At 39.3% G+C, this 115,847-nt stretch overlaps 6 protein-coding genes, 3 pseudogenes and 2 gene segments (V, D, J or C); all 11 read left to right on the forward strand.

Moving 5' to 3' along the window:
• Nucleotides 1-3,660: 3,660 nt before the first annotated feature.
• Nucleotides 3,661-13,021, forward strand: LOC113020663 (immunoglobulin lambda-1 light chain-like). Its single transcript, XM_026164829.1, has 4 exons — nucleotides 3,661-3,709; nucleotides 3,787-4,109; nucleotides 11,816-11,852; nucleotides 12,591-13,021. Exons 1-4 carry the CDS (start codon nucleotides 3,670-3,672, stop codon nucleotides 12,911-12,913), a joined length of 723 nt encoding a protein of 240 aa, XP_026020614.1. The 5' UTR covers nucleotides 3,661-3,669; the 3' UTR covers nucleotides 12,914-13,021.
• A 1,792-nt stretch (nucleotides 13,022-14,813) lies between these two features.
• LOC113020664 (immunoglobulin lambda-1 light chain-like) lies at nucleotides 14,814-19,921 on the forward strand (annotated as a pseudogene).
• A 1,343-nt stretch (nucleotides 19,922-21,264) lies between these two features.
• LOC113020659 (immunoglobulin lambda-1 light chain-like) lies at nucleotides 21,265-29,588 on the forward strand. Of its 3 annotated transcripts, none has more exons than XM_026164825.1 (4): nucleotides 21,265-21,317; nucleotides 21,414-21,736; nucleotides 28,305-28,338; nucleotides 29,077-29,588. In XM_026164825.1, the coding sequence occupies exons 1-4, from the start codon at nucleotides 21,278-21,280 to the stop codon at nucleotides 29,397-29,399; spliced, it is 720 nt and encodes a 239-aa protein (XP_026020610.1). In that variant the 5' UTR covers nucleotides 21,265-21,277; the 3' UTR covers nucleotides 29,400-29,588. The 3 variants fall into 3 exon arrangements, with proteins under 3 accessions (XP_026020610.1, XP_026020611.1, XP_026020612.1); XM_026164826.1 differs by lacking the exon at nucleotides 21,414-21,736 and adding an exon at nucleotides 24,711-25,033 and having other exon boundaries at nucleotides 21,271-21,317; XM_026164827.1 differs by lacking the exons at nucleotides 21,265-21,317; nucleotides 21,414-21,736 and adding exons at nucleotides 24,530-24,614; nucleotides 24,711-25,033.
• Nucleotides 29,589-30,908: 1,320 nt separating this feature from the next.
• Nucleotides 30,909-31,547, forward strand: LOC113020660 (immunoglobulin lambda variable 3-21-like). The segment is given in 2 exon segments: nucleotides 30,909-30,976; nucleotides 31,060-31,547. Coding segments are annotated over 2 exon segments (378 nt in total).
• Nucleotides 31,548-33,294: 1,747 nt separating this feature from the next.
• On the forward strand, nucleotides 33,295-54,048 carry LOC113020658 (immunoglobulin lambda-1 light chain-like). Of its 5 annotated transcripts, none has more exons than XM_026164820.1 (4): nucleotides 33,295-33,367; nucleotides 33,462-33,787; nucleotides 52,765-52,798; nucleotides 53,536-54,048. In XM_026164820.1, exons 1-4 carry the CDS (start codon nucleotides 33,328-33,330, stop codon nucleotides 53,856-53,858), a joined length of 723 nt encoding a protein of 240 aa, XP_026020605.1. In that variant the 5' UTR covers nucleotides 33,295-33,327; the 3' UTR covers nucleotides 53,859-54,048. The 5 variants fall into 5 exon arrangements, with proteins under 5 accessions (XP_026020605.1, XP_026020606.1, XP_026020608.1 ...); XM_026164821.1 differs by lacking the exons at nucleotides 33,295-33,367; nucleotides 33,462-33,787 and adding exons at nucleotides 35,050-35,188; nucleotides 35,275-35,600; XM_026164823.1 differs by lacking the exons at nucleotides 33,295-33,367; nucleotides 33,462-33,787 and adding exons at nucleotides 44,447-45,006; nucleotides 45,101-45,420.
• A 3,029-nt stretch (nucleotides 54,049-57,077) lies between these two features.
• LOC113020657 (immunoglobulin lambda-1 light chain-like) lies at nucleotides 57,078-61,970 on the forward strand. 2 transcript variants are annotated; one of them, XM_026164817.1, is made up of 4 exons: nucleotides 57,078-57,128; nucleotides 57,223-57,548; nucleotides 60,725-60,758; nucleotides 61,457-61,970. In XM_026164817.1, exons 1-4 carry the CDS (start codon nucleotides 57,089-57,091, stop codon nucleotides 61,777-61,779), a joined length of 723 nt encoding a protein of 240 aa, XP_026020602.1. In that variant the 5' UTR covers nucleotides 57,078-57,088; the 3' UTR covers nucleotides 61,780-61,970. The 2 variants fall into 2 exon arrangements, with proteins under 2 accessions (XP_026020602.1, XP_026020604.1); XM_026164819.1 differs by lacking the exons at nucleotides 57,078-57,128; nucleotides 57,223-57,548 and adding exons at nucleotides 58,353-58,412; nucleotides 58,490-58,815.
• Nucleotides 61,971-63,095: 1,125 nt separating this feature from the next.
• LOC113020656 (immunoglobulin lambda-1 light chain-like) lies at nucleotides 63,096-74,354 on the forward strand. 2 transcript variants are annotated; one of them, XM_026164816.1, is made up of 4 exons: nucleotides 63,096-63,170; nucleotides 63,254-63,573; nucleotides 73,127-73,160; nucleotides 73,850-74,354. In XM_026164816.1, exons 1-4 carry the CDS (start codon nucleotides 63,128-63,130, stop codon nucleotides 74,170-74,172), a joined length of 720 nt encoding a protein of 239 aa, XP_026020601.1. In that variant the 5' UTR covers nucleotides 63,096-63,127; the 3' UTR covers nucleotides 74,173-74,354. The 2 variants fall into 2 exon arrangements, with proteins under 2 accessions (XP_026020601.1, XP_026020600.1); XM_026164815.1 differs by lacking the exons at nucleotides 63,096-63,170; nucleotides 63,254-63,573 and adding exons at nucleotides 69,874-70,038; nucleotides 70,135-70,451.
• A 1,498-nt stretch (nucleotides 74,355-75,852) lies between these two features.
• LOC113020665 (immunoglobulin lambda-1 light chain-like) lies at nucleotides 75,853-90,686 on the forward strand. The gene is made up of 5 exons (XM_026164831.1): nucleotides 75,853-76,003; nucleotides 76,098-76,363; nucleotides 82,543-82,598; nucleotides 89,509-89,543; nucleotides 90,225-90,686. Exons 1-5 carry the CDS (start codon nucleotides 75,964-75,966, stop codon nucleotides 90,545-90,547), a joined length of 720 nt encoding a protein of 239 aa, XP_026020616.1. The 5' UTR covers nucleotides 75,853-75,963; the 3' UTR covers nucleotides 90,548-90,686.
• A 2,364-nt stretch (nucleotides 90,687-93,050) lies between these two features.
• Nucleotides 93,051-93,569, forward strand: LOC113020661 (Ig kappa chain V-VI region NQ2-6.1-like). The segment is given in 2 exon segments: nucleotides 93,051-93,090; nucleotides 93,174-93,569. Coding segments are annotated over 2 exon segments (378 nt in total).
• A 10,012-nt stretch (nucleotides 93,570-103,581) lies between these two features.
• LOC113020662 (immunoglobulin lambda-1 light chain-like) lies at nucleotides 103,582-107,201 on the forward strand (annotated as a pseudogene).
• A 2,600-nt stretch (nucleotides 107,202-109,801) lies between these two features.
• On the forward strand, nucleotides 109,802-113,602 carry LOC113020667 (immunoglobulin lambda-1 light chain-like; annotated as a pseudogene).
• The last annotated feature ends 2,245 nt before the right edge of the window (nucleotides 113,603-115,847 follow it).

Below are 115,847 nucleotides of genomic sequence, written 5' to 3' on the forward strand. Positions count from 1 at the left end.
TTTTATTAAGTAGGCTTACCTTTTTTTTGGGTTCGCCTGGTGTTCTATTTTACCCTGGACTGTTGCTCGTACCCACACTTCTGTGATCGGGCTGAAGTGATTCTCTGCCCGAGTGTCGTGCTGGGACTCTAAATCGCCTGGGTGGCCGGTCTCAGCCGGTGGGGAGCCAGACCGGCCTACGCCTGAGAATAATTATTACCAGAACGAGTGGTAGTTTGACCCGTGGGGAATAAGCCTTTCCTGTGTGTGTGTGTGTGTGTGTGTGTGTGTGTGTGTGTGTGTGTGTGTGTGTGTGTGTGTGTGTGTGTGATTTCTTTTATTAAAGTTATTAACGTGTGTTTTAGTCTTTTTATGATTTGTAGCGAGCCTGACGCTCAGTGTCCTTTTATTCTTTTAACATACTTTTCTGTGTTTTATTTCAGTGAAGGAGGACGAGCCAGTGGCCCTGGGACCTCAGGTGGTGGGTCGTTTTCACACTTTCTTTTGTACAGCACTGGGTGGTCTGCAGTGATTCTTTTGGTGTGATTTTCTTTTGGTTCCACGGCTGCTGGTAAGTCCAAGTTCCACGATTGTTTATTTTTACTGTAGGACACTGTCAATAATGACGCTACATCTTGACTTTTAATATCTTATTTATAAAATATTATTTATAATATTTTATTTATTTCTATAAATAAAACTGTTTTAATATTGGAAGCCAACCTGCCTCAGTGTGCATCCTTGAATCTGTGCGGTCTTCTTTTATTCCTTTTATTTATTTTTCTTAAATATATTTCCTGGGGGTGTAATTCCCCTAGGTGGCGTTGTTAAGTTTATTTATTTTGTGCATAACCCCGCCGACCACTTGGTCACACTTCCATACATACATCTTCTTCCACTTATCCAGGGCCGGGTCTCAGGGGCAGCAGCCTAAGCAGAGGATCCCAGACCACCTCCAGCTTCTCTGGGGGAACATCAAGGTGTTCTGAGGCCAGCCGAGAGATATGCATATCCGGGATCTGCACCGGGGAATCCTCCCAGTCAGACATGCCTGGAACACCTCACCCAGGAGACATAGCAAACAATTTTTCACAATAAAATGCAATAGCACAATTTTAATGGAGAGGAGGGAGACATCACAATCACCAATATTTATTAATACAAAAACAGAATTACCCTCCACTGAACATAAATTACCCAAACATCACAAACTACGCAGATTTAGCTCCTCCTCCTGTCAGTCTCTCTGAGTTTCTGTCACATATTAAATGGCTCACACCTCCTCTCCTCCTACAGAAGAAGAGCAATCTCTTTCTAAGTCACAGGTCTCAACACACAGTGACAACATGCTGGTGACTCTCTGTGCTCTCATCCCTGCTCTAACATGTATGGAACCTCATTTATACTTCAGATTAGTAGCTATTTGTTGGATTCATATGTGCTTGTGTTTCTCTTGACTCTATGTCTTCATGTTGTTTGCAGGTGTGAGTGGTGTGACGGTGCTGACACAGAAACCTCCTGTTTTATCAGTGAGGAAAGGAGAGACAGCCACCATGGACTGTAACCTGGGGACTGTTGCTAACACTGTCTATTGGTATAAACAGATTCCAGGAGGAGTTCCTCAGTTTGTGCTGTATTTTTATCATAGCTCTAGTTCTCCAAGCTATGGTTCTGGGTTCTCTGCTCCAAAATTCACATCCACTCATCAGTCAACAAAAGATTATCGTTTGATCATCAACAATGTGGAGGAGGGAGACTCTGCAGTCTATTACTGTAAGACATGGGACAGCAATAATGCAGTATCACAGTGATTTACACTGTGACAAAAACCTCCTCACTGATACTTCTGCTTTTTGATGCTCTTTTTTTCACATGCTGACAAAAGACCCATTCAGCAAACTCAGTGTAAACCCACCACCTTCAAATTGTGTGTTTATTGTTATTTTTTATTTTAATGTTCATCACTGAAAACTCATCCACTTCAGACAGTCTGCTAATAAATACTGAATTACTTGTTTTGATATATTTTTACATTCATCACTGAAAGTATAAAATATCGAGGAGTATAATGACCACCAACAACACAAATTGCCATATATGTACACAATTATGTGCATTTTAAATTATGTGCATCTAACACAATTAAACCTATTATGTGTGTGTCTTTTTAAATAACAGCAATTTGACAAACGGTTTCCTAAAACTCTGATAACTGTCACATTCTAGCTGCAGTAAATCACATTAATCAACCTAAATAGATACTTAAATAGAAGTTCTAAAAATATTTCATTGGAAGTTAAAATGTAGCTAAATTAAATTTTATCTGTTCTCTCTACAATTGTTTTCATATCTCAGATGAATATTAAAGGATGTTTACACCTCACACTGACAACATGCTGGGGACTGTCTGCTCTCTCATCACTTCTCTAAAGTGTAAGACGTTCTTCTCATCTGTTTCATAGCCCATCTTTTTGGAGAAAGACATTTCACACATGTTCTTTATGTGTTTGCTGGCAGATGCTAATGCAGTGTTAGTGTTTATTCAGATACCTGCTGTCCACTCTAGATAAAGAAGGTGTTCTCAGGTGCAACACAGAGAAATGGTTGAATTATGTTAGATGGTCTAAACATTAGTTGTTGTTTTTTTTATTCATATAGCACATTTAATTACAACAGCAATGTTGACCAAAGTGCTGTATAAAAATACAAAATAACTAGTACCAAATAACCCATAATATTAGTACCAAATACCAAACAAATATCAAATAACTCTTTTATTGTATTAAAAGCCAATGAATACAAAAGTGTTTTGAGATGAGATTTAAAAAGATTGACAGTAGGAGCCTGTCTGATGTGTAAGGGTAGGTCAGGGGTAGGCAACTCCAGGCCTCGAGGGCCAGTGTCCTGCAGGTTTTAGATGTGTCCATGATCCAATACGGCTGATTCAAATTGCTAAATTACCTCCTCAACATGTGTTGAAGTTCTCCAGAGGGCTGGTAATGAACTAATCATTTGATTCAAGTGTGTTGACCCAGGGTGATATCTAAAACCTGCAGGACACTGGCCCTCGAGGCCTAGAGTTGCCCATCCCTGGTGTAGATTATATCACAGTTTAGGTGTTACAACCCCAAACGCTCGATCACCTCTGTGAACCAGCCTCGACCTTGGTATGTTTAAAAGCAAAAGATTATTTGATCGACAAGATCTAGAGGGCACACAAGGCTGTAAGAGGTCAGACAAATACCCCGGAGCCTGTCAATTCAGGGCTTTGTAAGTCAACAATAAAATTTTAAAATCAATTCTGAAGTGAACGGTGAGCCAGTGAAGATAGGCAAGCACCGGAGAAATATGTTCACATCTATTGGTTCGTGTCAGAAGATGAGCTGCAGCATTTGTCAAAGTCAATGAGAAATGTCAATGTTGTTTTCCAATGAAGTTTTAATAAAGGTATTATTCCCTTTGTGCTTCTGGAGGCCTTGGCATAATTTTCCCATTTTTCTGATTTTATGCTTCAATTAGAATATATAGATTATGACGCTAATTAAGAAACAAATGAAGAAAAAAGAAAAACAATATTACGATGATGTAATAGGGTGAAAGGAGGAGACACAACTCCTCCTCCTGATACTTGTATTAAATGTCTCCTCCAGCACCTTTTCCTCAAATCAGTTCTTAGTTCACGTCGACATCATGCTGGTGACTCTCTGTGCTCTCATCACTGCTCTAACATGTAAACACTTTGACTTATATTACACACATAAATACTAATGTGTTTCTCTTGACTTCATGTCTTCTTGTTGTTTGCAGGTGTGAGTGGTGTGACGGTGGTGACACAGAAACCTCCTGTTTTATCAGTGAGGAAAGGACAGACAGCCACCATGGACTGTAACCTGGGGACTGTTACTAATGAACCTGCTTGGTGGTATAAACAGATTCCAGGAGGAGTTCCTCAGTATGTAGTGAGGTTTCGTCATGACTGGAGTTCTCAATACTATGGCTCTGGATTCTCTTCTCCAAAATTCACATGTACTCATCAGTCAACAACAGATTATCGTTTGATGATCAAAAATGTGGAGGAGGAAGACTCTGCAGTCTATTACTGTAAGACATGGGACACCTCTGTTAAGGAGTACGCATCACAGTGATTTACACTGTGACAAAAACTTCCTCACTATTACTTCTGCTTTTTGGGTACAAACTCAGTGCACCATATAAACAATTAGTTCTTAAACATTGCTCTTTTAAATGTATTTATTGTATTTCTTTATTTATTTCCACTTTCACTTTAAATAAATAAAGGACCAAAATATTCACATATTATTCACACATAAAACCTCACATCATCAGCTTTTAATGTTATTGTACTGTAAAACAAGATTGATGAAAAAACATTCTCAACATATTAACTGGTTAATCTGATTTCAAGCCACAGTACGAAGAAAAATGAGACCACACAAATCCTCTTTATATTACAGTTCAATAATTTCACTAATTCATGCTTCACTAAAATTCAGTCAAAAAAAAAAACCAAGACTCAGATCAGATCAGCTAGTTGCAGAGATTTATTATTTTGAATCAGCTTTAGTTCATCAGAAGCATGTTAATGAGGTAGAAAGAGAATGTAAACATATACAGATAAGGTAATTTCCCTTTGTCTATTTCTATTGCTTTTTTTGTTTGTTGACGGAGGAAAACACAGGGCTTAAATACACAGGGAGTAACGAGGGGATCAGACACATCTGGGAGCAATCACACAGGGACATGGAGGAAGCAAAACTGGAAATATTTACAAAGGATGCGAGACTATCAAAGTAAAAGACACAGATTTGACACGAAGATCCAACTGACAGCGAAGACAGAGCGAACATGGGTCACAGAGACAAGAGTAACTAACACTCACAGAGAGACATGACTGACTGGGGAGACACAGGAGATGAACGAATACAGAAACAAGGGTGACTCGACATGAAGCGGTGAACACAGGAACAGCACAGAGAAAACACAGCAGCAGAGACTAAACACAGGCTGAGATAAACACTAAGGGAGGGAGAACTAAGGTCACTGAAAACTTGAAAGGAAACCAAAATCATGAACAACAGTAATCAAAGAATATAAATCTAAAACCTGAAAGACAAATACTGAGTCGCAGACCCAGTACTGTGACATATACACTGATTAAGTCATTTATATTAGTTTTTGTAGAGCAAATTCAAAGAAAATGGTGATATCATTGAGTTTGAAACAATAATGCTCATATAATGGCAATGTTCACTGTATGAAATTATGAATTATTAATATCAGTAATTTAGTCTTTTATAAATAAAAGCTGTTTTGCTGAATCTCCTCCTCTTTCAGTTCTGCTTCTCTGTCTTTATAAGCTTCAGTATCTCTTCTCTTCTCACTACAGCCCCTCTCATCTTTCAGGATCAGTTTCTCCACCTACTATCATAGTGCTGGGGACCCTCTGTGCTCTCATCTCTGCTCTGACGTGTAAGACATTCTTTTTATTGATTTTAAAATCTGTATATTTTTAGGTAAATCTTTCACTCATTTTTTTTCTCGGTTTCTTGGCAGATGTTGATGCAGTGATAGCGTTGACCCAAACACCTGCTGTCCACACAGTTTCTTCAGGTCAACAAGCTGTTCTCAGGTGCAACATAGAGAGATATGATGGGAATTATGTTAACTGGTATAAACAAGTTCCTGGAGGGGCTCCTCAGAATGGTCGAAGTTTTGACTATTCTGGCAGCTCACTTGAATTTGGAACAGGATTCTCCTCTGACGGATTCAACTCTAAATCCTCGTCAAACATTGATTCCTAGTTCATAATTAATCAGGCAGAAACAGGAGACTCACAGTCTATTACTGTAAGACATGGGACAGCTCTGCTAACAGTGGAGTATCACAGGGATTCACACTGTGACAAAACCTCCACACTGATACTTCTGCTTTTTAAGACTGTGGCGGAGGTGTGGTCCCAGGCACGGCTGCAGGGGAGGAGTGGTGCAGTGAGCTCAACGGGGCGGTGCTGGAGACGCAGGTGAGAACAGCTGATGGCATTTGGACTGATGATGGTTTCCTTCCCCTTTTATAGTGAGACGGGAGAGGAGCGGGGGGGGGAGGCTGAAAATCAGCTGAGACCGGAGCTGTCCGACTGTGGACTATCATAATAAATGAAAACTAGAAATAAACGTGGCATCTGGTGACAAACAACTGTGCGTGTGTGAAGTGCATTTCACAAGGACTCTTTCACAACCTGGTAAACGACACCTCTAACAAACCTTCAAATAGTGTATTATTTGTTTGTTCATTTTTTTTTAATATTTATCATTGAAATCATGAACAAAGCAAACTGGGGAAAATCCATATTCATCCATCCATCCATTCGCTTCCGCTTATCCTTTTCAGGGTCACGGGGGGCGCTGGAGCATATCCCAGCTGTCAGCCAATAACTACTCATATGCAAAATCATATACAAAAAGCAGACCTACATTTTATGCATGTACGTATAAGTAATATAAATTTAGACACCAGACTCAACTCTTAAATAGTTATAAACATAGATTCAGCATCATTAAATGTAAGAAAAGAAGAAAATGTGTGATGTGTGACAATAAGGACATTTGCATTTGAACTAAAATTGTTCAAGGAACTGCCTGTAATGGTTCAAATCTCTGATGGAGCTGATGGAGAGTTTTTAAATGAGGACAATTCACTTTACTTTGTAACAGGATTCTCCTCAGACTGACTAAATTCTACATCATCCTTAGACATGGATTTAGAGTTAAAAGGAGGAGGGTAAGCATTGTACTGCACTGAAACATAGACTCTATTGAGTAGAACATAACACAATCATGAATACTGTGACAAAAAAACAAACAAAACACAACTGAGTGACTGAGTTAACATTTCCAACCATTAATTGTAGAACAAAACAAATGAATACAAAAATGAATTTGAGTGTCTAAAACCAAAATGTTTTAGTAAACGCAAATTAGTCAGTCCTCTAATTGTTGTGTTTAACTCTCAAGATGTAGATGAGCGACACTGGTATTTGTTTTTGTGAATCAGGGGAACTATATCAAAACGCCTGTATCACAGTGATTTCATTTGTGAGAAATACCACAAAACTCATGTGGCTCAAGTTTGCAATGAAACAGGCGCCCACACAGTTCTAGTACTAAAATTATTCTTTTTTTTGAACTCTTTATTCAGTTGTTTAATATTCATAAATGGCGTAACATTTTATCAAATGTTCTCCTAATCCTAAACACTCCAGTTTCATGTGAATTTCCAGAGAAGTTCATACATTTCAAGGTTGTTGATTATGTAATTATAGCAGGTAACTGTAAGGGTTAGCGGGATTCTGATCTTTCTTTTTTTTTTGTCCAAACATAAAAACTGGTAATGGTAAAAGCATCAGTAATAAACCTGAAGAACATAGCAACCATCCATCCATACATACATCTTCTTCCACTTATCCAGGGCCGGGTCTCAGCAGTGGCGTGTCTAGAAAATTTTTGTTGGGGGGGCCAGGTAGGGGCACAGATTTGGAGAAGGGTGGCAGATGTAATTGGCAGATAATGTTAAAAACAATTCTACCAACCGTTAACCATAATTCAATAACCCTGTAAACCTAATAACCGTAACCTTATTAGAATGAGATTTTAACCACTACGGTGCAAAGTGTTTAGATACTGTGTTGATTAAGTACAAGAGATACAATCAGTCAGTGTTTATTCAGCATTCAAGGACATCAATATTTGCATAGTATTTTTACTGACATGTAGTGCACATATGTTTTGGGCAAAAACATTTTTGAATATTAAAATACGAACATTTTTAACATACAATTGGCAAATTAGCCAATTCCAATGCAAAACCAATGCCTGTTAAAAAAAAAAAAAAGAAGATAATCTTCTCACAAACTGGTGTTTGATTTTGAAACAGGAAAAAAGTGGAGAAACAACTGAAAAGACTAACATTTGAATAAAACCTGAAAGCAAGTAAATACTTTATATGCTGCCTTACTTTGGTAATATTGAGAACAACACTGGCTGATGATGAAATGCAGTCAGCTGGCATGGTGACACTGCCAGTATTAACCTGCAGGGCTGGACTGGGACAAAAAATTGGGCATTTTCACTACAGATTGGCCCACCAGGTATTAAAGCCATAAAGCCTTTGAATGAAAACAAATGCTGTTGTGACAGTGATGTACAGTCTTTTTGGTATATGTATGATTTCTATACATTTTACGTCAGATAAAAACTTTCTTCGCAAGATTCAGATAATTATTTAATAAAAGCTAGATATTTTAAATGAGAATAAAAAAGAAAAGTATTTCTTTATGCCCTCCTCTCCCTGTTAATGCCCTACCTGGCCCCCTGGCAACACTTTGCTAGACCCGCCCCTGCACAGTTACCAGCTGTCAGCTACATAAAAAAAGGATCCTGGTGTTATTTATCTCTCAGAAACAGTTCATAACTTCAACTCATTCATGTCACCTAAAAGGTAAACCTGTTTCTCCATCACCTGTTCAGCTCTGATGATTCAGTAAGGACATCTCCTGGTTTCATCTTCATGTTTCCCTCTCACCACATATCCAAACCGACATCATGACCAGCAGCTTTACAGCTTTACAGCTGTGGCTCCAGCAAACATTCTAACTAAATAAATTCTAACAACAGCTGATCAAGCTTAAACGTGCTGCTGCTGTTTAGCGGGACATCTGCTGGTTTCCTCTTTCTGGCGCAAAGTGGGCGATAAACAAACAAGAGAGACGATCAGCTGATCATTGATCAGTTTCATGATTGAAGTAGCAACAGGAGAGAGAGGAGAGAGAGTGAGAGGAGAAGAGGCAGCTGTGCAGCGTAAAGACAGAATAACTCCAGTTTTGTGTCTTTTTCCATCCTAGCTGAAGTCCGGGACAAACTGCGTCTTTTCTCAGCTCAATACCAAACCCATAATATTTTCTCTGAATGAGGGACCATTCCATTTTTAAGGAGCTGTTGGCAACTCTACTAACTAACCTTATGAATAAAATAAAGTTCACTATCAGTAACATCATAGCAACCGAACAGCTGTATAAACTCGTCATGCTAGCTCACGCAGTATGAGGTATTGTAACTAACTGTAAAAAGTCAGCACAACGAATATAAACTCCACCTAAACTTGGTTTATATCTGACCCAGATAGACTGCAGGTCATAACTTCTTACCTGAAGTTCAGTTCACCTGACACTCGGACTGGTGGCCGCCTCGGGTCTCTCCTCCTGCCTCCCCTTCCCTCATCCACCTGCTGGCCTCTGTGGAAGCCCCGCCATAGCCACCACCAAACCACTGAGTTATTTTTACACATCGACCTGCATCTTATAACTCATAACTCTTATGTTAGCTGCCCTCAGTAGCATACTGTCTGAAATATTCGATGGTTGCAAAAATTCTTTAAGTGTTATTTTTTTCCTTGGTATTCTAATTTCACCGAAGTTTACTAAACTCAACAAACTTAATATTACTTACCGGGACATTTATTCTGTCCTCATTTTCTTTCACCGAAAAATTGTTTCCTGAAGTGTTGTCCTTCGTGCTTGGCTCTCCTACCTTTGCTAACGTGATGCGCATAGCGCAGAAGCCGATGCTGCATTCACTTACACTCGGATATCTGAGCTTCACCGTGAAAACATAATCGTACATTTGATATTTGATTGAATTTTATTGTTTTACCTTTGGGGTGGCACCTGGTGTTATGATATTTTGATACCACGGTAAGCATTTACAGGATATTGTTTTATACAGGAAAACTGTTACTCAATAAGGCCGATCTACTAGTTGTTTTTCTCTTTCTCTGTGACCCAAGAATTAATGTGTAGGACTCACAAGCTGGTACCTCAAGGTCGAAAACACCACAGAGATGAGACCACTTCCTTACTCCCATCCTCCCTTTTTCTTTATCTCCTGGAAAAGGCTCGTTAAAGGCTAGGTGGTTTGTTTCAGAATTCACTAATGAAAGAACTCTGTATTTTATGTCTAGGAGTGTATTTTGCTGGGATGATCATAAATTATAGCTGAACTGATAAACTACACAAGGGATACTTTGCTCAGAAGGCAGGAAGACGTTTCCTTATTTAGTCTGTACCGGTTTGAATTGGGAAAGCTGACACACGAACCTTTTTTTCTCTATATAAACTGCTGTGTATCAAATAAACCTTTGAGTTGATTCTGGGAAAGCAATCTGAACAGTTTCTGTATCACTTTGTTCTCCTAGCTGCTCCCGATATCGTAACTAACCCCGCTGAACGGCATACCTGAGTGTTACTTTGAATAATTAGGAGTCTTATAAGGAAAGGACAAACTCTGCTTATCGCTCACGCCACGGAGGAAACCCGGGAAGGCAATTTCCTTCACCTGGGGTGGCCAGTCTGGTTGGGGGGGTGGCCTGTGCCCCCCCAGGCCACCCCGCTGGACACGCCATTGCCTGAGCGCCCAGCCCCAGACACCAAGAACCACCAAAGCACCAACTCCTGAGGGCATCAGCCACCAGCAGGGAGTTTGGTGAGGATGTTCCCAGAGAGGTGGAGTCTAACACCCGACCTGACATATAGACACAGACAAACAGCCACAAATGTGCATTCCCACCCTCATGCACACATATACAAATACTCAGCACTCACCCAACCTAATAACAGACACAAATACACATTATGTACACACAATCATACTCCCCAAAAATACTCTATACCCCAGGTCCAGGTACCCTCGCCCCCAGAGGGGGAAACTGCACCCAGACCCAGGAGATGTTACTCCTGCGGGACCTCCCTCCGCAGCAGCAGGGAGGTCCCGCATCCCAGACCCCAATCGGGCAGCCAACACCTCCTCCCAGCCCCTCCGAGGTGGCACTGGTGCCAGAGGTGAGGTTGAACACACAGACCGTTCTCTGGACGCCGTATAACTTGCCCACCCCCAGGCCCTATATGTATGCGTTATGAGAGTGTGAGTAATGTGGATGTCTAAGTTGTGTTTTTTGATGCTTGTTGATATTTTTATACAAGATTCTTCAAAAACGGACCTCGGATCCTCTCAGAAGCAGACAGGAGAAGTTTTCCTACTCCATAGGTGAACTGAAGAACAAGGTGACCGTCACAACCAGAGGCAGATGCAGCTGAAGCTACAGCAAGGCCACGCAAGATGCGGCGGGCTTAGGTTTGCTCAGATAATAGGCGGCGGCTGGAGATCAGAGGAACAGGAAATGATTCGTAAGCGTGTGTTTTGTTAGGATAACTTTGTCAACCCCTATTTAAAGGACAATAGTGGAATTTTATTCTCGAAGCATTTCATGTGACCTTAAAGCTCTCCAGAATGAGATTATGTTGCTGACCCCTGACATCCCAAATCAGTGGGTGTAGCTATAAACCTTGATGGGTAAGTGTATAGTTTGAGGAATGTATTGACAGTGGGGGTCTGCCTGCCATAAAATGAGGAGTAAAAGCTGCCTCAGCTAGGTAAACAGGAAGAACAGTTACTAGTCTGGGGGAAATGTATTTACCCAGTTGTGAGCTCTAGTAACCTCCCTTGTCTCACTATCACTCCTCCTCACATGGAAGAGTGATTCAGACTGTGGCCAGGACCTGAGTTATGCTAAAGGTTTTAAGGACACTGAACAACATTTAATAAAATTTCCACTTATTTGCAGCACTGTTTTGAAATATAAACAGACTGATGAGGGAAATGAGATGTTGACAGTGAAAGTTGGTGTCTGCAGGATGTTTCAGTTCCTCTCCCCTCATCAGTGACAGTCAGGAGGTTTTTGTACAGCCATGTATACAAACTGAATCACTGTGGTATTCGGACAAGGCACCAAGCTGATTTTAACAAGTAAGTGCTTTTTAACTGATCATAAAACAAGAGAGATTTTGCACAAATCTGCTGATGACTACTTAATTCAATATGTTTCTTGTTCAGCATCATTTTTTATGATTTTGTACAACATGAAATAGTTTCAGGTTGTCTCATGTACAGGAGACATGGATTCGTTATGTAAAACAAAATGTGTAAAGGGGTCAAATACATTTTTATATTTTTATATAAATGTTGTCCACTGAAAATGATGTGAAATATGTTGTTGTTCACTCTTATTATTCCCATAATGTTTTAATTTATATTTAGGTTAATTTGAAAAACATACACAGGCAAGTTTTCTCTTTCTTCAATAGTAGTTAACAGTGTTACTAATGTTCAAAATTACTTTGAAGTGATTAGAACCTGGCCTAATAGTTTTTTTTTAAATGAAAGAAAATTACTCACAGTAGCCGACATGTTATGCAGAAAATATGTTCTAGAATTAAATTGAAGATGTTTTACATGAAAAGTTAAACAGTAACTAGTCATATTTTCAAAAGGAAATTCAAATGATATGCTGGGTTATTATTTCTATATTGTTTTGCAGATTTAAATTATTTTAAACATTAACATTCTTTTCAAATTTTATAACAATTATTATGTTTATTTCATAATGACTATGACTGATGTCTTGCTTTCTGTTTTTATTACTTCTTTTATCATTATCTCCTTTTGATTTTTCTTTTTCTCTGAACATCTTTTATGTATTTTCAGACTCCAGCCTCCCTCCTCCTGTCCTGACAGTCTTCCCTCCATCCAGTGCTGAGCTCCAGTCCAACACAGCTTCTCTGGTCTGTCTGTCCAGTCAGTCTGTGCCTTTTGCAGATGTGAGCTGGTTGGCTGGTGGGAGTCCAGTGAGCAGTGGGATCTCTACCAGCACTGCTGTTCAGAGACCAGACCAGACTTACCAAATCAGCAGCTCTCTGACCATCCAGACATCAGACTGGAACATGGATAAGGTTTATACATGTAAAGTGTCTTTGGCCTCAGAGACTTCAGAGAAAACCATCAAGAAGTCAGAATGTCCCACTGAATAGTCAAGGACCAGAGTGTGCTTTTAAAATCTGCTTCTTTACTGCTTGTGCTGTTTGCTCATTACAGTCTTTACATGTTAGAAATCTGAATAAAGCAAAAGGTTTAAATCATGTATTCATTTGCTGGTTTTTGACAAGTATTTTCAGGAATTCATGTCTTGCATTAAATTAATAAAAGCATTGATTTAAAAAATGTGTTTTCTTTTCAGTAAATAAGAAATTGTGTCACTGTTCAGTAAGATGACTGGAATGAAGTGTTAAATAAACACTCAGAAGCACACTATTTTTTAAATGTCTTCTTCCCGTAGTTAAAACATAAATATATTCTGGAATACACGCTATGTAATATTTGAACACTAGAGAGCATCATTTAATAATTTTTCCTGAGTAACAGAGAGGGCAAGTGTCACTGGTTTAAAATGTTGGTTATAGATTTGCAAATGAATCTTCACACTCAGTTAGTGAAGCATAACCTGTCTGCTCTTCTGTTTCTTCCAGGATGCACCTGCAGGTCTTAGTAACTCATTTATAACTTTAAGTAAATGAAGTATCAGCTCTCTGTAAAATAAAATGGAACTGCTGTTTACTGGCAATGTTTCAATTCATATCATTGTTTTATTCAGAGACAGTTAGCTGAATACTCTTAGATTTTAGCCTAAACATAACTTACTTACTGTAAAGCAGCACTAAGTAGAGTTCAGTTATAAAACTAAAACTTTCTGCATCTTTCTACTGTCATTTGCTGTTTTGCTTTAAACATTTAAACCATTATATATAACCAGTAGGTAAGTCTGTCTCATTCCAGATGTAGCTTTTTTACAAACAGTATTTTTAATTTTTTAGTTATCTATAAACTGTATTCTTCATTTACTACTATTTATTCTGTTAGTTATTTAGATGTTCCCACTGTCATGGCATCATTAACTTTAATAGCTGCACAGTGGCTCAGAGAAAAGCACTCCAAGGGTTCTTAAACACCGCCCAAAAGATCACTGGCTGCCCTCTCCCCACACTGAAAGATCTACACAACACCAGCTGTCTTAAAAAAGCCCAAAACATCATAAAAGATACCTCACATCCTGGCCACTCCCTGTTTGAACTGTTGCCCTCAGGCAGACGGTACAGAGCAATCAGTGTAAGGACTTATAGACTCAAACACAGCTTTTATCCAACTGCAATAACACATTTGAATACTGCTACAAAAAAAATGTTCATCACGCCACTCTTGTATTAATCTATGCACTGACTGAAGCATGTATGTTGGAATGTATGTGAATGTTTGCTGATACTTGTTATTAGCACTTTAAGTATTCTATTTATTTTGTTTATTGAATTTTATTGTTTTATTTATATTTTGATATTGTTAGGGATGATGCACTGATCGGGGACCATTTTTAATTTTGTTGTACCTGTGACAGTGACAATAAAGATTCTGATCTGATCTGAATAATGACACATTAATATAAGATAGTATCTATAGATATCTAACAAGGACATAATTGAATGAAAACAAAACACTGGGCAGAAGACCCTTGACCATGACACATGAAGGCAATCCATTTCTTCCACTTTTGTGAAAAGACGTCTACTTTAGACCTTTGCAAGAAAGGTTCACCTTGTGTGTCACCCACATAGCAGATCAATCCTCCTTTGATATTTGTATGTCTAGTTCTTTTTCCCATTTTGTTTTAATATCAGTATTATTCCCTTTGTGCTTCTGGAGGCCTTGGTATACTTTTCCCATTTTTCTTTTTGAATGTTTCAATTGAAATATATACATCATGTTGTTAATAAAAAATAAATGAAGAAAAAAGGAAATAAATATTGTGATGATGTAACAGGGTGAAAGGAGGAGACACAGCTCCTCCTCCTGTTAGTTGTATTAAATGGCTCCTCCAGCACCTTTTCTTCAGTTCTTAGTTCACATCGACATCATGCTGGCAACTCTCTGTGCTCTCATCACTGCTCTAACATGTAAAGACTTTGACTTATATACCACACATATATACTAATGTCCGTGTGTTTCTCTTGACTCTGTGTCTTCATGTTGTTTGCAGGTGTGAGTGGTGTTACAGTGGTGACACAGAAACCTCCTGTTTTATCAGTGAGGAAAGGAGAGACAGCCACGATGGACTGTAACCTGGGGACTGTTACTGACAGTGGTGCTCGTTGGTATAAACAGATTCCAGGAGGAGTTCCTCAGTTTGTGCTGTATTTTTATCATAGCCGGAGTTCTCCAAGATATGGCTCTGGGTTCTCCTCTCCAAAATTCACATCCACTCATCAGTCAACATCAGATTATCGTTTGATCATCAGCAATGTGGAGGAGGGAGACTCTGCAGTCTATTACTGTCAGACATGGGACACCTCTGTTAATGAGCACATAGTATCACAGTGATTTACAGTGTGACAAAAACCTCCTCACAGATACTTCTGCTTTTTGATGGTCTTTTTATAAAAGACACACCCAACAAACTCAGTGTAATCCCACCACCTTCAAATAGTTTTTTTTTTTTTTTTTGCTAGCTGCAAAATTAAGAGATTAGAGAAGAATCTCTGATGGAGCTCTTTAGTATGCACACAGTTTTTCAGTGGTGACAAGCAGAAGTTAATTAACAGTTAAAAGCAGGACACTCAGCAATGTGTTACTGTGAAACATGGAGAGACATTAGGGAGGACATAAAAAGAAAAACAAACAAACTAAGTGACACCACAGCTTTTGTGGAATCTGAACATATTACATTCCCAAACACCCAGTGTGGAATAAAACACAGACATACCGAAATGAATGTGACAGTTTACACCTAAAATGTTTTAGGTAATATAATTTGGTCAGTCCAGCTCCCTTGAATGGTAGCAGAAAACTACTCACTTTTTGTTTAAAATAATAATAATAGTAGTAGTAGTCGTAGTAGTAGTGAAAAAAGTATATATAAACAATCAAAAATGATGGATGATTAAGAAGAAAGGAAAGTAACCAATGAAATACAAAGAAATACCAACAGCTCCTCCTCCCATTAGTTGTGTTAAATAGCTCTTCCAAATCTTTCACTTCTCAATTCTTTGCTCAAATGAACAACATGCTGGTGACTCTCTGTGCTCTCATCACTGCTCTAACATGTAAAGAGTCTGAGTTACAGTATAGCTTAGACCCCATGTTATATTCATCTGTATTATCTTGACTCCATGTCTTCTTGTTGTTTGCAGGTGTGAGTGGTGTGACGGTGGTGACACAGAAACCTCCTGTTTTATCAGTGAGGAAAGGAGAGACAGCCACCATGGACTGTAACCTGGGGACTGTTACTGGTAATGCTGGTCGTTAGTATAAACAGATTCCAGGAGGAGTTCCTCAGTATGTGCTGAGTTTTCGTCATGACTGGAGTTCTCCAGACTATGGCTCTGGATTCTGAATCAGAATCAGAATACTTTATTGATCCCTAGGGGGAAATTGTGTTGGTTACAGTGCTCCAGTACAAACAGTAACAAAAACAGACAATACAAGAAATAAGAAATAGCACAATATATACAATATATACATATATATAAGTCACTTACTAATAAATATCTGAATAAGAAAGAAGAGCATGTCCAAAAAGGGTGTAGCTATTGCAGTGTACAGTGTGTTAGGTGGATGAGTTGTACAGGGAGATGGCCACAGGCAGGAGTGATTTCCTGTGTCGTTCAGTGGTGCTTTTTGGTAATGTCAGTCTCTCACTGAATGTGCTCCTGTGGCTAGCCAGCATGTCATGGAGTGGATGGGAGGAATTATCCAATATTGTCGTGATCTTGGACAACATTCGTCTCTCCATCACCACCCTAAGAGAGTCCAGCTTCATCCCCACAACACTGCTGGCCTTGCAGATCAGTTTATTGAGTCTGTTATCATCAGCAACCATCCACCTGCTGCCCCAGCATGCAACAGTGTAGAGGATAGCACTGGCCACAACAGACTTGTAGAAAATCCTGAGCATTGTCCGACAGATGTTGAAGGACCTCAGCTGCCTCAGAAAATAGAGTCGACTCTGGCCCTTCCTGTAAAGTGCTGTGGTGTTTTTAGCCCAGTCCAGTTTATCAGCTGAATTGAAACAGGGGTCAAGTGTTTCCTGGTCTTCCTCAAGTCCACAACCAATTCCTTGGTCTTTGCCACGTTGAGCTGCAGATGATTCTGTTCACACCACTTGACAAATGAGTCGACCACAGCCCGGTACCCTGACTCATTGTCTCTGCTGATGCATCCAACCACTGCAGAGTCATCAGAAAACTTCTGAAGATGGCAGGTCTCTGTGCAGTGGCTGAAGTCTGTGGTGTAGAGGGTGAAGAGGAAGGGGGAGAGGACAGTCCCTTGTGGTGCCCCTGTGTTGCTGATTACCTTGTCAGACACACACTGTGGAAGACGCACATATTGTGGTCTTTCTGTCAGGTAATCAACAATCCAGGACACCAGAAAAGCATCCACATGTATCGCTGTCAGCTTATATCCCAGGAGGATCGGCCTGATGGTGTTGAAAGCACTTGAAAAGTAAAAAAAACATGACCCTCATAGTACTTGCTGGCTGGTGCAGCAATGTAGAGGAGAGAGACTCTGCAGACTATTACTGTCACACATGGGACAGCTCTGCTAAAGAGGAGGTATCATAGTGATTTACACTGTGATAAAAACTTCCTCACTTTTACTTCTGTTTTTGGACACCAACTTAGTGAACCAAAGGCACATAATTCATTTTAAACATGCTCTGTTATTTTTAATCTTTTTTTTTAAATTTCCACTTTTACTTAAAAACAAAGCACAAGAATATACAGATATATACATATGCATATACACATGCATGTGTTTGATCAAAAACATTCCCAACATACTAATTCTGAATCAGATTTCAAGCAAGAGTAAAACAAAAATGAGATTACAAAAATCCTCTTCGCCAATTTGTTTAACAAAGGGTTTTTAGACTCTTTCACATTCAGATTACAGATTAATCAGGACATCTCAGTGTAACCCACAACCTTCAAATAGTGTGTTATTAAATACTGGATTGCTCCTTTTTTATTGCTTAATTCAAACTATATACAATCTGAGAATATAGCACCAACTACTTTATAGTCGAGTAAAGTGCAAACATTCAGCAACCACTTTATTAGCTAAGCCTGTTCCACTGCTTGTCACTCTAATCCAAATAACCGGCATTTCACATCAGCAGCATCTCAAAGCATTTAGTCATGCAGGCATTATCAAGACAGCCTGCTGGAGTTCAAACTGAGGATCAGAATAAGGAAGAATGATGACTGAACGTGGCATGATTATTCATGTCTGATAAGCTGGTGTGAGTATTTTAGATATATATATATATATATATGTACTGGGACTTTCCTGCTCAACCACCTCTAGGGTTTATGGGGAATGGACTGAAATGAGAAAACATCCAGTGAACAGCAGTTCTTTGCTGAGGTCAGAGAAGACTGACCATATTAGTTTGAGCTGATAGAAATGTAAAAGAAACTCAAATAACCACTCAATACAAGCAAGCTATGCAGAAGAGTATCTTTGAAAGCACAACACATCTGACCTTGAAGCTGATGGGCTACAGGAACAGAAGACTACACCTGTCAGCTAGGAACAGGAAACTGGGGCTATAATTTACACTGTTTCACCAACATTAAACAACAGAAGACTGAAAAACACTGAACTCGAATGACTGCAGTAACCAGATCTCAGTCCAGTAGAACAACCTTGAAACATGCTTGAAAAGGAAATTTGGAAGAGCAGCTGTGACAAAAGAGTGTCTCATTAATATGCAGCTAATCAAAAACAATGTTATAGTGACTATAGATCATAGTGAGATAATCGTCTTCTAAATTTAGTGTGTATTAATCAGAAACACATTCATGAGGCTTTTTCTAATCTAATAATCAATATTTGAAATATCTGACCTGTGAATGTAAGCTTTTTTTGTTGAAACTCTTCCCTGTGATTTTCTCTATACCCAGTGTCTTCAGGAGCTTTCATATCTCTTCTCTTCTAGATGCATTTCTGTTAACCTCACTTGAATGTTGTTCAGAATGACCTAATCCTATTTTCTAAATGGTTATTACTAGTGCTCAGAAACCACCAAGAGAACGTGAGAGAAAATGAGAGTACAATTAAATATAAAATGATAAAGTTAACAGTAGATTTTCTTTTGCTGATCTAAATCCAGATACTTTCAAGAAATATAACAACACAATATTTTAATCTTATTTTATCTTTACAAACACCAAGTGCTATGTACAAATGTGCAGGGGTAGGGGCTCCGGGGAATCCAGGGGGAAAAGACGGGGTTAATCACACTCGTGCCACGTCCTGTTTTATTTTGATGGCCCCTTGCTTTCGCTGTGATGTCATGTTTAATTTGTTCCTGCTTTGCTTCAATTTTCTTTATCAGACTTTTGTGTATATATTGTGTCAGTCGTCCCTTGTCCCTCATCCGACTCTCTGACTGTGTCTCAGTAGTTTTCCAAGTTTAGGCTATTTTTGCATTCTGGTTTCTCTTTATTTTATATTCTGGTGTTCAGCCCAAAATAAATGGCTCATCTTCTGTTTCCAAGTTTCCTGTTTCCCTGTGTTGTCTGTGCATGGGTCCACACCTCGCTTCATGCGATCTGTGGGCAAGTGGGCAGAGGTAGGAGATTCTGAACATCCTTCATGTATTTTCAGGCTCCAGCCTCCCTCCTCCTGTCCTGACAGTCTTCCCTCCGTCCAGTGCTGAGCTCCAGTCCAACACAGCTTCTCTGGTCTGTCTGTCCAGTCAGTCTGTGTCTTTTGCAGATGTGAGCTGGTTGGCTGGTGGGAGTTCAGTGAGCAGTGGGATCTCTACCAGCACTGCTGTTCAGAGACCAGACCAGACTTACCAAATCAGCAGCTCTCTGACCATCCAGACATCAGACTGGAACATGGATAAGGTTTATACATGTAAAGTGTCTTTGGGCTCACAGACTTCAGAGAAAACCATTAAGAAGTCAGAATGTCCCACTGAATAGTTGAGGACCAGAGTGTGCATTTAAAATCTGCTTCTTTACTTCTCTTGCTGTTTGCTCATTACAAAAGAATCCGCTCATAAGAACATCATTTTTAAAATGTATTTTTCCCATAGTTGAAACATAAGTATATTCTCAAATACATGCTATGAACACTAGATTTCATTATTAAGTAGGAGAGGCCAAGTCTCACTGGTTTAAAATGTTGGTTGTAAGCTTCAATAATATCTTCACATTTAGTGAAGCATCACCTTTAAACTCCTCCCTCTCTTCCTGCCCAGCATGCAACTACAGGTCTTAGTTTTTCATTCATAACTTCATGTTTTCAGCTTTCTGTCAACTAAACTGATCCTACGATGTGAATTGCTGCTTACTGAAAATGTTTCAGTTGCAGTCATTTGGTCATTCACAAACTGTTTTATTTTTGGACAAACATAACTTTATGTATTGTGAAGAAAGTCTAAATAAAGTAATAAAGTCTATATTCATTTTCTGTTGTTTTCTGAACCTTGTGCTGCTGTAACAAGTGAATTTCCATTAACCGCTTAAGACATCACATTAATCCCTTTGGGGTGGGATCAGGAAGGGCATCCAGTGCCCCCCACCGAATCAAACTTGCAGAGCTTCTGGCTGTTGTAGCATGGCACCAAATGAAATCTGTCCCCAAAATGTTCACGTACAGAGAGCAGGCATACAGAGCGCTGAAGCTGAAATTTAAACTTAATATCACTTGTTGAGGAAATTTGCAATCTAATTTAAAATAACCAAATATAAATAAAACCAATCACAATTGTTTTTTTTAATTTATTTATTACTTTTTATTTAGTAATTTTTAAATTTTGATTAAATTGATTGTTGGTAACAATGTCACTTACAAAAAGATAGCATCTCCTTCAGCTGACATGATGTAATTTAAATGCTGTGAAAAAATTTTGACATATTTATCAGTTTTATTTTTACAGTTTATTTTAACTTTTAAATCTTAATGTCTTTTCAAAGTGTGGGAATTCCAAGCTGCAAACTGTTTCTGTTTAAAAAAAACCCAACTGTTTTCATACATCACATTTGTGAACAGGCCCATCTTATTTACAGATATTTAGTTATTTAATTAGACGATCCCACTGTTGTGCAAAGTCACTACAAATGTTGAGGTGCCAGAGAATAACCTGCTGTGAAAATAATTTTCACAGCATTCTAAACTTAATAATAATAATATTAATAATAATAATAACAACAATAATAATAATATCAATAAAACGGGGAAAAGAAAAAAACCCCAATGCTCCTCCTCCTGTTAGTTGTATTAAATAGCTCTTCCACCATCATCTCTCCACTCAGTTCTTAGCCCACACTGACAACATGCTGGTGACTCTCTGTGCTCTCATCACTGCTCTAACATGTAAAGAGTCTACAATATACGAAGAAGAATGGATCTCATGTTAGATTTAAATGTCAGTGTGTTTCTCTTGACTCCATGTCTTCTTGTTGTTTGCAGGTGTGAGCGGTGTGACGGTGGTGACACAGAAACCTGTTTTATCAGTGAGGAAAGGAGAGACAGCCACCATGGACTGTAACCTGGGGACTGTTACAAATAAAGTTGCTGCCTGGCATAAACAGATTTCAGGAGGAGCTCCTCAGTTTGTGCTGAGCATGTATCATGGCTGGAGTTCACCAACATATGGCTCGGGGTTCTCCTCTCCAAAATTCACATCCACTCATCAGTCAACATCAGATTATCGTTTGATTATCAAGAATGTGGAGGAGGGAGACTCTGCAGTCTATTACTGTCAGACATGGGACGGCTCTGCTAGCAGTGGGGTATCACAGTGATTCACACTGTGACAAAAACCTCCTCACAGATACTTCTGCTTTTTGATGCTCTTTCACATCCTGATAAAAGACTCCTCCAACAAAGACACACTGACACTCCACCACTTTCGAATACTGTGTTATTTGTTCTTTTAATTGAAAAAAAAATCTTAAAAATATGAATCATCTTATTCTTACTGTATATAACTAAAAATTATCTAAAAGTAATAAACATACATCCAGCAGCAATAAATATAAGAAATGTGTGATGTTTGAGGATAAGGACATTTGTATTTATGTATTTATTTATTTTTCCCTGTCCTGTTTGGATCTTTAGCCATCAGAATTGTTGTCTGAAGGCCAAGAAAGATGCCAAGCGGATTCACTTTACCAATTGGATCATCATGGCCTTGCCATATTGGTCCATTTGATTGACTTTTATTATAATTATGTATTTATTTTATTTTATTTTCGGTTGTTACAGACGGGACAGACATGACTGGGGGATAGGACAGGGAGAAAGAATGAAAGAAAGAGAGGGAGACAAAGAAAGATAGAGGGGAGAAGAGATGGTGAGAAAGGGGGGAAGGAAAAAAAAGAAAAACAAACAAAACACCTGGATCACCTGTATGGAGATAAAAAAAAAAAAACAGAAAAGAAAACAACCAAAAAAAGAGCAACATAATAAATACAACACCATCACAATAAACTAGCTAACAGTAGATAACAGTACATACTAAGTATTACATGTTATTGTGCAGCACGCAAGATCAACAGCGCACAATGTGCTTTAAGGTAGCAGCCAAGAAAGATGTAGTTTGTGTCTATGAACACCCGTGTGTACACCTGTGTGCACACCTGTGTGGATCAGCACGCTTGTATTCAAAAGGTTTCTCCATGTAACGATCTGCTAAGGAGTGTGGGGAGCCATAGACCTGTCCCCCAGGGCATGAAGCACGTATGGAGGAGATCCAGGCCCCAGACGTCCAGAAGCCCCACAGTACGAGGACCCAAGGAGGACCACCAAAGCCAACTGTGCCAGAGAGGACCGAGCCTCAGGCCTAGAGGCCAGAGGCCTGAGGGCACCCCACCCCCGGAAGGGGCCCAGCCGGACCACAGGCGCCAGGCCCCACCAATCGTCCACCAGGAGTGAGTCGGTACATACATGAGCGCCCAGCCCCAGACACCAAGAACCACCAACACACCAACGTTTGAGGACATCAGCCACTGGCAGGGAGTGTGGTGAGGGGAGATAGGCCTCCATACCTCGGAGAGCCTGAGATGTTCCTAGAGAGGTAGAGTCGAACAGGCGCACGCAGACACAAACGTGCATTCCCACCCCCATATACACAAATAAATACTCAGCACTCACCTGACGTGGAGACAGACACAAATAGACACTGTACACACATTCACACTCCCCAAACATACTCTATATCCCAGGTCCAGGTACCCCTGCCCCCAGAGGGGCAAACCGTACCTAGACCCAGGAGATGTAACCCTTCTCTGTGGGGTAGAGGCAAGCAGACCGCCTCCTTGTCTGCAGTAGCAGGGAGGCCCCACATCCCAGAACCCAATCTAACGGCCAGCACCTCCTCCCAGCCCCCCAGCCCCGACATTAACAGAATGGGGGTGAGTGAAGACCTCAAACACATTTGCATTTAAACGTAAACTGTTCTAATGAATTTGCTGAGACTTGTTCTACCTCATGTTGTCATAAATTTCAGTATCTCTTCGCTTCTCAATCAAGTCCTGTTCACATTTCAGCTAGAAAGAGATGGGTGTTAACATCTCAAATTGACAATATTTTTGTTCCCCAGATCAAAAAGCTTTTTGTACCGAGTTTTCATCATGACTGGCGTTCTCCAGACTTTGGCTCTGGATTCTCCTCAGTCAGTATGTAGAGAATCTTTCCATGAGGACAATTCACTTTACTTTGGAACAGGATTCTCCTCAGACCGATTCAACATTACATCATCAGACACTGATTAAGCAGGAAACTCTGCAGTGTACTCTCAAACACTGAGTGACATTATTAACACATTTAATCCCACCGGCAACAATTGTTGCGTTGGGATTAAATGGGAGGACTGTGACAAAACAAACAAACAAACAAAAAACTTGAATGAGTGACACTACAGCTTTTGTGAAATCTTAAGATTTAATATTTTCAGTCATTCAGTGTGACACAAAACGTTGAAATACAAAAATGATTACAGTTGTCTACACCTAAAATGTTTTAGCTAACATAACTCAGTCAGTCCTAGTATTATAGCTGAAAGCTATTCATCTATTTACCTATAAATATCTTTTTTCACCCAGCTAAACTCAAAGGGACCATGGGGAGAGCTGTCCTTTTTGTGGTGCTTGTAAAACTGTGATACATGTTTTCCTGCAATGTTCCAACCTGAGGAGTGGATCATAACTTCTGTGTTCTAAGTTTCTATGTGATGAGCTTGGGGAGGTTTTTTTCCATTGACACATTTATCCTGAGGCCAGTGTACATAAGACAGCACTTTATAGCACCAATACTGCATCTGAAGGACTGGAGAAGGAAGAAATTTATTACAATAAACATCAGGACCACAATTTTAAGGGAGAGGAGGGAGACATCATTATCACCAATAATTATAAAAACAAAAACAGAATTACCCTCCGCTGAAGATAATTTACCTAAAAGTATCACAAACTATGCAGGAGGAGGAGCACAAACTAAAGCTCCTCCTCCTATCGGCCTCTTCGAGATTCCGTGTTATATTAAATGGTTTACACCTCATCTCCTCATCCTTAAGAAGCGTTGAAATTTCTTTCCAGGTTACAAGTCCATTCTGAGCGCACACTGACAACATGCTGGTGACTCTCTGTGCTCTCATCACTGTTCTAGCAAGTATGGAATCTTATTTATGCTTCAGATTAGTGGTTATTTGTTGGATTCATATGTCAGTGTGTTTGTCTTGACTTCATGTCTTCTTGTTGTTTGCAGGTGTGAGTGCTGTGACGGTGCTGACACAGAAACCTCCTGTTTTATCAGCGAGGAAAGGAGAGACAGCCACCATGGACTGTAACCTGGGGACTGTTACAGATGCTGCTCGTTGGTATAAACAGATTCCAGGAGGAGTTCCTCAGTATGTGCTCTATTTTTATTATAGCAATAGTGGTCCAACCTATGGTTCTGGGTTCTCCGCACCAAAATTCACATCCACTCATCAGTCAACATCAGATTATCGTTTGATCATCAGCAATGTGGAGGAGGGAGACTCTGCAGTGTATTACTGTCAGACATGGGACGGCTCTGTGAGAGAGTACGTATCACACTGATTTACACTGTGACAAAAACCACTTCACTGTTACTTCTGCTTTTTGATGCTCTTTTTTTCACATGCTGACAAAACACCCATTCAACAAACTCAGTGTAAACCCACCACCTTCAAATAGTGTGTTTATTGTTATTTTTTATTTATTTTAATGTTCATCAATGAAAACCCACCAACTCTAGAGTGTGTTTTTATAAACACAGAATTACTCTTTTTGATACATTTAAGCAATCATCACTGAAAGTATATAAAATATCAAAGAATATGACGACCACCAACAACACAAGTTGTCACATATATGTACACAATGATGTACGTGTTTTTAAATAACAGCAATGTGATAAAATTCTGATAACTGTAACATTCTAGCTGCAGTAAATCACATTAATCAACCTAAATAGATACTGTTAAAGTTGCACAATGTTTCATATGAAGTGAAAATGCAGCAAAATTAAATTTGATCTGTTGCAAGCAAGCAACAGATCAAATTTAATTGCTCACTACAATTCTTTTCACACCTCAGCTGAATAGTAAAGGATGTTTACACACTGACAACATGCTGGGGATTGTCTGCTCTCTCATCACTTCTCTAAAGTGTAAGATGTTCTTCTCATCTGTTTCATAGCCCATCTTTTTGGAGAAACACATTTCACACATGTTCTTTATGTGTTTGCTGGCAGATGCTGATGCAGTGTTAGTGTTTATTCAGATACCTGCTGTCCACTCTAGGTAAAGAAGGTGTTCTCAGCTGCAACACAGAGAAAAGGTTGAATTATGTTAGATGGTCTAAACATTAGTTTCTTTTTTTTTTTTTTAATTCATATAGCACATTTAATTACAACAGCAATGTTGACCAAAGTGCTGTATAAAAATACAAAACAATTAGTACCAAATAACCTATAATATTACTTTATTATTAATACCAAACAAATGTCAAATATCTCTCTTAATGTATTAAAAGCCAATAAATACAAAAGTGTTTTAAGATGAGATTTAAAAGGATTGACAGCAGGAGCCTGTCTGATGTGTAAGGGTAGATCAAGGGTAGGCAACTCCAGGCCTCGAGGGCCAGTGTCCTGCAGGTTTTAGATATCACCCTGGGTCAACACACTAGAATCAAATGATTAGTTCATTACCAGCCCTCTGGAGAACTTCAAGACATGCTGAGGAGGTCATTTAGCAATTTGAATCAGCTGTATTGGATCATGGACGCATCTAAAACCAGGGGTGTAGATATAATCTACACGCCAAAACTGTGTAGATTATATCACAGTTTAGGTGTTACAACCCCAAACGCTTGATCACCTCTGTGAACCAACCTCGACCTTGGTATGGTTAAAAGCAAAAGATCACTTGATCGACAAGATCTAGAGGGCACACAAGGCTGTAAGAGGTCAGACAAATACCCCGGAGCCTGTCAATTCAGGGCTTTGTAAGTCAACAATAAAATTTTAAAATCAAGTTTGAAGTGAACAGCGAGCCGGTGAAGATAGGCAAGCACCGGAGAAATGTGTTCATGTCTATTGGTTCGGGTCAGAAGACGAGATGCAGCATTTGTCAAAGTCATTATGGCAGCTTACTTGGCTTTCGAACCTCTATCCCCAGAGCTGTACTTTTTAACACAAATATATCTACTTTCTACTCCTAACTTTTTCAAAACAGAATTGTTGCATTTGGTTCATTTATAGCATTTATGCTCGAGAGTCAAAGTAGGCTGGAAGGAGTGCAGGTGTCTTCAGGTACTACAGAATCTAGCTAGCTCTACAGAAGAGGATGAGGAATTAAGAAAGTGACTGGCAGATGTTGATGCAGTGATAGCGTTGACCCAGACGGCTGCTGTCCACACAGTTTCTTCAGGTCAACAAGCTGTTGTCAACTGCAACAATGAGAGAGATGATAGGAATTCTGTTAGCTGCTACAAACAAGTTCCTGGAGGGCTTCCTCTGTATGCTTTAAGATTTCACTATTCTGAGAGCTCACACAGATTCAACTCTACATCCTCATGAATTATTGATTATCACTAAAATATCAAGCGGACAGAAACAGGAGCAGTGCATTAATGTCAGACATGGGATGACTCTGCTGATGATTCCATATCAGTTATTTACATTGTGGGAAAAAAATTCCTCAGCATTGTCTTTGCTTTCTTTGAATCTTTTACTTGAAGACCGTCTCATCAAGAAAACTCTAGGTAACATATAACCTTCAAATAACCCGTTATTAAACAACGGCTATCTAATTTTTAAAAAATTATTTTAAACCTTCATTATTAAAAATAGCTAGAGTAAATGTAATAGTATTTAGATTACTCAAATTTGATCACTGTTACACTTTGTCTAACACTTAATACTTAATAAGAACGTTAATAAGATGCAGCTATTAAAATTAAGGCTACACTAAACTCTGATTAGAGTTCTAGATTGAGAAAATTTAAAGAAACTTAATTTGGATTAATCAGAAACACATTTATAAAAATGGAAATGAAGAAATGTTAGGACAACTTTTGATTTCTTTGTAAGACATGGTTGTCAAACACTATGCGACCATTTGCTCTCTTTTATCTGCTCTAACATGGTGGATCCTACATGTTAGAACATGTCTACTTCATTTTATAGCCTGTACAAGACAAAAAACATTAAATAAAATTATTTAATCTGTTTTTATTTTCTGAGAGGTGGGGATTCAGCAAAAGTGTTGACCCAAGTAACCAACCTCCTAACAATTTCTTCCAGACAAAAGGTTCTGCTCAAATGCTGAAAGCTGAAGGCTTTTATGTCGGCTGGTACAAACAGGTTCTTCTCCTAAGTTCTGAGATTTCATCATTCTTACAGCTCACCCGCAATTTCAGCAGGATTCTCCTCAGTCAGATTAATATCTAAATCCTGACCAAACACTGATTTCAAGTCTATTATCAATCATGCAGAGACAGGAGACTCTGCAATGAGTTCCTGTTAGACATTGGAAGACTCTCCCAAGAAAGCTGGTTCATAGAGAAGCAGACTGTGGCCAAAATCTTATTGAGAGACAGTACAGTTTTGATTAATTCTGACCAATAATGAGGACTTTATTAAATCTTGCACAAACAAGTGACATGAAGGAATAAACTACAAAGAGAGAGACACAGTTATAAAATACAAACAGATGAAGTGAATGAGATGTTGACAGTGAAAGTTGGTCTCTGCAGGATGTTTCAGTTCCTCTCCCCTCATCAGTGACAGTCAGGAGGTTTTTGTACAGCCATGTATACAAACTGAATCACTGTGGTATTCGGACAAGGCACCAAGCTGATTGTGACAAGTAAGTGCTTTTTAAATGATCATAAAACAAGAGAGATTTTGCACAAATCTGCTGATGACTACTTAATTCAATATGTTTCTTGTTCAGCATAATTTTTTACAATTTTGTACAATCTGAAATAGTTTCAGGTTGTCTCATATACAGGAGACATGAATGACGTGTTTAAAAAATGTGAAATGGGGTCAAACCAGTTCTATGAAAATGGTGTGAAATATGTTGTTTTTCTGTTCTTATTGCTTTTAATTTATGTTTAGGTTGGTATTTCAAAAACATACATAGGCCCGTTTTCTCTTTCTTCAATAGTTGTTAACACTGTTACTGAAGTTCAAAATGACTTTGAAGTGATTAGAGCCTGGCCGTACACTTTTCTTTGACGTGAAAGAAAATTACCCACATTAGCTGACATGTTATGCAGAAACCTGTAGAATTAAATCAAAGATATCTTATATGGAAAGTTAAACAGTAACTAATCATATTTTATTTTGTAAAAATATAAAAAGAAATTCAAACAATATGTTGGATCTATATATTTTGTATTGTACAATAGTTTTGTTTTTGTTTTCCATATATTTTAGTCCATATTTTATACATTAGTTTTGTTTTCTTCTAACTTCATAACAAATGTTATATTTATTCCATATTGAGTCTTCTTGATTTCTTCTGGTTTTATGACTTCATGTCCAATTTCCTTCTTTCCTTTCATTTCTCTTTTTTTGTTTGTCCTTCATGTATTTTCAGGCTCCAGCCTCTCTCCTCCTGTCCTGACAGTCTTCCCTCCGTCCAGTGCTGAGCTCCAGTCCGACACAGCTTCTGTGGTCTGTCTGTCCAGTCAGTCTGTGTCTTTTGCAGATGTGAGCTGGTTGGCTGGTGGGAGTCCAGTGAGCAGTGGGATCTCTACCAGCACTGCTGTTCAGAGATCAGACCAGACTTACCAAATCAGCAGCTCTCTGACCATCCAGACATCAGACTGGAACATGGATAAGGTTTATACATGTAAAGTGTCTTTGGGCTCACAGACTTCAGAGAAAACCATCAAGAAGTCAGAATGTCCCACTGAGTAGTCGAGGACCAGAATGTGCATTTAAAATCTGCTTCTTTACTGCTTGTGCTGTTTGCTCATTACAGTCTTTACATGTTAGAAATCAGAATAATGCAAAAGGTTTAAGTCATGTATTCATTTGCTGGTTTTTGACAAGTATTTTCAAGAATTCATGTTTTGCATTAAATTAATAAAAGCATTGATTTAAAAATGTGTTTTCTTGTGAATAAATGGGAAATTGTGCCACTGTTTTGCACCAACATAAATTTAAGGTGATTGAAATGAACTGTTACATTTTAGAGAGGGGCACACCGAGGAAAACAACACTCAAAAGCACAAAATTTTCAATTTTCTTGCTCCCATAGTTAAAACACAAGTATATTCTGACATACAGACTAAGTAACATTTGACCACTAGAGAGCATCATTTAATATTTCTTCATAAGAGTAAGAGAGAAGGCAAGTGTTACTGGTTTAAAATGTTGGTTGTAGATTTGCAAATGTATCTTCACTCTCGGTTAGTGAAGCATCGCCTCTCTGTGCTTCTTTTTCTTCGTTTCCAGGATGCACCTGCAGGTCTTAGTAACTCAAGTAAATGGCAAATAGGCTCCCTGTAAAATAAAATGGACCTGCTGTTTTTAATGGAAATGTTTCAGTTCATATCATTTGATCAATCAGAGACAGCTGAGCACGGTACGATGTTTGCCTAAACCTAACTTACTTACTGTTAAAGAACACTAAATGAAGTCCAGTTATGAAACTAAGCCTTTCTGCATCTTTCTGCTGTCATTTGTTGTTTTGCATTGAACATTAAAACCATTACATATAACCAGTCGGTAATATCTAACAAGAACAGAAGTTGAATGAAAAACACAAAACACTGTGCAGAAGACCCAGGACCATGACGCATGAATGCAATCCATTCCTTCCACTTTTGTGAAAAGGCGTCTCCTTTAGACCTTTGCAAGAAACCCATCCTCTCATACAGATATCCTTTATATACCCTTTAATTACTCCAAGATAGAGCATCATGGGATCTACAGGAATTTTAGAACCTATTTCCTTTCTTAGAGTTAAACATGTATCGTCCCAAAATGTTTGAACTTTCATGTCCAAAGATTTTGTGAGTGGGTGTCATTCATGTGACCACATTGCCTCCTGCTGCTGTGACTCACATTGCTTTTAAGGTGTAACAAAGACACAAATTCAATTTTTTCTAACTAATTTCTCTCCAGTCTGTTGAGCTTGTGTGTCACCCACATAGAAGATAAATTCTCCTTTGTTATTTGTATGTCTAGTTCTTTTTTTTTAATGTAGGTATTATTCCCTTTGTGTTTCTGGAGGCCTTGGTATATTTTTCCAATTATTCTGTTTATATGTTTCAGTCTTTATATATACACTATGATGCTAATAAAGAAATGAATGAAGACAAAGGAAAAACAATATTACGATGATGTAATAGGGAGAATGGAGGAGACACAGCTCCTCCTCCTGAGACTTGTATTAAATGGCTCCTCCAGCGACTTTTCTCGAAATCAGTTCTTAGTTCAAGTCGACATCATGCTGGTGACTCTCTGTGCTCTCATCACTGCTCTAACATGTAAACATTTTGACTTATTTTGCACACATATATGTTATTGTCAGTGTGTTTCTCTTGACTCCATGTCTTCTTGATGTTTGCAGGTGTGAGTGGTGTGACGGTGCTGACACAGAAACCTCCTGTTGTGTCAGTGAGGAAAGGAGAGACAGCCACCATGGACTGTAACCTGGGGACTGTTACTAATGCACCTGCATATTGGTATAAACAGATTCCAGGAGGAAGTCCTCAGTATGTGCTGAGGTTTCATCGCAGCTACAGTTCTTCATATTATGGCTCTGGGTTCTCTTCTCCAAAATTCACATCCACTCATCAGTCAACAACAGATTATCGTTTGATCATCAAGAGTGTGGAGGAGGGAGACTCTGCAGTCTATTACTGTCAAACATGGGACAGCTCTGCTGATAGCGGGGTATCACAGTGATTTACACTGTGACAAAAACCTCCTCACTATTACTTCTGCTTTTTGTGCACAAACTCGGTGCACCAAAGGCACACAATTAGTTCTTAAACATTGCTCTGTTAAATTTACTAATTGTATTTTTTTTTCATTTCCACTTTGACTTTAAATAAACAAAGCATCAAAATATACACACATTATTCACACATAAAACCTCACATCATCAGCTTTTAATATTATTGTACTGTAAAACATGTTTGATCAAAAACATTCTCAACATGTTAACTGGTTAATCCTATTTCAAGCCACAGTAAGAAGAAAAAATGAGTCCACACAAATCCTCTTTATATTACAGTTCAATAATTTCACTAATTCATGCTTCACTAAAATGCAGTCAAAATAAAATAAGACTGCATCTAGTTGCGGAGAGTTTTTATTTTGAATGGGCTTTAGTTTTGGAGTGATTGTGTTGAAAGTTGTCATTGTTGTGTTTAAAATTTTAAACCTTGCCTTAAAATGCAGGCACATTCCATGTAAGATTCTGGTTTCCTATTTAGTAAGGAATGTTTACTTCCTGCCGTTTATGGGCTCCCCTGTACCTTTTATATGGTGGACCATTAAAGGGGGTTAAGCCATATACAGGGTGAGGGGAGATGACCCTTTTATGACTAGGGATGTTGTAAACATCTATTGTGTAGCAGGAAGTCACGTATACAGAGACACATACACACACAAACACATTCACTAACATGCTCGCACATGCATGCACACACAGTGCCTTAGCTTTTGTGACACGCTATATGGGTTTTTCAATTGGGTGTTGTGTGTTCACTGAATACATGAATTTCTCTTTGTTTATTTATTGCCATTATTTTTTTTTTGCTACTATCAAGATGTCAGAATGTCCCAGTGAATAGTCAAGGACCAGAATGTGCATTTAGAATATGCCTTTTTACTGCTTGTGCTGTTTGCTCAATGCAAAGTTTACATGTTTGAAATCAGAATCAAGTAAAATGTTTAAGTCATGTGTTTATTTGCAGATATTCAAAGGAACTGATATTTTGCATTCACTCAAAAGCATTGGATATACAACATTTGTTTTCATTTTTAGTAAACAAAAATACATTTTCAAAGTAGCTACTAACATAAATTTAGAATGACAAACCTGAAAATGTTACATTTTACTAAGGTGAAGATACAAGAACATAATCAACGTGTAACCACATTTGTGAAATGTCCGCTCCAACTTTGTTAAATAAATACAAATAAATATGTAAAGAAATAAATACAATGCAGCGAAAATGCATGCTGTTCTATATTTGTAGACTGGCAAGTAACATTACACAATTCTGTATGCACAAAACCTCCTCACAAATTATATAAAACATCACCAACTCTGCAACATTGTGTATGTGTCCTTTCTATAAAATTGATTACCTTGATAAAAGCATTGAATTAAAAAGATTCTTTTTTACTTTTTAGTGAACAGAATAATTTTACAGTTAGTGTGAAAGTCGTCACTAATGTAACCTTTAGTGAGGTAAATATAGAAGAACCTCAACATCATCCAAAAATGTCAAAATGTCACATTAACAATTTCTAACAGTCTTCTCTAGACAGTGATACGTTTAAATGTAGAAAATTTTAAACCAAGGTTTAATTTTTGAACAAAGCACAAGATTAAGTATCAAATGTAGTGTAATCCTGTCTCATTTTGGATGTGGAGAGAGTAACTATTCCAAAATTCAAAACAACAAATAAAAACAAAAATGAACAATGGAAAAAAAGAAGAAGATGACAAAACATTACCAACACCATTGAGAACACTAACAACATTAGTAATACAGGCAAAACAAAACAAAAAAAACCCTCCAATGCTCCTCCTCCTGTTAGTTGTATTAAATAGCTCCTCTACCATCGCCTCTCCACTGAGTTCTTAGCCCGCACTGACAACATGCTGGTAACTCTCTGTGCTCTCATCACTGCTCTAACATGTAAAGAGTCTAAAATATACTGAAGAATAGACCCCATGCTATATTCAAATGTCAGTGTGTTTCTCATGACTCCATATCTTCTTGTTGTTTGCAGGTGTGAGCGGTGTGACGGTGCTGACACAGAAACCTCCTGTTTTATCAGTGAGGAAAGGAGAGACAGCCACCATGGACTGTAACCTGGGGACTGTTACTGGCAATGTTGCTGCCTGGCATAAACAGATTCCAGGAGGAAGTCCTCAGTATGTGCTGAGGATGTATCATGGCTGGAGTTCTCCAGACTATGGCTCTGGGTTCTCCTCTCCAAAATTCACATCCACTCATCAGTCAACAACAGATTATCGTTTGATCATCAAGAGTGTGGAGGAGGGAGACTCTGCAGTCTATTACTGTCAAACATGGGACAGCTCTGCTGATAGCGGGGTATCACAGTGATTTACACTGTGACAAAAACCTCCTCACTATTACTTCTGCTTTTTGTGCACAAACTGCACCAAAGGCACACAATTAGTTCTTAAACATTGCTCTGTTAAATTTATTCATTGTATTTCTTTCATTTGCACTTTCACTTTAAATAAACAAAGCACCAAAATAAACACAAAATATTCACTCATAAAATCTCACACCATCAGCTTTTAATATTATTGTGGTGTAAAATATGTTTGATCAAAAACATTGTCAACAAATTAATTTTAAATCAGATTTCAAGCTGTAGCCTCTAGTTGCAGAGAGAAGAAGCATGTTAGTGAGGTAGAAAGAGAATATCTTTACATTCTCTTTCTACCTTCACCTTGAGTGAATTTCTCTGTGTTTGTGTATGTCTATTGTTTTTTCTTCTTTTTTTTTTTCTTTTCTTTTTTTTTAGATAATCAATGTATCTAATTTGTTGTTATGAAAGAGGAATATACTGCTTCACTGAGTGAATGGGTTAAATGCAGAGAGGAATTTCCCCATGGGGATCAATAGTATAAAGTATACATTATTATTATTATTATTATTATAAACCATATAATGTCATGTTATGGCTGTGACAGGCAGGATTACGACCCAAATGCAGGAGAAAAAAACTGAAATAAACACTGAGTTACTTTTTTGTGACTCATTTTAACGTTTATCACTGAGCGTATAAATAAGCAAGGAATTGCAATAATATGCACATTCATCTACAACAACACAAATGATCATACACACAATGCTAACAAACACAAAAATGTGTATGCTGCTGTATGTGATTTGTTTTAATAATATAAATTTGATGTATACTAGTCTATAGTGGTAAACTCTGATAACTGTTACATTCCAGCTGCAGTACATGTGGCAATAATCAGACTAAAAGGATAGTGTTTGTTACACAATGAGGTTGTGTAAAATAGATACATGTAAATGAAGAACTGTCAACTGTCAAGACAACGTTTTATATTGAAGTTTTAAATGCAGCTAAATTAAAGTTTAGTTGGTAATCAATCATAAACACCTGTGGGTAGAAAGAAAATGTAACGTGTGAGCATAAAGACATCAGTGATAAACATTTGTTTCTTTTACAACAACTTTTTTCAAGAGTAGTTTCTTATGACAAACATGAGTGTAAATGATGAATATGAATCAGAAACATGTGAAATGTGAAACTCCTCATAAATCATTTGATCTATGAATGAAAGTAATTTTGTTGAATCTCCTCCTCCTTTGGTTTCCTCTGTGTCTTTATAAGCTCCAGTATCTCTTCTCACAATCCCACTCACATCTCAGCTGAACAGTAAAGATCATTTACACCTCACACTGACAACATGCTGTGGACCCTCTGCACTCTCATCACTGCTCTAACATGTAAGATCTTCTTCTTATTCCTATTTTTTTTATTCCATATTTAGAGCTCAACTTTTACCTTCACTTTTTTCTGTGTTTCCTGGCAGATGTTGATGCAGTGATCGTGTTGACCCAGACACCTTCTGTTCACACAGTTTCTCCAGGTCAAGAAGTTGTTCTCAACTGCAACATAGAGAGATATGATGCAAATTATGTTAGTTGGTATAAACAAGTTCCTGGAGAGGCTCCTCAGTATGTTCTAAGATTTTATCATTCTGACAGCTCACTTGAATTTGGAACAGGATTCTCCTCAGACAGATTCAACTCTAAATCCTCATCAAACATTGATTACCAGTTCATTATCAAGCGAGCAGAGACAGGAGACTCTGCAGTGTATTACTGTCAGACATATGATGACTCTGCTTCTGCACCCGTATCACAGTGATTCAGGCTGTGACAAAAACCTCCTCATTAGTACTTCTGCTTTTTGAGACTCTGTAACTTACAGATTATAGATCCATCAAGAAAATTCTAAAGAAAACGCATCACCTTCAGATACTGTGTTTTTAAATACTGGATTTCTAGTTTTTGTTCTTTAATTAAAAATATAAAAAGGAGGTGCAGCTTTAAAAGAAGATCCTGGGTCACGTGATGCGTCGAGCTGAGCAGACGTGAGTTTATGAGCTCTGCACTGGACAGCTGTAAAATATTGGTATTTTAGCTCATTTTTGCCAACAAGTTGCCTCGAATATCTATATAATGTCTCTAGACGAGTTTTTCGCACACCCTGGATCAAGCAAAAAGAGAGAAATGAGCAAACGTGGAGTCAAAGCAAAAGCTAGCAGTGACCTGGTAGCTAGCAATTGCCCCGAAAAGGAGACCATGTGCGACGCTGAGGATGCACTAAGTACACTGCGGGATGACGTGATTGTGGACAAGGTGACTTCTAACATATCTAAGTATATGGATATCAAGATATCCGAAGTCATAAAGCCAATAAACGAGCTCACTGAGAAATTCGACAATCTGATAGAAAGAATGGAAACAGTGGAGCAGCGGGTCTCGGACTTGGAAGATGTCACGGCTACAAATGAGCCACGTATTGCCGCTCTCGAGACCCAGCTTAAGAAGGCCATGGAGCGTCTGGAAAGCTTTGAGAATCAGAGCCGGCGGCAGAACGTGAGGATTGTCGGGTTAAAGGAAGGCGCGGAGGGTAGAGCACCAGTGGACTTTTTTAAAAAATGGATACCAGAAGTCCTGGGCCTTCAACAGGGTGCCATTACAGTCGACAGAGCCCATCGCACTGGACCACCTATGAGGCTTACCGGCACGGAGGGACCGCGTGCAGTACTGGTCCGGCTTCATTACTACACCGATACACAGAGGATTCTCCAGGCTGCCAGGGCTAAAGGTACCGTAAACACAGAGGCAGGAAAAGTATCCTTCTATCAGGATTTCTCCGCCGAGGTGGCTCGAAAGAGAAAGGAGTCGGCGAATGCGCGTAAAGCTCTCCGAGAGGCGGGGATCAAATATTCCTTCCTTTATCCAGCCATCATTAAAATATTTAACCCCGATGGCACCAGCATCTCCCTCGCGACCACCCAGGACGTCAAGGACTATGTGAGCAAATTGCCAAGACCTAAATAAACTGTTGGTGCACGACAGCGTCATTGTAACGTAAGTTACAAACTCGAGGCTTACAGCATTAAAGTATTGATAATGAGCTAAGGTATAGAGACTTTGATTTTTGACATAGACTCCAGTGCAGGGATGTTACGCGTTTGTGGCCTCCCACAGCTGTACTTTAGAGTAGGGTACATCTAGATGTGTAATTTATTTTTTGTTATTTTGTGTTATTTGTGTTGGGGAGGGTTGAGGTTTCCAGGCTTTGTGTTCAGGTTTTTCTGGGAACCAGTGTTCTTGTTTTATGCTCAATTATTTTGGTTAATAGGCTCAGACTGGTCAAATGTAGATTTGGTTAAATATGTAAACAGCACAATATATACATTACTTTTCCTATATGTCAGTTAAGATAAGTACTTGGAATGTTAAAGGGTCCAACAATGTGGTGAAAAAAAAGTCCATTTTAAATTCTCTGAAGAAAGATTTGACTCACATTGCGTTTTTGCAAGAAACCCATTTGACAGATGATGAACACAGAAAATACTGTAGAGAATGGGTTGGTCAAATTTTTTTCTCATCCTACTCCACAAATAAAAGGGGGGTTATTACCCTTATACACAAAAATCTTCCCTTCAACGTTATAGCCACTCACAAGGACAATGAAGGAAGATATATATTGGTTAAAGGGATGTTGCATGGGGAAACTGTTCTCCTAGGTAATATATATGCGCCGAATGCACAGGATGGCGAATTTTATACGGTATTATTTAGTCAATTAGTGGACATGGACTGTGCTAATATAATATTAGCGGGTGACTTTAACTGTGCTTTATGCCCTAAAATGGATAAATTTCCCCCACAATCTATCTTGACCAAAAACTCCAAAGCCCTTTGGCAAATTATAAATGAGCTTGACCTTATAGATGTTTGGCGACACTATAATCCACTATCTAAGGAGTACACTTTCCATTCTAACCCTCACTTGTCAGCATCTCGTATAGATTATATTTTTATGTCCAAGTGTATCAGTCAGTTAGTTCAGCAGGTAAATATTGGTCATATAGGTCTCTCTGACCACGCTCCTGTTGTCTTAACCATTCAACCCATGAGACATATTGAGCGCTCTAGGTCTTGGAAGATGAGCACACTGTCTCTTTTGGATGAGAAATTTATACATTTCATAACAGAGCAAACAACAGTATTCCTAGAAATAAATGATAAAGAGGAGCTAGACACGAGAACTTTATGGGATAGCTATAAGGCTTACATGAGAGGGATGATTATTTCATACACAAGTCATAAAAGGAAGCAACGATTAACAAGGCAGTTAGAGATCGAGAATAATATCAAAAAGCTGGAGAAACAATACTATGTAACAAAATCAGCTGAAACATTAAGTGAGCTTAATATTGCCAGGACATCTTTGCGTAATTTGATAATGCGAAAGGCTGAAAGAGATGTCCTTCTTGCCAGACAACGGCTTTTTGAATCAGCTAGTAAGCCTAACCGCTTTCTGGCTCGTCTTGCAAGGAATACTCCATCAAGTTCCTTTATCACAGCTATTGTGGATGTGAATGGTGAAAGACAAGTAGGAAACCGTCAGATTAATGAGTGCTTCAGAGAATTCTATACAAACCTATATCGATCTGAGATGGACATAACAAGGCTTAACTCAGGCTTCTTCCTAAACGACTTAGTATTCCCTCAGCTTTCTGAAGATCAGGTAAGCCTGCTGGAGTCACCCATAACAATGATAGAGGTGGATAAAGCTATATCTGCACTCCAGTCAGGGAAATGTCCTGGGGCAGATGGTTTCCCAGTAGAATTTTTTAAGGTAATGAAAATGAAGTTAAATAGTTTATTATTAAGGGTTTTTAATAAAGCATTTGAAGAATCGAAACTCCCAGAATCTATGTACCAGGCTAATATAACATTGATAGCTAAAAAAGATAAAAATCCAGAGTCATGCTCATCTTACAGGCCTATTAGCCTTCTTGGTGCTGATAATAAGATACTTTCAAAGATACTGGCTCTTAGGCTAGAAAAAGTAATGTGCTCTATCGTGCATGCTGATCAGACAGGTTTTATTAAGGGGAGGAATTCTTATAATAATACTCGACGCCTATTTAATATTATTCATTTTTTAAATTTTCATCAGATCCCTGGGGTTGTTGTTTCTATGGATGCCGAAAAGGCATTCGATAGAATTGAATGGGAATATATGTTTGAAATAATGAGAAGATTTGGGTTTGGAAAAAACTTTCTGGGGTGGATCAAAATCATATACAAATCGCCAATAGCATCTGTGTTAACTAATGGCTTGTTATCTTCCCCATTTTCACTGAGCAGAGGTACAGCACAAGGTAGCCCATTGTCACCACTATTATTTGCTTTGGCCATCGAGCCCTTGGCCATGGCCATTAGACAAAATCCAAGTGTTCTTGGAGTTAAAATTGGGGATAGACAACATAAAATTCTGCTTTATGCAGACGATATTCTTCTGACACTGACTGACCCGGTTAACTCTTTACCCGTTCTTATTAGGTGCATCAAGGACTTTGGTCTTATATCTGGATACAAAGTAAATTTTGATAAATCTGTTATAATGACTTTGTGTAGTGGAGGGGATAATGAACCTTTATATGTTAAACCCTTTCATTGGGCACCATCAGGTTTTGTATATTTGGGAGTTAAAGTTACACCAAATGTTGGACACTTATATAGAGAAAATATTAATGGAATGGTTCAAGATCTTCGGGAGATGCTGACAAGATGGAGATCACTTCCGATATCATTTTTGGGAAGAATAAATCTCATTAAAATGGTAATCCTACCGAAAATATTATATCCCACAGGCATGTTGTTTGCAATTTTGAAATCAGAAGATATTAAAGTAATTAACAAGGCTATGGTGGATTTCATTTGGGCAGGAAGAAAACCCAAAATTAAATTGGAGACACTACAGTTACCGAAAGATCTGGGTGGGTGGGGAGTGCCAAACATAGAAAATTATGTCCTCTCAATACAAGCGAGGATTCTTTCTTCCTGGATACATGAACATTCTGATGTGCCATGGCTAAATATTGAGGAAGTATTATGTAAACCATCCTCACCTGTTAACTTCTTAGGGAAACGTCTAAATGACTTACCTCACGTAATAAAGCATAACCCACTGATATATAATGCTATGTGGACGTGGGGAAAACTGAGAAAAATTTTTAACAGTAGTCTTCCGTTTAATATCTTGTCAACGTTTATAAATAATCCAGACCTTCTGCCGCAAAACATAGGGTCAAGCTTTGTGGGATGGCATAAAGTAGGTGTAAAGAGGTTTTATGACCTCTTTAAACATGGTGAGTTTAAATCATTTGAATCCTTGAAGTCCCAGTATTCTATGTCAAAGACTGAGTTTTATAAGTATTTGCAATTGAGAAATTATGTGTTAAAAAATGCTAAAACATTACGAATCTCAACTGCCTCTTTTCGGTTGGAGAAATTTTTTTTGGATAATAGGGAGCATAAACATTTTGTATCAAAGTTTTATTCCGAGATTTATGCCCTAATCGAGGATAAACTGGCATGGTTGAGAAAATCTTGGGGGACGCTGCTTAAATGTGAAATAGATATACAGGCATGGGACAAAATCTTGCTCCTTCCATCCAAAATCTCTGTTTGTAACCGATTTAAAGAATTGCAGTACAAAATTTTGCACAATGTGTATATTTCTCCATATATTTATAGTAAGTATAATATGGGAATATCTCCAAACTGTCTCAAGTGTAAGGTCAGAGTGGGCACTAGATTCCACTGCTTGTGGGAATGTGCTATTATTCAGTCATTTTGGAAAGAGGTCTGCGCCAATATTAGTACAGCCATTGGTCATCAGGTGACAGAAAACCCATTAATGTGTATATTGGGATATATTCCTGTCTCACTGGTACAACATGAGCATGTAATTCAGTCACTGTTAATGTTGGCCAGGAAAAGCATTATGTTGAGATGGGTGGGGGCTGAGCCTCCCTCCATTTCTCTATGGAAGTCGCTCATCATTGAAGTTATGACTCTGATCAGGCTGGGACATTATATTGATGGGAGCTCCCGAATTTTTGTTTACAAATGGAAGAGACCACTGGAAGCACTGGGAGTAACCTATAAACTGGATCCTAGAGGACAACAGTTATGGACATAATGTCGTAATATTCTAGTGCTGTGTAGTGTTATTATTTTGGATGTGAACCAGTCTTATATTTGTTGGGGGAAAAAAGTTAAATAAAAGTTTAAAAAAAAAAAATATATATAAAAAGGAAAACAGTGAAACAAATTCACAAATTATCAGATAAACCAAATTACATGTTCTCTCAATCAATTTGGTGCAGTTCTCACAGCAGAAAAGCCCACTGTGCATGCTTGTCTCAGAACAGTTAGGACACTTTTAATAACACAGACTCATCTGTGCAAAAGACACTTCAACAATGAAACTGTTTCACATTTGTCAAAACATCAACAGTCAGTCAATTATTTAAACTCTGTGATGAATGAATGTAAAACTTTGACTACACTACAGAGTCATCAAAATGTTTAGTTTTTGTTTTTCTTCAAAATATTACTGACCTTTGATAGAGTTCTGCAGAGAGTAAGCTTAATATAGAACAAAAATGAAATGTGAAGAATGTCTTTGAAACTTTACATAACTGATGAAATGGAGAAGAGCAAAATAATACTCGTCAAACTCTATGCATGAGAAAACAGACAAAGAAAACGCATAACAGTATAGTCCAGGTGGAAGTTTTCCACTTAAATAAAGCCTGCAGACGAGCGGTGAGCGGTAGCTAACATTCTTTAATCCAAACACACAAAGACAACAGACAACCAAGCTTGATGGAGCCCCACAAAACATACTTTATTATTGATGACTGATAAATAAAAAGAAAAAAAAGAATACAATACAGTTCTAGAATTGTGTTGAATGGGATTATTTTACAACAAACTATTGCCAATAAATGTAATTGTCATGGCAGGTTATGCCGGTTATGCCAGTGTGTTTGTTGAATGGACGCAAGTGAAGACACAAAGGGATATGGAACTCAGAGGTAAACAAAAGGCAAGCATTTTTTGTGGCTGATAACATGAACTCAAACGAAGGCAAACAGGGCCGAGAGCTAAATGAAAACCTAAACTGGAAGAATTGAAATAACTGAGACAGAGATGAGACAGAGGAACTATGAATGGACTAAGACAACTATGATATGGTAACTATGAATACCTGCAGGGAGGTAACACAGATGATCCGACAAAGACTGAAAGGACACACACAGACTAAATATAAAGAAGGGAGATTAGGGGAAGTGGAAACACGTGAGGAAACAGCTGACACAATAGACCAGGGGTAAATTGTTCTTATATAGCGCTTTTGTACTCTTTCTGAGCACTCAAAGCACTTTATACAACTAATTCATTCACCCAATCACACCCATTCACACGAACACTTTCTTCTGAGCTCTTAAGTGCTAAGTATCTACCATTCATACACATTCACACTGCGATGGACGCATCGGAGAGCAACATGGGGTTAGTATCTTGCCCAAGGATATTTGGCGTGCAGACTGGAGCAGCCTGGGATCGAACCACCAACCTTCTGGTTAGTGGCTGACCTGCTCTGCCACCTGAGGTACAGGTACACACCCAGGGGTGTCGAACTCCAGGACTCAAGGCCCGGTGGGTTAATTAAATGATTAGTTCATTACCAGCCCTGGAGAACTTCAAAACATGTTGAAGTTCTAGCCCCGTTCTAGCCAACTTACACTGGCTTCCTATTAAATATCGATTTGATTTTAAGATCTTGTTGTTATAAAATTCGAAATAATAGGGCGCCAAATTACTTAGCTGATCTCCTCTGTCAGTATAGCCCTTAGAGAGCACAAAGATCATCGGGTCAACTGCTCTTAGTGCAACCTAGATCTCAGCTGAAGACTAGAGGAGATCGTGCCTTTGCTGTTGCCGCACCCAAATTATGGAATAATCTTCCTCTTGACGTTTGCGTATCTGATTCTATTCAATCTTTTAAATCATGTCTAAAAACTTACTTGTTTAACCTAGCATCCGAGGCTAATTAGAGTGATTTTCATCCGGCTCTGCATTTACATTATGTAATTATTTTATATCTGTAGTTTATATTTTTTTATATTGTGATTTTATCTGTGTTATGGTATTACTGGGAAGCACTTTGGTGTACTTTGGTCTTTAAATGTACTATGCACATAATTTTGTTATAATTTGATATGATACATGTTAGAAATCACAGTAAAGCAAAATGTTTAAGTCATGTGTTTATTTGCAGATATTCAGAGAAACTGCTATTTTTCATATATCATAAAAGCATTGGCTATACAACATTTGTTTTACTTTTTTAGTGAGCAAGAATACACTTTCAAAGTAGCCACTAACATAAATTCAGAATGACTAACCTGAAATTGTTGCATTTTAGTAAGGTGTAGATATGAGAACATAATCAATGTGTAACCACATTTAACTGTTTTACTCTAAAGAAATGCTCTGAAAATGCCTGTTTTTCCATATTTGTAGACTGGAGAGTATCATTACACAATTCTGCTTGAAAACTCAAAGGGAAAGGTGACACTCGTTTAAAACATCGGTTGTAAATTTGCAAATAAATCTTCACACTCAGTTAATGAAGCATCACATCTACTCCTCCCTCTCTTCCTGTCCAGGATACATCTGCAGGTCTCGGTATTTTTTATAACTTCATGCAAATGAAGTCATGTCAGCTCTCTGTAACATTAGATGAGACTTTCCCTGACTATAAAACGTGATTTATATTATTATATTTTCAGGCTGCATTTCACTATAATTTGGTAAATTAAAGGCAGTTTACCTCTTTGGTTTGGTCTTTGAACTTCTCATAATAAAATAAACTAAATGGAGTCCAGCTCTGTAACTAATCTTTACTGCAGCTCTACTCCTTTACAGTTCACTTGGTCTTCAGGAAGTCCCTGTATACTCTCTCCTCATGAGTATTGTTGTGCACCAGTAGGAACCCGGAATCCACTGGACCAGAGACACACACTCCTCCGCCGCACTGGAGGATTTGGAGTCCAGGTTTTTCTTCATGCTACCAGCTAAGACACTGACCATAACCAAATACAAAACTAGTTAAGAAACACTCAGAAAAAGTAAAAGGGGAAAATGCCAGTGACTCCCACGTGTAAAATCATTTGTTTTGATTGTTCTTTCACCATTGCCCGTGTTGTGCACCTGTTGTTGATTGCATTAAGACTAAAGCAGCTGAAATTGATTAACAATCTAACAAACCTCTGCTTCTTGACTGATCAGACCAGAAATTTAACATACTTGATGCGATACTCTTAAAAAGTGTTTCTTTAATTTTTTTGGAACACCATATATTTCCTGTGCTTCCCTTTCACTGGATGTTCTTAATGGTTTTTCATAGTTTGGAAATTTTAAGCTGAAAACTTAATGTTTCTGTAAATAATGCTAATATCATTACTGTCATTTTCTAGACTTTCATACTTTTATGGCATTTATAGCTGTTAAACACTGTGTATTTTCTGGCTGCAGCCTCTGTGCTCCTGTGCTGATTAACAACCCCCTCTGCTACTTAACTGCAGCTGGGGCTGATCAGCTAATGAGGCTCTCCCTCTACCAGGAGGTGACTCGGACTGGAGGAGAGAGCTGTGCTGGGAGAAAAAGCTGCAAAAGCAGTCTGATCAAGTTAGTGTGAAAGTAGTCAGTTTAGTGAGGTAAATATACAAGAACCTCAGACGGTTATGAATTCAAATTTAGCAAGAGTTACATCAAGGCATAGTTTTTGAATAAAGCACAAATATAACCAACTATAATCCTGCCTCACTTTAGATGTGGAGATAGTAACCATTAAAAAATTCAAAATAACAATCAAACAAACAAAAAAGAAATGAAAAAAGGGGAAAAAGAAGAAGAAAACATTACCAACATCAGTGTTTATGAAAATAATGTTAATAATACAGGTTAGAGAAAGGGGGACGAATCCAACGCTCCTCCTCCTGTCAGACTCTCTGAGTTTCAGTGATATATTTAATGGTTCACACCTCCTCTCCTCTACAGAAGGAGTCTAATCTCTTTCCAAAATACAAATCCATTCTCAACACACACTGACAACATGCTGGTGACTCTCTGTGCTCTCGTCACTGCTCTAACATGTAAAGGGTCTAAAATATACTGAAGACTAGACCTCATGTTACAGTTAAATGTCAGTGTGTTTCTCTTGACTCTATGTCTTCTTGTTGTTTGCAGGTGTGAGTGGTGTGACGGTGATGACACAGAAACCTCCTGTTTTATCAGTGAGGAAAGGACAGACAGCCACGATGGACTGTAACCTGGGGACTGTTACTGGCAGTGCTGCTCGGTGGTATAAACAGATTCCAGGAGGAGTTCCTCAGTATGTGCTGAGGTTTTATCATGGCTCTAGTTCTCCAACCTATGGCTCTGGGTTCTCCTCACCAAAATTTACATCCACTCATCAGTCAACATCAGATTATCGTTTGATCATCAACAATGTGGAGGAGGGAGACTCTGCAGTCTATTACTGTAAGACGTGGGACAGCAATGCTGCTGTATCACAGTGATTTACACTGTGACAAAAACCTCCCCACTGATACTTCTGCCTTTTGATGCTCTTTTTTTCACATGCTGACAAAAGACCCATTCAACAAACTCAGTGTAAACCCACCACCTTCAAATAGTGTGTTTATTGTTATTTTTCATTTATTTTAATGTTCATCATTGAAAACTCAACAACTTCAGACAGTCTATTAATAAACACTGAATTTCTCTTTTTGATACATTTTAACTATCATCACTGAAAGTATATAATATCGAGGAATATGATGACCACCAAAAACACAAATTGCCATATATATGAACACAATTATGTGCATGTTTTTAAATAACAGCAATTTCACAAACAGTTGTCTAAAACTCTGATAACTGTCACATTCTAGCTGCAGTAAATCACATTAATCAACCCAAACGGATACTGATAAAGTTGCATAATAGTTTTAAAAATGTTTCATATGAAATAAAAATGCAGCTACATTGCATTTTATCTGTTGCTTCTCTTGTCACTACAATCGTTTTCACATCTCAGCTGAATAGTAAAGGATGTTTACACCTCACACTGACAACATGCTGGGGACTGTCTGCTCTCTCATCTCTTCTCTAAAGTGTAAGACGTTCTTCTCATCTGTTTCATAGCCCATCGTTTTGGAGAAAGACATTTCACACATGTTCTTTATGTGTTTGCTGGCAGATGCTAATGCAGTGTTAGTGTTTATTCAGATACCTGCTGTCCACTCTAGGTAAAGAAGGTGTTGAATTATGTTAAATGGTCTAAACATTAGTTTCTTTTTTTATTATTCACATGGCACATGTAATTACAACAGCAATTGACCAAAGTGCTGTATAAAAATACAAAATAATTAGTACCAAACACCAAATGCCAAACAAATATCAAAAAACTCTCTTACTGTATTAAAAGCCAATGAATACAAAAGTGTTTTAATATGAGATTTAAAAAGATTGACAGTAGGAGCCTGTCTGATGTGTAAGGGTAGATCAGTGGTAGGCAACCCCAGGCCTCGAGTGCCAGTGTCCTGCAGGTTGTAGATGTGTCCATGATCCAATACGGCTGATTCAAATTGCTAAATTACATCCTCAACATGTGTTGAACTTCTCCAGAGGCTGGTAATGAACTAATCATTTGATTCAAGTGTGTTGACCCAGGGTGATATGTAAAATCTGCAGGACACCGACCCTCGAGGCCTGGAGTTGCCTACCACTGATGTAGATTATATCACAGTTTAGGTGTTACAACCCCAAACGCTTGATCACCTCTGTGAACCAGCCTCGACCTTGGTATGGTTAAAAGCAAAAGATTATTTGATCGACAAGATCTAGAGGGCACACAAGGCTGTAAGAGGTCAGACAAATACCCCGGAGCCTGTCAATTCAGGGCTTTGTAAGTCAACAATAAAATTTTAAAATCAATTCTGAAGTGAACAGCGAGCCAGTGAAGATAGGCAAGCACCGGAGAAATGTGTTCACGTCTATTGGTTCGGGTCAGAAGACGAGCTGCAGCATTTGTCAAAGTCAATGAGAAATGTCAATGTTGTTTTCCAATGAAGTTTTAATAAAGGTATTATTCCCTTTGTGCTTCTGGAGGCCTTGGCATAATTTTCCCATTTTTCTGATTTTATGCTTCAATTAGAATATATAGATTATGGCGCCAATTAAGAAACAAATGAAGAAAAAAGAAAAAAATATGATGATGTAACAGGGTGAAAGGAGGAGACACAGCTCCTCCTTTTGTTAGTTGTATTAAATGGCTCCTCCAGCACCTTTTCTTCAAATCAGTTCTTCGTTCACGTCAACATCATGCTGGTGACTCTCTGTGCTCTCATCACTGCTCTAACATGTAAACACTTTGAATTATATTGCACACATATATACTAATGTCTGTGTGTTTCTCTTGACTCCATGTCTTCTTGTTGTTTGCAGGTGTGAGTGGTGTGACAGTGGTTACACAGAAAACTGTGCTATCAGTGAGCAAAGGAGAGACAGCCACCATGGACTGTAACCTGGGGACTGTTACTAATGAACCTGCATATTGGTATAAACAGATTCCAGGAGGAAGTCCTCAGTATGTAGTGAGGTTTCGTCATGACTGGAGTTCTCAATACTATGGCTCTGGATTCTCTTCTCCAAAATTCACATGTACTCATCAGTCAACAGCAGATTATCGTTTGATGATCAAAAATGTGGAGGAGGGAGACTCTGCAGTCTATTACTGTAAGACATGGGACAGCTCTGTTAAGGAGTACGCATCACAGTGATTTACACTGTGACAAAAACTTCCTCACTATTACTTCTGCTTTTTGGGTACAAACTCAGTGCACCATATAAACAATTAGTTCTTAAACATTTCTCTTTTAAATGTATTTATTGTATTTCTTTATTTATTTCCACTTTCACTTTAAATAAACAAAGGACCAGAATATTCACATATTATTCACACATAAAACCTCACATCATCAGCTTTTAATGTTATTGTACTGTAAAACATGTTTGATGAAAAAACATTCTCAACATATTAACTGGTTAATCTGATTTCAAGCCACAGTACGAAGAAAAATGAGTCCACACAAATCCTCTTTATATTACAGTTCAATAATTTCACTAATTCATGCTTCACTAAAATGCAGTCAAAAAAAAAAAACCAAGACTCAGATCAGATCAGCTAGTTGCAGAGATTTATTATTTTGAATCAGCTTTAGTTCATCAGAAGCATGTTAATGAGGTCGAAAGAGAATGTAAACATATACAGATAAGGTAATTTCCCTGTGTTTATTTCTATTGCTTTTTTTGTTTGTTGACGGAGGAAAACACAGGGCTTAAATACACAGGGAGTAACGAGGGATCAGACACATCTGGGAGCAATCACACAGGGACATGGAGGAAGCAAAACTGGAAATATTTACAAAGGATGCGAGACTATCAAAGTAAAAGACACAGATTTGACATGAAGATCCAACTGACAGCGAAGACAGAGCGAACATGGGTCACAGAGACAAGAGTAACTAACACTCACAGAGAGACATGACTGACTGGGGAGACACAGGAGATGAACGAACACAGAGACAAGGGTGACTCGACATGAAGCGGTGAACACAGGAACAGCACAGAGAAAACACAGCAGCAGAGACTAAACACAGGCTGAGATAAACACTAAGGGAGGGAGAACTAAGGTCACTGAAAACTTAAAAGGAAACCAAAATCATGAACAACAGTAATCAAAGATTATAAATCTAAAACTTGAAAGACAAATATGAGTCGCAGACCCAGTACTGTGACATATACAGTGGGGCAAAAAATTATTTAGTCAGCCACCGATTGTGCAAGTTCCCCCACCTAAAATTATGACAGAGGTCAGTAATTTGCACCAGAGGTACACTTCAACTGTGAGAGACAGAATGTGAAAAAAAAATCCATGAATTCACATGGTAGGATTTGTAAAGAATTTATTCGTAAATCAGGGTGGAAAATAAGTATTTGGTCACCTCAAACAAGGAAAATCTCTGGCTCTCACAGACCTGTAACGTCTTCTGTAAGAAGCTTTTCTGTCCCCCACTCGTTACCTGTATGAATGGCACCTTAAATAGTTATAAACATAGATTCAGCATCATTAAATGTAAGAAAAGAAGAAAATGTGTGACGTGTGACGATAAGGACATTTGCATTTGAACTAAAATTGTTCAAGGAACTGCCTGTAATGGTTCAAGTCTCTGATGGAGCTGATGGAGAGTTTTTAAATGAGGACAATTCACTTTACTTTGTAACAGGATTCTCCTCAGACTGACTAAATTCTACATCATCCTTAGACATGGATTTAGAGTTAAAAGGAGGAGGGTAAGCATTGTACTGCACTGAAACATAGACTCTATTGAGTAGAACATAACACAATCATGAATACTGAGACAAAAAACAAACAAAACACAACTGAGTGACTGAGTTAACATTTCCAACCATTAATTGTAGAACAAAACAAATGAATACAAAAATGAATTTGAGTGTCTAAAACCAAAATGTTTTAGTAAACGCAAATTACTAAAACATTTAGTAATTTGTTGTGTTTAACTCTCAAGATGTAGATGAGCGACACTGGTATTTGTTTTTGTGAATCAGGGGAACTATATCAAAATGCCTGTATCACAGTGATTTCATTTGTGAGAAATACCACAAAACTCATGTGGCTCAAGTTTGCATTGAAAAAGGAGCCCACACAGTTCTAGTACTAAAATTATTCTTTTTTTGAACTCTTTATTCAGTTGTTTAATATTCATAAATGGCGTAACATTTTATCAAATGTTCTTCTAATCCTAAACACTCCAGTTTCATGTGAATTTCCAGAGAAGTTCATACATTTCAAGGTTGTTGATTATGTAATTATAACAGGTAACTGTAAGGGTTAGCGGGATTCTGATCTTTTTTTTTTTTTGTTGTCCAAACATAAAAACTGGTAATGGTAAAAGCATCAGTAACAAACCTGAAGGACATAGCAACCATCCATCCATACATACATCTTCTTCCACTTATCCAGGGCCGGGTCTCAGGGGCAGCAGCCTAAGCAGAGAATCCCAGACCTCCTCCAGCTTCTCTGGGGAAACATCAAGGTGTTCTGAGGCCAGCCGAGAGATATGCATATCCGGGGTCTGCCCCGGAGAATCTTCCCAGTCAGACATGCCTGGAACACCTCACCCAGGAGACATAGCAAACAATTTTTCATAATAAAATGCAGCAGCACAATTTTAATGGAGAGGAGGGAGACATCACAATCACCAATATTTATTAATACAAAAACAGAATTACCCTCCACTGAACATAAATTACCCAAACATCGCAAACTACGCAGATTTAGCTCCTCCTCCTGTCAGTCTCTCTGAGTTTCTGTCACATATTTAATGGCTCACACCTCCTCTCCTCCTACAGAAGCAGTGCCCTCTTTCTAGGTCACAGGTCTCAACACACAGTGACAACATGCTGGTGACTCTCTGTGCTCTCATCACTGCTCTAACATGTATGGAACCTCATTTATACTTCAGATTAGTAGTTATTTGTTGGATTCATATGTGCTTGTGTTTCTCTTGACCTTATGTCTTCATGTTGTTTGCAGGTGTGAGTGGTGTGACGGTGCTGACACAGAAACCTCCTGTTTTATCAGTGAGGAAAGGAGAGACAGCCACCATGGACTGTAACCTGGGGACTGTTACTAACACTGTCTATTGGTATAAACAGATTCCAGGAGGAGTTCCTCAGTTTGTGCTGTATTTTTATCATAGCTGGAGTTCTCCAACCTATGGTTCTGGGTTCTCCTCTCCAAAATTCACATCCACTCATCAGTCAACAAAAGATTATCGTTTGATCATCAAAAATGTTGAGGAGAGAGACTCTGCAGTTTATTACTGTAAGACATGGGACAGCTCTAACTCTGCTGTATCACAGTGATTTACACTGTGACAAAAACCTCCCCACTGATACTTCTGCTTTTTGATGCTCTATTTTTCACATGCAGACAAAAGACCCATTCAACAAACTCAGTGTAAACCCACCACCTTCAAATAGTGTGTTTATTGTTATTTTTGATTTATTTTAATGTTCATCATTGAAAACTCATCCACTTCAGACAGTCTGCTAATAAATACTGAATTACTTGTTTTGATATATTTTTACATTCATCACTGAAAGTATAAAATATCGAGGAGTATAATGACCACCAACAACACAAATTGCCATATATATGTACACAATTATGTGCATTTTAAATTATGTGCATCTAACACAATTAAACCTATTATGTGTGTGTTTTTAAATAACAGCAATTTGACAAACGGTTTCCTAAAACTCTGATAACTGTCACATTCTAGCTGCAGTAAATCACATTAATCAACCCAAATGGATACTGATAAAGTTGCATAATAGGTTTAAAAATGTTTCATATGAAGTGAAAATGCAGCTACATTGAATTTTATCTGTTGCTTCTCTTCTCACTACAATCGTTTTCACATCTCAGCTGAATATTAAAGGATGTCTACACCTCACACTGACAACATGCTGGGGTCTGTCTGCTCTCTCATCACTTCTCTAAAGTGTAAGACGTTCTTCTCATCTGTTTCATAGCCCATCGTTTTGGAGAAAGACATTTCACTCATGTTCTTTCTGTGTTTGTTGGCACATGTTAATGCAGCAGAAGTGTTTATCCAGATACCTGCTGTCCACAAGGTTTCTCCAGGTCAAGAAGTTGTTCTCAGCTGCAATATGGTTCAATTATGTTGGATGGTCTAAACAGGTTCCTGGAGGGGTTCCTCAGTTTTCATTCTGGCAGCTCACTTGGCGTTGGAACAGGTTTTCTGTCCCCAGAGGTGGGAAGTAACCAAGTACAAATACTTACTTACTGTACTTAAGTACAAAGTTTTCAACAAGCTGTTCTCAACTGCAACATTGAGAGAGATGATAGGAATTCTATTAGCTGTATAAACAAGTTCCTAGAGAAGATCATCTGTATGTTCTAAGATTTCTCCATTCTGACAGTTCAAAAGCTTTGAAACAAGATTCTCCTCAGAAAGATTCAACTCTACGTCCTCATCAAACATTAATTATCATTTAACTATCAAGTTCGCAGAAATAGAAGACACTGTACTTATCACAATGTGTTACAAACCTCTTGGCAGTACATATGCTTTCTTAGACTTATTCACAGTATAGTCCAATCAAGAAAATGCAGAGTAACATACAATCTCCAGATAATGTCTTATTAAACATTGGATTGCTCATTTTTTAAAATCCTTTTTTTTTTTTACCTTTAACCTGCTCAAATACAGCATCAAAAAAGCTGAAAGCTTTTATGTCGGCTGGTACAAACAGGTTCCTGGTTCTTCGCCTCATTTCTGAGATTTCATCATTCTCACAGGTCAACTGCATTTTCAGCAGGATTCTCCTCAGACACATTAATATCTAAATCCTGACCAAACACTGATTTGCAGTCTTTTATCAATCATGCAGAGACAGGAGACTCTGCAGTGAGTTCCTGTCAGACATGGGAAGACTCTCCCAAAAATGCTCCGTCATAGTGAACCAGACTAAACAAAATCTCATTGAGAGACAGTGAATCTCTGTTTAATTCAGATCAGTAATGAGTACTTAATTAAGTCTTACACAAAACAAGTGACAAGAAGGAAAAAACACGACTACACACAGAGAAATGCAGTTATAAAATACAAACAGATGAAGTGAATGAGATGTTGACAGTGAAAGTTGGTCTCTACAGGATGTTTCAGTTCCTCTCCCCTCATCAGTGACAGTCAGGAGGTTTTTGTACAGCCATGTATACAAACTGAATCACTGTGGTATTCGGACAAGGCACCAAGCTGATTGTGACAAGTAAGTACTTTTTAACTGATCATAAAACAAGAGAGATTTTGCAAAACTCTGCTGATGACTACTTAGTTCAATATTTTTCTTGTTCTGCATAATTTTTATGATTTTATACAACATGAAATAGTTTGAGGTTGTTGTATGTGCAGGAGACATGAATTCTTTATATTAAAAAAATTGAAAAGGGGTCAAACCAAATTTGTATATTTTTATATAAATGTTGTTCACTAAACATTATGTGAAATAGGATATCATCTGTTCTTATTATTCTCATAGTGTTTTTATTTAATATTGGGGTTGGCATTTCAAAAACATATATAAGATTGTTTTCTTTTTCTTCAGTAGTAGTTAACAGTGTTACTAAAGTTAAAAATTACTTTTAAGTGATTAGAAACGGGCTGTACAGTTTGTTTTTTTTAATGAAAGAAAATTGCTCACAGTAACTGACATGTTATGCAGAAACCTCCAGAATTAAATTCACGACATCTTACATGGAAAGTTAAAGAGTAACTACTCATATTTTATTTTAGGAAAACTTAAAAAGAAAATCAATTGCTATGTTGGGTTGTTATGTCTGTATATTTTTCCAAATCACATTCGTATTGCTTTCTTCTAATTTCATAACAAATATTATGTTTATTCCATATTGACTCTTATTGATGTCTTGATTTCTTCTGTTTTCATTATTTCATTTCATTTCCTTTGATTTTTCAATTTCCTGAACATCTTTCATGTATTTTCAGGCTCCAGCCTCTCTCCTCCTGCCCTGACAGTCTTCCCTCCGTCCAGTGCTGAGCTCCAGTCCGACACAGCTTCTCTGGTCTGTCTGTCCAGTCAGTCTGTGTCTTTTGCAGATGTGAGCTGGTTGGCTGCTGGGAGTCCAGTGAGCAGTGGGATCTCTACCAGCACTGCTGTTCAGAGATCAGACCAGACTTACCAAATCAGCAGCTCTCTGACCATCCAGACATCAGACTGGAACATGGATAAGATTTATACATGTAAAGTGTCTTTGGGCTCACAGACTTCAGAGAAAACCATCAAGAAGTCAGAATGTCCCACTGAATAGTCGAGGACCAGAGTGTGCATTTAAAATCTGCTTCTTTACTGCTTGTGCTGTTTGCTCATTACAGTCTTTACATGTTAGAAATCAGAATAAAGCAAAAGGTTTAAGTCATGTATTCATTTGCTGGTTTTTGACAAGTATTTTCAGGAATTTGTGTTTTGCATTAAATTAATAAAAGCATTGAATTAAAAAATGTGTTTTCTTGTGAGTAAATGGGAAAATGTATCACTGTATTATAAATAACATAAGTTTAAGGTTATTAAAATGAACTGTTAAATTTTGGAGAGGGGCACAGAGAGGAAAAAAACACTCATAAGCACACCACTTTTTAAAATATCTTCTTCCCATAGTTAAAACATAAGTATTTTCTGACATACACGCTATGTAATATTTGAACACTAGAGAGCATCATTTAATAATTCTTCCTGAGTAACAGAGAGAGCAAGTGTCACCGGTTTAAAATGTTGCAAATGAATCTTCACACTCAGTTAGTGAAGCATAACCTGTCTGCTCTTCTGTTTTTTCATGTCCATGATGCACCTGCAGGTCTTATGACCTCATGTAAATGAAGTATCAGCTCTCTGTAAAATAAAATGAAAATGCTGTTTACTGGAAATGTTTTAATTATTACCATTCGATCATTCAGAGACAGTTAGCTGAATCCTGTTTGATTTTTGCCTAAACATAACTTTATTTACTGCCATGTAACACTAAATAGAGTCCAGTTATGAAATGAAATGTGTTACACCCCAAAACACATAAAAAAGGAAAGATAATGCCCCCGCTCTAATCTCCCAAGGAAAGACCAATGCTGCCACAGGGTTGCGCTTTCACAACAACCAGATATTTTGTTAATTTCAAAAGGTAGCAAGCATCAAGATGGGCATGGTCAAAACAACAAGCAAAACACTCTAGAAATGAAACAGAACTGACCTACCTATAACGAGAAACCCAAAAGAAAATACTGGCCTCTTACCTGTCTCCCTAACCTAAACAGGAGAAAAAGGTTTTGTCAGGTTACAAATTTGGAAGCTTTTGAATCCAATTAAAATCAAATCACTCATGCTGATTCTCTGGAAAAGAGCAGAACAGACTTAAAACAGAGTTTATTAAACATTGTCATATGAACAGCAGAACAGTGCATTTACAGCAAAAATAACACATATCAATCAACACAAACAAAAGCAAAGCAACCCCGGGGTGTAGAGCCTTAAAGCACAAACACAAACACATCCAAAAGACAGACAGGAAAGAAGCAGCAGACAAAAGCTACCCAATGCATATTTCACTCATGTTATTTAGGGACAGTGATCCCCCCCTCCCATCGTTTGGTATTCTTTCTTCCTTTTTTATTTCTCTTCATCTTCTTTTTGACACTCTTCCACATCCTGATAACAGAGAGATCAAGCAAACTCAGTATAAACCCACCAAGATAAAGTGGTGGGTTTACATTATCTGCAACACATTATGCAGATAATATTTTGTAGTTTTTCTCTGTCAATTTTTGCAAATTTCTCAAAGCAGAATCATCATAACACTCATTATGCAGTTCTGACAAGCAGTTAGGGCATTTTTATGACACAGACCTGTGCACAGGACACCCCAACAATTAAAAAAAACAACAACAACCTTTTCACATTCGCCAAAACATGAATAGTAAGTCAGTCACTTCAATTCTGGGATGAATGAATGTAAATTTTTCACCACCCTATAAAGACAGAGTCATTGAAATATGACTAATATCTAATAATATAATATCTAATATCTAGTAGCAACTCAAAGCTAGCAACTTGTGCTTTTTTTGGTCCAGACTCACACAATTAATTTTTAAACATTGTTCTGTTATTTTTATTGATATTATTTTTATCTTCATTTAAATTTTCACTTTAAATAAAGAAAGCCCCAGAATACACACACATTATTCACACACAAAGCCTCACATCATCAGCTTTTATTATTATTGTACTGTAGCATATGTCTGATCAAAAACTGTGAAGGTTCTCAGTCATCCAGGTCATCTTCTTTCCAAGCTTCTTAGAATTTGATCAAAAACATGCTAATTGTGAATATGATTTCAAGCCAGGAATTATATTAACTGGTATAAGCAAGTTCCTGGAGGGGTTCCTCAGTATGTTCTAAGATTTCTTCATTCTGGCAGCTCACTCAGCTTTGGAACAGGATTCTCCTCAGACAGATTCAACTCTAAATCCTCATCAAATATTGATTACCAGTTCATTATCAAGCGAACAGAGACAGGAGACTCTGCAGTGTATTACTGTCAGACGTGGGATGACTCTGCTTCCGCACCCGTATCACAGTGATTCAGGCTGTGACAAAAACCTCCTCATTATTACACTCAACAAAAATATAAATGCAACACCTTTGTTACTGCTCCCATTCCCCATGGGATGGACGTAGAGACCTAAAATTCATTCCAGATACACAATATAACCATCCCTCCCAAACAGTGGTCACAAATCAGTCCAAATGTGTGGTATTGGGCACATCTGCCATATTGAGATAATCCATCCCACCTCACAGGTGTGCCACATCAGGATGCTGATCTGACATCATGAGTAGTGCACAGGTGTACCTCAGACTGCCCACAACAAAAGGCCACCCTGGAATGTGCAGTTTTGTCTCACAGCAAAATGCCGTCAGCTGTCATGATGCAACTGCTGTGACAAATTTTGACATAATTATATCAATTTTATTTTGTTGCTGAATCTTAATGGTTTATCACAGGGTGGGAATTTCAAGCAGCAAACTGCTTCTGTTTTTAAAAAACTGTTTTTATACATCACATTTTAAACAGGCCCATCTTATTTACAGATATTTAGTTATTTAATTAGATGATCCCACTGTTGTGCAAAGTCACCACAAAGTTTGACATGTGAGAGAATAACTTTCTGTGAAAATGATTTTTTTACAGAGCTAAAGCTGAAATTGTAAACTTTATGTTGCTTCAGAATATGCTAATCTAATTATAGTTTATAAATACAATACAAGTTAAAAGTATAAAATATAACCAACCATGGAAAAAGAATGGCTATTAACCATTCCAAAATAATTAAAAAAAAACTATATATACAAGACATATTATTATTGTTATTAATATTAATAACACAGGCAAGCGGAAAAAAGAAAACTCCAAAGCTCCTCCTCCTGTTAGTTGTATTAAATAGTTCCTCCACCATCATCTCTCCACTCAGTTCTCAGCCCACTCAGACAACATGCTGGTGACTCTCTGTGCTCTCATCACTGCTCTAACATGTAAAGAGTCTAAAATATATTGAAGAATAGACTTCATGTTACAGTTAAATGTCAGTGTGTTTCTCTTGACTTCATGTCTTCTTGATGTTTGCAGGTGTGAGTTGTGTGACGGTGCTGACACAGAAACCTCCTGTTTTATCAGTGAGGAAAGGAGAGACAGCCACCATGGACTGTAACCTGGGGACTGTTACTGGCTATGTTGCTGCCTGGTATAAACAGATTCCAGGAGGAGTTCCTCAGTTTGTGCTGTATTTTCATCATAGCTATAGTTCTCCAACCTATGGCTCTGGGTTCTCCTCTTCAAAATTCACATCCACTCATCAGTCAACAACAGATTATCGTTTGATCATCAAGAATGTGGAGGAGGGAGACTCTGCAGTCTATTACTGTCAGACATGGGACGGCTCTGCTAGCAGTGGGGTATCACAGTGATTCACACTGTGACAAAAACCTCCTCACAGATACTTCTGCTTTTTGATGCTCTTTCACATGCTGAAAAAAAGACACATCCGAGAAACACACTGAAATCCCACCACCTTCAAATAATGTGTTATTTGTTTTGTTTTGTTTTTTTAATTAATTTTAATATTCATCATTGAAAATATGAATAAAGCAAGCAGAGGAATATAGAGATATTAATCAGCCAAAACATGTCAGAAGTGGACTAATACTGTATATAACTAAAAGTTATCTATAAGTAATAGAAATTTAGTAAACACCAGTCTCAGCTCTTAAATAGTGATGACTATACATCAGGCAGAAATAAATATAAGACGAGAAGAAAACGTGTGATGTGTGAGGATAAGGGCATTTGCATTTAAACTACAACTGTTCTGAATTTGTTGAGACTTGTTCTACCTCATGTTCTTATAAACGTTACTGTTTATTCTTTTCACATAAGTCCTGCTCACATTTCAGCTAGAAAGAGATTGGTGTTAACACCTAAAACTGTCAATAATCAGTTATATAATATTTATTCCCTTTACAACAATATTTTCGTGAGCAATATGTCATGACAGCCATAAGTGTGTCGGTTGAACATGAGCCAGAAACATTTAATTGATGTTATTTGCATTATAAATGATTTTTTATTCTATGAATGAAAATCATTTTGTTGAATCTCCTCCTCCTTTGGTTTGGCTCTCCTCTGTGTCTTTAAGTGTCAGTATCTCTTCACTTCTCACTACAATCCTACTCACATCTCAGCTGAACAGTAAAGATCATTTACACCTCACACTGACAGCATGCTGTGGATCCTGTGCACTCTCATCACTGCTCTAACATGTAAGATCTTCTGTTTTAGGGTGTATATTTTTGGAGGTAAACTTTTCATTCATGTTTTTGTGTGTGTTTCCTGGCAGATGTTGATGCAGTGATCGTGTTGACCCAAACACCTGCTGTCCACACAGTTTCTCCAGGTCAAGAAGTTGTTCTCAACTGTAACATAGAGAGATATTATGGGAATTCTGTTAGATGGTATAAACATGTTCCTGGAGAGGCTCCTCAGTATGTTCTAAGATTTCATTATTCTGGCAGCTCACTTGAATTTGGAACAGGATTCTCCTCAGACAGATTCAACTCTAAATCCTCATCAAACATTGATTACCAGTTCATTATCAAGCGAGCAGAGACAGGAGACTCTGCAGTGTATTACTGTCAGACATATGATGACTCTGCTTCTGCGTACGTATCACAGTGATTCAGGCTGTGACAAAAACTTCCCCACTGATACTTCTGCTTTTTGATGCTCTATTTTTCACATGATGACAAAAGACCCATTCAGCAAACTCAGTGTAAACCCACCACCTTCAAATAGTGTGTTTATTGTTATTTTTGATTTATTTTAATGTTCATCATTGAAAACTCATCCACTTCAGACAGTCTGCTAATAAATACTGAATTACTTGTTTTGATATATTTTTACATTCATCACTGAAAGTATAAAATATCGAGGAGTATAATGACCACCAACAACACAAATTGCCATATATATGTACACAATTATGTGCATTTTAAATTATGTGCATCTAACACAATTAAACCTATTATGTGTGTGTTTTTAAATAACAGCAATTTGACAAACGGTTTCCTAAAACTCTGATAACTGTCACATTCTAGCTGCAGTAAATCACATTAATCAACCCAAATGGATACTGATAAAGTTGCATAATAGGTTTAAAAATGTTTCATATGAAGTGAAAATGCAGCTACATTGAATTTTATCTGTTGCTTCTCTTCTCACTACAATCGTTTTCACATCTCAGCTGAATATTAAAGGATGTTTACACCTCACACTGACAACATGCTGGGGTCTGTCTGCTCTCTCATCACTTCTCTAAAGTGTAAGACGTTCTTCTCATCTGTTTCATAGCCCATCGTTTTGGAGAAAGACATTTCACTCATGTTCTTTCTGTGTTTGTTGGCACATGTTAATGCAGCGGAAGTGTTTATCCAGATACCTGCTGTCCACAAGGTTTCTCCAGGTCAAGAAGTTGTTCTCAGCTGCAAGATTGTTCAATTATGTTGGATGGTCTAAACAAGTTCCTGGAGGGGTTCCTCAGTTTTCATTCTGGCAGCTCACTTGGCGTTGGAACAGGTTTTCTGTCCCCAGAGGTGGGAAGTAACCAAGTACAAATACTTACTTACTGTACTTAAGTACAAAGTTTTCAACAAGATGTTCTCAAATGCAACATTGAGAGAGATGATAGGAATTCTATTAGCTGTATAAATAAGTTCCTAGAGAAGATCATCTGTATGTTCTAAGATTTCTCCATTCTGACAGCTCAAAAGCTTTGAAACAAGATTCTCCTCAGAAAGATTCAACTCTACATCCTCATCAAACGTTAATTATCATTTAACTATCAAGTTCGCAGAAATAGAAGACACTGTACTTATCACAATGTGTTACAAACCTCTTGGCAGTACATATGCTTTCTTAGACTCATTCACTTGAGTATAGTCCAATCAAGAAAATTCAGTGTAACATACAATTTTCAGATAATGTCTTATTAAACATTGGATTGCTTATTTTTTTTTATTCTTTTCTAAACTTTAACCTGCTCAAATACAACATTAAAAAAAGCTGAAAGCTTTTATGTCGGCTGGTACAAACAGGTTCCTGGTACTTCTCCTCATTTCTGAGATTTCATCATTCTCACAGGTCAACTGCATTTTCAGCAGGATTCTCCTCAGACAGACTAATATCTAAATCCTGACCAAACACTGATTTGCAGTCTTTTATCAATCATGCAGAGACAGGAGACTCTGCAGTGAGTTCCTGTCAGACATGGGAAGACTCTCCCAAAAATGCTCCGTCATAGTGAACCAGAATAAACAAAATCTCATTAAGAGACAGTGAATCTCTGTTTAATTCAGATCAGTAATGAGTACTTAATTAAGTCTTACACAAAACAAGTGACAAGAAGGAAAAAACACGACTACACACAGAGAGACACAGTTATAAAATACAAACAGATGGAGTGAATGAGATGTTGACAGTGAAAGTTGGTCTCTACAGGATGTTTCAGTTCCTCTCCCCTCATCAGTGACAGTCAGGAGGTTTTTGTACAGCCATGTATACAAACTGAATCACTGTGGTATTCGGACAAGGCACCAAGCTGATTGTGACAAGTAAGTACTTTTTAACTGATCATAAAACAAGAGAGATTTTGCAAAAATCTGCTGATGACTACTTAGTTCAATATTTTTCTTGTTTAGCATCATTTTTTATGATTTTGTACAACATGAAATAGTTTCAGTTTGTCTCATATACAGCAGACATGAATTACTTATGTTTAAAAAATGTGAAATGGGGTCAAACCAGTTCTCTGACAATGATGTGAAATATGCTGTTTTTCTGTTCTTATTGCTTTTAATTTATGTTTAGGTTGGAATTTCAAAAACATACATAGGCCCATTTTCTCTTTCTTCAATAGTAGTTAACAGTGTTACTGAAGTTCAAAATTACTTTGAAGTGATTAGAGCCTGGCCGTACACTTTTCTTTGACGTGAAAGAAAATTACCCACATTAGCTGACATGTTATGCAGAAACCTGTAGAATTTAATCAAAGACATCTTACATGGAAAGTTAAAAAGTAACTAATCATATTTTATTTGGTAAAAATATAAAAAGAAATTCAAACAATATGTTGGATCCATATATTTTGGTATTGTACATTAGTTTTGTTTTCTTCTAACTTCACGACAAATGTTATGTTTATTCCATATTGAGTCTTCTTGATTACTTCTGGTTATGACTTCATTTCCAATTTCCTTCTTTCTTTTATTTATCTTTTTTTGTTTTCTGAACATCCTTCATGTATTTTCAGGCTCCAGCCTCCCTCCTCCTGTCCTGACAGTCTTCTCTCCGTCCAGTGCTGAGCTCCAGTCCGACACAGCTTCTCTGGTCTGTCTGTCCAGTCAGTCTGTGCCTTTTGCAGATGTGAGCTGGTTTTCTGGTGGGAGTCCAGTGAGCAGTGGGATCTCTACCAGCACTGCTGTTCAGAGACCAGACCAGACTTACCAAATCAGCAGCTCTCTGACCATCCAGACGTCAGACTGGAACATGGATAAGGTTTATACATGTAAAGTGTCTTTGGGCTCACAGACTTCAGAGAAAACCATCAAGAAGTCAGAATGTCCCACTGAGTAGTCGAGGACCAGAATGTGCTTTTAAAATCTGCTTCTTTACTGCTTGTGCTGTTTGCTCATTACAGTCTTTACATGTTAGAAATCAGAATAAAGCAAAAGGTTTAAGTCATGTATTCATCTGCAGATTGTTAACAAGTATTTTCAGGAATTCATGTTTTGCCATAAATTAATAAAAGCATTGGTTAAAATAAATAATAAATTGTGTCACTGTTTTGTTAGTAACATAAATTTAAAACGATTAAAATGAACTCTTAACTTTTAGAGAGGGGCACACGGAGGAAAACAGCACTCATAAGCACACCACTTTTTAAATGTCTTCTTCTCATAATAAAAACATTAGTATATTCTGAAATACACGCTATGTAATATTTGAACACTAGAGAGCATCATTTAACAATACTTCCTGAGTATGAGAGAGGGCAAGTGTCACTGGTTTAAAATGTTGGTTGTAAACTTGCAAATGAATCTTCACACTCGGTTAGTGAAGCATCACCTCTCTGCTCTTCTGTTTCTTCAGGATGCACCTGCAGGTCTTAGTAACTCATTTATAACCTCAAGTAAATGACGTATCAGCTCTCTGTAAAATAAAATGGAACTGCTGTTTTTAATGGAAATGTTTCAGTTCATATCATTTGATCATTCAGAGACAGCTGAATACTGTTAGACCATGACACATGAAGGCAATCCATTTCTTCCACTTTTATGAAAAGGCGTCTCCTTCAAACATTTGCAAGAAAGTTATCTTCTCATAAAGATTTCCCTTTATATACCAATTGTGCTATTTTTTTTTGCAACCTACAATGAGCAATACTTTAATTACTCCAAGATACAGCACAATGGCATCTACAGGGATTTCACAGCCTAGTTTTTTTCTTAGTGTTAGACATGCACTGTCCCAGTATATTTGAATTTTGTTGCCTACCCAAAGATTTTGTGAGTGGGTGGCATTCATTTCATTTCCTGCTGTTGTCACCCACATTCCTTGCTTTTAAGGTCTAAGAAACACACAAATTCAATTTTCCCCAAGTAAGTTCTCTTCAATTTGTTGAGCTTGTGTGTCACCCACATGACCAATCCTCCTTTGCTATTTGTATGCCTAGTTCTTTTCCCCCATTTTGTTTTAATGTAAGTATTAGTCCCTTTGTTCTTCTGGAGGCCTTGGTATTATTTTCTCATTATTCTGATTATACGCTTCAATCAAAATATATACATTATGTTGCTAATAAAGAAACAAATTAAGACAAAAGAAAAAAAAAGGAGAGGAGGAGACACAGCTCCTCCTCCTGATAGTTCTATTAAATGGCTTCTCCAGCAGCTTTTCTCCAAATCAGTTCATACTTCACACTGACATGATGCTGGTGACTCTCTGTGCTCTCATCTCTGCTCTAACATGTAAACACTTTGATTTATATTGCACACATGTATACTGATGTCAATATGTTTCTCGTGACTTCATATCTTCTTGTTGTTTGCAGGTGTGAGCGGTGTGACGGTGCTGACACAGAAACCTGTTTTATCAGTGAGGAAAGGAGAGACAGCCACCATGGACTGTAACCTGGGGACTGGTACTAATGCTGCTCGGTGGTATAAACAGATTCCAGGAGGAGTTCCTCAGTTTGTGCTGTGGTTTCGTTATGACTATAGTTCTCCAACCTTTGGCTCTGGGTTCTCCTCTCCAAAATTCACATCCACTCATCAGTCATCATCAGATTATCGTTTGATCATCAGCAATGTGGAGGAGGGAGACTCTGCAGTCTATTACTGTCAGACATGGGACAACTCTGTTAATGAGTACGTATCACAGTGATTTACACTGTGACAAAAACCTCCTCACTCCTTACTTCTGCTTTTTGTGCACAAACTCAGTGCACCAAAGGCACACAATTAGTTCTTAAACATTGCTTTATTGAATTTATTCATTGTAATTTTTTTTCATTTGCACTTTCATTTTAAATTAAAAAAAAAAGCACCAAAATATACACACATTATTCACTCATAAAGTCTCACATCTTCAGCTTTCAATACCATTGTGGTGTAAAATACGTTTGATCAAAACATTGTCAACATGTTATTTCTGAATCAGATTCCAAGCTGTAGCCTCTAGTTGCAGAGAGAAGAAGCATGTTAGTGAGGTAGAAAGAGAATGTAAACATTTATAGATAGACAAACTGTGTTTGTGTATGCCTATTGTTTTTTCTTTTTTCTTTTTTTTAGATAATCAATGTATCTAATTTGTTGTTATGAAAGAGGAATATACTGCTTCACTGAGTGAATGGGTTAAATTATTAAATTAAATTAAGTTAAATTATTATTATTATTATTATTATTATTAATAATACAGATGGTACTTTTTCCTTTGGGAAGGTACCATGTGTGCAGTCTACAATTCGGTTGAAGAAAGATGTTGAATGTATTTAATTACTGTAGAAAAATAATTGGTTTCTGTGCATTTTTTTTTTTACCCTGGCAATAAATTACAGTCAATTAAGTCAATTAAGCATCATGAGGCAGAGTGGGGGGTTGTTCCCTATTTTCTTGCTGGGAGTTGGCAACACTGCTAGTTAGGTATATGTAAATATTGATTAGATTGTTTGATATTTCCCCTAAGTACTGTTTAAAATACCAGAATATGGAGGATGGTGTAGGTTTAAGTTTATTGGATTAATACATATATACCAACAAGATAGTGTACATCACTGTCACAACAGCATTTGTATTCATTCAAAGGCTTTATGGCTTTTCCTTATAATAACTGGTGGGCCGGTGTCCCAGTCCAGACCTGGTCTCAGGTATGCATAAAAACCCTTTATTTAATTAGAAATCCCAGTCTTCAATTACTTCAATACTACAAAATATTACATACAGTGCACTATACAGGTCATCAGATGTTCAAGATGGGCTTTATGTTCTCCAACAACTGCTCACACTGTCAAGCCAATACACCGGACAATTACATCCATGCTCTTTGGTTCTGTTCACCAGTTCAGAAGTTTTGGCGCGAGATATGTGAATACTTATCAAAGTGTCTGAAATGTTACATTTCAACTTCCCCTTTAGTGTGCTTGTTGGGCATCTTAGATTATGTCACTACAGAAAAGAATATAGCCCATATGGCTGCCCTATGCATTGCCAAGAAAACAGTCCTCGTGAACTGGAAAAGTAAAAATAATCTTAATTGTAACCAATATAGAAATTATCTAATATATCACATTAGTCTTGATCAGAGATGGGCAGTAACACGTTAGTTGTAACGCGATTACTTTTTTCAAGTAACGAGTAAAGTAAGGGATTACTATTGCAAAAACGGTAATTAGATTACCGTTACTTTCCCGTAGGAACACTGCGTTACTGCGTTACTAAAACCGTGATTTTTTTGCGAGAATGTCTCATGACAGTGACGTAAGCAAGTGCGACGTTCATGACAACAGCTGTGTGCAGATCAACAGTGGATAATATATCAGTGCGGGAGAGGGTATGAGCGTGCAGCGTTTAAAGCGTGGAAGTACTGACGTTATTTTAAGTTTGATTCCATAAAAAGTGACAAAAACATTAGCGTCAGTTGTGCGTGGGAAGAAAACTTCTTTTTACAGCGAAAAAACCCCTAAACTTCCAAGCAAGCACCGAGTGCACTACGACGTAATGGGAAACTCACAGAGAAACTCGCGGATTCCTCAACTGACCGCTGCGGCACACCTGCACCAGGGTAAACCTCCGCCTACCGCACTCCTGCTTTACAGGTGAAAATAGACCGCTAGTCTTTGACTTTATTTATTTTCTGCTGTGTTTTACTTGCATCTATTTGAAAGAGTGAGTGTAAACACGAAAAAAAATATTTTATTTTATGTGCTGGAATGTGCAGAAAATAGTTTAAATGTTAAACAAATTTCTTCCAGTCAGAGAATGTTGCATATAATTACATTTTTGCTTGATGCATAAAGTTAAAAGATTAAAACTAATAAAACAAGTTAAAAAAAGAGACTTTTCCATTTGATTACATTTTGTATGATGGATTATGTAGAAAAAGTAGAATTGGGCTGAAAGATCTATCGCTTTATCACCTATTCAGGTTGTAAATCGTGTTTTTAAAAAGTAACTAAGTAACTAAGTAATTAATTACTTTTGAAAATAAGTAATCAGTAATTAGTTATTGATTACTTTTTTCAAGTAACTTGACCAACACTGGTCGTGCACCAGTAGGAACTCAGAATCAACTGGACCAGAGACACACACTCCTCCACCGTACTGGAGGAGCTGGAGTCCATGTTTTTCTTCATTCTACCAGCTATGACACTGACCATAACCAAATACAAAACCAGTGAAGAAACACTCAGAAAAAGTAAAAGGGGAAAATGCCAGTGACTCCCACGTGTAAAATCATTTGTTTTGATTGTTCTTTCACCATTGCCTGTGTTGTGCACCTGTTGTTGATTGCATTAAGACTAAAGCAGCTGAAATTGATTAACAATCTAACAAACCTCTGCTACTTGACTGATCAGACCAGAAATTTAACATACTTGATGCGATACTCTTAAAAAGTGTTTCTTTAATTTTTTTGGAACACCATATATTTCCTGTGCTTCCCTTTCACTGGATGTTCTTAATGGTTTTTCATAGTTTGGAACTTTTAAGCTGAAAACTTAATGTTTCTACAAATAATGCTAATATCATTACTGTCATTTTCTAGACTTTTAGACTTTTATGGCATTTATAGCTGTTGAACACTGTGTATTTTCTGGCTGCAGCCTCTGTGCTCCTGTGCTGATTAACAACCCCCTCTGCTACTTAACTGCAGCTGGGGCTGATCAGCTAATGAGGCTCTCCCTCTATCAGGAGGTGACTCGGACTGGAGGAGAGAGCTGTACTGGGAGAAAAAGCTGCAAAAGCAGTCTGATCAAGTTAGTGTGAAAGTATTCACTAACGTAACGTTTAGTGAGGTAAATATACAAGAACCTCAGTGATAGGTTTGTAGCTTGTACCTATCCGCTGGAACGTTGAAGACAATATAGTTACACTGCAAAGCAAGACACAAGCAGGCTGGTTTTACTCATGCATGAGGGAAAGCTGGCTGGAGCCGAGTGTCGTTCCACCACTTGACCTCCGTCAGACTCTCAGCCAGGCTCCCCATAGCACTCCTTTTATTGTGGTTACATGAATATGCATAGGGTCATTAACATATGACATCTTACATAGGTATACATGTGAACAAAGAATACTGTGTGTGTGTGTGTGTGTGTGTGTGGTGTCCAGATGTGACCCTGTGAAGACTCCCCAAAGCTGGTGCCAGGAGTCTAGCGGTCCATCTGAACAAAAGGCTCTTATACTTAAACAGATATACGTGTGCTTGCTATACCATAAATCAACAAGAAAAGAGAAACTCTCCTAGGGAGTATGTGATTTATACCAAGGACACTCTAGAAGAACGGATGCAGTCCCTAACACACAGAGCTGTTACTTTAGGATGAAACATCCTTTCAATCCACCAATGATTATATACACTTCTAAGCATATATGAGTAAATATTTCTAAGCATAAATGACAATCAACAATACAAATCTAACACTCAGCATCATTAAAAATATCTAACAGTGTTCTCTAGATGGTGATGAATTCAAATTTAGCAAATTTTAGATCTTGGCGTATTTTTTGAATAAAACACAAGTTTAAGTAAAATATAACCAACTATAATCCTGTCTCATTTTAGATGTGGAGAAAGTAACCATTATAAAATTCAAAACAACAATCAAACGAACAAACAATAAATAAATGAACAAAGGGGAAAAAAGAAGAAAAAAACAAGACATTACCAACATCAGTGTTCATGAAAATAATGTTAATAATACAGCTTAGAGAAAGGGGGGGATCCAGTGCTGCTCCTCCTGTCAGTCTCTCTGAGTTTCAGTGACATATTTAATGGTTGACACCTCCTCTCCTCTACAGAAGGAGTCAAATCTCTTTCCAAATTACAAATCCATTCTCAACACACAGTGACAACATGCTGGTGACTCTCTGTGCTCTCATCACTGCTCTAACATGTAAAGAGTCTAAAAGATACTGAAGAAAAGACCTCATGTTACATTTAAATGTCAGTGTGTTTCTCTTGACTCCATGTCTTTTTGTTATTTGCAGGTGTGAGTGGTGTGACGGTGCTGACACAGAAACCTCCTGTTTTATCAGTGAGGAAAGGAGAGACAGCCACTATGGACTGTAACCTGGGGACTGTTGATAACTATCCTGCTTATTAGTATAAACAGATTCCAGGAGGAGTTCCTCAGCATGTAGTGAGGTTTTATCATGGCCGGAGTTCTCCAACCTATGGCTCTGGGTTCTCCTCTCCAAAATTCACATCCACTCATCAGTCAACAACAGATTATCGTTTGATCATCAAAAATGTGGAGGAGGGAGACTCTGCAGTCTATTACTGTAAGACATGGGATGACTCTGCTAGCAGTGGGGTATCACAGTGATTTACTCTGTGACAAAAACCTCCTCACAGATACTTCTGCTTTTTGGTATCCTAATAAGACTCCTCCAACAACTCACTGAAACCCCACCACCTTCAAATACTGTGTTATTTGTTTTGTTTTTTTATTTTAATATTAATCAGGAAAATCATGAAAAAAGCCAAGAGGGGACTATTCAGTCAAAACTACTCAAATAATGATATACAAAACAGGAGACCAATACTGTATGCTGTTATCTATAAGTAATATAATAGACATCAGACTCAATTCGTTTTTTTGGGGTTTTTTTTTGTATTGTCTCAAGGCCAAGGAAAATGTCCAACAGATGTATTTTTTGCAAGCTGATCGTTACAGCTTTTGCCATAATGGTCCACTTGATTGTCACAGTTTGTTCGATATTTATTATTTATGTATTGATTTCTTTTTTTAATTTTAAGTTCTTACAATCTAAATGGACAGAACCTGGGGATAGGAAAGACAAAGAAAAGAGAAGTTGGGAAGAGGCTCAAGAGAAGGAGAGGTAAAGAAAAACAGAGAGACAGAGAGAAAAGACACTAAAAATCTGTTTGATCACCTGCTGGGGAAAAAAAACAAGCAAAAAGAGAACAACACAGTATGGAAACCCACAGCAACAATCAACATAAGCATAAGTAACAGTAAATAATAAATACTGAATGTTACTGAGCAGCACACAAGACCGATATGTTTAGAGGCAGCAGTCACCCAAGAAATGTGAGTACTTTTTTGTACACACCTGTGTGCAAACAGGTATTCACCACCAGCATTGTGCACCAGGATTAGAAGAGTTACATCCTGAGTGTTAGTAACAGTGGTGCTCAGTTTCATCAGTTTGCAATAATATGTGTCACAGTGATAATCAGATTGTTTAACTCTCAAGATGTAGATGAGAGAGACTGGTATTTGTGAATCGTTTGTATCACAGTGATCTGTATTTGAAGTCTTTGTTCAGCTGTTCAATATTCATTAATGACGTAACATTTTATGAAATGTTCTCCTAACCCTAACAACTCCGGTTTCATGTGATGTTACACAAAAGGTTGTGCATTTTGTTTGTTGACTAATTATAACAATTAATTGTAACAGTTAGTGGGGTTCTGCTCTGTTTTTGTCCAAATATAAAAACTGGTAATGATTAAAGCATCAATAATAAATCTTAAGAACATAGAAACCAACTTATAATAACTTATAATAATAAAATATAATATAGATGAGAGAAACTGGTATTTGAACTATATCAAAATGTTTGTATCAATGTGATCTGTATTTGAACTCTTTGTTCAGTTGTTCAATATTCATTAATGATGTAATATTTTATAAAATGTTCTCCTAACCCGAACCACAATGCAGGTTATGCATTTTGTTTGTTGACTAATTATAACAGTTAGTGGGGTTCTGCTCTGTTTTTGTCTAAATATAAATATAAAAACTGGTAATGGTTAAAGCATCAATAATAAAACTGAAGGACATAGTTATTTATGATACTTATGATAATAAAATATAACACCACAATTTTAGGGGAGAGGAGGGAGACATCACTATCACCAACAATTATTAATACAAAAGCAGAATTACCCTCTAGTTAAGTTACCCCAAACATCACAAACTATCCAGGTTTAGCTCCTCCTCCTGTCAGTCTCTCTGAGTTTCAGTGTCATATTTAATGGTTCACACCTCCTCTCCTCCTACAGAAGCAGTTCTATTGCTTTCCAAGTTCCAAGTCTCAACACACAGTGACAACATGCTGGTGACTCTCTGTGCTCTCATCACTGCTCTAACATGTATGGAACCTCATTTACACTTCAGATCAGTAGTTATTTGTAGGATTCATATGTGCTTGTGTTTCTCTTGACTCCATGTCTTATTGCTGTTTACAGGTGTGAGCGGTGTGACGGTGCTGACACAGAAACCTCCTGTTTTATCAGTGAGGAAAGGAGAGACAGCCACCATGGACTGTAACCTGGGGACTGTTGATAACTATGTCTATTGGTACAAACAGATTCCAGGAGGAGTTCCTCAGTTTGTGCTGTATTTTTATTATATCGATAGTCTTCCAAGTTATGGCTCTGGGTTCTCCTCTCCAAAATTCACATCCACTCATCAGTCAACAACAGATTATCGTTTGATCATCAAAAATGTGGAGGAGGGAGACTCTGCAGTCTATTACTGTAAGACATGGGACGGCTCTGCTGCTGTATCACAGTGATTTACACTGTGACAAAAACCTCCTCACTGATACTTCTGCTTTTTGATGCTCTTTTTTTCCACATGCTGACAAAAGACCCATTCAGCAAACTCAGTGTAAACCCACCACCTTCAAATAGTGTGTTTTTATTGTTATTTTTTTATTTTTTATTTTAATGTTCATCAATGAAAACCCACCAACTTTAGAGAGTGTTTTTAAGAAACACGGAATTACTCTTTTTGATGCATTTAAGCAATCATCACTGATATATAAAATGAGTATATAAAATATCAAGGACCACCAATTGTACACAATGATGTGCACGTTTTTAAATAACAGCAATTTGATAAATGATTGTCTAAAATTCTGATAACTGTAACATTCCAGCTGCAGTAAATCACATTAATCAACCTAAATAGATACTGTTAAAGTTCAAAAATGTTTCAAGTGAAAATGCAGCAAAATAAAATTTTATCTGGTGCTTGCTTCTCACTACAATTCTTTTCACAACTCAACTGAATAGTTAAGGATGTTTACACCTCACACTGACAACATGCTGGGGTCTGTCTGCTCTCTCATCACTTCTCTAAAATGTAAGTCGTTCTTCTCATCTGTTTCATAGCCCATGTTTTTGGAGAAAGACATTTCACTCATGTTCTTTCTGTGTTTGTTGGCACATGTTAATGCAGCGGAAGTGTTTATCCAGATACCTGCTGTCCACAAGGTTTCTCCAGGTCAAGAAGTTGTTCTCAGGTGCAACGTGGTTGAATTATGTTAGATGGTCTAAAAAAGAAGGAGGGGTTCCTCAGTTTTGTCATTCTGGCAGCTCACTTGGCGTTGGAATAGGTTCTCTGTCCCCAGAGGTGGGAAGTAACCAAATAGAAATACTTACTGTACTTAAGTACAAAGTTTTCAACTAGCTGTTCTCAACTGCAACATTGAGAGAGATGATAGGAATTTTGTTAGCTGGTATAAACAAGTTCTGTATGTTCCAAGATTTCTCCATTCTGACAGTTCAAAAGCTTTGAAACAAGATTCTCCTCAGAAAGATTCAACTCTACGTCCTCATCATCATCTTATTAAACATTGGATTGCTCATTTTTTAAATTCTTTTTTTTTTTAACCTTTAACCTGCTCAAATACAACATTAAAAAGGCTAAAAGCTTTTATTTCAGCTGGTACAAAAAGGTTCCTGGTTCTTCTCCTCAGTTCTGAGATTTCATCATTCTCACAGCTCACCTGCCTTTTCAGCAGGATTCTCCTCAGACAGATTAATATCTAAATCCTGACCAAATACTGATTTCAAGTCTATTATCAATCTTTTTTTTTTTTTTTTTTTTTTTTTAAATGACATCAGAAACAGCAGTATGCGACATTACGTGATGGCAGAGCTTCAGTTCATCCTTTGTCATTTTTTTTTTTTTTTAATAAATAGGACAGGGGGAATGAATGAGAGAAAGAGGGGGAGAGAAAGAAAGAAAACCAAAGGGGAGAAGAGACGGTGAGAAGGGGGGGGAAGAGAGAGAAAAAAAAAAAGAACTCCTGGGTCACCTGTATGGAGAAAAAAAACAAAACAAACAAAAACAAACAAACAGAGGAGACAGCAAACAACAAAGAGCAACATAATAATAGAGAAAACAAAGCACCATCACAATAGACTAGCTAGTCATAGATATCAATATTTACTAAATAATAAACGATATTGTGCAGCACGCAAGATAGACAGCGCACAGTGTGCTTTGAGGCAGCAGCCAAGAAAGCTTTAGTCCGCGTCTGTGAATACCCATGTGTGCATACCTGTGTGGATCAGCATGCTTGCATTCCAAAGGTTTCTCCATGTAATGATCTGCTAGGGAGTGTGGGGGGGCCACAGCCCCGTCCTCCAGGGTGTGAAGCGGGTATGGAGGAGATCAAAACTCCAGACATCCAGAGGCCCCCAGAACACAAGAGACCATGGAAGACCAACAGAGGGGCAGCCGCGCCACTGTCCCAGTAAGAGCTGAGGAGAGTCCCAGATGAGGGCTCGCCCAGCAGCCGCGGAGCAGAAGTCAGGGGGAGTTGCAGTGACGCGCCCGTGAGCTCCGCCGGCCCCCAGCTGTGCCTGAGTGACCGAGCCCCAGGCCGAGAGGCCGGGGGCACCCCACCTCCAAAGGGGCCCGAGCGAGCCCCAGGCCCCAGGCCCCGACAAGCGGCCGCCAAGGAGTGAGCCGGTGTGTACCTGGACGCCCACCCCCAGACACAAAGAACCACCAACACACCGACACCTGAGGGAGTCCGCCACCGGCAGGGGAAGTGGTGGTGGGTGGAGATAGGCCTCCAAACCTATTATCAATCATGCAGAGACAGGAGACTCTGCAGTGAGTTCCTGTTAGACATTGGAAGACTCTTCCAATAAAGCTGGTTCATAGTGAAGCAGACTCTGGCCAAAATCTTATTGAGAGACAGTACAGCTTTGATTAATGCTGGCCAATAATGACGACTTTATTAAATCTTGCACAAAACAAGTGACATAAAAGAAAAAACATGACTACACAGAGAGACACAGTTATAAAATACAAACAGATGAAGTGAATGAGATGTTGACAGTGAAAGTTAGTCTCTACAGGATGTTTCAGTTCCTCTCCCCTCATCAGTGACAGTCAGGAGGTTTTTGTACAGCCATGTATACAAACTGAATCACTGTGGTATTCGGACAAGGCACCAAGCTGATTGTGACAAGTAAGTACTTTTTAACTGATCATAAAACAACAGAGATTTTGCAAAAATCTGCTGGTGACTACTTAGTTCAATATGTTTCTTGTGCTGCATCATTTTTTATGATTTTGTACAATCTGAAATAGTTTCAGGTTGTCTCCATATACAGGAGACATGAATTACATGTTTAAAAAATGTGAAATGGTGTCAAACCAGTTCTATAAAAAAGGATGTGAAATATGTTGTTTTTCTGTTCTTATTGCTTTTAATTTATGTTTAGGTTGGCATTTCAAAAACATACAAAGGCCCGTTTTCTCTTTCTCCAATAGCTTTTAACAGTGTTACTAAAGTTCAAAATTTGAAGTGATTAGAACCTGGCTGTACACTTTACTTTGACATGAAAGAAAATTACCCACATTAGCTGACATGTTATGCAGAAACCTGTAGAATTAAATGAAAGACATATTACATGGAAAGTTAAACAGTAACTAATCATATTTTATTTGGTAAAAAAAAGAAATTCAAACAATATGTTGGATCCATATATTTTGGTATTGTACATTAGTTTTGTTTTCTTCTAACTTCACGACAAATGTTGTGTTTATTCCATATTGACTCTTCTTGATTACTTCTGGTTATGACTTCATTTCCAATTTCCTTCTTTCTTTTATTTCTCTTTTTTTGTTTTGTGAATGTTCTTCATGTATTTTCAGGCTCCAGCCTCTCTCCTCCTGTCCTGACAGTCTTCCCTCCGTCCAGTGCTGAGCTCCAGTCCGACACAGCTTCTCTGGTCTGTCTGTCCAGTCAGTCTGTGCCTTTTGCAGATGTGAGCTGGTTTTCTGGTGGGAGTCCAGTGAGCAGTGGGATCTCTACCAGCACTGCTGTTCAGAGACCAGACCAGACTTACCAAATCAGCAGCTCTCTGACCATCCAGACGTCAGACTGGAACATGGATAAGGTTTATACATGTAAAGCGTCTTTGGGCTCACAGACTTCAGAGAAAACCATCAAGAAGTCAGAATGTCCCACTGAATAGTCGAGGACCAGAATGTGCATTTAAAATCTGCTTCTTTACTGCTTGTGCTGTTTGCTCATTACAGTCTTTACATGTTAGAAATCAGAATAAAGCAAAAGGTTTAAGTCATGTATTCATTTGCTGGTTTTCAACAAGTATTTTCAGGAATGTTGCATTAAATAATAAAAGCATTGATTAAGAAATGTGTTTTCTTGTCAGTAAATAAGAAATTGTGTCACTGTGTTGTGGTAACATAAATTTAAAATGATTAAAATGAACTCTTAAATTTTGGAGAGGGGTACATATAGGAAAAAAAAGCACTCATAAGCACACCATTTTTTAAATGTCTTCTTCCCATAGTTAAAACATTAGTGTATTCTGATATACAGACTGTGTAATATTTGAACACTAGAGAGCATCATTTAACAATACTTCCTGAGTAACAGAGAGGGCAAGTGTCACTGGTTTAAAATGTTGGTTGTAAACTTGCAAATGAATCTTCACACTCAGGTAATGAAGCATCACATCTCCTCCTCCCTCTCTTCCTGTCCAGGATACATCTGCAGGTCTCGGTATCTTTTATAACTTCATGCAAATGAAGTTGTGTCAACTCTCTGTAACATTAGATGAGACTTTCCTGGACTATAAAATGTGATTTGTATTATTATATTTTCAGGCTGCATTTCACTATAATTTGGTAAATTAAAGGCAGTTTACCTCTTTGGTTTGGTCTATGAACTTCTCATAACAAAATAAACTAAATTGAGTCCAGCTCTGTAACTAATCTTCACTGCAGCTCTACTCTCAACTCTACTCCTCTACAATTCACTTGGTCTTCAGGAAGTTCCTGTATGCTCTCTTCTCATGAGTATTGTCTTGCATCAGTAGGAACCTGGAATCCACTGGACCAGAGACACACACTCCTCCGCCGTACTGGAGGATTTGGAGTCCAGGTTTTTCTTCATGCTACCAGCTATGACACTGACCATAGCCAAATACAAAACTAGTAAAGAAACACTCAGAAAAAGTAAAAGGGGAAAATGCCAGTGACTTCCACGTGTAAAATCATTTGTTTTGATTGTTCTTTCATCATTGCCCGTGTTGTGCACCTGTTGTTGATTGCATTAAGACTAAAGCAGCTGAAATTGATTAACAATCTAACAAACCTCTGCTACTTGACTGATCAGACCAGAAGTTTAACTGACTTGATGCGATACTCACACTGGATGTTCTTAATGGTTTTTCATAGTTTGGAAATTTTAAGCTGAAAACTTAATGTTGCTGCAAATAATGCTAATATCATTACTGTCATTTTGTAGAATTTTCTAGTCACTAACGTAACGTTTAGTGAGGTAAATATACAAGAACCTCAGCATCATTAAAAATATCTAACAGTGTTCTCTAGACAGTGATGAATTTAAATTTAGCAAAATTCACATCAAGGCTTATTTTTTTGAATAAAGCACAAGTTTAAATATAAAATATACTATATACTATAATCCTGTCTCATTTTAGATGTAGCGATAGTAACCATTATAAAATTCAAAACAACAATCAAATAAACAAACAAACAAAAAAGAAATAAATAAAGGGAAAAATAAGAAGAAAACAACAAGACATTACCAACATCAGTGTTTATGAAAATAATGTTAATGATACAGTTTAGAGAAAGGGGGGGAATCCAGTGCTCCTCCTCCTGTCAGTCTCTCTGAGTTTCAGTGACATATTTAATGGTTCACACCTCCTCTCCTCTACAGAAGGAGTCAAATCTCTTTCCAAATTACAAATCCATTCTCAACACACAGTGACAACATGCTGGTGACTCTCTGTGCTCTCATCACTGCTCTAACATGTAAAGAGTCTAAAATATACTGAAGAATAGACCTCATGTTACATTTAAATGTCAGTGTGTTTCTCTTGACTCCATGTCTTTTTGTTATTTGCAGGTGTGAGTGGTGTGACGGTGCTGACACAGAAACCTCCTGTTTTATCAGTGAGGAAAGGAGAGACAGCCACCATGGACTGTAACCTGGGGACTGGTACTAATGCTGCTGCCTGGCATAAACAGATTCCAGGAGGAAGTCCTCAGTATGTGCTGAGGTTTCATCGCAGCTACAGTTCTTCATATTATGGCTCTGGGTTCTCTTCTCCAAAATTCACATCCACTCATCAGTCAACAACAGATTATCGTTTGATCATTGTTACGGCTGTGGCCATAAGAACACTGTGTGGGCTGTTTGTTCTGTGTCTCTTTACTGTGCTTAAGACTCTCTACAGGTACCTCCCCTAATGAAGAGTAGTGAGCTGATTGGACCATGGAACAGGTGACCACATTCAAAAAGCCGCTCTGACAGCTCCAGAGAGAGAGAGAGAGAGTGTGGAACGAGCGAGTAGCCTGACAGCCGTCGCAGTCCTGACCCTGGTTTGCCCAGCCTGTGTTTATCTTGTGTATTTGTGGGAGTGTGAATTGTAAAAGCCGCTCCTAGTGCATTAGCTGAGAGCTTAGGCACTCGTGGGCTGAAGCGGAAGGGGTGAGCTGCCTTTTCTTTTGGAATCGTTTTCTCCTGTTTTCTTGGTCAGGGAGCGAGGGATAGCTCTGTCATTTGTTTGTTCTTTTTTCTTTCTTAGGGTTTAGTTAGTCTTTTCTGGTCGGACTTAGTTGGTTTTGTTTATTATTTTGGCCTGGGCTCACCCTGGAGCTATGCTTCTTGTCCTTAAATAAAATCACTTTTTTTACTCACAACTGGTTTGGATGTTTGGCTTGGGAACCAGGGCGGGGATTTGTCTCTCTCTCCTCCAACCTTATGTGCGTCCCTACCCGCCTAGACTAGGGGCGTAACATAAATGGGGGCTCGTCCCTTTTCGTTCGTGTGATTGGTTCGTTTCCTTTTTGCGTTTGTGGTGGGGGGGGAAACGTCGTGCGCGAGTTTTGCGGCTCTGGAGTGCGCGGATGCGGTTGGGTGTCTGCGGTGTTGTGTTTTCCTTTTTCGCTTTGCTCGTGATGTCGTTTGACATGGATGATTTTGCGCAACGTCCCTCCATTGAAAAGTTGGAGCGGTGCACAAAAGCAGATTTGTTGGTAGTGGCTAACTTATTCAGGGTGGATGTTCCGTTGAATGCTAAGAAGGCGGAAATTAAACACTGTTTGGTGGAGAGACTGGTGGACAGAGGAGTGTTTGGGGGGCAGAAAACCTCGCCGAGTGGGTCTGGGAGTTTGGAGACGGCAGTGGGGGCGGAAGCTGCTGGGGCCGTCCCGAAGCCTTCCAAGGGGCGGATGCCGTCGGGGGCGGAAGCTCCTGTCGCCATTCAGTCTCCTGTATTTGACCCGGCTGGCCAGGTTGGGGCGGGTTTGGTGACGGAGGATCTCAGGCTTGCCCTTCGCTTGAAGGAGGTGGAGTTGGCGGCTAAGGCTAAGGAAGTCGAGCTCATGCATCTCCGCATTCGAGCTATGGAGCTTGATCGTTCTCGAGCGAGTGACGCTGCTCCCGTTCCTGTAAGTACACTCCCCGAAACTCCCACCATAGACCAGTTTAACGCTAGCAAACAGATTGTTTTGGTACCTCCTTTTAGGGAAGGAGAGGTTGACTCATATTTCACTGCTTTTGAGCGCATCGCAACCACTTTAAAATGGCCAAAGGACGTCTGGAGTCTGTTGCTGCAATGCAAATTAATGGGAAGAGCGCAGGAGGTCTGTGCGAGTCTTTCTATTGCGGACAGCTTGGATTATGAGGTTGTCAAATCCACTATTTTGCGGGCTTATGAACTTGTCCCAGAGGCGTATCGACAGAAGTTTCGTGCCTGTCGCAAGTTTGATAGTCAAACGTTTGTGGAATTTGCACGTGAGAAAACTGTCTTATTTGACAAGTGGGTGGCTGCCAGTCACGCGGAGGACTTTACTCAGCTAAAGGAGTTGATCCTGCTGGAAGAGTTCAAGACATGTCTCCCTGAAAACATTGTCGTGTATCTTAATGAGCAGAAGGTGGGGTTATTGTCTAAAGCCGCGGTCCTTGCCGACGAGTTTGTGTTAACTCATCGTGCTGCACTTTCGACAGAGCGCCGTGAGTACACTTCCTCACCTCGTCCTGTCAGAAGTTATAGGGTTTCCCCTAAGCGCCAGACACGTTCTGCTGCTATTCCTATGTCAGATCGCAAATGTTTTTATTGTCATGAAATCGGGCACCTCGTTGCTGCTTGCCCATCACTACAGCGCAGGGAGCAGGCCAACACGGTGAGGAAGCCGAAAAGTGTGGGTTTCGTTCGTTCTATGTCAGCTTCCACTTCACCTAGCAATGGAGTGGGAAGTGAAGGCTTTGATGAGAGCTACCGCCCTTTTGTGTCGGAGGGGTTTGTTTCGTTGAATGAAAAAGAGGAGGATCGGGTGCCGATCATGATTCTGCGTGACACTGGGGCCGCGCAGACTCTTATTTTGAAGGGTATTCTACCTTTTTCTGATGACTCTTTTTGTGGTTCGGATGCTCTTGTCTGGGGTGTAAAAATGGATGTACTACGTGTGCCATTGCACAATGTGTTTCTTCAATCGCCGCTCGTTTCGGGTTCGGTACCGGTTGGCGTGCGCGACCAGTTGCCAGTGCCCGGAGTTGCGATGATTCTGGGGAATGATTTGGCTAACGGAAAAGTGTTTTCTACCCCGAGAGTGGTTGAGATACCGGTGCCTGATATTTCATTACCTAACCCTGTCGCTGAGGAGCATTCCTCCTCTGTTTTTCCTGCTTGCGCGGTAACTCGTGCGCATAGGCGCAAGTACGGTGACGTGGATTTATCTGATTCTTTTGTCTGTGCTGGTGGTGGTCCGGAGTCTGAATCTGAAACCCGTGTTCCACTGACGGGCGACTCTGAGGCGATGCTGCCTATTAGCCCATCAGTGACACCTCAACTGTCTTTGGAAATCAACAAAAAGGAGTTGGTTTCGGCACAGCAGAGTGACCCAACTCTTGTGAGTTGTTTTTCCGCTGCCAACTCTAGCGACCAGTACCCTCGTGTTTATAGTGTCGAGGATGACGTGTTGATGCGTACTTGGTATCCGCCTACAGCTGGTGATTTGGGTTGGAATGTGTTTAAACAGGTTCTGGTGCCTCAACAGTACCGACCCAAAGTTCTTGGTCTTGCCCATGACAGTTTTTCTGGACATTTAGGTATTAGGAAAACCTATCACCGCATTCTGCGTCATTTCTTTTGGCCAGGATTGAAGAATGACGTTGCTCAGTATTGTCGTTCTTGTCACACCTGTCAGATTAGTGGTAAGCCTAACCAAGTCATTCCACCCGCTCCATTACACCCTATTCCAGTTTTAGGGGAACCTTTTGAACACATCCTCATCGACTGCGTTGGTCCGCTCCCTAAAACAAAATCGGGTCACCAGTACCTCTTGACTCTGATGTGTGTTGCTACCCGTTTTCCCGAGGCAATTCCGTTGCGCACCCTTAAGGTTAAACCAGTTGTTAAGGCATTGGTGAACTTTTTCTCTATTTTTGGTTTACCAAAAGCTGTTCAAACTGACCAAGGCTCTAATTTCATGTCTAGGATTTTTGCTCAGGTTTTGCAGTCACTTGGCATTAAACATCGGAAATCTAGTGCCTATCATCCGGAGTCGCAAGGTGCGCTCGAGCGGTTTCATCAGACATTGAAATCGATGATGCGGAAATTTTGCCTTGAGTCTCAAAAGGAGTGGGATGAGGGGTTGCCGCTGCTTCTTTTAGCAGTGAGAGAAAGTGTGCAGGAGTCGTTAGGATTTAGCCCTGCTGAGCTGGTGTTCGGTCACACAGTGCGTGGCCCCTTGCGATTGCTTAAGGAGAACTTCCTGTCCGACACTGTTGCCCCTAAGGAAAATGTGTTAGACTATGTGAGCTCTTTCAGAGAGCGTTTGCATAAAGCGTGCGCAATTGCACGGGATGCTCTCAGTGCAACACAAGGTAGGATGAAGAGGAAGTTTGATGTGAAGGCTGTGCAGCGAAAATTTGAGGTTGGTGATAAAGTTTTAACACTTTTACCGGTCCCTGGATCTTCCCTCCAGGCCAAGTTCAGTGGTCCGTATACAGTGCAGGCGAAATTGAGTGACACGGATTATGTCATCGACACCCCAGAGCGAAGGAAAAAGTGCCGTGTGTGTCATATTAATATGATGAAGCCCTACTTTGCTGGTGGTGTGTCAACAGTTGCGACTGTGGGGGTGCCGGTTTCCGAAACTCGGTATGACCCAGTAGGTGACGATTTGGTTTTCGGTTGTGCTGTGGGCTGCGCACGACTTAGGAATTCTGAAATCCTACGTGATTTAAGGTCACATTTAACTGGGGTAGACGATGATGTCCGAAATGACGTGTGTCGGTTGATTGAAAATCATCCTAATCTTTTCTCGGACACTCCATCCTGTACCACCGTGTTGGAGCATGATATCGATGTGGGGGACCATCCTCCAATCAAACAGCATGCCTACCGGGTGAATCCCACTAAGCGTGCTCTTTTCCAGACAGAAGTCTCTTATCTGTTGGAGAATTGTCTTGCTGTCCCTAGCTCTAGTGCGTGGAGTTCCCCATGTCTCCTAGTGCCTAAAGCGGATAAGACCCCACGGTTTTGTACAGATTTTCGGAAGGTGAACAGTGTGACCAAGCCTGACTCCTATCCTCTGCCCAGAATGGAGGATTGTGTTGATAGGGTCGGTTCTGCGACCTTCGTTACCAAGCTGGACTTGTTAAAGGGCTATTGGCAAGTTCCCCTAACATCACGTGCGGCCGAAATCTCTGCTTTTGTTACTCCTGACCATTTTCTCCAGTACACTGTCATGCCTTTCGGGTTGCGCAACGCTCCCGCCACATTTCAACGGCTCATGAATATCGTGCTGGGCAGCGTCTGCAAGTGTGAAGTGTATTTGGATGACATTGTCGTCTATTCAGACACCTGGTCAGAGCATATGGAGACACTCACTGATGTGTTCCATCGCTTGGAAAGGGCATCCCTCACCCTCAACCTCGCCAAGTGTGATTTTGGTAAAGCCATGGTAACGTACTTAGGAAAGCAGGTGGGTCAGGGGCAAGTGCGCCCTATCTCGGCCAAAATCCAGGCCATACTGGATTTTCCTGCCCCTCAGACTAGGCGTGAGCTTCGCCGTTTCCTCGGCATGGTGGGCTACTACCGGAGTTTCTGTCAAAACTTCGCAGACGTGGTCGCACCTCTCACTAGCCTCACTAGTGTGTTGAGACCTTTTGTGTGGACCTCTGCGTGTCAGAGTGCGTTCCGGGCTGTTAAGACTCTCCTGTGCAGTGCGCCAGTGCTGGCCGCCCCTGATTTTGCACGCCCTTTTAAGTTGGAAGTGGACGCCAGTGCAAACGGGGCAGGTGCCGTATTGCTGCAGGAAGACCATCATGGTGTGGATCACCCAATCGGCTATTTCTCAAAGAAATTCAATGTCCATCAGCGAGGGTACAGCACGATTGAGAAAGAGGCCCTCTCTCTGCTGTTTGCATTGCAGCATTTCGAGGTGTATGTCGGTGGCAGTCCCTCGCCTGTGATTGTTTATACCGACCACAATCCCTTGGTATTCCTAATGCGGATGCGGAACTCGAACCAAAGGCTGATGAGGTGGTCCCTCCTGGTGCAGGACTTCAATTTGGAAATCCGTCATAAAAAGGGCACAGAGAATGTGTTAGCGGATGCCCTATCCCGTGTTTTCCCTTAAACATGACTGTCCAAAACATCTACAAAGGAGATGTCTTTGATTTTGGGGAGGGGGGTGTTACGGCTGTGGCCATAAGAACACTGTGTGGGCTGTTTGTTCTGTGTCTCTTTACTGTGCTTAAGACTCTCTACAGGTACCTCCCCTAATGAAGAGTAGTGAGCTGATTGGACCATGGAACAGGTGACCACATTCAAAAAGCCGCTCTGACAGCTCCAGAGAGAGAGAGAGAGAGTGTGGAACGAGCGAGTAGCCTGACAGCCGTCGCAGTCCTGACCCTGGTTTTCCCAGCCTGTGTTTATCTTGTGTATTTGTGGGAGTGTGAATTGTAAAAGCCGCTCCTAGTGCATTAGCTGAGAGCTTAGGCACTCGTGGGCTGAAGCGGAAGGGGTGAGCTGCCTTTTCTTTTGGAATCGTTTTCTCCTGTTTTCTTGGTCAGGGAGCGAGGGATAGCTCTGTCATTTGTTTGTTCTTTTTTCTTTCTTAGGGTTTAGTTAGTCTTTTCTGGTCGGACTTAGTTGGTTTTGTTTATTATTTTGGCCTGGGCTCACCCTGGAGCTATGCTTCTTGTCCTTAAATAAAATCACTTTTTTTACTCACAACTGGTTTGGATGTTTGGCTTGGGACCCAGGGCGGGGATTTGTCTCTCTCTCCTCCAACCTTATGTGCGTCCCTACCCGCCTAGACTAGGGGCGTATGTGGAGGAGGGAGACTCTGCAGTCTATTACTGTCAGACATGGGACAGCTCTGCTGATAGTGGGGTATCACAGTGATTTACACTGTGACAAAAACCTCCTCACAGATACTTCTGCTTTTTTATGCTCTTTGGCATCCTGATAAAAGACACCTTCAACAAACACACTGAAACCCCACCACCTTCAAATACTGTGTTATTTGTCTTGTTTTTTTTAATTTTAATATTAATCATGAAAATCATGAAAAAAAGCCAAGAGGGGACTATTCAGTCAAAACTACTTAAATAATCATATACAAAACAGGAGACCAAAACTGTATGCTGTTATCTATAAGTAATATAACTTTAATAGACATCAGACTCAACTGATGAAATGGACAGAACCAGGGGATAGGAAAGACAAAGAAAACAGAAGTTGGGAAGAGGCTCAAGAGAAGGAGAGGGAAAGAAAAACAGAGACAGAGAAAAGACACTAAAAATCTGTTTGATCACCTGCTGGGGAAAAAAAAAACAAGCAAAAAGAGAACAACATAGTATGGAACCCACAGCAACAACCAACATAAGCATAAGTAACAGTAAACAATAAATAATGAATGTTACTGAGCAGCACACAAGACCGACAAATCACAATATGTTTAGAGGCAGCAGCCAATCAATGGTGTATGTCTGTGAGTACCTTTTTGTACTCACCTGTGTGCAAACAGGTATTCACCACCAGCATTGTGCACCAGGATTAGAAGAGTTACATCCTGAGTGTTAGTAACAGTGGTGCTCAGTTTCATCAGTTTGCAATAATATGTGTCACAGTGATAATCAGATTGTTTAACTCTCAAGATGTAGATGAGAGAAACTATAATAAAATGTCTGTATCACAGTGATCTGTATTTGAACTCTTTGTTCAGTTGTTCAATATTCATTAATGACGTATTTCAGATTAGTAGTTATTTGTTGGATTCATAAATGTTTGTGTTTCTCTTGACTCCATGTCTTATTGTTGTTTGCAGGTGTGAGTGGTGTGACGGTGCTGACACAGAAACCTCCTGTTTTATCAGTGAGGAAAGGAGAGACAGCCACCATGGACTGTAACCTGGGGACTATTGATAACACTGTCTTTTGGTATAAACAGATTCCAGGAGGAGTTCCTCAGTATGTACTGAAGTTTTCTCATAGATATAGTTCTCCAAGCTATGGTTCTGGGTTCTCCTCTCCAAAATTCACATCCACTCATCAGTCAACATCAGATTATCGTTTGATTATCAAAAATGTGGAGGAGGGAGACTCTGCAGTCTATTACTGTAAGACATTTGACAGCTCTAACTCTGCTGTATCACGGTGATTTACACTGTGACAAAAACCTCCTCACTGATACTTCTGCTTTTTAATGCTCATTTTTTTCACAAGCTGACAAAAGACCCATTCAGATGAGAGTGTTCTTCTCATCTGTTTCATAGCCCATCTTTTTGGAGAAAGACATTTCACACATGTTCTTTATGTGTTTGTTGGCAGATGCTAATGCAGTGTTAGTGTTTATTCAGATACCTGCTGTCCACTCTAGGTAAAGAAGGTGTTCTCAGCTGCAACACAGAGAAATGGTTGAATTATGTTAGATGGTCTAAACATTAGTTTCTTTTTTTAAATTCATATAGCACATTTAATTACAACAGCAATTGACGAAAGTGCTGTATAAAAATACAAAATAACTAGTACCAAACACCAAATAAATATCAAATAACTCTCTTACTGTATTAAAAGCCAATGAATACAAAAGTGTTTTAAGATGAGATTTTAAAAGATTGACAGTAGGAGCCTGTCTGATGTGTAAGGGTAGATCAGGGGTAGGCAACTCCAGGCCTCGAGGGCCGGTGTCCTGCAGGTTTTAGATATCATTTGATTCGAGTAGTGATGGTAAATTTGATTCTTTTTACTGAATCGAGTTTTAATGAGTCACTCACCAAAGTGAATCGGATTTTTGAGTCATTTGATTCACTGAGTCAGTTGACCAGAGAGTGCAAAAAATGTACATTTTCACTCAAACTTAATTTGTTTCTCTTTTCATGTAAATCCCACTGCTAAGATGAACGATTCTAAAAAAAAAAAAAACAACTATTTTATAGAGCAAAAAAGACCAAAAACATTTCTAAAATTAAGCAATTTCCTATCAAAATTGCTTAATAAACATTTATTTTGTTTATTTTTATTTTATTAGCATTTTCCTTAAATGTATTAAATATATATTTTCTCATCTAAATGTCCACTGAGCTGTGAGCCAGGGTGCAGTAATGCGCCCTGGCTCACATTGGTTGCCAACCAAGAGGAAAAAGAAGCTGTGAGCCAGGAGGGAGGGGGTGAGTGAGTGAGTGAGTGATTCGTTCGCTCTATGATTCAGCACAGGAGGGAGGGGGCAGTGGCGTGTCTAGAAAATTTTTGTTGGGGGGGCCAGGTAGGGGCACAGATTTGGAGAAGGGTGGCAGATGTAATTGGCAGATAATGTTAAAAACAATTCTACCAACCGTTAACCATAATTCAATAACCCTGTAAACCTAATAACCAAATGCGCTTTTAACTCTTATTAGAATGAGATTTTAACCACTACGGTGCAAAGTTTTTAGATACTGCGTTGATAAAGTACAAGAGATACAATCAGTCAGTGTTTATTCAGCAGTCAAGGACATCAATATTTGCACAGTATTTTTACTGACATGTAGTGCACATATGTTTTGGGCAAAATCATTTTTGAATATCAAAATACGAACATTTTTAACATACAATTGGCAAATTAGCCAATGTCTATGCAAAACCAATGCCTATTAAAAAAAGAAGTTAATCTTCTCACAATCTGGTGTTTGATTTTGAAACAGGAAAAAAGTGGGGAAACAAATGAAAAGACTAACATTTGAATAAAACCTGAAAGCAAGTAAATACTTTATATGCTGCCTTATGGTAAACTTTGGTAATATTGATGTATAAAGAACAACACTGGCTGATGATGAATTACAGTCAGCTGGCATGGTGACACTGCCAGTATTAACCTGCAGGGATGGACTGGGACAAAAAATTGGGCATTTTCACTACAGACCGGCCCACCAGGTATTAAAGCCATAAAGCCTTTGAATGAAAACAAACGCTGTTGTGACAGTGATGTACAGTCTTGTTGGTATATGTATGATTTCTATACATTTTACGTCAGATAAAAACTTTGTTCGCAAGATTCAGATAATTATTTAATAAAAGCTAGATATTTTAAATGAGAATAAGAAAAGTATTTCTTTGTGCCCCCCTCTCCCCATTAATGCCCTACCTGGCCCACTGGCAACACTTTGCTAGATCCGCCCCTGCACAGTTACCAGCTGTCAGCTACTTAGAAAAGGATCCTGGTGTTATTTGTCTCTCAGAAACAGTTCATAACTTCAACTCATTCATGTCACCTAAAAGGTAAACCTGTTTCTCCATCACCTGTTCAGCTCTGATGGTTCAGTAAGGACATCTCCTGGTTTCATCTTCATGTTTCCCTCTCACCACATATCCAAACCGATATCATGACCAGCAGCTTTACAGCTGTGGCTCCAGCAAACATCAGCTGATACTAGAAATTAATATTAAATAAATTCTAACAACAGCTGATCAAGCTTAAACGTGCTGCTGTTGTTTAGCGTGACATCCGCTGGTTTCCTGTTTCTGGCGCAAAGTGGGCGATAAACAAACAAGGGAGAAAAGCCGATCAGCTGATCATTGATCAGTTTCATGATTGAAGTAGCAACAGAAGACGGGGGGGAGAGAAGAGGCAGCTGTGCAGCATAACGACAGAATAACTCCAGCTTTGTGTCTTTTTCCATTCTAGCTAAAGTACGAGACAAACTGCGTCTCTTCTCAGCTCAATACGAAACGCGTAATATTTTCTCTGAATGAGGGACCATTCCATTTTTAAGGAGCCGTTGGCAACTCTACTAACTAACCTTATGAATAAAATAAAGTTCACTATCAGTAACATCATAGCAACCGAACAGCTGTATAAACTCGTCATGCTAGCTCACGCAGTACGAGTTATTGTAACTGACTGTAAAAAGTCAGCACAATGAATATAAACTCCACCTAAACTTGGTTTATATCTGACCCAGATAGACTGCAGGTCATAACTTTTTACCTTAAGTTCAGTTCACCTGATACTCGGACCGGCGGCTGCCTCGTGGCTCTCCTCCTCCTGCCTCCCCTTCCCTCATCCACCTGTTGGCTCTGTGGAAGCTCCACCATAGCCACCACCAAACAACTGAGTTATTTTTACAAATCGGCCAGCATCTGGCCAATCCACCACCTCTCATTGTTCATGCCGTTACAAAAAAAATAAAAATAAATAAGTCATCAGCCCACCGTGCAAATGTCCGATGGCTAGTCCAGCTATGTTAACTTGTTAATCTTTCGCTGAAAAAATGTGTTCTGCGGTGCTGTGTTTCGTGCTTGGCTCTCCTACCTTTGCTAACATGATGCTCACAGTGCAGAAGCCGGTGCTGCATTCACTTACCCTCGGATATCTGAGCTTCACTGTGAAACCATAATCGTACATTTGATATTTCATTAAATTTTATTGTTTTAGCTTCGGGGTGGCACCTGGGGTGGCCAGTCTGGTTGGGGCCGCTGGACACGCCACTGGGAGGGGGTGAGCGAGTCCTGGGTGATTTGCTTAAGCTTACGATTCAGCACAGGAAGGGAGGGGGTGAGTAGCTCAAATGTGTTGTTAGCATGTTAGCAGAGCGATGCTACTGTGAACCGAGGAGCTATTTTCTTGATGTGAGCTTCTACTCAGGGTTTTTTCTTCCAGTTCAGAGCAGAAATTTTTTTGTAAAGATACTGGATGTTGTGTTTTTCTCCACAATTTTAATTATAAGCTAGATACATTGCTGCTAACAGCAACAGGGATGAGTCAGTGAGTCAGTTGGGCTTGTGAATCATGATTCATGAGTTAGTAAAGTGATTCTCGAGTATTGAACGATTCGTTCATGATTCGTGCATCACTAGATTCAAGTGTGTTGACCCAGGGTGATATCTAAAACCTGGAGGACACTGGCCGTCGAGGCCTGCAGTTGCCTATCCCTGGTGTAGATTATATCACAGTTTAGGCGTTACAACCCCAAACACTCGATCGCCTCTGTGAACCAGCCTTGACATTGGTATGGCTAAAAGCAAAAGATTATTTGATCAACAAGATCTAGAGGGCACATAAGGCTGTAAGAGGTCAGACAAATATCCAATTCAGGGCTTTGTAAGTCAACAATAAAATTTTAAAATCAATTCTGAAGTGAACAGTGAGCCGGTGAAGATAGGCAAGCACCGGGGAAATATGTTCATGTCTATTGGTTCGGGTCAGAAGACGAGCTGCAGCATTTGTCAAAGTCATTATGGCAGCTTACTTGGCTTCCGAACCTCTATCCCCAGAGCTGTACTTTTTAACACAAATATATCTACTTTCTACATTTTCAAAACAGAATTGTTGCATTTGGTTCATTTATAGCGTTCACGCTATAGGCTGGAAGGAGTGCAGGTGTCTTCAGGTACTACAGAATCTAGCTAGCTCTACAGAAGAGGATGAGGAATTAAGAAAGTGACTGGCAGATGTTGATGCAGTGATAGCGTTGACCCAGACGGCTGCTGTCCACACAGTTTCTTCAGGTCAACAAGCTGTTGTCAACTGCAACATTGAGAGAGATGATAGGAATTCTGTTAGCTGCTACAAACAAGTTCCTGGAGGGCTTCCTCGGTATGCTTTAAGATTTCACTATTCTGAGAGCTCACACAGATTCAACTCTACATCCTCATGAATTATTGATTATCACTAAAATATCAAGCGGACAGAAACAGGAGCAGTGCATTACTGTCAGACATGGGATGACCCTGCTGATGATTCCATATCAGTTATTTACATTGTGGGAAAAAATTTCCTCAGCATTGTCTTTGCTTTCTTTGAATCTTTTACTTGAACACAGTCCCATCAAGAAAACTCTAGGTAACATATAACCTTCAAATAACCCGTTATTAAACAACGGCTATCAAATTTTTAAAAAATTATTTTAAACCTAAAAATAGCTAGAGTAAATGTAATAGTATTTAGATTACTCAAATTTGATCACTGTTACACTTTGTTTAACACTTAATACTTAATAAGAACGTTAATAAGATGCAGCTATTAAAATTAAGGCTACACTAAACTCTGATTAGAGCTTCTAGATTGAGAAAATTTAAAGAAGCTTAATTTGGATTAATCAGAAACACATTTATAAAAATGGAAATGAAGAAATGTTAGGACAACTTTTGATTTCTTTGTAAGACATGGTTGTCAAACACTATGCGACCGATGCTCTCTTTTATCTGCTCTAACATGGTGGATCCTACATGTTAGAACATGTCTACTTCATTTTATAGCCTGTACAAGACAAAAAACATTAAATAAAATTATTTAATCTGTTTTTATTTTCTGAGAGGTGGGGATTCAGCAAAAGTGTTGACCCAATTAACCAGTTCTCAGTTCTGAGATTTCATCATTCTTACAGGTCAACTGCATTTTCTGCAGGATTCTCCTCAGACAGATTAATATCTAAATCCTGACCAAACACTGATTTCAAGTCTATTATCAATCATGCAGAGACAGGAGACTCTGCAGTGAGTTCCTGTTAGACATTGGAAGAATGTCCCAAGAAAGCTGGTTCATAGAGAAGCAGACTGTGGCCAAAATCTTATTGAGAGACAGTACAGCTCTGATTAATGCTGGCCAATAATGAGGACTTTATTAAATCTTGCACAAAACAAGTGACATGAAGGAATAAACACGACTACACAGAGAGAGACACAGTTATAAAATACAAACAGATGAAGTGAATGAGATTGTGACAGTGAAAGTTAGTCTCTACAGGATGTTTCAGTTCCTCTCCCCTCATCAGTGACAGTCAGGAGGTTTTTGTACAGCCATGTATACAAACTGAATCACTGTGGTATTCGGACAAGGCACCAAGCTGATTGTGACAAGTAAGTACTTTTTAAATGATCATAAAACAACAGAGATTTTGCAAAAACCTGCTGATGACTACTTAATTCAATATGTTTCTTGTTCTGCATAATTTTTTATGATTTTGTACAATCTGAAATAGTTTCAGGTTGTCTCATATACAGCAGACATGAATTACATGTTTAAAAAATGTGAAATGGTGTCAAACCAGTTCTATGAAAATGGTGTGAAATATGTTGTTTTTCTGTTCTTATTGCTTTTAATTTATGTTTAGGTTGGAATTTCAAAAACATACATAGGCCCATTTTCTCTTTCTTGAATAGTTGTTAACACTGTTACTAAAGTTCAAAATTACTTTGAAGTGATTAGAACTTTTCTTTGATATGAAAGATAATTACCCACATTAGCTGACATGTTATGCAGAAACCTGTAGAATTAAATCAAATATATCTTACATGGAAAGTCAAACAGTAATTAATCATATTTTATTTGGTAAAAATATAAAAAGAAATTCAATGTTGGATCTATATATTTTTGTATTGTACATTAGTTTTGTTTTCTTCTAACTTCATAACAAATGTTATGTTTATTCCATATTGAGTCTTCTTGATTTCTTCTGGTTTTATGACTTCATTTCCAATTTCCTTCTTTCCTTTCATTTCTCTTTTTTTGTTTTCTGAACATCCTTCATGTATTTTCAGGCTCCAGCCTCTCTCCTCCTGTCCTGACAGTCTTCCCTCCGTCCAGTGCTGAGCTCCAGTCCGACACAGCTTCTCTGGTCTGTCTGTCCAGTCAGTCTGTGCCTTTTGCAGATGTGAACTGGTTGGCTGCTGGGAGTCCAGTGAGCAGTGGGATCTCTACCAGCACTGCTGTTCAGAGATCAGACCAGACTTACCAAATCAGCAGCTCTCTGACCATCCAGACATCAGACTGGAACATGGATAAGGTTTATACATGTAAAGTGTCTTTGGGCTCACAGACTTCAGAGAAAACCATCAAGAAGTCAGAATGTCCCACTGAATAGTCGAGGATCAGAATGTGCATTTAAAATCTGCTTCTTTACTGCTTGTGCTGTTTGCTCATTACAGTCTTTACGTGTTAGAAATCAAAATAATGCAAAAGGTTTAAGTCATGTATTCATTAGCTGGTTTTTAACAAGTATTTTCAGGAATTCATGTTTTGCATTAACTTAATAAAAGCATTGATTTAAAAATGTGTTTTTTTTGTGAATAAATGGGAAATTGTGCCACTGTTTTGCACTAACATAAATTTAAGGTGATTGAAATGAACTGTTACATTTTAGAGAGGGGCACAGAGAGGAAAACAACACTCATAAGCACAAAATTTTCAATTTTCTTGCTCCCATAGTTAAAACACAAGTATATTCTGACATACAGACTAAGTAATATTTGACCACTAGAGAGCATCATTTAATATTTCTTCATAAGAGTAAGAGAGAAGATAAGTGTCACTGGTTTAAAATGTTGGTTGTAGATTTGCAAATGTATCTTCACTCTCGGTTAGTGAAGCATCACCTCTCTGTGCTTCTGTTTCTTCGTTTCCAGGATGCACCTGCAGGTCTTAGTAACTCAAGTAAATGGCAAATAAGCTCCCTGTAAAATAAAATGGACCTGCTGTTTTTAATGGAAATGTTTCAGTTCATATCATTTGATCATTCAGAGACAGCTGAGCACGGTACGATGTTTGCCTAAACCTAACTTACTTACTGTTAAAGAACACTAAATGAAGTCCAGTTATGAAACTAAGCCTTTCTGCATCTTTCTGCTGTCATTTGTTGTTTTGCATTGAACATTAAAACCATTACATATAACCAGTCGGTAATATCTAACAAGAACAGAAGTTGAATGAAAAACACAAAACACTGTGCAGAAGACCCAGGACCATGACACATGAATGCAATCCATTCCTTCCACTTTTGTGAAAAGGCGTCTCCTTTGGACCTTTGCAAGAAACCCATCCTCTCATACAGATATCCTTTATATACCCTTTAATTACTCCAAGATAGAGCATCATGGGATCTACAGGAATTTTGCAACCTATTTCCTTTCTTAGAGTTAAACATGTATCGTCCCAAAATGTTTGAACTTTCATGTCCAAAGATTTTGTGAGTGGGTGTCATTCATGTGACCACATTGTCTCCTGCTGCTGTGACTCACATTGCTTTTAAGGTGTAACAAAGAAACAAATTCAATTTTTTCTAACCAATTTCTCTCCAGTCTGTTGAGCTTGTGTGTCACCCACATAGAAGATAAATTCTCCTTTGTTATTTGTATGTCTAGTTCTTTTTTGTTTTAATGTAGGTATTATTCCCTTTGTGTTTCTGGAGGCCTTGGTATATTTTTCCAATTATTCTGTTTATATGTTTCAGTCTTTATATATACACTATGATGCTAATAAAGAAATAAATGAAGACAAAGGAAAAACATTACGATGATGTAATAGGGAGAATGGAGGTGTGGGGATAAACAAAAAGTATTTTACCAGCATAATATAATCTGCAGTATGAGCATTGCTTTAACAATATAACAGATAGCTTTAAGATGGCCTTAAGATGTTTATGATGATGTTAACTTTGTATTTCAGGTGCAGTTATAACCATTTTATACATATTGCATATCTGTGCTTATTTGAGTTGATGTTCAGGTTCTTTAAAGGTCGTAAGCTTCACTGACGTGACTGTTCAGGTGATACATGCTGAGGGAAAACTAGAACATAGAAGGAATTGCAATACATGCTTACAAAACACTTATATCAGTTTATTTTATTATCTTTTATATGTTCATATTCTTGTATTAAGGTTTTAGTAGAGGTTCTTGGTTAAAACATTTATTTAGTAGAACACATATACATAGTCTCAGTGAGCTTCTGGTCTGGTAAAAGGTCAGAAGTGCAACAGGTGAATTGAGAAAGAGCATTTGAGGACGAGACACAGACAGTAGGTGAAGAGGTGACACAAAGAGCATGTGAGGTCAACACACACACACACACACACACTTTAAATTAGATTTATTTAGAGGAAGAGGTTAGTTATGTTTGGCTGTAACTGCAAAATTGTCTTGGTAAAAGAGGAACCGTTTCTTGGTGTCTCGGCAAGAAAGAGGAACAAGACAAGAACTGAAAGGTAGACAGGAAGGGCTAGCCATGAAAATAGAAGATGATTTTCTAGGTGAAAAGTCATGATGATGTTGATCTGATCTATGTATAAAATGTATCTGTGACGCATGAAGGGGCGTCAGTAAACAAACCCTGATGTTATAAAATAATTGTTTGTGCTTTAGTAAGTCGAAGATCAATTGCTGTGTTCAGTGATCTTCCCACATGTGAATTAAAATCTTCGTTTGACTTCACCCGGCCGGACCAGTGTGGTTATTTTTCGATCACCTCTTGTACCCTTTCTCAATTCTTGAATCTTAACAGAGGAGACACAGCTCCTCCTCCTGATACTTGTATTAAATGGCTCCTCCAGCGACTTTTCTCGAAATCAGTTCTTAGTTCAAGTCGACATCATGCTGGTGACTCTCTGTGCTCTGCTCACTGCTCTAACATGTAAACATTTTGACTTATTTTGCACACATATATTTTATTGTCAGTGTGTTTCTCTTGACTGCATGTCTTCTTGTTGTTTGCAGGTGTGAGTGGTGTGACGGTGGTGACACAGAAACCTCCTGTTTTATCAGTGAGGAAAGGAGAGACAGCCACCATGGACTGTAACCTGGGGACTGTTACTAATGAACCTGCTTGGTGGTATAAACAGATTCCAGGAGGAGTTCCTCAGTATGTAGTGAGGTTTCGTCATGACTGGAGTTCTCCAAGATATGGCTCTGGATTCTCTTCTCCAAAATTCACATGTACTCATCAGTCAACAACAGATTATCGTTTGATGATCAAAAATGTGGAGGAGGAAGACTCTGCAGTTTATTACTGTAAGACATGGGACACCTCTGTTAAGGAGTACGCATCACAGTGATTTACACTGTGACAAAAACTTCCTCACTATTACTTCTGCTTTTTGGGTACAAACTCAGTGCACCATATAAACAATTAGTTCTTAAACATTTCTCTTTTAAATGTATTTATTGTATTTCTTTATTTATTTCCACTTTCACTTTAAATAAACAAAGGACCAGAATATTCACATATTATTCACACATAAAACCTCACATCATCAGCTTTTAATGTTATTGTACTGTAAAACATGTTTGATGAAAAAACATTCTCAACATATTAACTGGTTAATCTGATTTCAAGCCACAGTACGAAGAAAAATGAGACCACACAAATCCTCTTTATATTACAGTTCAATAATTTCACTAATTCATGCTTCACTAAAATTCAGTCAAAAAAAAAAAACCAAGACTCAGATCAGATCAGCTAGTTGCAGAGATTTATTATTTTGAATCAGCTTTAGTTCATCAGAAGCATGTTAATGAGGTAGAAAGAGAATGTAAACATATACAGATAAGGTAATTTCCCTGTGTTTATTTCTATTGCTTTTTTTGTTTGTTGACGGAGGAAAACACAGGGCTTAAATACACAGGGAGTAACGAGGGGATCAGACAAATCTGGGAGAAATCACACAGGGACATGGAGGAAGCAAAACTGGAAATATTTACAAAGGATGCGAGACTATCAAAGTAAAAGACACAGATTTGACACGAAGATCCAACTGACAGCGAAGACAGAGCGAACATGGGTCACAGAGACAAGGGTAACTAACACTCACAGAGAGACATGACTGACTGGGGAGACACAGGAGATGAACGAACACAGAGACAAGGGTGACTCGACATGAAGCGGTGAACACAGGAACAGCACAGAGAAAACACAGCAGCAGAGACTAAACACAGGCTGAGATAAACACTAAGGGAGGGAGAACTAAGGTCACTGAAAACTTAAAAGGAAACCAAAATCATGAACAACAGTAATCAAAGATTATAAATCTAAAACTTGAAAGACAAATATGAGTCGCAGACCCAGTACTGTGACATATACAGTGGGGCAAAAAAGTATTTAGTCAGCCACCGATTGTGCAAGTTCCCCCACCTAAAATGATGACAGAGGTCAGTAATTTGCACCAGAGGTACACTTCAACTGTGAGAGACAGAATGTGAAAAAAAAATCCATGAATTCACATGGTAGGATTTGTAAAGAATTTATTCGTAAATCAGGGTGGATAATAAGTATTTGGTCAATAACAAAAATACAACTCAATACTGTGTAACATAACCTTTGTTGGCAATAACAGAGGTCAAACGTTTACTATAGGTCTTTACCAGGTTTGCACACACAGTAGCTGGTATTTTGGCCCATTCCTCCATGCAGATCTTCTCGAGAGCAGTGATGTTTTGGGGCTGTCGCCGAGCAACACGGACTTTCAACTCCCGCCACAGATTTTCTATGGGGTTGAGGTCTGGAGACTGGCTAGGCCACTCCAGGACTTTCAAATGCTTCTTACGGAGCCACTCCTTTGTTGCCCGGGCGGTGTGTTTTGGATCATTGTCATGTTGGAAGACCCAGCCGCGTTTCATCTTCAAAGTTCTCACTGATGGAATGAGGTTTTGGCTCAAAATCTCACGATACATGGCCCCATTCATTCTGTCCTTAACACGGATCAGTCGTCCTTTCCCCTTGGCAGAAAAACAGCCCCATAGCATGATGTTTCCACCCCCATGCTTCACAGTAGGTATGGTGTTCTTGGGATGCAACTCAGTATTCACCTTCCTCCAAACACGACGAGTTGCGTTTATACCAAAAAGTTCTACTTTGGTTTCATCTGACCACATGACATTCTCCCAATCCTCTGCTGTGTCATCCATGTGCTCTCTGGCAAACTTCAGACAGGCCTGGACATGCACTGGCTTCAGCAGCGGAACACGTCTGGCACTGCGGGATTTGATTCCCTGCCGTTTTAGTGTGTTACTGATGGTGAACTTTGTTACTTTGGTCCCAGCTCTCTGCAGGTCATTCACCAGGTCCCCCCGTGTGGTTCTGGGATCTTTGCTCACCGTTCTCATGATCATTTTGACCCCACGGGATGAGATCTTGCGTGGAGCCCCAGATCGTGGGAGATTATCAGTGGTCTTGTATGTCTTCCATTTTCTGATGATTGCTCCCACAGTTGATTTTTTCACACCAAGCTGCTTGCCTATTGTAGATTCACTCTTCCCAGTCTGGTGCAGGTCTACAATACTTTTCCTGGTGTCCTTCGAGAGCTCTTTGGTCTTGGCCACGGCGGAGTTTGGAGTCTGACTGTTTGAGGCTGTGGACAGGTGTCTTTTATACAGATGATGAGTTCAAACAGGTGCCATTCATACAGGTAACGAGTGGGGGACAGAAAAGCTTCTTACAGAAGACATTACAGGTCTGTGAGAGCCAGAGATTTTCCTTGTTTGAGGTGACCAAATACTTATTTTCCACCCTAATTTACGAATAAATTCTTTACAAATCCTACCATGTGGATTCATGGATTTTTTTTTCACATTCTGTCTCTCACAGTTGAAGTGTACCTCTGGTGCATATTACTGACCTCTGTCATCATTTTAGGTGGGGGAACTTGCACAATCGGTGGCTGACTAAATACTTTTTTGCCCCACTGTACACTGATTAAGTCATTTATATTATTTTTTGTAGAGCAAATTCAAAGAAAATTATATAATATCATTGAGATTGAAACAATAATGCTCATATAATGGCAATGTTCACTGTATGAAATTATGAATTATTAATATCAGTAATTTAGTCTTTTATAAATAAAAGCTGTTTTGCTGAATCTCCTCCTCTTTCAGTTCTGCTTCTCTGTGTCTTTATAAGCTTCAGTATCTCTTCTCACTACATCCCCTCTCATCTTTCAGGATCAGTTTCTCCACCTACTATCATAGTGCTGGGGACCCTCTGTGCTCTCATCTCTGCTCTGACGTGTAAGATGTTCTTATTGATTTTAAAATCACTCATTTTTTTTTCTCGGTTTCTTGGCAGATGTTGATGCAGTGATAGCGTTGACCCAAACACCTGCTGTCCACACAGTTTCTTCAGGTCAACAAGCTGTTCTCAGCTGCAACATAGAGAGATATGATGGGAATTATGTTAACTGGTATAAACAAGTTCCTGGAGGGGTTCCTCAGAATGGTCGAAGTTTTGACTATTCTGGCAGCTCACTTGAATTTGGAACAGGATTCTCCTCTGACGGATTCAACTCTAAATCCTCATCAAACATTGATTCCTAGTTCATGATTAATCAGGCAGAGACAGGAGACTGTCATGTTTCGGCCGTGTGGCAGGCAGGATGAGGACCCAAATTGCAAACTCACAGACACGGGGGATAAACTCAAAATGCAGCTTTATTGCTGACAAGTGATAAACAATAACGATGATACCAAAGCAATGCAAAACTACACTAAACTGGGAAAAGCTAAAGTAACATATACCGGAAGACACGGGGAGAACCACACACGGCATGAGGGAGAACGCGACGTCGAACAGAGGAAGACGCAGACAGAAATACACAGAGGGTTAACGAGGAAAGTGGGAACACACGGGGAACACAGGTGACACAGATAACCATAACGAGACAGGGCGGGGTGAACATAACGCTGACGGGTACAGGCACAGAGGTTCAGACAGGAGGAGAGAGAGCACGGGGAGAACGCAGACATAACGGGCTGGGGAAAACATAGAATAAAGCACAAAGAGAGACGAGGGCTCATAAATACACAGAGGGGCACACAGGGGGTAAGAGTCACAAAGGGAAAACACATAAGGAACAACGTAACAGATCAACCCAGGAAGCATGGCCTAAATAAAGAACAAAATACAAAAATACATGAAAACTAAGAATACTGGGCCCACATGGCCCAGGACCATGACACCACCCCCCCCTAAAGGGCTGGCTCCCGACAGCCCAAACCCGAGAAACAAAAACAAAAACAGAAAACAACCCACCCAGGGCGGGAGGCGGGGGACCAGGACGGAGGGACCAGAACGGGAAACAAAACAAACAACAGAAAACACAGGAGCACATGACCGTAGTCAAAATAAAGTTCAGGGGGCCGACCCAGAGCCCACAGTCACAAGAGTTCACGGGTCACACGGTCGGGGGGCCGACCAGGCGGGTGGCACAGGTGGCAGAGCTGGTCCGGAGGCCGGCCGCGCGGAAGGCAGCGGCGGCGGCGAAGGAGACGACGGAGCAGTTCAGGGGGCCGGCCGCGCGGAAGGCAGCGGCGGCGGCGGAGGAGACGACGGAGCAGTTCAGGGGGCCGGCCGCGCGGAAGGCAGCGGCGGCGGCGGAGGAGACGACGGAGCAGTTCAGGGGGCCGGCCGCGCGGAAGGCAGCGGCGGCGGCGGCGGAGGAGACGACGGAGCAGTTCAGGGGGCCGGCCGCGCGGAAGGCAGCGGCGGCTCTCCAGTGTCAGGCGTGCTGGCCATGGCCCGGTGGGCACAGGACCAGACGAAGCACAGGCCGGAGCTGCGGCAGACAAGGCACAGGCCGAGGCTGGACCAGGCGAGGCTGAAGACTCGGAGGCTGCGGCAGGCGAGGCTGAAGACTCGGAGGCTGCAGCTGACGAAGGCTCTGAGGCTGCAGCTGACGAAGGCTCTGAGGCTGCAGCTGACGAAGGCTCTGAGGCTGCAGCTGACGAAGCACAGGCTGGACCAGGCGTAGCAGAAGGTGGCTGGATGGGCGGCTCGGGCCCCCCAGCAGACGTGGCATGGTGCTGGACGGGCTCCTCGGGCCCCCCAGCGGAGACAGGAGGCTGAACGGGCCCCTCGGACCCTCCAGCGGAGACAGGAGGCTGAACGGGCCCCTCGGACCCTCCAGCTGACGAAGGCTCTGAGGCTGCAGCTGACGAAGGCTCTGAGGCTGCAGCTGACGAAGGCTCTGAGGCTGCAGCTGACGAAGCACAGGCTGGACCAGGCGTAGCAGAAGGTGGCTGGATGGGCTCCTCGGGCCCTCCAGCTGATGTGGCATGGTGCTGGACGGGCTCCTCGGGCCCTCCAGCTGAGACAGGAGGCTGAACGGGCCCCTCGGACCCTCCAGCGGAGACAGGAGGCTGAACGGGCCCCTCGGACCCTCCAGCTGACGAGGCATGAGGCTGGACAGGCCCCTCGGACCCTCCAGCTGACGAGGCATGAGGCTGGACAGGCCCCTCGGACCCTCCAGCTGACGAGGCAGGAGGCTGGACAGGCCCCTCGGACCCTCCAGCTGACGAGGCATGAGGCTGGACGGGCCCCTCGGACCCTCCAGCTGACGTGGCAATAGGCCGGCTGCGTTCACATGACATCTTATAGGTATCGGTCCAGAAACAAACAGGTGTGAGATGTCTCGAGGCAGAGACCAGCCCAGTCACTGCAAGACTCATGTTAGTTGACATAATAGGTTCAAAAACAGAAAGCCCTGTGTCTACATTCCGCCCTTCAGACTCAATCAATGACATAACGTTATGGCACAGGTAAGCAGGGTCAGCCACAGGGAAAACAAGGATTACTATATTACCCACAAAAACATGACTTAAACCTCCAGGGGGAAGTCCCTGGGTGAACATGAGATATTCAGATATGGATCTGGGTGATGAGAATTGACCAGTCTGATAGCGGTAAGTGGTACATTGACTTGGGACCACGCTAGAGGTGGACTGTAACTCAAGGGTGTTATGTAGAGTGTATGGTGAAATGGGTACGGATAATGCTGTGCTAGCAACCATAGCCGAGACGGGTGACATTTCCGGCTGTGTGCTGGTGTTAACATTAACCTTGGGACTCAAAACCCTGCCCGATAATGTGCTCACAGAAACCTTGGAGAACTGTGTCAAAGTAACTCCGTGAGGGGACGCTACGTGGTCATTAATAGTGGAATTGTATCCCCTGGTCTCAGACTCAATCCTCTGAGTAGAGGCGGCAGGGATGGAGGTAAACAGTCCAAAAACACCCTGCTCACGACTGTGGGGAAAACAGAATTTAGGTGGGGACATTTTGCAGTTCGTGTTACCCTGATTATCACCTTTAAGTCCCCTGTTGTCACCTTTAAGTCCCAACATGAGGTCATGACCAGCATTCTTATTTTTAAGTTCATTGGACACAGGAGCAGCAGGCAAAACATGATCACACCTCGTCTCACCCTCCGTTCTTATATGCTCTGCGACATGACCCTCCTCTAAAAAGTCCTCACTCGCTGTGAAAGCACAAGTGTCTACTTTAAGCACCTCGTAGGTGAGCAGAGCAGACTCAGGAAGGGAGGCGTTAGCCACAGGCAACTCAGCTTTAGATGGAACCCCAGGCGAAGCAACGGACAACGGAGGAAATTCCTCCCCCCCTCTTGTCACACAATTAGCTTTCGGGTCTGTGGAGGTCTCCCTCCCCCTAAGCATTATACCAGAGGTCCCTGCCAAATCACTAGGTCTGTCTACGGGTGTCTTCGGGGCAAAATCTCTGGGCGGCGGCCCGGTTAGCGCTGTATTACTCAGTTCACAGTTAGCACTGGCTGTCTCTGAAATAATGTCATTGTTTTCGCTGCAAGAAAAACACGGAACAGGGGATTCCCCGGTCGGCTCAGAGGCTGGACCGTCAAACTCCTGTTCCGGTGGCGGTGACGAGAACACAGGCTGAGGTTCTCCAGTGCTGGGATTTACGGTCTGTGTGGGTCTTACTCCCTGTTCATGGAAGCCAGACGAACTGACCACATCAGTCACAGTACTGAAGTCCGCCGCCTCCACACTATGTGTCTCCTTTAATGGTGACCCTTGGATCTGTAAACTTGAATCTAGTTCCTCTTCTACGGCTTCAACGAAGGCTGGTGATGGGAGAGTGCGTTCACTCACCTCCGGTTGTCGCGCAGCGCGACGGGGACGCGAACGCCGTTTCTGCTTGACTGCAGCTCCCGATGAACCAGACAACGGCGCTTCATGCGCGCCGGGCGGCGTCGCAGAGGCTGGTGAACTGGGTGCTGATGGAGCGGTAGATGAGAGTTCCTGGAAGCTCAGGGGACCCCCGAGAGCCAGGCGGGTTCCCCGGAAGATCTCCTCATAGTCAGGAGCTAGCCACGGCTTCCACCGGAGCTCTTCATCCAGTTGATCGCATGCTGCACGCTGCCGCTCCTCCAGGTCGAAATTCATGACCTCCCCCGCATCCTCGTGTGGCTCGTTGGAGGGCGAAACATGCCGTAGCGCTGGGCGACGGCGACGCGAACGCCGCTTCCTCTTTGAGGTGGTCGTGGATGAAACTTCGATTTCTGTGGCGACCGGCTCCTTGTCTTCTGACCACATCCGTGCCAGATAGGAAGCGGAAGACGGGTAGGTCGGTCGAGGCGGTGAGGGTGAACGACTGAGCTGCGACAGCGAAGTGGAAACCGGCGAGTAGAGGGAGGGCGCCAGCGTAGAGGAGTGTGGTGCCGTGGCGAACCTCAGCGTGCCGACTTGTATGCTCACAGCAGGCGGAGGGGAGGCTGCGCGGCCACGGGGCTGTGGTGACGCAGTCCGCACACCGGACCGCTGATGCTGCCGAGGGCAGGCTGGGAGGATGGTGCGGAGGAAGTCCGAGATCAGAGGGGGTAGCGCCTCCCATAACCAGGGAAAAACCGTGACGCTTGTCCCCAACGAGGAAAGTAACTCCTCCCTCTCCTCCTCACTAGAGCTTCGGCTCCACTGGTAGCATAACGACTCCACCGCTTGTATTAGGTCTCTGCCAGGAGTCGCTGGGTCCATATCGTGGTCGCGTTCTTCTGTCATGTTTCGGCCGTGTGGCAGGCAGGATGAGGACCCAAATTGCAAACTCACAGACACGGGGGATAAACTCAAAATGCAGCTTTATTGCTGACAAGTGATAAACAATAACGATGATACCAAAGCAATGCAAAACTACACTAAACTGGGAAAAGCTAAAGTAACATATACCGGAAGACACGGGGAGAACCACACACGGCATGAGGGAGAACGCGACGTCGAACAGAGGAAGACGCAGACAGAAATACACAGAGGGTTAACGAGGAAAGTGGGAACACACGGGGAACACAGGTGACACAGATAACCATAACGAGACAGGGCGGGGTGAACATAACGCTGACGGGTACAGGCACAGAGGTTCAGACAGGAGGAGAGAGAGCACGGGGAGAACGCAGACATAACGGGCTGGGGAAAACATAGAATAAAGCACAAAGAGAGACGAGGGCTCATAAATACACAGAGGGGCACACAGGGGGTAAGAGTCACAAAGGGAAAACACATAAGGAACAACGTAACAGATCAACCCAGGAAGCATGGCCTAAATAAAGAACAAAATACAAAAATACATGAAAACTAAGAATACTGGGCCCACATGGCCCAGGACCATGACAGAGACTCTGCAGTCTATTACTGTAAGATGGGACAACTCTGCTAACAGTGGAGTATCACAGGGATTCACACTGTGACAAAACCTCCACACTGATACTTCTGCTTTTTAAGACTCTTTCACAACCTGGTAAAAGACACCTCTAACAAACAAACCTTCAAATAGTGTGTTATTTGTTTGTTCATTTTTTTTTTAAATATTTATCATTGAAATCATGAACAAAGAAAACTGGGGAAAATCCATATTCATCCATCCATCCATCCATTCGCTTCCGCTTATCCTTTTCAGGGTTGCGGGGGGCGCTGGAGCCTATCCCAGCTGTCAGTCAATAACTACTCATATGCAAAATCATATACAAAAAGCAGTCCTACATTGTATGCATGTACGTATAAGTAATATAAATTTAGACACCAGACTCAACTCTTAAATAGTTATAAACATAGATTCAGCATCATTAAATGTAAGAAAAGAAGAAAATGTGTGATGTGTGATGATAAGGCCATTTGCATTTGAACTAAAATTGTTCAAGGAACTGCCTGTAATGGTTCAAGTCTCTGATGGAGCTGATGGAGAGTTTTTAAATGAGGACAATTCACTTTACTTTGTAACAGAATTCTCCTCAGACTGACTAAATTCTACATCATCCTTAGACATGGATTTAGAGTTAAAAGGAGGAGGGTAAGCATTGTACTGCACTGAAACATAGACTCTATTGAGTAGAACATAACACAATCATGAATACTGAGACAAAAAACAAACAAAACACAACTGAGTGACTGAGTTAACATTTCCAACCATTAATTGTAGAACAAAACAAATGAATACAAAAATGAATTTGAGTGTCTAAAACCAAAATGTTTTAGTAAACGCAAATTAGTCAGTCCTCTAATTGTTGTGTTTAACTCTCAAGATGTAGATGAGCGACACTGGTATTTGTTTTTGTGAATCAGGGGAACTATATCAAAACGCCTGTATCACAGTGATTTCATTTGTGAGAAATACCATAAAACTCATGTGGCTCAAGTTTGCATTGAAAAAGGAGCCCACACAGTTCTAGTACTAAAATTATTCTCTTTTTTGAACTCTTTATTCAGTTGTTTAATGTTCATAAATGGCGTAACATTTTATCAAATGTTCTTCTAATCCTAAACACTCCAGTTTCATGTGAATTTCCAGAGAAGTTCATACATTTCAAGGTTGTTGATTATGTAATTATAACAGGTAACTGTAAGGGTTAGCGGGATTCTGATCTTTTTTTTTTTGTCCAAACATAAAAACTGGTAATGGTAAAAGCATCAGTAATAAACCTGAAGGACATAGCAACCATCCATCCATACATACATCTTCTTCCACTTATCCAGGGCCGGGTCTCAGGGGCAGCAGCCTAAGCAGAGGACCCCAGACCTCCTCCAGCTTCTCTGGGGGAACATCAAGGTGTTCTGAAGCCAGCCGAGAGATATGCATATCCGGGGTCTGCACCGGGGAATCCTCCCAGTCAGACATGCCTGGAACACCTCACCCAGGAGACATAGCAAACAATTTTTCATAATAAAATGCAGCAGCACAATCTTAAGGGAGCAGAGGGAGACATCACAATCACCAATATTTATTAATACAAAAGCAGAATTACCCTCCACTGAACATAAATTACCCAAACATCGCAAACTACGCAGATTTAGCTCCTCCTCCTGTCAGTCTCTCTGAGTTTCTGTCACATATTTAATGGCTCACACCTCCTCTCCTCCTACAGAAGCAGTGCACTCTTTCTAGGTCACAGGTCTCAACACACAGTGACAACATGCTGGTGACTCTCTGTGCTCTTATCACTGCTCTAACATGTATGGAACCTCATTTATACTTCAGATTAGTAGTTATTTGTTGGATTCATATGTGCTTGTGTTTCTCTTGACTGCATGTCTTCATGTTGTTTGCAGGTGTGAGTGGTGTGACGGTGCTGACACAGAAACCTCCTGTTTTATCAGTGAGGAAAGGAGAGACAGCCACCATGGACTGTAACCTGGGGACTGTTACTAACTATGTCTATTGGTATAAACAGATTCCAGGAGGAGTTCCTCAGTTTGTGCTGTATTTTTATCATAGCTCTAGTTCTCCAAGCTATGGCTCTGGGTTCTCCTCTCCAAAATTCACATCCACTCATCAGTCAACAAAAGATTATCGTTTGATCATCAAAAATGTGGAGGAGAGAGACTCTGCAGTTTATTACTGTAAGACATGGGACAGCAATAATGCAGTATCACAGTGATTTACACTGTGACAAAAACCTCCCCACTGATACTTCTGCTTTTTGATGCTCTTTTTTCACATGCTGACAAAAGACCCATTCAGCAAACTCAGTGTAAACCCACCACCTTCAAATAGTGTGTTTATTGTTATTTTTGATTTTAATGTTCATCAATGAAAACTCAACAACTTCAGACAGTCTGCTAATAAATACTAAATTACTTGTTTTGATATATTTTTACATTCATCACTGAAAGTATAAAATATCGAGGAGTATAATGACCACCAACAACACAAATTGCCATATATATGTACACAATTATGTGCATTTTAAATTATGTGCATCTAACACAATTAAACCTATTATGTGTGTGTCTTTTTAAATAACAGCAATTTGACAAACGGTTGTCTAAAACTCTGATAACTGTCACATTCTAGCTGCAGTAAATCACATTAATCAACCTAAACAGATACTGATAAAGTTGCATAATAGTTTTAAAAATGTTTCATATGAAATAAAAATGCAGCTAAATTGAATTTGATCTGTTGCTTCTCTTGTCACTACAATCGTTTTCACATCTCAGCTGAATATTAAAGGATGTTTACACCTCACACTGACAACATGCTGGGGTCTGTCTGCTCTCTCATCACTTCTCTAAAGTGTAAGACGTTCTTCTCATCTCTTTCATAGCCCATCGTTTTGGAGAAAGACATTTCACTCATGTTCTTTCTGTGTTTGTTGGCACATGTTAATGCAGCGGAAGTGTTTATCCAGATACCTGCTGTCCACAAGGTTTCTCCAGGTCAAGAAGTTGTTCTCAGCTGCAATATGGTTCAATTATGTTAGATGGTCTAAACAATTTCCTGGAGGGGTTCCTCAGTTTTCATTCTGGCAGCTCACTTGGCGTTGGAACAGGTTTTCTGTCCCCAGAGGTGGGAAGTAACCAAGTACAAATACTTACTTACTGTACTTAAGTACAAAGTTTTCAACAAGCTGTTCTCAAATGCAACATTGAGAGAGATGATAGGAATTCTATTAGCTGTATAAACAAGTTCCTAGAGAAGATCATCTGTATGTTCTAAGATTTCTCCATTCTGACAGCTCAAAAGCTTTGAAACAAGATTCTCCTCAGAAAGATTCAACTCTACGTCCTCATCAAACATTAATTATCATTTAACTATCAAGTTCGCAGAAATAGAAGACACTGTACTTATCACAATGTGTTACAAACCTCTTGGCAGTACATATGCTTTCTTAGACTTATTCACAGTATAGTCCAATCAAGAAAATGCAGAGTAACATACAATCTCCAGATAATGTCTTATTAAACATTGGATTTTTTACCGTTAACCTGCTCAAATACAACATTAAAAAAGCTGAAAGCTTTTATGTCGGCTGGTACAAACAGGTTCCTGGTTCTTCGCCTCATTTCTGAGATTTCATCATTCTCACAGGTCAACTGCATTTTCAGCAGGATTCTCCTCAGACAGATTAATATCTAAATCCTGACCAAACACTGATTTTCAGGCTTTTATCAATCATGCAGAGACAGGAGACTCTGCAGTGAGTTCCTGTCAGACATGGGAACACTCTCCCAAGAAAGCTGGTTCATAGTGAAGCAGACTGTGGCCAAAATCTTATTGAGAGGCAGTACAGTTTTGATTAATTCTGACCAATAATGAGGACTTTATTAAATCTTGCACAAACAAGTGACATGAAGGAATAAACTACAAAGAGAGAGACACAGTTATAAAATACAAACAGATGAAGTGAATGAGATGTTGACAGTACAAGTTGGTCTCTACAGGATGTTTCAGTTCCTCTCCCCTCATCAGTGACAGTCAGGAGGTTTTTGTACAGCCATGTATACAAACTGAATCACTGTGGTATTCGGACAAGGCACCAAGCTGATTGTGACAGGTAAGTACTTTTTAACTGATCATAAAACAAGAGAGATTTTGCGAAAATCTGCTGATGACTACTTAGTTCAATATGTTTCTTGTTCAGCATCATTTTTTACGATTTTGTACAATCTGAAATAGTTTCAGGTTGTCTCATGTACAGGAGACATGAATGACATGTTTAAAAAATGTGAAATGGTGTCAAACCAGTTCTATGAAAATGGTGTGAAATATGTTGTTTTTCTGTTCTTATTGCTTTTAATTTATGTTTAGGTTGGTATTTCAAAAACATACATAGGCCCGTTTTCTCTTTCTTGAATAGTAGTTAACACTGTTACTAAAGTTCAAAATTACTTTGAAGTGATTAGAACTTTTCTTTGATATGAAAGAAAATTACCCACATTAGCTGACATGTTATGCAGAAATGTGTAGAATTAAATCAAAGACATCTTACATGGAAAATTAAACAGTGACTAATCATATTTTATACTGTAAAAATACAAAAAGAAATTCAAATGATATGTTGGATCCATATATTTTAGTTCATATTTTATACATTAGTTTTGTTTTCTTCTAACTTCATAACAATTGTTATATTTATTCCATATTGAGTCTTCTTGATTTCTTCTGGTTTTATGACCTCATGTCCAATTTCCTTCTTTCCTTTCATTTCTCTTTTTTTGTTTGTCCTTCATGTATTTTCAGACTCCAGCCTCCCTCCTCCTGTCCTGACAGTCTTCCCTCCGTCCAGTGCTGAGCTCCAGTCCGACACAGCTTCTCTGGTCTGTCTGTCCAGTCAGTCTGTGCCTTTTGCAGATGTGAACTGGTTGGCTGCTGGGAGTCCAGTGAGCAGTGGGATCTCTACCAGCACTGCTGTTCAGAGATCAGACCAGACTTACCAAATCAGCAGCTCTCTGACCATCCAGACGTCAGACTGGAACATGGATAAGGTTTATACATGTAAAGTGTCTTTGGGCTCACAGACTTCAGAGAAAACCATCAAGAAGTCAGAATGTCCCACTGAGTAGTCGATGACCAGAATGTGCATTTAAAATCTGCTTCTTTACTGCTTGTGCTGTTTGCTCATTACAGTCTTTACGTGTTAGAAATCAGAATAATGCAAAAGGTTTAAGTCATGTATTCATTAGCTGGTTTTCAACAAGTATTTTCAGGAATTCATGTTTTGCATTAAATTAATAAAAGCATTGATTTAAAAATGTGTTTTCTTGTGAATAAATGGGATTGTGCCACTGTTTTGCACTAACATAAATTTAAGGTGATTGAAATGAACTGTTACATTTTAGAGAGGGGCACACTGAGGAAAACAACACTCATAAGCACAAAATTTTCAATTTTCTTGCTCCCATAGTTAAAACACAAGTATATTCTGACATACAGACTAAGTAATATTTGACCACTAGAGAGCATCATTTAATATTTCTTCATAAGAGTAAGAGAGAAGGTAAGTGTCACTGGTTTAAAATGTTGGTTGTAGATTTGCAAATGTATCTTCACTCTCGGTTAGTGAAGCATCACCTCTCTGTGCTTCTGTTTCTTCGTTTCCAGGATGCACCTGCAGGTCTTAGTAACTCAAGTAAATGGCAAATAGGCTCCCTGTAAAATAAAATGGACCTGCTGTTTTTAATGGAAATGTTTCAGTTCATATCATTTGATCATTCAGAGACAGCTGAGCACGGTACAATGTTTGCCTAAACCTAACTTACTTACTGTTAAAGAACATTAATGAAGTCCAGTTATGAAACTAAACCTTTCTGCATCTTTCTGCTGTCATTTATTGTTTTCCATTGAACATTAAAACCATTACATATAACCAGTCGGTAATATCTAACAAGAACAGAAGTTGAATGAAAAACACAAAACACTGTGCAGAAGACCCAGGACCATGACACATGAAGGCAATCCATTCCTTCCACTTTTGTGAAAAGGCGTCTCCTTTAGACCTTTGCAAGAAACCCATCCTCTCATAAAGATATCCTTTATATACACATTCTTTGAGCTATTTGTTTTGTAACCAACAATGAGCTTTTTTTTTTTTTACCACAACATCCTCTTTAATTACTCCAAGATACAGCATCATGGGATCTACAGGGATTTTGCCACCTATTTCCTTTCTTAGAGTTAAACATGTATCGTCCCAAAATATTTGGACTTTCATGTCCAAAGATTTTGTGAGTGGGTGTCATTCATGTGACCACATTGCCTCCTGCTGCTGTGACTCACATTGCTTTTAAGGTGAATGTAAGGAGTAATATTTTAAATTGAATACGGTACTTTATGGGCAGCCAATGCAAGCTAGCTAGAACAGGAGTAATAGGGAAAAATTTCCTGGTACCAGTCAAGAGGCGGGCTGCTTCATTTTGGTCTGTTTGTAGTCTAAGAAGAAGAGAAGAGGGAAGACCGTAGTACAAGGAATTACAATAATCCAACCTGGAGGTCACAAACGTTATCTTAGTGAACTTCTCAAATCACATACTCCTGCTAGAACACTTAGATCCGCCACTCAACTACTTCTGACCCAACCCAGATCTCGGCTGAAGTCCCTGGGTGACCGTGCGTTTGCTCTGGCTGCCCCGGTACTGTGGAATACCCTTCCTCTCGACCTCCACGCATCTGATTCCATTGCACTGTTCAAATCACGACTAAAAACCCACTTATTCAATCTTGCCTTTCCCTCTAGTTAATATTTCTTTTATGATTTTATATTATGCACTTTTATGCTCATTTAACTTCTTGTTTGCTCTGTACCTGTTGCTTTCCTATGTATCAGTGACAGCTACCTGTTTGCATACCTAGTACTTGCTTTGGTCCTATTTCTATTATCTTCCTTCTATTCTCTATGCTACTTGTTAAGCACCTTGGCATACCCTTGGTTTTTAAGTGTGCTTTATAAATAAAGTTTATTATTATTAATACAAAGCTTTCACCATCCCTGAAAACCAAGTTATCAAAATATTCAGTTTGAAGTAATTTGATTGAAAACATTAATCCAGGAAAGTATTCAGGAAAGTAATCACTCTAGAGTTGTGACTGACAAAAGAGCTCGTTTAAAGAGCTTTGATGAGATTTGACCCAATGCGAGAAAAAAACTGAAATAAACACTGAATTACTTTTTTGTGACTCATTTTAACATTTATCACTGAACATATAAATAAGCAAGGAATTTCAATATGTGCACATTCATCTACAATAACACAAATGATTATACACAAAATGCTAACAAACACACAAATGTGTATGCTGCTGTATGTGATTCGCTTTAATTACATAAATTTGATGTATACTAGTCTATAGTGTTAAAACTGTTACATTCCAGCTGCAGTACATGTGGCAATAATCAGACTAAAAGGATAGTGTTTGTTACACAATGAGGTTGTGTAAAATAGATACATGTAAATGAAGAACTGTCAACTGTCAAGAAAACATTTTTATATATAAACTGAAAATGCACTTAAATTTTAGTTGAAAATCGATCATAAACACCTGTGGGTAGAAAGAAAATGTAACGTGTGGGCATAAGGACATCAGTTATAAATATTTGTTTCTTTTACATTAACTGTTCGAGAACATTATTTTACGACAGTCATGAGCATGAATGATGAATATGAATCCAAAACATTGTGAAACAATGTGAACAACAATGACAAACTGCTCATAAATCATTTGATCTATGAATGAAAGTAGTTTTGTTGAATCTCCTCCTCCTTTGGTTTCCTCGGTGTCTTTATAAGCTCCAGTATCTCTTCTCACAATCTCACTCACATCTCAGCTGAACAGTAAAGATCATTTACACCTCACACTGACAACATGCTGTGGACCCTCTGCACTCTCATCACTGCTCTAACATGTAAGATCTTCTTCTCATTCCTATTTTTTATTCCATATTTAGAGCTAAAATTTATCTTCAGTTTTTTCTGTGTTTCCTGGCAGATGTTGATGCAGTGATCGTGTTGACCCAAACACCTGCTGTCCACACAGTTTCTCCAGATCAAGAAGTTGTTCTCAACTGTAACATAGAGAGATATGATGGGAATTCTGTTAGCTGGTATAAACAAGTTCCTGGAACGGTTCCTCAGTATGTTCTAAGATTTTATCATTCTAGCAGCTCACTCAGCTTTGGAACAGGATTCTCCTCAGACAGATTCAACTCTAAATCCTCATCAAACATTGATTACCAGTTCATTATCAAGCGAGCAGAGACAGGAGACTCTGCAGTGTATTACTGTCAGACATGGGATGACTCTGCCAGTGCAGCTGTACCACAGTGATTTAGACAGTGACAAAAACCTCCTCATTAGTACTTCTGCTTTTTGAGAAACTTTTACATGCAGAAAAAAGACCCATCAAGAAAACTCAGTCAAACTCACCACCTTCACATAACATGTTGATAAACACTCAATTTTTCCATTTTTAATGCTTTTTAATCTTTGTTATTAAAAGCATAAAGAACAAAGCACTGAAATATGTACATCTCATTTACTCACATCAGCCCAAATGATCATTTAAACCAAACTATCCAACATACAGTATTATATGTTGCTGTTTTTAATAAATTTTATAGACACTACTCACATGTCTAACTGTTACATTCCAACTGCAGTTTAACTTATTGTTTAAAACAAAGTGTTGTTAACATGCAGTTAAACAAAAATACAAAGCTATACTGAAGATAGTTTAGAACATCTAGGACATCTTCATTTACATTTAGTTTGTATTGATCACAAACATATTTATAAGGCAGAAGGAAAATGTAGAAAGGTGAGGTTAAGGACACTAGTAAATGTTTGATACTTTTACAACCACTTTTCAAGAACATTATTTTTGTCAGACATGGTGATTAAACATGACTTTGGTAATTCTGATGGTGTCATTTGTTGTAGTTATTGTATTATTATTGTATATATTTGAGCTAGTCAGTCTGAGCTAGATCAAATGATGAAGCTCAAACTGACTGACATAATACTCATGGGAAGGAAATAAACAGTATCTACTCAGTGTCTATTCTTCTTCCTGGAATTCTGTCAAGAATACTTGAATGTCACATTTAGTTAAGCAGGACGCAGAGCTGTGCAGTCAAAAGGGGTTTTATTTACAACACCAGATGAGTTATTTACATATATACGGGAATAATGCAAAGAAGGTTCCAGGGATTCGAAGAGAAGGTCAGGGAAAACTCACTCACGCTACTCTTTGTTTCAGTCCATAACAGGAAACACACTCAGTCCAATTCCACACTGTGACTCACTCTCACTTATGCTTATTCATGTCAGGTCCAAGGGAAACAAGCAAGGATCCAGGAAGATCTATACAGGGAGACGGAGACAGATGTTAGAAGAAATACCAGGGAACACAGGGAAGTACACTAGAGAGAGCCGGGCCTACACTAAAGGAGGTACAACGAGGAACTTAGGAGGAATGGCACTCCAACAAGGCCTTCAGTACTGCCGGGATCGATTAGCAGTGACGAGCAACAGGTGAGTAGCACGTGGGTGAAGAAGCCAAGAGGACACAGGAAACCAGACGACGACCTGGCAGAAAAGGTGAGGACAGCACCTTGGAGCAGCAAATGGAGCACCATGAAACTTTAATGAATTTTATGTATTTTCACTTAAATAATTAGTACAAGTGCCCATAAACTACCAAATGATGATCTGTAAATGTTCTTGAAAGTGACTGTTTACACTACACAGTTATGTCAAAAATACATTTCTTGTATTTTTCTGCTCTATTAGCTGGTCCAAAGGCTATGTGCAAATAGAAATTATAAAAGATAAAACTTTTATTTGCAAAAGCAAACAGATAGCAATAGTATGTTCCCCTAACATCACATGCTTTGTTATTGATGACTAATGAATAAAAAGAACAACAAAGAATACAATACTAATTTAGAATTATTTTACAACAAACGAATGCCAACAAATTGAATAACAAAAGCACAATAAACATTCAACTTATTTGAAATGAATAAGACTTTGACATAAATACCAATTTTTGGTTCACAAATACACAAACACACACACAGATATATATGACCTGAGGACTATTACTCTCAGTGGTGGTCGTTGTTACAAACAAATTCAGTATTCATCAGTGTGTAATTAAAAACACATTTATAAGGCAGAAAGAAAGGCTGTCACCAAAATCTTCTTGAGAGGCAGCTCTGATTAATGCTGGCCAATAACGAGGACTTCATGAAATCTTGCACAAAACAAGTGACATGAAGGAATAAGAGAGACAGAGAGAGACGGTATTTAAAACACTTTAACATTGTTTAAAATGAACAGATTGATGAAGAGAATGAGATGTTGACAGTACAAGTTGGTCTCTACAGGATGTTTCAGTTCCTCTCCCCTCATCAGTTACAGTCAGGAGGTTTTTGTACAGCCATGTATACAAACTGAATCACTGTGGTATTCGGACAAGGCACCAAGCTGATTGTGACAAGTAAGTGCTGTTTAACGGATCATAAAACAAGAGAGATTTTGCAAAAATCTGCTGATGACTAAGTCAAAATGTTTCTTGTTCAACATCATCTTTTGTGATTTTGTGCAATCAAAAAACTGAAAAGGTGTCTAACCAAATTTGTATATTTTTATATAAATGTTCACTGAGAATGATGTGAAATATGATATTGTTCGTTCTTATTATTCTCATAATGTTTTAATTTATATTTGGGTTGGCATTTCAAAAACATAGGCCTGTTTTCTCTTTCTTCAATAGCAGTTAACAGTGTTACTAAAGTTGAAAATTAATTTTAAGTGATTAGAACCTGGCCGTACCATTTTTTTTAAAGAAAGAAAAATGCTCACATGTTATGCAGAAACCAGAATTAAATTCATGACATGACATCTTACATGAAAAGTTAAAGAGTAGCTAATCATATTTTATTTTGGGAAAACTTATAAAGAAATTCAATTGCTATGTTGGGTTATGTCTGTATATTTTTGCAAATAACAGTATAGTAGTATTGTTTTCTTCTAATATTATGTTAATTCCATATTGACTCTTATTGATGTCTTGATTTTTTTTGTTTTCATTATTTTATTTCATTTCCTTTGATTTTTCCTGAACATCTTTCATGTATTTTCAGGCTCCAGCCTCCCTCCTCCTGTCCTGACAGTCTTCCCTCCGTCCAGTGCTGAGCTCCAGTCCGACACAGCTTCTGTGGTCTGTCTGTCCAGTCAGTCTGTGCCTTTTGCAGATGTGAGCTGGTTGGCTGCTGGGAGTCCAGTGAGCAGTGGGATCTCTACCAGCACTGCTGTTCAGAGACCAGACCAGACTTACCAAATCAGCAGCTCTCTGACCATCCAGACATCAGACTGGAACATGGATAAGATTTATACATGTAAAGTGTCTTTGGGCTCACAGACTTCAGAGAAAACCATCAAGAAGTCAGAATGTCCCACTGAGTAGTTGATGACCAGAATGTGCATTTAAAATCTGCTTCTTTACTGCTTGTGCTGTTTGCTCATTACAGTCTTTACGTGTTAGAAATCAGAATAATGCAAAAGGTTTAAGTCATGTATTCATTAGCTGGTTTTCAACAAGTATTTTCAGGAATTCATGTTTTGCATTAAATTAATAAAAGCATCGATTTAAAAATGTGTTTTCTTGTGAATAAATGGGATTGTGCCACTGTTTTGCACTAACATAAATTTAAGTTGATTGAAATGAACTGTTACATTTTAGAGAGGGGCACACTGAGGAAAACAACACTCATAAGCACAAAATTTTCAATTTTCTTGCTCCCATAGTTAAAACACAAGTATATTCTGACATACAGACTAAGTAATATTTGACCACTAGAGAGCATCATTTAATATTTCTTCATAAGAGTAAGAGAGAAGGCAAGTGTTACTGGTTTAAAATGTTGGTTGTAGATTTGCAAATGTATCTTCACTCTCGGTTAGTGAAGCATCACCTCTCTGTGCTTCTGTTTCTTCGTTTCCAGGATGCACCTGCAGGTCTTAGTAACTCAAGTAAATGGCAAATAGGCTCCCTGTAAAATAAAATGGACCTGCTGTTTTTAATGGAAATGTTTCAGTTCATATCATTTGATCATTCAGAGACAGCTGAGCACTGTACGATGTTTGCCTAAACCTAACTTAGTGTTAAAGAACATTAATGAAGTCCAGTTATGAAACTAAACCTTTCTGCATCTTTCTGCTGTCATTTATTGTTTTCCATTGAACATTAAAACCATTACATATAACCAGTCGGTAATATCTAACAAGAACAGAAGTTGAATGAAAAACACAAAACACTGTGCAGAAGACCCAGGACCATGACACATGAAGGCAATCCATTCCTTCCACTTTTGTGAAAAGGCGTCTCCTTTGGACCTTTGCAAGAAACCCATCCTCTCATAAAGATATCCTTTATATACACATTCTTTGAGCTATTTGTTTTGTAACCAACAATGAGCTTATTTTTTTTTACCACAACATCCTCTTTAATTACTCCAAGATACAGCATCATGGGATCTACAGGGATTTTGCCACCTATTTCCTTTCTTAGAGTTAAACATGTATCGTCCCAAAATATTTGGACTTTCATGTCCAAAGATTTTGTGAGTGGGTGTCATTCATGTGACCACATTGCCTCCTGCTGCTGTGACTCACATTGCTTTTAAGGTGAATGTAAGGAGTAATATTTTAAATTCAATACGGTACTTTATGGGCAGCCAATGCAAGCTAGCTAGAACAGGAGTAATAGGGAAAAATTTCCTGGTACCAGTCAAGAGGCGGGCTGCTTCATTTTGGTCTGTTTGTAGTCTAAGAAGAAGAGAAGAGGGAAGACCGTAGTACAAGGAATTACAATAATCCAACCTGGAGGTCACAAACGTTATCTTAGTGAACTTCTCAAATCACATACTCCTGCTAGAACACTTAGATCCGCCACTCAACTACTTCTGACCCAACCCAGATCTCGGCTGAAGTCCCTGGGTGACCGTGCGTTTGCTCTGGCTGCCCCGGTACTGTGGAATACCCTTCCTCTCGACCTCCACGCATCTGATTCCATTGCACTGTTCAAATCACGACTAAAAACCCACTTATTCAATCTTGCCTTTCCCTCTAGTTAATATTTCTTTTATGATTTTATATTATGCACTTTTATGCTCATTTAACTTCTTGTTTGCTCTGTACCTGTTGCTTTCCTATGTATCAGTGACAGCTACCTGTTTGCATACCTAGTATTTGCTTTGGTCCTATTTCTATTATCTTCCTTCTATTCTCTATGCTACTTGTTAAGCACCTTGGCATACCCTTGGTTTTTAAGTGTGCTTTATAAATAAAGTTTATTATTATTAATACAAAGCTTTCACCATCCCTGAAAACCAAGTTATCAAAATATTCAGTTTGAAGTAATTTGATTGAAAACATTAATCCAGGAAAGTATTCAGGAAAGTAATCACTCTAGAGTTGTGACTGACAAAAGAGCTCGTTTAAAGAGCTTTGATGAGATTTGACCCAATGCGAGAAAAAAACTGAAATAAACACTGAATTACTTTTTTGTGACTAATTTTAACATTTATCACTGAACATATAAATAAGCAAGGAATTTCAATATGTGCACATTCATCTACAATAACACAAATGATTATACACAAAATGCTAACAAACACACAAATGTGTATGCTGCTGTATGTGATTTGCTTTAATTACATAAATTTGATGTATACTAGTCTATAGTGTTAAAACTGTTACATTCCAGCTGCAGTACATGTGGCAATAATCAGACTAAAAGGATAGTGTTTGTTACACAATGAGGTTGTGTAAAATAGATACATGTAAATGAAGAACTGTCAACTGTCAAGAAAACATATT

The sequence above is a fragment of the Astatotilapia calliptera genome, chromosome 4 (assembly GCF_900246225.1).
Source record: "Astatotilapia calliptera chromosome 4, fAstCal1.2, whole genome shotgun sequence".
Lineage (NCBI taxonomy): Eukaryota > Metazoa > Chordata > Actinopteri > Cichliformes > Cichlidae > Astatotilapia > Astatotilapia calliptera.

Bases quoted from the DNA above. Each gene is read 5' to 3' on its own strand.
- LOC113020663 (XM_026164829.1), top strand. From the start codon at position 3,670: ATGCTGGTGACTCTCTGTGCTCTCATCACTGCTCTAACAT. The intron at 3,710-3,786 runs GTAAACACTTTG...TGTTGTTTGCAG, and splicing joins TCTCATCACTGCTCTAACAT to GTGTGAGTGGTGTGACGGTG. The intron at 4,110-11,815 runs TACGCATCACAG...AACTGAATCACT, and splicing joins GGGACACCTCTGTTAAGGAG to GTGGTATTCGGACAAGGCAC.
- LOC113020659 (XM_026164825.1), top strand. From the start codon at position 21,278: ATGCTGGTGACTCTCTGTGCTCTCATCACTGCTCTAACAT. The intron at 21,737-28,304 runs GTATCACAGTGA...TGAATCACTGTG, and splicing joins ACGGCTCTGCTAGCAGTGGG to GTATTCGGACAAGGCACCAA. The intron at 28,339-29,076 runs GTAAGTGCTTTT...ATGTATTTTCAG, and splicing joins CACCAAGCTGATTGTGACAA to GCTCCAGCCTCTCTCCTCCT.
- LOC113020658 (XM_026164820.1), top strand. From the start codon at position 33,328: ATGCTGGTAACTCTCTGTGCTCTCATCACTGCTCTAACAT. The intron at 33,788-52,764 runs GTATCACAGTGA...TGAATCACTGTG, and splicing joins ACAGCTCTGCTGATAGCGGG to GTATTCGGACAAGGCACCAA. The intron at 52,799-53,535 runs GTAAGTACTTTT...ATGTATTTTCAG, and splicing joins CACCAAGCTGATTGTGACAA to GCTCCAGCCTCTCTCCTCCT.
- LOC113020657 (XM_026164817.1), top strand. From the start codon at position 57,089: ATGCTGGTGACTCTCTGTGCTCTCATCACTGCTCTAACAT. The intron at 57,129-57,222 runs GTAAAGAGTCTA...TGATGTTTGCAG, and splicing joins TCTCATCACTGCTCTAACAT to GTGTGAGTTGTGTGACGGTG. The intron at 57,549-60,724 runs GTATCACAGTGA...TGAATCACTGTG, and splicing joins ACGGCTCTGCTAGCAGTGGG to GTATTCGGACAAGGCACCAA.
- LOC113020656 (XM_026164815.1), top strand. From the start codon at position 69,921: ATGGTTCACACCTCCTCTCCTCCTACAGAAGCAGTTCTATTGCTTTCC. The intron at 70,039-70,134 runs GTATGGAACCTC...TGCTGTTTACAG, and splicing joins TCTCATCACTGCTCTAACAT to GTGTGAGCGGTGTGACGGTG. The intron at 70,452-73,126 runs GTATCACAGTGA...TGAATCACTGTG, and splicing joins CATGGGACGGCTCTGCTGCT to GTATTCGGACAAGGCACCAA.
- LOC113020665 (XM_026164831.1), top strand. From the start codon at position 75,964: ATGCTGGTGACTCTCTGTGCTCTCATCACTGCTCTAACAT. The intron at 76,004-76,097 runs GTAAAGAGTCTA...TGTTATTTGCAG, and splicing joins TCTCATCACTGCTCTAACAT to GTGTGAGTGGTGTGACGGTG. The intron at 89,544-90,224 runs GTAAGTACTTTT...ATGTATTTTCAG, and splicing joins CACCAAGCTGATTGTGACAA to GCTCCAGCCTCTCTCCTCCT.